The following is a 121,896-nucleotide window of genomic DNA, read 5'->3' as shown; positions in this document are numbered from 1 at the left end:
TCCTTTTTCTAGCTTTTTTTTTTTTATTTTTCTCCCTTTTCCCCCCTTTTTGTTTACTCTTCTCTTCCACTGCACTTTTATCTTGATAGGAAGGACTGAGAAAAAATTATCAGATGTTTTAGTGATGTTCTGTTTAAACCTGCTCCGAGCTTATGGAATCACATCACAGGAAAACAGCAGTATTCCCAGAGGGAGTGCATGTGTAATAATGACTACATATTCTGGAGCATTTGAAGTTCTCATTATGCCTCCTGTGTTATTACTCTTTACATCTCTGATTCTCTGGATAGTTTCAGCATTTTGCATATATGCTGCCAATAATTGTGCCAGAAATTTGCTTAATTTTCTAACATAAGCGAGAAAGGAATTTGCTTGTTTCGATTCTTGCAACAGTTACTGAGTGAGTTCAGCATATTGTCTGTGCTCACCCCACCCAGTATGATGGTCTGGTTTATTCTCCCTTTATTATCACCTTTCTGATTTGGGCTGTTCCATGAAAGACAGGTTATTTGTAACTCTAAAATTATAAATAACACTATGGTATCTCTTCCATGGTTTGAAAAGAAACATTGTTCTGTAAGAATTACGTACTATGCAGAACCACAAAGCATAAATAATCCCTTGGCATATCCTTCTAAATTATGGGAGACTGAATTACACGATGGTAGAATCACTGTGATTTTATACTTTTTCTTTCAGGTATCTTCTTGGAGTATGGAATTTGTGTGGAAAAGAAGGTGGTATCTTCAGCTCAGCTGCGTGTTGATATTGAAATTGGTTTGTGCCAATCTGGACTTTCAGAAAGAAACTCCATCAAGCCTGGGTCAGATTGACCACCAGTGCTGGGAGGTGTCATCCCATGGGCTGATGGAAATGAAGAAACTCAAGGTGGCAGACACAGTCATTGCTCTCTGGGACTTCATGATGTTCCTGAAGGAATCCCCCAAGCCCAAGCACAATGAACTTTTCAATGATTTAGCCCAGAACTTCTGGGATATGTATGTAGACTGTGTGCTCTCAAGATCCCATGGAATGGGCAGAAGACAGCTAATATCTCCCAAATATTCTTCTACATACTCACATAGAACTTTAGAAGGTAACTATAGGATAGGATGTTAGTCTGTTATGTACTGGTGTTAAACCGAATCGTTGTTCTATCTCTGATTGTTTAGACAATACAACAAAGTCTTTTCCATTTTTTGTCTCTGCTTGTGAAATGTATTTGAGTCTTTCAACAGTAGCTACTATCACGATAAAAAGTTTAAAGTTAAAATGAGTTAAAAGTAGTTAGGGTACTAAATTTCTGTGTTTAACAAAGTGCAAATAATGACAAAAAGGCATGTGGAAATGTGTGTAAATGGATGCTGCATGCTCTGTTTATCACTGTGTGTGTATAAATGGCATTACAGTACTGAAAGTTTCCCAGTATTTGGACTTCAGTCTCAACTTTGGGGAATCATCCCTCTGTGAGAAGGGAAGTGCAAACCTGACCACTTGATCTCTGTTCTTCCCATTGCAACTGTTGACATATAATGTGAGCTCATGGGCACTGTGAATCACCAAAGTTGTCGTCCTGGTCTCAGATGAGTCTGAACTGAGATCATATAGGTGATTGGCCTAATGTCTTATTAACTAATGATCTACTAAGATCTATTGGTTTTCTTCCTCCTCTGCAACAGATTTTTTTTTTCTGATTACCCAGTCAAATGTTTTAGGTTTGTAGACTGAACATGGAGATCATTTAATCCTAGCATTCCTATCTGTATTGCATGGAAAATAACTGCCTTTCTTTCATAATCTTACAGGGTCTGCTTTCACCAACCCATTTTAGCCCAAAAGGGGAGAAAATGAAGATACCTCAGCAAGGCAACATCAAATTGAAGGAGCACAAAAGCACAGCATATATTGTAGATGCTTAGACAAATCCATTGGTGTGGTTCAACTTTTTTCTTTTTCTGTGTAAAGTGTTTAATCATTGCTAAACTCATATTTGTATCAGTTCCCACAAGTTCCCCTTTGCTTTCCTTTCTTCCAGCCTACTAAGCTGCCTTCTTCCCACCACATGTGAATACTTTTGTGTTTTGAGTCAACACCTTTGTTCTCTCAGGTAAGCTTGTAAGTCTTAACCAGTGTGGTATTTTTGTAGAGGCACATCTTTTCCAATAATTCCCCTTTTTAATAGTTAATTTTGATGGAAACCCAATATATTTTTATACATTAAGCAATGGAGAAAGTGTCAATGTGCATATTTTATAAACTGTCTTGCATATACAGTCCTCTTTACTTTTAAGAATTGCAAAAGAGTGTGACACCAAGCTAGAGGAAAGGTTTATGCTTATTTTATGCCCTGTGCAGTATAAACTTTGTAATTTATCACTGCTTAGTCTAGTCTGTGGATAAAGTAAAATATTTTTCTATGCAGCAAGGTCTGTAGAATAGTTATTTTCTTGCTTATTAACATGTTATTTGCAAATGCTATTAAATTACATTAAGAAGAGCACTTGGCACAAGACTGCTCTTAACTTACACATTCATACAGGTAAGGGGATAGAAGCCACCCCTGTCATGGCAGGGAACATAACAGCTGAGAAGAGAGCCGTGAATGAAATAGTTTGAAAGAGTGAGAGACTGGCCTGAGTACGTCTCACAATGTAAGAAACCAACCATCATGGCAAAGCTGTAACCGCCTAGTTATTCCACTTTTCCTGAGCACAGAGTGGCCTGACAACAAATGGGAAGACTCAGAGATGCTGACTGTTCTCTTCTCTTCGGACAATGCAGCTTGTTCAGTCTCTGTTGTGTTCTAGCCTTTTAGGAGTTCCCAACTAGGTTTCAGTATTGCAGGGAACCTTACTTGCACGGTAGCAGCACAGAAACATTCTAAGTAACAAGAAATGCATCACACATTATGCTTAGTTCATATATAATGTGTAAAACATCCAAAAATTCTCATAGGTTTGTAAATGTTCATCTAGGCAAATAAAATATTGAACTGAATCTTGTAAAATTTCTCTCACCCTTCCAGAAAGGGTACGAAGTAGTGAGAAATTTCTCTTACCCACGGATATCAATGTAAGTTCTGATGCCAAAAATATTTAAAGCACACACCTGTCCACTTACAGTCTCCTTCTTGTCCTGGTGTGCTGGGTGTTGGCTTCCTGCCGGCACATGCACTCTTTGCACTTCACATAAGAGGGAAATAAAAGTAGGATTTTACCAATAGTAGAGTGACAGCAAGGATGGGTTCCACTCTTCCCAATGTAAGAGCATCTCCTGTTTCATACTGTCTTTTACATATGTGGAGACCTTCATCATATCTTCTCACCTGACTAAAATCTGTGTTTTTCACTTTTTTCTTATAGGCCTATTTTTAGATTTATTATCCTCTGGGTACTTTTCCATTGTCTCACATCTCTCTAGGATATCCCTGTGACTGTGTCAGCTATGCAGGGCTGTTAAAGCACTGAAGACAGTCATCCTGTGGGTGACTGCCAAAGGGGCAGGTAAATGTGAACAACAGAAACACAGCACAGTAAGTAGCAGCAAAGAAATAATTTGCAGGTGGATATACTTACATTGTCTACAGCCATGAAAAGTCAGCTGCTACTTCTGGGGTCTTTACAAGAGAGACTAATAGAGAATGGGATGATCTTTTCCTTGATCAGCAGTCAGCACTCCCTCCCTTTCCATCCATGGGCTGCAGTAGGAACAGCAAGCCTAACTTTTTTAGGTTCCTCCCCAACAGCCAGACCACAGCGCATGACTGGCTGCTAAAATCAAACATTGTCTGTGCTGCTGCAAAGCCTTGTGTTAACTTTCAGTTCTGAGGTATAAATGTAAGCATTTAGGGAAATTCTGTCCCCTTCCTTCCCCATTTTCTCCAATTAACAATAGTGTTTGAAGCTACTTGCCTGCAACATCAGAGTGCCTGTAACGAAAGCACAATGCACTTGTGGAAGAAATGCTGCGTGGCTCACTTTGTGCCTAATTTAAAGTTTTTGCATAAGCATAAACGCAAACTGATTTGCAGTTAAAAGATCTTTCACATCCATACCTTGGCTATATTGTACTGCTGTAGCTTTTACTCAGAAATGGGAAGGACTTACATGAATCCTGTGTGGTGGTGGGTTTGTTTGGTTTTGTTTTGGAAAAAATGGGCCAGTGCCTTGCTGCCAGTAATAAGGAGTCGTCCACACATTCACATATATGCAAGGAAATAAAAAAAATAAATAAAATTAAATGCCACATAGTCTTTGTTGTCCCACTCAAGTATTTATTGTTTGTTTCTATTTTTTAACAGAAAACAGAGCATACTTTTTGTGGCTCCAGTGTGTAGAATATTTTCGTATCCTCTAAAATAGTAATACAGCAGCATAACTGATATAGGGTTGTGGCAGAGAAATATAAATAACTAAGCAAAACTTCACTTGACACATGGACCTATAGTTAGATAATTTCTATATGCCTTAACTTATCTTTCTTGTGGTCAGAGAACACAAAGAGGCTTGTTTAATACAACATGCTTATGGTTCATGCAGATGATTTTGGAAAAAAAGTCACAATGAAACTAATTACATTTAAAAATTATCAATTAGCAAAGGGCCAACATAAAAATTAAATTAAATTAACATAGCTCAATTTAATTTCTCTAGCTTTAAGTAGTAGATGACTATGTTACTTTACAATGCAATGTTTAACAGATCTGCCCATGAGAAAATGCTTCAAATCTTTGGAAACTGAACACACAGAAATATCTTTAAAATTTGAGTACCATTTCATATGGCTGCTTTGCCATATTTCATTATTTGCTTAGAGTTCTTTTCATAGAATTTAAGTAGGCAATTTTAAAACAAAAATCCTCTTACTTCATTTTTAAACCCAGCACCTCTACGTCTTGTTACAGGAACAAATTTTTAAGAAATCCTTATATACACACACAGCCAACACATCTTTCAGGAGGTAAAAAAGGGAGTCGGAAACTAAGTTCTACACAATTAGCTCCAATTTATTTCTACTTTCTAAGTGGGCATTTAACAAAGTGAAAGATTTTACTTTTCTCAGAAAATTGCTTACAGGCAAAAATAACAGACTACTTGCCAACGTGTTAATGTTACAGAAGCTCTTGCAATGTCACGGGAGTTTATGCCATAATGCTGTGAAACTCAATCTAAAATGAAGTAACAGCCTCAGGAAATCTTGTTCTAATATAATATAGCAAACTCTGGCTTTGCCCAATTTGGGAAAGGAAACAATAGCTTAGGAATTGAGTCATCTACAGAAAAACTCCGCTGTATAAGGAGTACTTATAAAGTGTATAAGTGTGTTCTACAGATGCTAGGGTGGAACAGACAGAGTTCCTATTGGAGGTAACCCATGAAATAATTAGAATTGTAAGATCAGTTGAAGAGCTGTGAGAAGTCTATGAAGAGCTTGCCTGCCAAACAGACCCGGAGAAACTGTCAGCACAGACGTGCTTCTTTGTGAGCTGTTAGCTGGAGTCTAAAGGTGGCAATTCAAGGAACAAAACAGACTTGAGCAAACACCATGAGGGTACCTTACCCAGGAAAATGAAGAGCTGAGTGTATTTATGTGAAAGTTCATCACCCTGCTCAAACTGATACTTAAACTACGATGTGTGGAGTGTGTCAACAGAAGATGGAAATCCAAATACTAGATGTACTGTGCATCACAGTAACCTGACACTAGCACACAAAACTACTAGACTCAGTGTGCCTTTGTACTATATGGAGTATTTCTTTTAGTAAATCACCCGCCTGTTTATATTAGTTACAAAAAATACAAAATATAATTTCACTATTGAGATGTTCTATGCAATTCACGAAAACACTACAGATATATTTTATCTTGTATCTACAATATACATGCAGTTAACTAAAATATGAAAACCACTGCTCAGAACATTATTTATTCTACAGGTCCCAAATCTTTCTTGATGGAGTCCAATGTTTTAACTCTTTTGATCTTTTTTAAGGCTCCTTCACAAACAGATAGTTTTCCAAGAGCAAGGTCTGTACCAGACAGTGGGCCTCCAATTAATTGAGAAGGTGTACTTTCCACAGTTACTAAGCGACCAGATCCAATCTGAAAAACAAAATAGATGCATTGTTTGACATCCATGCTAGTATTTAAAATGAGATGAGACTTAAGCCATGAACTGGTCTTTTGAAAATATTATTCAGTTGGTGGAGTTGCATGCTGAGGTTTCCTAGGTCCACTCAAACTATCCTTTATACTAAATTCACAAATTGTTCCCATCAATACAAAGGAAAAGACAGAGTGTTTTTTGTACTATTATGTACTCTGCTTTTCTGCTTTCATGTCTGACTTATGAATAGAGGAGAAGAAAACCAAGCCTTTATTACAATAGAAGTTTGTTGTGCAGTGTTATTTGGATTTGTACATAATATCAGCCACAGTTTTTGTCCTCAGAATTTTGCTATATGCTAATACTTAAAAAAAAGAAAAAAGAAAAGAAAAAAAAGAGAGAACAGAACCTGTTTCTCTCTGAATGCAATTGCCTGTAACTACTGCTCCATGAAAACTCCAAGACTGAAAGAGACACATATTTTCCAATTTTGTTACTACTCTTTATACTGAATAGGTTCAGGTCTTTGAAGAAAAATTCTTGAGTGACAGCTCTATCTTCTAACCATGACCTACTAAAACAAACAATGCCACTCTTTGAGTGCATGGTGTTCACGTGTTTGATTACTTAACCTTGACAGGTTTTCAACAACTATCTTAACTTCGTTTTCATCTCCCACTATTTAAGATGTTTGGCAGAGAGAAGGAAAGAAGACTGTTCCATGAAAAAAAAAAAAAAAAGCTAGCAATATCTGGCATTTGCAATACTTCTAAGCAATGCAGTCAAGGAATTTTATCTTATGTTGCTGGTGCATTCATTTTTCTAAAACTCTCCTCCTTCAAAATAGACTAACCTCTTCCTTGCTTTTATCTACAGTTGTTGAAATACTGATTACAGAATTGTGAAGATATTTTCTTGTAAATCCTCTTCCTCCAAAGAAGTGAATAATCCTGTCTTGAGGCTCAAGTCTTTAAAATGAAATCTAACAATTTATTTCTCTCTGCTAAAAATTTTCAAAGTATTCATGTTTATATCTAGAATTTTCAGATACTTTCAGCAAAATATTCCTGATTAACAGTCTTTTTGTTATATGCATGTAACTAGAAAATTTTTCCAGACCACTTCATCTTGCATTCACAGATGTGTCTCTCTGTATCTTTCAAAAGTTTAGGGAAGGATCAAATCCTAGTTCTGTACTCGAAGACCATCCCCTTGCTTCCTGGCAATCTCATCCTGGCTTCATCACATCAAGTATGAACTGCCTCTTTGCTTTTACAGGATGCAGCCACCTTAGCCGTCCTTACTTATCCATGCAATAGAGCTCAGGATAATAGTCTCTTTCCTTTGTTTGAAAACAGCAGCTCATGTTTTTAACTCCTTGTTTCTCCTTACAAAAGTAACTCCTCGTAAGCAATCAAAAAGCAACCCCTCTCCCTATAAACCTCTTTAGCTGTGATACTTACACAGCTAGCTTATTCAGCTAGCTCAAAAGCAGTTCCTGACTAGAACGAAGATTCTGCCATGTCTTACCCCAGCTTGTCAAAACTCAACATCCAGATATGCGGATATAGCTTTGTAAGATCTTAACAATGGCTCATATCATCTCACATTTCAGTTAACTGATAGGAACGAAAAAAAAATCTTTTCTGAAGATAAAATGGGTGAATTATCTGCAGAGTCAGAGAGACCTTTACTGACATACTAGGGATTACACAAATTTGCCCAACAAAAAAGGAAGGAGATTTTGACCTCAAAGTTTTCATAGAAGGCTGTCCCATAAGGAGTTCACATCAAGTAACACAGGGACCATCTTGCCCATACTTTTTCTGAGACGTTTTCAGATCTGAATCTCATTCTGACCTGTTGTCTGAAGATGTGTCAGAGGAGGAGGTGGTGTTTTGCAGGACATACTTGGAGCTTGTCAACATAAATGTTACTGAAGAAAAAGTAAGCAGCAGCACAAATACAAACAGAATAGACACCAAGAAACTTGCACATTAATGAAAATAAAACAGTGTTATTGGGGATTACTTACTGTTGTGCTGAGGCCTTTAATATCAGTAGAATGAGCTGCTCCATTTTGAGTCTTCAATTTAGATCTGGAAGCCTCTATTGACTTTTCCTGGAGCCTTTTTGCTTTCTAAAGGTAGTTAGAAAAAAAGGCAAAATTGTTTTAACCAGAATGAGTAGTATCATTTGCACCTGTTTGAAAATATAAAGTGACAAAATAAATGAGGTAAAAATTCTGTTGGCCCTTAACTAGAAGTACTCTTTGGTTTGTGACTCTCTTGTACTGGGCACCTGAAAGCAGAATAAAGGGACATGGCTTCACAAGTGCCAGAAGGGAATAATCACTTCCTAGAACTTGCAGGCTACATTCTTTCTAATGCAGCCCAAATGCTGTTAGCCTTCATCACCACAAGAGCACACTGTTGCCTCATGTTCAGTTTGTCATCTCCCAGGATCCCCACAGTCAGTATGTATTTACACAGCTAGTCAGTCCCCAGGCTGTACCCCAGGATCCATGAAAGCCTTAATATGTCCGAGATGCAAGATGTCACATTTTCTTTTTTTGAACGTCCTGAGGTTTTGATCAGCTCATCCCTAGGACTTGTCGAAGTCTTTCTGAATGGGGGCCTTACCTCCCAGCCATATGGATTGTTTCCTCCAGCTTGGTGTCGTATATGAACACTATGAGGATGCACACTTCTCTAATATCCAAGTCATTAATGAAAATTTCATAGCTTCACTGCCCTATATATACATATTTACCTAATCACAAATGCATAAGCCACATTGAACCTCAATTTGTGACTATAGTCAGAAGAGCAGAAGTATCAAAGTTTGCATAGCTTTGCCAATAAGGCTTATGGTTCTTTCTTCTATATTTGTGTGAACATAAAATTTACTACAGCTTCTACGCGAATAACCTCATAATTCATTAAGAAATGTGTTTGGAACTTCCCAGTTATTATAACTACATTGTGAATGAAAATTTTGCTCCTCCACTCAGATATTTTTTTTTTTTTTTTTTTTACCTTCAATGCCTCATAGTTTGATGTCCGAGTCAAGAAATTTTCCCAAGATTTATTTACCATTTCTTTCTGCTTATGGACAGCTTGGATCTGTAATATAAATGAGATTGACAAAATGCAAGATGGAATTGGTACTGGTAACAAAAGTACATGCACAATAATGCAAGACAATCCCTCCAAAACACTAGCATGAGCTTTTAGAAAACTAGACTGACTACCTTACTTCTCAGAAGGTAGGAGAGGATGAGACAGCAAAAATCTCTAATGCTTGCCTTATAATCAAAGCTGGACAATGTTTATACCTGCTTACTTTTAGCATGCTGGGACGCATAAAGCCCTGCTTTCTGAAGTAATGACGCTTTGTGAATATTCAGCCAAGGAAGTTTATAACAGAGGCTTACACTTCATTTTAAGAAGAGGATATATTTACAATAGGTACTTCAAATTGTTATCTGCTACAGATTAACACAGGTGCAACTCTTATAGTAACATAATTATCATTTCTTATTATACCATTGCTAATGCATCACTGATGACACTGCTTCATTTTTTCATATTACTTTCTAAATAACAACAACATTATACAAACTGAGAGAACTGAGGTTAACCAAATTTAATTTTAAAACATCTTAAACAATGTACCCGTTTTGGATTTTGAACATTATACGATAAGAAAATCTTCATATAAGTTGACAAAAAATTTCCATTGACTTCACTTGTACAAACATACCTTTGTATATGTTTTTTCCTCCTCTCGGATTTCTTGGCGATGTTGACTTTCAAGCACTTCAGTCTGGAGAGTAGCAACCGATCTTCCAATATTTTCTGACACCTCTGAAATAACTTTCAAGGCTTCCTCATCTGAAGCAACAGGCCTGAATTCTTCTTTTAGTTCTGTACACACTTCACTCCAGACTTCTCCAACCTGTATATGAAACGCAATTACACACACTTTCTGATATTTATGTCTTCTTTCAGTTCCATTCACTCAAAATATAATAAGTAATATTTTTTCTCTTTATTGTTGTTTCACTTCCCAGCGTTGTTATGCAAGATTAGACTTCAGTAATGCTATGCCAAATTCATTCATGATAATTTACTCAATACTCTTCCTACACCCAAGCTTCACTCCATAGAGGAGTAACAGGAATGCTGCTAACTACAGAAACTCTGAAGAAATAAAAATACAAGATACCATATTACAAGTGTGAAGAGTTGTGTCTTTCTGTTTTTTTTGCTCAAATTGCATGCATTATCAGAACAAACTATAGCATGAGACACAAATGGAACCTGGAATTACCAACTAAAGGTCAACTCTTGCTAGTTCCTGAAGACTTCAAGCTTTCACAGTCTGCATTCCTAAGCCAAAAATTGGCATAAACTGAAGCATCTTTTGAGCACGATGTTCACTACAAAACCTTTTATCCTGTTCTTGTTTCCTATAGGCACACCACTGTAAAAATTTAAGTTTTGACAACATGGATGGATACTGAGTATGGGCAAAAGGATGGAAAAAGCACAGAAAAAACAAACAAACAAACAAACAAAAAAAACTTTTATCAGAATATGTATTTAATGTCATCTTTAATAGCAAAAAAATCCCAACCCATACATAATCTGACCCTGATGCACAAAGAGGCAGTCCTGCTCTCCAGCCCTTCCCCAGTTCTTTACACCTATCCTGGCCCATTCATGTTTCTGGAGCTGGCAGTTAAAATTATTTTTTCCTGAGTTACTTCTAACTGGCATTGGTTTCTGGTCTGGTTTACAGTCACAAACATTTGTAGAAGAACAAATTAAGAGTCTGGGGAGTGCTGGAATGATGCATTCCTTTGATGTTAAATACTGGCTTACACTTTCTATGAAAATGATAGTTAGTGAAGGGTTATTTCTTTGTTGTATCCTGTGAGTTAATTTGCTATTCTTGCAAACACAGATAGAGTAGCAATATTTTCTTCCACAATACTTACTTTAAAGTCAACATACCGTCGTATGATAGCAAGCGTGACAAAATCCTTAGCAGATAAACCAGGCAAATCTTCAAAACCTAGAAGAGCATTAATCATCTCGGTGTTAACAGCACGATCAATCTATCTTAAAATATCAATCTAAAAAAAGACACTATCTTATTTATCACATGAGGATATACAAAATCTGCATCATATGTACATCAATCACTCTTCCAATCCTGAGCAGGCTTTTAGCAATTAAAAAAAAAATCCATAATAAATTCACTCTATAATGACTCTTTACTTGTAAATGGCTTCAGTGATTTTCCAGTTGTTTGTAAAGCCGGGATAGTACTGCATTTGCTATGGTTTGGTGGTGAGGGTTTGATCTTCCATTAAAGCAGACAGTTGAGTCCACAGGTCAGTGTTTCTAAAGAAGCATTTTGTCACAGAGTTTGCTTTAGCTATGAAGTAGCCAACAGAAGAATTGTATTACAAGATCTCCAATACTTTGTTTCTAAACTGGATAATGAAGGTGATCTCCATCTCATAGACTTGAGCGTTGAGCATAATGCCTTGAGCATAATGAGTCCCTCTTTTAAAATATTTTTACAATACATGTAAAAGAACGAGGAAGAGAAGTAAGGTTGCTGGGACTATGCCTCATTTTTTTGCATGCTGAATGTTAAATATACTCTTAAAAAAAAAAAACTACCTAATTCTATATAGTCTATCAAATCTGTTTCTAAGTTTCCTCATGCCATCTGCATGGTAACAGGAAATGCAGCATCTAATTATTGGAGTATAATTACATCATGTTTTGAAGTTAAGAAATGCCATAAATAAAGACCAATTAACAATGGATTTCTGATCACAGCATCACAGGCTGTTATGAAGTATAAATACACCAAGAGGAAGATGGTGGGAAAAGGCCACAAAAATCTTCCCATTTTTATTATTCATTTCCATGTCATTTCCCTACTGCAGAGGAGACATTACAATGTATACAAATAACAAGAAGTATGTATGAATACAGAAGAAAGCTGGAACAAAATCTCATGCCTTTTTGCTTTAATAAAGAATTCAGCTGTGATCCAGAATTAACATAAATAATGCTAATAAAAATTATTAAGAACCTAGGTTAAAATGGAGAAACAATGGGCTATAGTTTATTAGAGAAACTGAAGATGTTTTCAGATTCATTGGTTCGCTAGGACAGCCAGGGAACTGGCTGAAGAACTCTCAGAACTATTACCGATTATCTTTGAACCCATGGAGGACGGGCTTGAAAACAACAAACATAATACCTACTTTTAAAAAGAGAAAGGGGGAAGGCAGAGAATAGTGGGCAAATTCAGTTCCTGAAAAATGACTGAAACAAATGTTTAAAGAGATAGTGTTTACGTAGCTAAATGGTAACAGTGAAAACATTACTATACAACATGAAGTAGTAAAAACAAACCATTCAGCTGAGTCCTTCTCTACAGCCAAGTGGGAAGTCTAATGGATGTGGAAGAGCGTATCTTAACTTCAGTTTAGGTTTTTAGACAAGGGTGTAATGAGTATTTACATTCTGTGTGCAAACAACATAAAATTAGGAAGGACTGCAGCATATCGTAAGCAAAGATTAGAATGCAAATTAATCTTGCCAATTTGAAATTTTTTTTGAAATCATAGAGTGTAGTTCATTAAGGACAAACACAAATTTCTAAATGTAGGAAGTCATCTGCACAAATCCGGGATGGTAGATGACTGGAGGCTGTGCAAGATCACAAATCAAATGAAGAAATGCCTTTGCGACAAGAGCAATTGTTATATTACTGTCTGAATGGTTATTTACATGACAAGTACAGTAATACAGTTCTATTTGGCTGTGAGGCTTCTGCTGAAGTACTGTGTTCAGTTCTGAGACACAACAAATCAAGAAGAATGTGAACTGATTGAACAAATTCAAGAAAAAAAAACAATGAGAATAATCAGAGACTATTCTAGAAAATGAGAGCCCTGAGTAAAGGCTGCAGAAAGTGGTATTTCTAAAACTAGGGAAAAGAAATGAAACACAACATGTGAAATCTATGTGTTGGAAAACAAATTACAGAAAGTTTCAACGTTTTAGATTTGATTCTAGGAAAACTCTTCCTTATGATAAGGGCATTGGTGAAGTCTTGAAATCCCCATCAACAGAGGCTTTTAAGAACAGGATGAGCAAGCATCTATTAATAACAGAGTATTGATGATGCATCTCAAAGTTCCTTTCATCCTTTATTTTTGTTTGTTTCAGATAGGGACTTGACTGACTGCCAATGAACACGTTCAGTTTTATGACAAATATGACACTGACAAGGCAATTCCTTTGTCTTACCTAGCTTGCACAATAATAAATAGAGTTTTGCCCGTATGTTTTCTGAAATTTCCACAATGGCAAAGCTGGGAGAGTTGGCAGGCATGGGGATGACCTCTTGCTGTTTCTGGAAGCTGCTAACAATAGGTCTCTTCACATCTAATAATTTCAAAATACAAAACAAAAGCAGAAGAGTGAAGAGGCAGCATGTTCCCAAAGCTATTAAACTTACAGGAAATGCTGTCTTTGTAATGAAGCTGCATCTTCGGCATGCAGCTATTGACATGTTCTTTTCTGTGATGCCTCCTTCAAAAGAAAGCAGCTCCATCTTACTTTATGGACACTATGGAAATCATTTCAATAATTTGGCCAGGAATTTGAACATAATTTGGGCCAGGAAATATTACTTATAATGACTAAAGTTCTGTGATATCATAGCACTCTCCTTGTTTATGTTTACAATACATAACAAAACAATTTCATTTGTGAAAGAAATTAAATAGCTTAATCGTCCAGCATTAGAAAGGCAGTTCAGGTTACTAGCAATGGTTTAGTTTCCCCAGCTAATAGAGAAAATGCCATCGAGTGGCCAGACTCCAACAAAATATATACAAAGTATTTTGGTTTTGGTAACAACTGCAGCATAAACCTATAAATACTGTAATTTACTTTCTTTAGGATTCTGGCTGCAAAAAGTGAATATATTTGATTTACTTTAGTCAGTGGAACTGCTTGTAGTTTCCTATGTATCATAAAACTTACCAGCAATCCTTCCGTACCGATCACGTTTGACTCCCAGGTCCAATTCCTCCTGCCTCCATAACTGTATTAGCAGGTTAGCTGCTGTTTGATCTTTCTCCCCTCGCCAGGTACTGATGTGAAAAGTGGTTCTGGGATTGTCACAAAACTCAACTAGGATTCCAAGAATTATATTGCACAGGTTTTTTTGCTTTAACTTGGTGAAGAGAAAAGGAAAAACATTTTAACCTGTTCACAGCACAGTGTTAGTCTACCTTCAAATAAAAAAAAATACAGAGAAATCCTACATGGGATCAAGTAATTAGAAGCTTTCCATCACAGATGTTTGAAAAAAAAAAAAAAAAGACATATACATTTTAAATCTTTCAAGTTTCTGGAATCTTGCCATACAAAGTTCCATAAATCAAAGAACATGAGGGGAATGCGTGTAGGATCATGTAAGAAGCATGTATCTGTGTGTAGAACTACTTAATAGGAGCCTCCAGGCTCAATTCTCACAGGAAGGAGAATTAAAGCTTCTGGAGAATGTACTACTAACAAGATTCATTTTTATAAGAAACAGATTCAGAAGGCAGTGGCTGAGCAGTACCACAAAGCATCTGTTCTATTCTGTGGTCAGATCTTTCAGCAGCACATGAGAGTAGGAAAGGGCCTGTAGCTTTGAACTGCAAGGGCATTGGAGGCTGACAGTACGGCTGGCAAGAACAAGGAGGGAATGAAACAAGCAACGCACGTGCTCATCTCGTGAAATGCTTGAGGCGAAATGCGTGGGCCATATGTATGCCCAAATCCCACAGAAATAGCTATACATAACTGGCATGTACAAAGTGACTTTAAACATCAGAACTTTAAAACCTTAAAGTGTATACTAACTCTGTTTAAAGTGTTTACTAACTTCAATATGAAGAACTGAGGTGCTTTTCTAAACAGACTTATCATTCAAAATAATCACAGAATCACAGAATTGTAGATGTTGGAAGGGACCTCAAGAGATCATCGGGTCCAACCCCCCTGCCAAAGCAGGTTCCCTAGAGCAGGCTGCCCAGGTAGGCGTCCAGACAGCACTTGAATATCTCCAGAGAAGGAGACTCCACAACCTCCCTGGGCAGCCTGTTCCAGTGCTCCGTCACCCTCACCGTGAAGATCTTTCACATGTTGGCGCAGAACTAAATAATAAAGCAGTTAATAATAAAGCAGTTTGAGTCTCCTTGTAAAAAAGAGTACATTTAAGACTCTAAATTAAGAATACGTTTAAGAGTAAATTTAAGACTCTCTGCCAACTGCTTGTTTTCAAAAAAGATTCATGAAGTTCTCTCTGATCATTTCGAAGCAGATAGGCTGGTGTGTGGATTACCTTCCTTTCTCAGGGAATTCCATACACTGGACTTCTTGTTAGTATTATAGTCTTTGTACATACCGTTAAAGATTCAATTTTCCATGTTATGTTAGTACTCTTATTTTGTAACAACAATAAAAATACCTACTGCCAGCAAATCCAGAAGAAGAAAAACGCCCTGTTGTTCAAGAAAATAATCTTCTGCAATGTAACAGCCAATGACACAGGCCCTTAAACAGAAAGGATTTCAATGTGTGGAAACACTTTGATGTTTTAGAACATTCTAAAAACATCTCATTTATTTTACTGAATTGCATAAAAATATTTAGTATGCAATAAGCTTCATGCTTTCAGGGAGCAGAAAAATGATTTTCATATGCCTGCACTTGTGCATTTACATATTCCATTTTCATTTGCACTGTATAACTAAATATAACCTACTTGGCCACACTTTCTCCTCTTGTAGTGACACTCCTTCTTTGTTGCAGCTCAAGAAATTTGGCAGGTTCAGTATAAACTGGATTAGAATACCAATCTGAACTAAAACTCATTCTGTAAAAGATGCTGACATTTAGCTAGATCATATTGCTGGTCTGGCTCATTGCAGGGCCGTGTGAATATTTCTGCCAGCAGAATCAAGGGGGTGGGACAAGTAAGACTTTCTTTTGGCAATAGCATTTGCTTCTCCCAGCTGAAAATGATCACAAAACCAGCACTAATGATGCTATTGCTTCCTTTTCTTATTTCCTCATTTCATGAGGAAATACAGAAACTAGAGGGTTTACCTGCACCACTAAGCCCAGTCTTTTCTCCCAGACAACAATTATCATTTAGCTTTCTGTATATTTATTAACCTGCCCTAAAATGAATTAATTTTTGTTTATCCTTCTATGTATTTGAGTAATAAACTATAATTTCTCTGATAGCAGTCTTTTAAAAAAATTCTAGCCCAAAGTGTAGCCAGTTTGCAAACACTTTTTATGTCTGCACATTTTTAAGCTAATATTGGTCTATTCTCACCTTGCTTTTACTCCTCTGAAAATATTTACAGACTCTAAAAATACACTTCTCTTTTAGGAAACTGCATTGAGGTGTCAGGAGGTCATCCTGTGCAGGGAGTTAGACTGATGTGTAGGGAGTTAGGTTGTCATACTAAGCCCCTATATAGGGAATATATGCAAAATATTCCATTTATTCTGTATTATTTTTTAATTAGTCAAACTATGATTTTTACAGGTTCTAAATAGAAGGCCTATGTGTGCAGAGAAAGGCTGTAGTACTGCAGACCTAAAATATGTGAGCTACCATTTTTAAGAGTCACTGCTGCTAAAATAGTTCACTAACCACAAGCAGTCGAGTGCACTGAAAAGGAGACGATTGTGGCCTAATCCACTATATAACTTCTTTGGATCCATCTGAATGAATGGGATAAGTATATCCACTCCTTCATAGCTGAAGAGCTCCTGGTGAAAATTATTATTATTATTGTTAAAAATATTATATTAAAACAACATTTTCCTTAAACTATACATATTAAATAGCTACATACAAGAAAATCTAATTTAAAATCTAAATTTAAATTATTTATATCGTAATAAATTTGGTCCACTTGTTAGAGCAGGATATATTCCTTATGATATAGATAACAGAAAGAAATTTTTAGTTCTTCCTAACTGATAACTCCATTCTTCAACATGTTTTCATATTTTCATTTTAAAAATTACATAAAATAGCAATTAAATAGGTGAGGTATCCGCTAATGGATTTCTGAGTGATTTTGCATTTTAACTGTCACTATCACAGAAACCTGTTAACAACCCTGACTTGCTAGCAAGGAATTACAAGTGACATCTGTGTCTGAATTTAATAAATAAATAAATAAAAACACAGTACCATTTGAATGAAAATGTACCATGTTTTGATATTTTCTGCACAGTATGAGGTAGAAGGATACAAACCTTTCTGTGGGCATCATTTTCACAGAGAGCAGACAAAATGAATAATGTATCAGCTTGGATTTCCAGTAGAATGGCATCATCTCTTTCTTTAGATTTGTTTGCTGCATACTTTAGGATATCTGTAAATTAATACATTTTATACGTGTGAATGTTCTATTGTGCAAGTCAGAATTCTATTATAGCTGCTGATCTAAAAAAAAAAAAAAAAAATGTATACCAGGAGACTCCAAGAGAAATCTACTTGTGCTGTTAAGTTTTATCTCCTGTGTTTTAAAATACCTTACAGAAGGTTCAGCACTCTGATGCTATAGTTTTTTGCACTTTACTCTTTATGACAGTTAATGACGGCAGCTTGCACTGCCTTTTTCCTAGTACTTTCAGCCCCTTATTCCTGTCTCCGTGATGCTCCTTGTATTGTGCCAGTGCAATAGATCCAGGTAACTGATTTGAATTAAGCAACTCTTAGGAAAACGCAAAGAGCTTCTTGATCTGCTCTGCTGTACTGCCTCACAAACGTTTGTACTGTCAGTGGAAACATGGAGACATAAAATGCCACCACTGCTGAGAAAATTAGTCCTGGAAACACTCCATGAAGGAGGACATTCAGACACGGACCTCCCTCAAAGTAAGAAAAGTTGCCTGAATCTGTTACGTAAGGTATATTGTTAATTTTGCTCTCACTAAAATCTGTAAATTTTCAGTTTTTGCAAGAGTTTAACTTTCAGCTGAGTATATAAAATCTATTATTTCTAGGCTTTCTATTATAATATACTCCAAATTCCAAAAGATCTAAACTATTTGTTCCTTTCAGTATAATTCTTTCAGAGTACTGGAAAATATATTATTGTAAGGTAAGAACTTAAAACAGTATCAGAACCTAAAAATTATATATAACAGTAGGCATGCATTTCTGCATTATCTAAATTGCAGGAACTATCATTATGGAGTTTTATTGTGATTTTAATCTTGTAATGTTTTATATATATATATATATAAATTATATATATAAATATATATATATATATATATATATATAAATGCACTGGCTTTGATTTTCTTTTTTTCTCAGCAAGAGTTGCGTAAAGTGACAGACTTAAGTAGAACGAGACTCATGACTGGATTTCCTAGGGGCTACCGCAATGAAAATAGGATGTAACAAATGCAGTACAATAAAGGGAGAGATTAGGGGCAGCTTTCACTCAATTAAAAATCATATTACTTTTTGTATTTTTTAAAATCTTTTCACCAGAGGAGTAACAAACCAAAAACACAGTGTAAGAAAAAGCATGAATGTTCTCAGTGTCAACAGCAATACATGATTTTAAGTACAGCAGTAGAAACCATGCTTTACCCAGTAGCTGGCTAATTGCTCCCTGGTCACACAAATTAAGGTTCACAGCATCATCGTACAGGGATACAACAGATCTCAGCACTCTCAGACTGTAGCGCATTTGTGCAAGTTTGTTGCCACGACCACCTGTTCCATGGAAACTGTTACCTTGACCAAAGAAAGGATCTGTGGAGCAATTACAAGAATTTTCTTTGGCAGACAGTGTATGTTCATAACAATAACATTCTCAGGCAAAAAAAGTACTGGCTTGCCAGTGCAAGTAAGCTAAAACAAGCAAACAATATCTTCATGTTAGAAAGGCTTCTTATTTAAAATAATCTAGTAAGAAGCCATTTTGTGTAGAGCCATACAATATTCGTTAAGAAAGGTCTGATTTTGATTAATGTTAAAAATTATTACGCCAATTTTTATTTTTTTCCACTTTACTAGGTCAATAAGCAGTCTCCAAAACTTAAAATATCTTCTCTAGCATTACAAATAATATCAATCTTCTTATCTCCATCACACACAAATTAAAATTTCTCTACGGGAAGAGATCACCTACCTGATGATGAAAATTACCCATCCCCAGAAAACCAACCCATGGAGACTGAGTGCAGTTAGTTATCTATTTGTTTAGCTCACACTTGCAGCTGATGGCTGCAAGGAAGCTTTAGTGCAGAAGCTGTCTGACTGTGTGCAGCTCTGAGTTTGAGTTAAGACATACTGCTCTGCGGCAGGAATTAGTGTTTGGATTTGGTGTGACAGTAAGCATACCTGATTAGCACATGCTGTAGAGATGTGTGGCTGCCTGCACAACTGCAGGAATAGCAATATAGTGGTACGCAGAAAATACACCAGCTTACACTTCAACAGAAGAAAAATATTACAGTAATTTTTTTACAGGTTAGTTTCCTAAGTGATGTATGTGAAAAGGAATCATTTGAACTTCACAAGTTTTACATTTGCCCTTTCTGCCAAAGAAACTAAGTCCAGGTAAGCTGTGTTTTGAGGTTACTGTGTATGAAAGCCATAAGCATCTACTGACCTTGACCCATACACCATTCTAGAAACACAAGGAGAAGAGTATTCGCTTGGCAGGACAAATATTTATCAACTAAAAACGGAGCCACTGAAGCTAGAATAGCAATTGCATGAAGCTGTAATTCTTCATATTGGGAAGCAGACCAGTCATGAAATCCAGGCTTTTGATGTGGTTTTACATAATAAAGCAAAGCTGGCATCACATCATTTTCACTGAGAAGCTGCAGATTCAAAAGACAAAGAGATACAGCTTAAAGGCTTCACCTGTGAGTAAGGAAAATCTAAAGCAATGAGTCTACTTTATCTGTCTTACACTGAGAAATTATTTTTTATTGGGAAAAGATGTCAGAAACGGTACGGGTACAGACAAGCTCTGTTTATATTCTGTAGCATTCGCAAAGCCTGTGGTTTGTAAAACTTTGTTATGTTCTACACCTGTATTTCAGTAATGCTTTGCAGTCACTCATTAGCTAGCTTTCTTAGCATGGTTTAGGTTTGTAACTTTTTGAAAACAGAAAGTGTACGTTGCTTTCAAACAGCAAAACTCAGTTTGGTACATGTGGTATACAGTTCTGAATTCTTGATTTAGAGAAGAACTAGTTTCAAATCTTCTGGACTATTTTAGATGGACAGCTAAATAGTGACTCTTTTGACCTTTTGTCTTTTTTGGCTTACTTTATCTTCTGTTGTGTTAGAACTCACCTGTACAGCACGCGGGTCTTTAGATAAGATTCCTATAATATTAAACAACAACTTCTTCATCTCAAAGTCTTCATAAGAGAAAGTAAGTTTAAGACCTTTTAACAAGGGATTTGGAATTTTAACTGCAAAGGAAATTGTACACGTTACAACAAAATCTCCACTAGAAGTATTACAATTCATAGAAGTAAATTCACTAGAAGTATTATAATTTCATAATTATGCATTATGAAATCTCTTACCTTCAGTATGTGTTGCAAGTACTATTAACAGTGTTGTAAATCCACTTTCCTAATGGGAATTTAAAAAAATACATTAATTAAAATAAATTATAGTGAAATTAAAACTGATAATTTAATTTTAGTTTTACTTTTTTTCTTCAGAACAGAGAACAATGTATCCTATGGCAGAATAAACAGAATTTTATCAAAGAAGAGATCAATGATTTGGACACTGTACAACACTAAGTACAGTGCTAGGGGTACAATTAATTAAATTAATCCATGTCTCATTCAGTACAAGTCTGAACTTGTATGGGGAAGTCCCAAACACACGCATTCACTATTGTAACCTACCACACAAGAAAACAGTATTCTCAGCACTGTAAGTTGTATTTTTTTTAAATGCATTTGTGCACATGCAAGTTTGTACATCAGGGTCACCAGTGCATACAGTCCGGTGCCTTCAGTTATGCATACCGTTATATTCAACTTCAGTGCATTACAAGTAAGCATATGAAAACTGCACGTATGAGCAACTTGCATTACAAATATTATATACTAAAATGCTGCTAAGATGCATTTCGGAAAATAAAATCCTGTAATTCACAGCTCCTAGACAGCTAGGAAGACAGTTATGTCTAATAAAATTATGAATAGGACCAAGGACAGGGCTTGTCTACACAGCACACTAGAGGCAAAAGAGCTTTGTTTCTGAGGTGATTAGAAGCCATACAAACATGGTTAACAGGATACTGCTGTTCTTGAGCAACGAAATACATCAGCTTGGACTCTGCACTCTGGTAGAGCCACCACAGAGCCTTCTACCAGCTCCCAACACGAAGAGAGCTCACAGAACACAGCACAGACATCCAGGCAGAATTAAGCTGTTCTTATTTTGCAGCAGCTTCTTAGATGCATCCCAGACAAGCTGGGCTTGAATATGTTCAACCTAGCTCTGGAAGTTTTTGCTTACATTGAAACAGTTTTTCATCCCTGTAGTGCAAGGAATTAAAATACCGTGCACTGGTTATTTTTCTTGTAGGAAAAAACACCCTGTTTCTGCAGCCAGACAAATAATTTGAATGTTTAGACATCAGATATGTTGCTGCAATAGTATAACAGACATTCCATAATGGTTAGTGATAAAATGGAAAAAATGAATGAAGAATCTGTAATCTTAATTACAGACTATTAAACCTATTTGGTAATAGAGCCAATTGGGAAACTTCTGCTGAAGCTTATACATGAGTTCCCTGAAAGTAATCCATTCCTGAACAGCCAACAGATCTACATAAACAGGAATTTGATTACTTAATTATTCAGTACGTACGTCACAACTTCATTTAAAGTTCTAAACCTCAACTGTTAAACAAGACAGTAAAAGAATATTAAGTTATAAAAAGTCAACTTCTATGCAGATTCCTCATGAAAACTCTGGAATGCAAACACTCTGTAACAAAAGAATGAGTCATCTACTTTTTAGGCAAGTCATAATAATGCATTAAGGGCTACATTAGGTGACCTAGTCTTAGAAGGAATTCATGTGCCTCATTAAGTGGATCTAATTCATTCTCTTCTCAGCATCTTAGAGCTTCTGAGCTCATTTTTGAAGGACCCATCTTAGGAGGTAAAGGTACTTCAGATGAATTTGTGCTATTTGAATACAGCCTGTACTCTTACATCTTCAAACAACAAATAAGATACAGTGCAAAACTCACTGTAACAGAATGGCATATCTGAGGATCTGTACAGGAACACAAGAGCTAATGTTGACTTTTGCACATGAATGGCGTAAGTTTAATTTCCTAGGTACCAAATAAGGTTGGTTGATGCTAGTACTCCAGCCTAGTGACATAGGGATTTGAAATCTCTCTGAGGTAGAATTGTAGAAAGCAAAATGGTTTCCTGCGCAGCAGCCCTAAGGTTCCATTTGTGCTTAGCTCTTTCTTAACAAGGAAAAACATTAAGCACATAATATCAAAGGAAAACTTATTAGTCTTAAAAATATAACTATGAATACTTACAATCATAGGAGCTGCAGGATTTTCAGCCACTAATGTGGCAATCACCAGGAGGTCGTTCCTTAGCTGACGATCATAATGGCGGAAACCATGTAAGAGCAAGTCTACAAATACTTCTTTCAATGCACTTAAAAGAAAGTGAAAGGTATTTTACTCTCTTCATATTCTTATTTTAGACAGCTCTATTTATATGGATCCTCATTCAGCATCTTACTTTTCACAGCCTTAGGGTTCAATAGCAAAAAAAAATAATATATAATGGCATGGATTCTTACGTGTACTACTGAAAATTCAACTTAAGGATATATGCAAGGTGCATGTATTACAAACTGCACCTTCTATTGTGCGCGTTGTAATGAATTAACTGAAAGTAAATTAATATTTTCTCAAGCAAGGAACTGGCTGCTGTTGAATGATTATTGAGAAGAGGTGGCCTAATACCAAATAGCGAAAACAGTGTAACTCACTAAGAGAGAACCCGTTACCGACTCCAGCAGAGAATCAAGAACTAAGCTTCATATTTCATAACATACGCCTTCCTACTAATTTTATACTACATGCATTTCAATGGTGCAGTAATATTGACCTACTGGGCCTAACACATGAGCTTGAGAATGGTGCCATTAGCTTTTCATCAAGCAGAAGTTAGGGCTATATCTCTTGCACTTATGCGCCGCACCACAGGTCTTTTGACCTCTCTCCTGCCCTGTAACAGAAACAACTGGTGGTAAATCACTGTGGGTCGTGAAATAAAGACAGGTTTGTCAATGAAATACTTTTGGAGTTGACTGGATGGGCTTTCAGCAGGACTTTGGCCACAAAGTTTGTAAGCTACCCAGCAGGCACTTCTCATATCATATATAATTTCCTAGCATTTCACAGGCCACAGTGTTATCTAAATTAGTGAAACAGAAACAGATGCTTGAGGGGTCTAAATCACGTGCTGTTTGGCTATAATGTCTGATTCTGTAGTACTTTACTTTTGGAGAAGCAGATGTGCAACACTGAAAACTTAATGAGGACTTAATGGCAGACCTCTACTCCCCTTTTGTATTTTCTCTCAATTTATTTAAAACAAAATACAACACAACAGTAATGCTTTGGTTGTCTCCAAAAATATATATATATTAATTCATAAAATGCTTCACTGTACTTACTGTACACATTCCAAGCTACTGAGCTGATTAACAACTTCTTCTTTTGAGGTGTTTTCTAACAGGTTCCATAGGATTTCTGATGAGCGGAACACCAGCTGTCCTGAGGGATCAACATCATTTAGATACAAGCAGAGTCTGCTGGCTGCTTGGGCCTTCAACATGTGTCTGCAATTTACTCCTGAAATCATGAAAATCTGAATAATTAATTCTATGTAGGTTACTAATTGTTTTAGGTATGTTCAGAGAACAAACAATCTAAGATCAGAGGTAGTGAATGTTGAAAGAACAGTTTGTACTAACCAGAGCTGGAGAGATGCTGGAGAGCTTTGAGTACCCACAACTTCTCAGTAAGTTCATTTTCAACTAATGCTAGAGATAAAACAAAAGTTTCCGCTAATCCTCCTAATTCAGCCATCTGAACCTTATAGTTTGCGCTTGTTGGCTGGTAACCTGCACATGGAATAGCCTTAGTTATAATGCAGTAAATTTCAAATTTTGGTTACTTCAAAAATTTCTTATAAAAAAAAGATTGAGATGAGAGTTATCATATTTCCTTACATTTAAAACTAATGGAAAAAAAATCTAATAAACAGGAGCTACTTTTCTTATATATGAGTATTAATAGTGCCTAAGCCATATCCAATAGGCTTACCCTCTGGAAGACTAAAATGCTATATAAACACATAAATTGCTTTCTAGAATTAGCAGAGTGAAAGTGAAGCAGGGGTACAGAGAGGTGAAATTCCTCATGCAATGTGCAGGATCTAGTTATTTTCCATAGCCTATTCACTAGAGAATTAATGCTTTCTATTATGATATTACTTAAAATACATGAATCCAACCTTTTGATTTCCAAGCCTGAATTTCTGATGCATCCCTGTTTTTAAGTTTTGTTCGTGCATATGCAAATCCGTATTTCATTACTGAATTATGGAGGAAGGCAAAATATCAAGAAAATAAGTTTATATATACTAATTTGTGAATGTAAAGTTTATCTTAAATAGCTTATATAAATATCAGATGATATGAAATGTAGAGCTGATAAATGCAAATAACGCATGTGATGAAAGGCAGTTTTAATTAAGCATAAACTCTCACAGGCTCTAAATTGGTATAATTTTACAGGTAATAAAACTTTACGGACTACTCTAGGAAATCATTATCTCAGTTTCTGGGGGATGCTGAAAAGATCAAAGGAAATATTAAGAATTGTTAAAAAAAAAAAAAAAAAAAAAAGTACAGCAGATAAAACAGAGAATAGCACTGAGACAGTGCCTGGCATGCCAGCACCTAGTAGACTTAGCAATTCCAGCCTCCCATACCTCAAAAGACAGAGCAGACCTTTAAAAAGAAATTACAGGTAGTAAGGTAACAAGTACTATTAGAAGCTTTGAAAAACTTAAACGCTAACAAGTTCAAACTGATCTGGCTTCTTGACCTGGAAAAGAGGTTATTAAGAGAAGATAGGACAGACATAAAATGAAAAATGGCACAAAGAAGGTCGATAAAGAATAATTTTTCCTATTGCTTACAAGATAAATACCAGATGATATCATTCAAAGTCATTTGGTAACAGGTTTAAAACAGAAAGAAATACTTTTTCCATGTAGTATTGTTAAATTGTGAAACCAACTTTTTCACAACTCTATGAATAGTGAATATGTAAATAGATATAAAAACAGAAAATCTCACAGAAGAGGTGAGATCAAGGTGTATTAAGAATAAAAGAAATAAATCATGGTTTAGGAATTCTCTAAAACACAGACTATTTGAAAATGGGACAATATACTGTGAGAAAATATCATGGTGTGCTTGCTTGCCTTCTTATATTCTTATCACCTGCTCTGTCATATCCCATATTGACCTTCACGTGGTCATTCTTATGTTCCTATTCTACGCTCATGTTTTGCAGCAAAATAATAACTTTATATGATTTATTAGAATTCTTCTGTGGGTACTATTTTTAAACACCTTATACGACTCCTTTATTCCAAGCAATCCCATGTCCCGTGGTGAGACTGCCTGTAATAACTCAGACCCTGTGAATGACTGCGAAATCAGTCCTCAGAGGTGCAAAATACCAAGGAAAGTAATAACTGTTTGAGTTGTAGGCCTCCCAGATGCTTAAAGTTAAGAAGGTGATTTGGATTTGGCTGCATCAGATCTGAATGCTCAGCATCTTGCAGGACCGAACTTTGGCATGATTTACGTATATGCTTAGAGATGAAGAATCTGATTTAATAAAAATCAGACTGAAATATATATATATATATATATGATTAATTATTATTTTTGAGATAGCACATCCTATTTTCTAAATCTGCAGAATAACATCTCTCAGTATTTAACATTCAATTACATTGTTGGAATGATTTACAGATATATACAACTAAATGCATACATAACTGCTTGTAGAATTTGGAGTCCCTCCTGTAAGGGAAAAACAAGTCTGTATGTTTTTGTATTTTCAGAATCTTGTGAGGGCTGTGGAAGCAGGAGCTTCTTTAGGACTCCAAAAATAATTAAAAACTAGCAAGAGGGCACAGGAGCTAATGCCACACTGTAGGAACACAGCAAGGGAGCATGTTGAAGTCCAGCATGCTACCTCAGCTGCGCTCTGGATCCACACTGTGCCAATGGTCATCTGTAGCTTGGCTGTCTATAAACCTAGTATTGTCTTGCAGCATGTGATCTTGTGCCCCTCTAAGAGGGGATCCATGACTGACTTTGCCTGGTTACAGCCTCTGACTGTTGAAGGAATAAATAATAGTGGATTCTGACGAGAGTTTGCACATCTATCCACAGTATCACAAGATCGTGCTTGAGCTCATCTGCCCACATCACCAGTTTCTTTCTGCAAAGATATGTCCCATAATTTATTCAGAGCCTATGCTCAAATGTTTCCTTATAGTATGAACATGATCAAATTTAGTTGGGTGCAGATCTATCCCTCAAAAACAACACAAGTGAAACCAGAGCTGTTACTCTCCAGGCTACATACACATGGTTGAAAATTATATTTCCTTTCTTTTAATTCTGATCCTAATTACTCTTTCTTCCTCCATTATCCACGTTTCAGAGAACCTGTGACTGCTTCACGTTTTCTGCATACTATTTAATCCTAGTCCCATAAGTACAACAATTAATTCATTGCACATTGATAAATAATTTCAGATTTTGAGTGATTATGTGTACAAAATATATTAATTGCACACTTGCCAATGTATTTAATATTTGAGATACAGTGACTATAGTTATACAGAAAAATTCGTCCAATTAAAAAAGCCATTTAAAACTAGCCGGGGTCATTAAACAGATTTCTTCTGACTCTTATAAATACTGTGCTTTACCTGAGAGTAGTTTTCTTGGTAGCTCCATCTTATAAAAGCTAATTATACACTTACAGATTTGTATTCTAACTTGAGAGCTTGGCACCCTCATCAAATAACCTATCGGAAACAGGAAAAAAAAATTAATTTACGAAGTTTACAATTGTTTTAGAAATTCATCTTAATACTTGTATTACAGTACTTAGTGTCTCCTTTGGTCATACCCCCTAACAAATCTTTCTACATCATGACAAGTTTGATTATAAAATACTGAAGGGACAAGGACTCTAACAACGAATAGAACAAAGTGGTCTTGGAGGAGTAGCATACGGTTTATCAAAAGGTGACCTCCTCTGCTTTATGTCTACACATTCTTATAGGAGACTGGATGTTATTCCAGAAGGTAATCTCAACAGAAAGCTACTACACTAGGCTGCTGTCATCATAACCACGTCAGGCACTCTTCTTCTAGCAGGCGTGATATGACAAAATGGGAGCACAGAAAGAATTCCTTTTCCACAAGATAAGAAGAGAGCCTTTGAGACCTACCAGGGCCTAACACGGATAATATAAATGATCTTTCAGATGGTAATGTCTTTTTGGACAGGCAGAGAATCTGGAACTAGCAGAAACCAAGAGGCCATTCTGCTGCCTACCTGTGCCTGTGAAAATGAAGACTTTTAAGAATTACTTTTTTTTTTTCTCGCACATTTCAAGGATAATATTTTTTCACTTGTGACAGGCTGATTGTGTTACGCCTCTATTTAAATCTTTCCAACAAGTGAGCTAACAGATCACTGGTACTCCATTCTCTATCCTTTTGACCTATAGCACTTGCAGCATTTTCTTTGAAAATTACAAACATCACATGCAAGGTCATAACAAGATATTTTGGTACTATAACGTCCAGTGACACTGAGACACCTTTTGCTCAAAAGTTCTCTTAAAATGGATTCCTAAGTAGCAGAAGCCGATGGCTCAGATGCAAGATGCTCCTACTAAGGCATGGCACTACACTGACTTGCTGTATTTTGCCTTTGTGAGTGATGAATGTCAGGCTTTCAGGTTTTGAAGCTGGGAGTCAAGAGTTATAATTTTCTCACTTGTTTCTTCCATTTGGCTTCAAAGAAGCACGAAGGAAATATGTTCCCCTTATCCCGTATTCCCCTTAGGAAATATGTTCCCCTTATCCCATATTATTTAAATACACAAATTTCTCAGAGTGAAATGAAATGAAACAGGCTACACACGGGTTTAGTTCTTCAGCTGTACTGTTAAAACTATCTCACATAGCTTCTGACGCTGGCAGACAGGTAACTCTGCTAGCTAATCTCTGCGTTAGTTGCACAGCAAAATAAGAACAGGTTCTAAATACTAAAAAGCACCAAGTACTGACTGAGTAATTGGAAGAAATTACTTGCACGTACTAGGGAAATAACAAACAAAATTGTGATAATGATACAGTTAATTTTATTATATTGATGGCATTGTCACATCTCAGTATACACTCACCAAGTTGTGCAATGGATTTTGAAACTGTCACAGAATAGCTTACTTCATCTGATAATTTCTTTTTTTGAAATGGTAACCTACAAAATGCAATTAAAAACATTAAAATAATATTTGAAACACTGCAGAAGAATACCCTCTGTAATAAGGCACCAGAAAAGCTCAACAGATTTTCTCTTCTGCCTTTATATAGATATTTTTTGCAAATAAAGACACTTTTCCCGGGGAAAATACATCTTTGTAATGTTGATTATACACTGGAAGTTCAGTTCCGTAATCTGGCAGTTACATTTTGGCAAATAGTACATATTCACAGACAACGTTTCTATAATTCATTTGAGTACAATAGGAAAAACTCTGAACAAGCAAATGTCATTTCCATGTGGAAGACGAACTCCTAGAACCGAGGCACTATCATGTTATTCCAGAGTCTCACTATGAATAGACGTGTGCAGAGATGGAAAAAAGGATCAAATCCCTGAACAAGACCTCTAGAAATGGATGAAAATAAAACCAATAAACAGACTCCAAATAGCCCAATTACACATGCATTTTTAAAAACAGGATATTAAGAAATATCCGATAACATTTGCAAAACATTCAGATATGGCGTAAACACGTAAGTACTAAAAATTCTCTAACAGTAAACATTGCCATGTTATGCTAAGGTCTCTGCTGCTCATAGAGCAGAAACTGCTTTCCGGTTGGTTTACCTCTGTAAACACAGCCAGAGAAAAAGAAAGAAGAGATCAAATAATGGAATAAAAAGGGGAAACAAAAAAGAAAGAGACGTTGAAAAAAAGTGGGAAGAAGACAGCAAACAGCAGTAGTTATGAAAGAGTGGAAAATTCTACTATGTGAGTTCTACTATCTGAAAGGAATTTTTAAATAACAGCCCATCCCTCTATTTACAGGCTTCTCTTTGTCATATGAAATAGTAGTGAATGGTGGGAGAATTTCCATAATATAAAAATTAAAGCAAAACCCAAGGGCACAAACTTCCAAAATATATTTATTGCATAAACCAAAATTGCTGAACTGCTATAAGAAATGAAAGTACTACTTTTATTGACTTTATGTCCCCATTCTCAGTTTTCTCATGTTTCTGCCACACAGAAGAAAATCAAACTTCATGAGGTACTTTCTCATTCTCCACTGTGTGGCAGCAAAGGAAAGCAGTACAGCTGCTCTAGAAAGTAAAAGATTCAACTCAGAAGCTGTATGTTTATTAAAACCAACTGCTGAAATGAAGCCATGTAAAATCCCATTTGAATACTCAGCTTAAAAATTTAGTGTCTGGCATAATTTCCTGCGGAAAAAGGATTGAAGCCTCTGGCTTCAGTTTAATAGCTTATAGCTCCCTGAGGTGTTCAGTTACTCACTTCACTCCTTTGTAAATTTAGACCTTGAAATAAAAGGAGATACTTATATATGAGTGGTATGTTTTTAGCATTGCAAGTGCTACTTGTCCCTACTTGTTCTCACCAATTATAATTAAATGCACAAGTAACTGTAGTTACAAAAATCCCATAAGTAACTTTATTAAGTTCTTCAGAAGAAGAAAACCGTGAGCAAGTATGGGTAACACCTGAACTATATTCTACAAATAATTTAAAGTACAGTATGTCAATGAAGATGCAAAAAAAAATTATGCAATATATTTGTAAAGCAATTATAAATCCCAAATCCTCCGACTGTTGTGATTCTTTCTCTTCTGCAATATGGCTTGTCATTTCATACAGTTTACTTTCAGGTAAAGTGTCAATATTTTAAACTCACTTAGAGAGCTTGTTTGAAACAGCAAAACACGCGTCAGCAAGACTTAGCTGCCAGCAGTCCCCGAACAAGTTGCTCTAGGCAATGAGACACCCTGGGGAATCTTGCTTCCAGCACGCTGGAGCCAACTATAATACAGTTTTGCATGATGTAATACGTGGCTGCACAGATACTCGATTCCTAAATTGGGTCCTTCATGCTAACAGAAACTGGACTCAAGGTAACAGTTCATAATAAGGAAGGATGATACAATTGATGCCTTGCAGATAAAGATGCTTTCTATACAGGTGCCATACAGGTGTGCGAGTTGCCTCAGAAAATATACGAACACGTTAATTAACATTGTTTGAAATCTCTAAAAGAAGGGTTTAAATACTTACCCACATAGTTTAATAAGTTCACACACAGGCTCAATGAAAACTTCTTGTTCATTCACTTTTTCTGCACACAGGTTAAGAATGTCAATTATTTGCGCTAAATCCTTAAGGGGCTTTTAATTTAAAGTTAAGGAAATCAGATTGCACTGCTATGAATTAGAAGAAAACCTTGAAAACTGCAGTTATCATTCTCCAAAGATACAACCAAGGCCAATGCTGTCAAAGTCAGATGACTAAAATGAAGCGTATGAATCTATACTTAGGCCTTCGGAAGCAGCCTTACTTTTAAGGAAGCAGAACTCTTGCAACTCTCATTTAGCTTTCTTATCAGCTGAAATCACTGGTGGTTCAGCACTGAATATCAAAAAATATAGGATGGAAAGCTTTTATATCACAGTGATAGATTTACCTTTCTAAATTCTATCTGGAACAGTCCTGAGGCATTTAAATCCTAAGTGGCTAAATTGGGGTACTAAAGTTTGGAAGTTTGGATCTGAACACATATTATCTAATTTAGAGGCACAAGATTGAAACTGAACTGGTCACTGAGACTTAGAAGTTAGTACCTTACTCATGGAAACCGTTTGTAAGAGCTTAGCCACAGCTCAGCTGTGAAGAAATGTGATAGCTTAAATCACTATGGCAATTAATTTAAATGTATGAAATTTATCACATTTTTCCACATGCCTACATTTTCCCCAGTACTTCTCATTACTTCTTTCAATTTTACTGTAAATACAAAAAAGTTTCAGGTAAAATACCCTTTGTTTTTCTTTGGAATGTCTACTCACTGGAAGTCAATGCTATTTTATCTTCTACTTCTTAAATAATGAAAATTATTATGCATGTCTATTCTGAGTTGAAAGTACACTAATTACATTTTGAACACTTTCAACCACAGTACAGGTGAGATCCCTCTATTTAATTTTGTAGCAAATGAATCTGGCGTCCAAGAATCTTGTTAACCTACCAATCTCAGCTATGTGTGCATAAGAAGGTCAATAATGAGAACAGGTGGACGATCACTGCTCTCCATGTGGAAGCATAGCAGACCTAAAAGTGGTTTGCTGAAAAGTCAAAATATTATCATTCATAACAATAACACACCAACTTTAGAATTCAACCATGTCAAAAAGGATACAAGCCCATTTTCAAAACGCTTGACTACCTTCTTGAGAACTTTCAGTTGTTCTTCTTCCAAATTGCTCTTAAATACGAGAACAGAAAGCAGATTTTAATTGCAGTTTGCTTTAGAACATTAAATGATTATATTTGTCCCCTTTTAAGTTTTAATGAAAGTAGAAATCATATTAAAAAGTCACAAGACCCAAATGAAATTCTGAAAGTGCTTTGCAGGAGGATTAGCCCCTTGATCAAGCCACAAGAGTGCAGTACTTAGAAATGTAACTAAAGAAGACTTTTAAAAACCGCATCTTTTGTTCAAATGTGTGAGCTCTTTCTACTAAATTCTTTGGGATTCTGTGGCAGCCTACTAAGAAAATCAAACCTATGTTACACATGACATAAATGTGTAAGAATGTAGATCTGAGGTGCTTAGAGTGAAGCTCTACGACCACTAGGAAACAGTCTGCAAATTCAAATTTGAAAACAACTGACATAAGGATATGGCAGGGTGTGCCAAGGGTATGCTGTGTTCATTCCAGCTCTCCTGAGCACCTCCACGCTGGGCAAGAGCACTGCAAATTGAGGCAGGCCAGAAAGTTGTTTCAGGAATCTACAAGCCCAGAATCCTGAGGGCATTTCATCAGATATTCTATACTGTCTAGAGGAGCAATAAACAGTATCATGCAGAATATTTTTCTTCAGTCTGTAAACTTATTCTGAGTGTTCCTTATTCAGAAGGAAGAAAAAAATGAAGACATGAACTAGTTCTCTATTTCTCTGCAGGACAAAATATTAGAAGGCGGTATGTTTAAACAAGTCCTAAGAATATAAATTATTAAGTTTCTGGATCAAAAGTGACTAATGGCTTAGTGAATTTAGTCTACCAAATTTTCTTGTGGAAACAAACAACAGTCTGTGGAAGTCCATGAGATACTGCTCTCCTGTGTGGCTAGGAAGTCATATTTGTTCTTGAATACTGAACATTGTATAGTTATCCTTCCTTTAAAATCACCTCCCTGGAGAAATGTTAGCAGTTAACTTGGGCAATTTGATAAATTCCTGTCATACTTTGAATAAGTCTGTATGTACTTCCGTTTTTCAGCTGTGGGTTTCAGCACTATAAAACTCCCAGATGAGCTAGATTGCACATATAGCTTTTACATGCATACACTTTTGTCTTGTCTTGGAAAAGTGCCCATGTGAGGACATACGGGGATATTTAACAAACCAAACAAAAACACCCACAAAACTCAAGTCACAGATGTCATTTTCTATTAAAGAGAACATCTTTTAAAAAGCGTTCAAATACTTCAGCTTTGTGCTTCGGAGCCGCAGCCACCAGTGCCAGCTGGTTTTATTTAGGATAGATACGACTGTAATTGTATAAACTATTTTTTTTGAGCCCATTACAGCTGGTGGAACAGAAATAACGTGGTCTGACTTACAGAGTCCGAACCTTCGAGTAGCCTGATGGCATGATTCAGATCCGCTGACCGCGTCTCCTAGAAAACAGCCACACTTTTTAACATCGTTAGACTGTGCTGAAAAAGAGCTTAAACCTTAAAATCTGCGAGTGGCACGCTGATGCAACAGGGCCGGGTAAAGCCCGTCTGCCTGCGGCGCCCAGCCCCAGCCCCGCTCCCAGCCCGGGCCGCCATGCGGGCAGCGTGCCCGGGGGCTCACCTGGCTGGCTCCGCCGTCCGGGGCTCCCTTGCGCCGCTCCCCGCCGCAGCGAGAGGGGCCGAGGGCCGGCGACAGCGCCGGGGAGCGGGCCGGGGAGCGGGACAGCGGCCGTGAGGCGGGGGGCTCGGCCAGGGAGGACATGGAGGACGCGGAGCCCGGCTGCCGCCGCCCGCCCGCCCGCGGCACCAGCGCGGCCTCGGCGCTGTTGCCATGGGAGCGGGGCGGCACCGCCTGCCCGGGCCCAGGCCCGCGTGGGTCCGGCCGGTGTCCGACCGCCGCCGGGCTGGGGCGGGTGGGAGCACCTCGGGCCTCCGACAGCCGGCAGCGGGAAGCGGGGACCCGCTGTGGGGACAGCCCGGCCACTCCCCGGCTTGGGTGCGGGGAGCCGGGCTGCTGAGTGCCCTGTGCGGTACCCGCCCTGCCCTGCTGCTGCCACTCCTCCGGTGCTACCACCAGTGGTGCTACTACCCCACCGCTAGTGCCATTCCAGAGCCTGTTACAGACCTCTTTTTCAACGAGAAAACCATTTCCCCGTCCATACACAATGCAGAGACTCTTGCTGGGCAGCTGGAGGGAAGCGGCTGGCAGATCCCCAATTTTTGGTCATGACACGTTTCATGATGAGACACCTCTGTAGATAAACTGTGGCTTTGGGGTAGCCTCGCTGTAGGGAGAAGGGGGAAAAGACTCTGCACAGACCAGTACAAAACGCGGGTGACTAATGCCTGGAAAGTAATAAAAGAAGGGCAGAAGCGTAAGTGGGCATTGCAATATCTTCAACTTGCTCATAGTTTCCATGGGATATGTGTACGCACGCCATGAAACAGATGCATGTTAGTGCTCTGAAATGCTCTCTCCCAGATGGGAGTGTGGCAGAGCCCAACAACTCCAACCTGTCTGGGAAGGCCAGGTCCTTCACACTGGGCTGACATGTCTGGAGGAAGAGAGCTGCGTATCCCCAGGTGATAACAGCAAAAGGCAACAGCCTTGTACCGGGTGTCCTCACAGGTGCTCTGCTGAATTCCCAGTTCAGCTGCTCTTGGTAGGATTTGGATATTTCTTTGGAGAATTTCATATTAATTAATATGAATTTTAATTAATTAATTAAGAAGGATGTGGACCTGTTTGAGCAAGTACAGAGGAGGGCCATGAAGATGATCAGAGGGCTGGAGCAGCTCTCCTATGAAGACAGGCTAAGGGAGTTGGGGTTGTTCAGCCTGGAGAAGAGAAGGCTCTGGGGAGACCTTACAGCGGCCTGCCAGTACCTACAGGGGGCCTACAGGAAAGCTGGGGAGGGACTCTTTGTCAGGGAGTGTGGTGACAGGAGAAGGGGTTATGGCTTTAAGGTAGAAGATGTTAGATTTACATTAGATATTAGGAAGAAATTCTTTACTCAGGGGATGGTGAGGCACTGGCACAGGCTTCTTCACAGAGGTGTTCAAGGCCAGGCTGGATGGGGCTTTGATCAACCTGGTCTGGTGGGAGGTGTCCCTGCCCATGGCAGGGGGTTGGAACTGGGTGATCTTCTGGGTGATCCTCTGGTACTTGAATTTGAAAAATGCTCTGACCACTTTGGCATTGGCATCCTTAACCTTCTGAGTTGCATTCATAGCAACACAGGTGATACAAGGGCAGGACCTGTAGGACACTATCGTGCATTCACCTAATGTGACAACCAGTCCCAGAGCTACTGGTTGATGTTTTTCATCCACGTACACATATCTCCATTCCTTTATCCATTTTGCTATCTGCCTTCCATATTCTTTTTAAATACTTGTTTGAGTATATTCTCAGATGCAGTCTATACTAGAGGTTTGTTTATTATCTGAGAATAATCATAATGATAATGCTTACAGGTTTGCAAGCAGTTAGTGCTGAACAAACTGAATTATATATATTTTTTGCTTCATGCCTAGATACTTACTGATATTGTATACATTAAACCAGTTTTTAAGCTCATGAATTTTAAGCTCAAAACATTTACAATTATTGTGGCTCAAGTCATTTTAAGCTGTTGCTTGTTTTGATTGACAAATGTCATTCAAAACTTGTATAGAGAATGTATCTGAACATCTAAATCGGGCAACATAGTCTGTAAATTATAAGCTTAGGTCACATCCCATTTATTGCCTGAGTGTTCCAAAGATCATACTGCAAAGGTCCATTTGCTCACTGTGCACCTTGTTCATAAATGAAGCTTTTTTAAAATTGTGTGGCAGCTACACTGTGCAAGTTTGACTACAGGGATTCTGCTGCCCTTGGCAAACTGGCAAATATCCATCCTAAAAAACCTGCAGTCAACTGTGAAAATATTTACTTAAGTTTTCTGCCCCAAACAACTGGTTTATATTGTTTCTTATCACACCTACCTCTTCCACCGGGAACGAATAATATTTAAGACATGGAGGCTGTAGTACCTTACCTTTGAGAATATTAATTCACAAGTATTAGCTGCTAAGCCCTACAAATGCTAACAAATATATTTTAAAAGTTGACTTGATGTAGAGATTTCTGTTTTAACTGAAGACAGATTCTTTTGTTGGGAAGACACATTTCAGTAATTTTTAATTCTTGAGGTAAAGTTGAATTATATACAACTACAGGACTGTGTAGCCAAACATGTAGGACACAGCCGTGCATTAGAAGATCAAGGTTCCATATCTAGGTCTGCCATTAACCTCCTGCTGACTTTGCTGAGTGTTCCTCTCTCACTCTTCATTTGCTGTTTTACAAATTAGGTTGTAAGCTTTTGAAGGATTATAATCAGAATAGTATACATCTTTCATTGTGCTGCTGTGTGGGTCGTCTGTGCTAGCCAAGCCTTTGCTTGGCTGTACTGAATGTGTAGGCTTTTTCAAAGCTATCTATATTGTGTATCAAGTATGACACTAAGCTCCTTATAGTACAGAAATCAGAGTCTAAGAATCAGTCTGCTGACCCCTTGTCTTCTTTTCATTCTTATTTCTTGTTTTGGTGTCCTGGTTTCAGGTAGGACAGAGTTAATTTTCCTCCTAGTAGCTGGCAGGGTGCTATGTTTTGGATTAGGATGAGAAGAGCGCTGATAACATGCTGATGTTTTAATTGTTGTAGAGCAGTGCTTACACCAAGCCAAAGACTTTTCAGCTTCTCGCTCTGTCCTGCTAGCGAGCAGGCTAGGGATGCAGCAGGAGCTGGGAGGGGACAGACCCAGGACAGCTGACCCAAACTGGCCAAAGGGGTATTCCATACCATCTGACGTCATGCTGAACAATATATAGGGGTGGCTAGCCGGGGTGGGGGGCTGGCTGCTCGGGGATAGGCTGGGCATCGGTCAACGGGTGGTGAGCAATTGCATTGTGCATCACTTATTTCGTACACATTATTATTATTAATACTGTTATTATTATTATTATTATTTTCCTGTCTTAATAAACTGTCTTTATCTCAACTCACAGACTTCACTTTCCCGTTTCTCTCCCCCATCCCAGAGAGGGAGGGGGGAGGGTGAGCGAATGGCTGTGTGGTGTTTAGCTGCCAGCCAGGCTAAACCACAACATTTGGTAGTAGGATGGGGAAAAAGAAGGGGGCACATAGGGACAAGAAAGTGTGGTACTGTACTTCCAGACCTCCTGTGTTTGATAACCACAGGAAAAAAAAAAAAAAAAAAAAAAAAAGAAAAAGAGCTCAGCCTTAAACCTGTGAAATCAACAGAACTTTCACATGACAATGCAGTGCTTAGGTCATTGGGTGCTAGGGATTTGACAGGGACTTTCATGCTGGTTTTTGTTGTTAAAAGGAAGCACAGTAAGTCACAGTAGACAGAACTTAATTTTTACTACAGTACCAGTTGGACAAAAGTAAGCTGGAGTTCCCAGCTGCTAGTATAGTATCAACACTCAGTAAAAAAAGCACTATGATGCACAGAAACACGGCAAAGTTTTAACGAATCTAAGAAAAGACAGATTTCAAGGACCAAAAAGTTATTTTTATGACAGCCATAGCACAAATGTAAAATATTTAATTTAAAACATATCTAAATTCCATTGCTCCTAGGGAGTGTCTTTGTCCAGGAATCTGGGGAAGCTATGTAACTTAATACGAAAGAAATGTGAATTCTGCTGGCTTCACTGACTCATGCATCTTGACTTCTCTGAATGCAGAATGGTTTACGTTGCTGTTTATGTTAAGCAGAGTTTCACCTCATATGTATCCTTTTCCTCCTTACTCTTCTGTTGGCATAAGCCTCTTTGGAAAAAAAAAAGGCATAGTCCTTCAAAGTGAAGGACTGCATAGTGGTTCACCCGTTTTTCTCATTTTAACAGTAATGCTTTCACAAACAGTAAGGCACAACCAAACAGGAAGAATGTCTCCACCTTACTTGTGCCCAGCAGTCTCACTTTTGCCACAGATGTTTGTTGAATGACTAGTGGATTGAATATTTACTGGTAGTACTGCAGTGTCTACTTTGTGTTCTGAAAACATGGAGAGTACATTACAGTCAAACAAGGGAAACGGTTCTCCAGTTTATTTCTGTGAATCTGCTCTTTAGAATTTTTTTTATGAACTCGCATTCAAGTTCTACATCTCAGAGAAAATGTTAATCAGAGTACATGTGTTATAAAGAAAGGCAAAGTAAAATCTATTATGTATAAGCACAGAAGAAAAAGCCACATACCTGACATTGACTTTTTATTGATTTTTTGTGAAAAACAGAGTCTATGGAAAAATAGGTAAAAGCATTACTAATAATTTATAATAGCCCTGTTCAGAGAGACAGCACAAACAAATTGACAAATGACTACAAAGAGAATACCAGGAAAAGACTGCATGTGGAAGACAAACTATGTTCACTGCAAGACACTGCCAGCAAGGCATGAAAAACAATATACAAGGACAAGTTGTTCAAGTCAGTTCAATGTGTTACTTGTTTTAAAGACCGCAATCTAGTTAATTCAAGCAGTATCATATAATGATACAGTATCAATACTGCAACTTTACTTATTACATTGATAGAAAACACTACAGGATGAACGTCCGAGAAATCAAAAACGTGTGCATTAGGAGATGTACTATCTGAAAGGAACTATGCATATGTAACTACTACCACTGCATATTGCTACCATTGAAAATATTATACTTAAAACTCAATCTATCTAATCTTTATGCATTTATATGTAACTTTGATTTTATCACATTCAGAGGAAAGCTGTTTCCTAGCTATAGTCATACCTGTGAAATTTATATCCACTTGGGAACTCATTGCCTTATATTAAATAATAATTTTTCTTAGTGCAAGTTGGGCAGCATGTATAGCTAATTGCATATATAGACACACAATATTTTATAGCCAATTAATGCTAAGTAAAAATGCAAATGTCCCTTGTCATGTTGGCACATCATATTATGCACAATGTTAGAACAAAAGGTTACGTGGCACCAATTCACACCAATAGCCATTACCGCAAGCTAGATAAGCAAAGAACTTGCAAAATGGAATTTCAAAATAATTAATCTCTAAATAATTCAAGAACATGAGGACCTAATTAACTTGTACACAGTTGCCACCATTAATACAACTGTAAAATAAAATTAAAGACAAATATGGAATCTGGAATGGAACTGTATTTCAAACAGTGTTAAGAAGAAATACCTTAACATCCACAGAAAACAAATAACTTGTTGCTAAATACACAGAGGTTTCTGATTTCTAATATGTGTAAAGTTTTTGCACTATACATTAAGCACTATTTTGCTTTTATCTAACAGTAATAGAGGGAAGTGAAGGTTGTTTTCACATTAGGCAGGACATCCCTACAATCAGTAAATGCTTTATATCATTTTACCAAAGAAAATATACATAGCAAGCTATTCCTCAAAATACATATTTATTTTCCTAAATAACTAAAAAAGTCTAAATGAATTTATTTTCATATATTTAGGCAATCGAAACCGAACTTTTAGCCTCAGGTCTCTCTCTAATGAGAAGTCCTTACTCAAGTTCTCCTATAGAAACCAATGTGTTTGATCACATGAAGATTCCTTATGTGACTAAACATATACATGGTATGATACGGAATGTGTAATAAATGCAGGAGTGTTATTTTATTTTCAGACTTACAGTGTCTTGTAAGAGTGAATTGGTCCTTAAAATAAAGAACACTACATGAGATTAAATAACAAGTCATCTTGTCATTCCAGTTAGAAGTAAATACACGGTCTAACTGGAAACCATACGTTATTTAATAGCACAAATATTTCACAAAACGTATTCATATATTTGATCTAAAAATATCATCTATTTATCAATACTTCAGTATTTCAACTTTTCAAGTAACTTATAAAATTAAACCACATTTTAGACTTTCAATACACGCAGTTTGAAGAAAGAAACAACACACCACTATTTCCTCCGGACACCTTTGGCAGTTCAAAATTTAACAGTTTAACATTCTTGAAGAAGTTTAATGATGAAATAACTTTGCATAGGAAGAGGGCAAATACATTTCTGTATACACCATGAGTTGCTGCATGATACATTACAATGTATGGACTTAGACAGTAATGCTCAATTAGTACAGCATCTTACTTCTGCAACACTATCGCCATTGCATCAAACAAGAATCGGATAATTATAGGTAAGATGAATGTTAATTACTCTACATAAGTCGAATTGGTATAAAAATAATAGCAGCATACATAATGATGAAATGTAATCAGCTTGTCAACAGTGACGGTTTCCACCCTAAGTTTGTTCAGAGGTATGAAATTCTGCTTTCAGTTACACTGTCCAATTCCAGTAGTTTTAATGAGGTTTCATGCACAGGCACTATTCTGGGGCAGAACATAGCATGGAATTTATCTCATTAAAATACTCCAAGACTTTGTGTATTTTAATATTACTCATACACGCTGCTTCCTCTAGCATGAAATTAATATCAAAGAGTTGAAATAGTTTTGCACAAACAATACCAGGGGTGTGAAGATTAAATCCTTTCCAGACAACTGCCAAGCAAATATTCCTGCAAACACCTACGTACGTGACTTATTACAACCAAGAGAATAGTTGTATCAGTTGAACTATTTATGCTAATTCTTTAATTAATTTTATTTAAAGAATTGGAGCGCAAATGCCCAAGCTTTGTGTAGTTTCTGTCAGAAATAATGGAATAAGAAGCTAGGAAATTCAGTTACATGTACTGCTGCAAGCCTTTTGAAAATAGACAGCTTTCTGTATTGGAATGTATTTACGCACAGGCAAAGTAAGTTAGCAGTTGTAACCGTCACTTGTGCTTCATTTTATTGGACATCTACTAGTTTAGGCTCCTGTCTATATGCAACAATAACAGATATTTTGCTTAGTATCCAGACTGTTTGATAAAATAGTGTTGGGCTTGTGCATCGCCATATTTATCACTGAAATAGCTGCATATTGGAAAAGGGAAAATAAGGTTATTGCTTTGAAATTATCTGATCATTTTTTAAGAAAAGAATTCAAAAATTTTTTTAAATTAATTTGATAGGTTTATTAAACTTTTATTTGACAGTCTTATTAAACTTTTTTATGTATTTCTTTTTCTCTTCCATCTTTTCCTTCCAGGAAAAAAAAATGCTGGGAAAGTTTCAAAGTTTATAATTTCTAAGTTTTGGAGGAAGTACAATACAATAGTCCAGAGGCAGTATCTGCCCCAAAGAAGTCCTAAATCATCGATTTTCAAGAGGCTGAGGGGTTATGTCTGAGGATGAATCACTGGACAGATGCTCTTTTTGGAAGAATCTGCCACTAGTCTGCTACTGGAGAAAAGTCTCAATGGACCCTTGTCTAACCAATAGCTTAATTTTCAAAACTAGGTGAAAAAAAAAATTCTCTTTCTATTCCTGACCCCCTGCAGCTCTCATGTTTCTGTTGACAAACATGAAAATCACTACAATCACTAGGGGTCCCACAAGGGCTCCTGAAAATCACTAGGGGCCCTACAAGGAAGCAGGAGATGGACTCTTTATCAGGGAGAGCAGTGATTACAAGGAGTAATGGTTTTAAACTAAAACAGGGAAGATTTACATTAGATATTAGGAAGAAAGTTCTTTACTCTGAGGGTGGTGAGGCAGTGGCACAGGCTGCCCAGAGAAGCTGTGGATGCCCCATCCCTGGAAGTGTTCAAGGCCAGGCTGGATGGGGCTTTGGGTAACCTGGTCCGTGGGAGGTGTCCCTGCCCACAGCAGGGTGGGGGTGGAAAGGGGTGATCTTTAAGGTCTCTTCCAACCGAAAAAATTCTATGATTCTATTATTCTATGAAATATGGTTGAATTCTATTTTTTCCAAAACACGTTTTCAGAATCCTCAATTTTCAAAGAGAAAAAAGATTTACTGACAACATATTACATACAAAGGATGTTTACAGACATATATGCTTTAATTCTGGAAAAAAATGCATGCAAATATTATATTTGGTGTGAAAATTTCATTTCAACGTTGGAATTGAATGTGCTTGAAATTGGAAAAAAAAATCTAGCTGTTTTTTGATTTGCAACAAACCCAAAATATAACATGGGCTTCATATTTGGAGAATACAAATACTACAATTAAAATAAAATTGTAGTCGATTTTTGAGTTTGAATTGAAATTATGAACAACTAACACAAACTCTTTAGATTTAGGCTGGTGTAACTGAGAGCAGAATTTGATTCTAGATTCTGTTTGTTCTGTGGAGCTGTTGGTTTCATTACAGAGGTACTCAGACTTACAGGACTAATAATGTTTAATTATATATTCAACTTAAGTACTGTGTATTTCTGACAGGCATCATATATTGATGACAATTTCATGCAAAGAAATAGTAAGTGAAGTTTCAGCTAAGAAAGTCAGAGATCCTAAATAGTGCAAAAATAGATATGAAAAATATAATTCCATATATCTAAGGAATATTTGGACCTATTCTCATTCATTAAAATAAAGATTTTCCTAATTAAGTAGGAGTAGCCTGAAGGTACATGAGTTGGGTTGGCTATTTTGTTAAGAGTAAAACCAGAAAAGCAGTGGTAATAAACAATTTTGAATGTTCTTTTGAATCTCACAGGAAATGCAAATGCCAAGTTTCAGAGGTAAAATTTCATTTTTTGGACTAAGAATAATTTTGTTTCTTAAAAATTGAGGCATATCCCAGAAACATCTGGTGTAAAAGTAAGACTTTATTATAAAAATAGAAGATTGTATTTGCACAAAAAGTAAGATTTTAAGACAGATTCTGGGAAATTCATGTATAACTACTGAAACTTCAGTGTAGAAACACAGAGCATGAGTAATGTGATGCTTCCATGTTGTAGCAACATATTGGAAGCCTCAAAGTGAAAACAGACTTTTATTGTTGCAGAACTCTCAGTATTATTTATGATATTTCAAAATCATTCTTAAATCAAAAACTAGTTGCTTTGCACATGTACTTGCAAGTTTTTTACACAAGAATATTTTGAATTTTCATTGTATGACACATGAAGAGATGCTAAAGTGTAAAATTCTACATGATTCTTTGAAAAAAAGCCCCTGTTAGTACAATACCATTTGCTTACAAGGTGTATAATTAAACCATAATTGAAATTGGTTTTGCATATTCAAATCATGGAATGTTGTAAAACCACACACAAATAAATATGTGTAATACTTCATTACAAATTAATTTCAGTTGCTTCGAAACCTGATTATTTCCTAAATTACTAACTGTATTAGCCCATATGTTGAACTCACTAACACAGAAGTGTGGTTTAAATAAAAGATACACTGCCCAGAAAAATGTGGTATTAATAAACAGCACTCTGACACACGCTCTGAGTCAAAGAAATATCTCAAAAGTATGGTTATAATGAAATACTGTCATGATACAACTGTGCAAAGACGCATTAAAATTTTCTGATTTCATAATTATCTTCCCTCTGTAATTCAAAATAAAGTATTTGTAGTTATCTGAAGGAGCAGTTTCCTAGTTATAAATATCTTATAGTTTCTTTGAGAGCTTGTACTGTACGCCAAGCAAGTCCACAGTGACTTTACTCAGACATTACATAAACTCCTGAAAATACAATTTTATGACAAAAGAACAACAAACAAAAAACCAAACATCTGCAACAGTAGTAACAAATAATAGTCTACCGTCACATCACAGTTATCCTTTCTGGGGAGAGATGTGGAACAGACCCACTTGCTTCTTCTATAACATGGCTTTTCTCCCATCCTCTTCTAATTCTCCTTAGTTTCCTACTCACACACGGCAAAAGTAAAATGATCTTACCTAGAATTACAATGGAGGGCAGAACAAGGGCAAGAACAAAATTTGGTGGTGTATAAAATCTGTAATACTCTTCTTCAAAAGCTCTCTTCCATCCATAAATCAGTACGTGGAAAGTACTTATGATCAGAGCAACATATCCGAGAGTAGACTTTGAAAAAAAGAGAAAATGGGGAAAAAAGATGAGATAATAGCACTTGGTCCTTCATCAGACACTTCTAACCCATGAATTTAATATTTCTATTAGACATTGTGTTAATGCACTATGCACTATTTTAAATTATCAATACGTGTTTTTAAGTTCACATGTCCAACTAAGAACTGAATTGAGCACTGACTTAAAACACTAGAATCTATAGGCTGTAGTCAAAACTGAAATGAAAGTAATCTTTGTCCAAATTGTAAGTAATGGAAGTCAATTACAAGACGTATAAGGAATAATCTCAGCAAAATTACCAGAACAACACCAGTTGGATTTGCAATTAATTTTCCTGTTTCTCACCTATGAGGTTAGATGGCAACAAGATTCATGCTAATTATGGAACATTGCAATTCTGTTGGAAGAGATCTGGGTTTATTGATCCAAAGTTTTACTGCTTCAAGAGGTGCCGTTTGCTTCTTCCTCACGATGACCTATAGGCACTAGTTTGAACTTCGCATAAACCATGCCTTACCTTTTGCCATCCACTAGTTACTGGGAATATTGGGACTACGGGATTTGGGCAGAATGGCACAAGGCAACAGTGCAGTTCTTAAATGGGTAGTGCTGGGTTAAGTGGCAAGTAGAAGGTTCGCACAGCACCCTGCAGAAGACCTCTTCTCACTTAACCCAAGTCATTCTTCTGTGGGAGTCATTCACAGTTTCTGTGAATCTGCCCTTTTAAATGCCACTGATCTGCAGAGTTGAGTTAAATATATTAAGTTTGACTTTTCCAAACCATGGTAAAAGGACTACCAGGGTCTACAATAGCAAAAGAATTTTTTCTGCACCAAGATTAACCAGTTTCTAGGGACAGGAGAATGTCTGAGCTAATACCATTTGCAAGGATTAACTGGTATAAAAGGAGAAATACTTTCATTAATTGCTACCATGTTTTTTAACTTGCCAATATTTATCCACTATTTTTGCCAATGTGGAGACATATCACAGCCACCTAGGTTTTAGATATGCTGCAGCATGTACTTTTCTTTAAGAAGAACGATTCTACAAGAAATGAAACAATCCAAGATGATCATTTGTGGATACTAAAATGGCAAATGCAGCATCTGAACAGAAATTCTGGTAAGAAATTCAGACAGTAAACAATACTATCAACCCTGATGTCTGATAAGTTATTGCAGATTTTTGCTGGTGTGGCTGTCCTGAAGTCATTGCTTTTATATCGCTGCCAGCAGGGAAAAAGGCATGAGTGAATCATATCCCGCATTTCTTCATCAGGTTTTCTGATGAGAACTGTAACAATTCTTGAAAAAGAATGAGGAGGGAAATGCTGTACAGGCTCTTCCCAGAATTTTCAAAATCATTTTAATACTTTTTTAAAACTCCATCCACAAACTAGTTTTGACACATCTATGTATGTTTTTGTATCTAATGGTCAAAATGGAAGCTAGCAAGTACTGATATGAACATTACGAACTAACAGCGTAAGGACGAGAAAGAAATGTGATGCATAGGGACTCTATTCAGTTCTTTTTTTACCCTGTGAAAAGTTATTGTATGCTTCTCTGAAGTGTTTGCAGGGCACCTGCTAGTAGTATGTACTGGTCTATTTCAACGACTCATGTAATAATATGGATGTAATAATATGACTCCAAAGACAGTCCCAGAGGAGTTGGTCAGCTACTGACAGTGTTTTCTTCCCCTAGGCTCTTAATTGCCTCTGTCGTTGTATTTCAACGTTGTATTTCAAATTTTTGTTGTATTGCTGCACTTTTGACTGTAACAAAACTGCTTAGCTAGAAAGAGGACGTTCTCCACACAACTTAGTGTTCTGCAGCATTTCTGTTCATTTGTTTGTTTATTTAGGGCGGATCTGCACTAGAAATTCCCATTAAGAAATGTCATTTTTCCCAGCTTGCAGTTACTGACAATGACTTTTCCAGAAGAACAGGCAAGACTGGCTGCCTTGGCTACTTAAGTAAAAACTCACTGCAAGAGGCTGTGTCAGTACAACACTTGTGTTTGTTATAAAGACTACGCACTTGATCTTGCCTATATCTACAGATGCTCAAAGACTACAGCAGTGCCTGCAATTGCAGCATTATAGCAATGCGCAGTAATGAAATGAGGAAACTCAGAAGAACTGATTGAAGCGGGCTTGGACAAAAAGACAGCAACTAGTGCAGGAAAAGGCACTGATGGCCAGCGGAACAGTAAAATAAAACTGGTTGGCAGCACTGGATCATAGTACAAATATTGACCAGTGGTAGCCTCAGAAAGCCAAAGCTGCCCATCCGTATAGATGCTAACAGAAAAGATGTTTCAACTGAGCAATAAACGATGACTGCGCTGTGGAAGCTGTTAACTGCTAGACAGCAATCTGTTTAATACTCGGAAGGTGAAAGGGAGAGCAGCTGTCACTCAGGTGTGCAAGGTTACTTTCTTCTGCAGAGTTTTACGACTGGACAACGTGGAGGAGGGAATGCAGGGATTAAAGACAATGGATCTCCTCAAATGTAGTTGTGCCTTAGATGGAATATACATACTGGAATTTCCTTACTTCTTAAGGCATAAAAAGAAAGGGATGAACATGGCTACAAGAGCTCAAAGATCAATTACACTGATGTTACCAAAGGGAGACCAGGAGAGGCACGGCATGTTGACGTTATAAGAGCAGAGGACTGCTTGAAAGCAGCAAGAAGGAATACTTTTTCTTGACTGGTAACTTCATATTGGTGGGTGAGTGTGTAGCAATAGTAGTTGTAAATCCTGAGAACCCCTCTGGCAAGGCTCTAGAAAGGCTGCTGAGAAGAAGGAAATAACATCTTTGGTTACTTTACTTCCTAATCTTCCACTAAATTGTGTTTCCTGGAAGCTGAGTAATAGATTAGCATGTTTCCAATGGACTTGCCAATTCTTTTGTCTTTTCTGTCAGTCGTCTCTATTTTGTTTCTTTTCCTTCCTGATCAAAGTTATTTTTTTAGCCAATGTACGGGATTCCCAGCCAAGGCTACTGATAAATTGGACAAACTGGCATTACCGGGGGGAAAAAACAACACAAAAAACAAAGTGCTAAAGGAGTAAAAAAGATGTAGGAGAAAAATCTGTAAAATATTACCAGGAAGACGTACATACACGGAGACAGAAATGTGCTGTGAAACAAATCTGCTTCAGGGATTTTTACCTTCACAATGGTTGAGTAACTCCTAACAATGCATACATACAATAGGCATTTTCCAAAGCCTATGTTTATTTGAGGTATACCTCAGATTCTCCCAAGAAGAGGATATTGCTGAACTTATCAACTGCCTGTAGCAATTCTGACTGGAATCTTACTCATAAACTTGCTAAATACCTACGCCTCATACCTCTGTATTCTGGGGGAAAAATATTCTGTTCTTGTGGGAGAAACAAGGCAGAGCAGCTCTTCCTTGAAGTGTTTGGGCAAGAAAGGTTTTAGTAATAATGTCCCCAGAAAACTTTAGAATTGTGCTAGCAAATAAAAGGAACGTCTACAAAAAGACGTTCCTACTTCCAACCATCCTAAATGGTTGATTTGTGCTCATTTTTACTAAGAAAGGTAAGCTTTCAAAGCCAATCTGTTCTGTCCGTTGCCATTTTGAGTGGTGTGCTTTGGGTGTGAACTCTTGGACTGGAAAACAAAAGCAGTAGTTATTTATGCCTACGTTACATAATGCTAATTTAACTGATAAACTCCCTGAAGACTGAAGGACCAGGTGCAGTACTGCTTGCTGACATTTTCCATTTCCATGTATGTTATGTGAACACTTCGGGATTGGTTTCAAAAAGTGTCCCTTTCTGTTTGCAGTGTATTGATTTAGCCAAGCTATTCTGTCTGCTCTGATAATATATGAATTCTCTTTCATTTCTTACCCACGTCTATCTTTGTTCATTATCCAAATATATTTAGAGGAGAAAAAGATGAGTGCTGAAGAGGAGTTAAGAAATCGAATGCATTAGTTTACTAGCCACAGCTTCCGTCCTGCTTCTTTCTTCAGTTAGCACCTACTCTGGGTCATGCTAAGATACCTGCCAAATTTCACACTAAGTTTCTGTCACCTAGGATCTCCTACTGAGCACACTCTTTACCACTGTCTGGTTCTGTGGCTCTTCCATCTGGATGTTATGAGCGTTTTCTCTCTGAATCATGAAGAGGTAATCAGATATTTGTTTTGGCTAGCAGTCAGCTCTGTACTGCATCAACTCCAAGTATTCTGCTAGACTCTTAGGTCCTGGTAGGGGAGATACAGTTCCTTCCTTTTGCATCACTGCTCAACCTTCATATCCCTCACTTCTTCAAAGTTCATACTCTGAAGAAATGAGCTGAGCCTGCACTATTTCTCCTCTTGAAGTCTTTTTCCCTTGATCAAGCAGGCTGGAATTTTTGCTGCTGCCACCTGCATTATGAAATCAGGCTAGGTAAAATGGAGGCATCTCCAAAACAATTTGGGATATCAGAGACAGACATGATTTCTGGGCAACAACATTCACAACCGATGATTCTCTACAGTATTAGAAACACTGTGGTAGAGGTCTGTTTGAATCGCTGTACATAGGGGCAATGCTACTCAAGAGCTTGTTCTACTGGAACAAGGCTAGAAAATAGCCTATGTTGTGTACGTTAATAACTTGCTAAGTCTAAACTCAGCTTTTATATTGTTTTTTATTAACTTAGCAGATAGGAAAAACAACACACTATCATGTTGCAAAGTGCTTTTCATAATAATAATAATCATTAAAAGGAGTTAGTAACAACAACAAACAAGAAAAAAACTCTTATTTAAAAAGTAACACACCTGAATAAAACTGAACTCCCTCCAGTTTAAGGCACTGTTTACTGAAGGGATGGAAGTTACTGCCAGCAAAGAAAGCAATCCGAGACTCATTATTCCAAAGGAGATATACATTTCAATTCGCCACACTTCTTCCTCATTCCAAGAATTTTCAACGTTTGCATGAACCTGATGAAGGAGTAAAAAGGAAGCACTTTATTCTCCAGAACAGTATTAGTATCGACAGAAGTCTCTATAAAATGGGATCAAATATTTCAGAGGTTTCCTCCGGTGTTGAAGGAAAAAAAAAAAAAAAACACCAAAAAAAAACACCACCCAATAAACTATTTCCTTACTGTTGGTATCGGCTTCTGTTAGATTAAAAATATGTTAAGCAGGAAAATTTAGATGAGTTGGTAAAAGAAAATATAACATTATATACTATTAATAACAATTATAAAAAGAGATAAGTCTGTACATTCTACTAAACTGTAGAAAAGTAACACTGAAGCGTTCTTCAGACATTGGAAACCTATATTCTATAACATAAACTAGGTGAATCCACAACTGTTTCTAAATGATGTAACAAACTAAAACATTGTGGATTCTAAAGGATGATAGATTTGTTAGAGATTGTTTCAGGATTATGCAAGACCAATTGCTCCTGGGAACATTCAGTCAATCTCTATTGCTTGTAATAGATGCTGTTCACAGAATTTCTAATGAATAAAATATTTGTACCATTGGTCCAAAAAGTTACAAAGTAACAGAATTTTCATCTTATGAACATAAATGTATCTGTGAATATTATCACAGCATCTGCCCTTAGTACTTCTTGACACTTGTAAATGCTCTTCTGATATACATACATCCCCCGCATCTTAATACACAGAGAGGAACTTACCTTAGAAACTCAGAAGTTTCCTGTGGTGTTGCTCTTACCCTGTCTAATCTACATTCTCCTTGTGTATGTTACTGCCAGGGATTTAAGCAGAACACATCCTTGATTTCACCTACTACACAAACTTGAATGCAGTCTGACCGAGACGAGAACCATGCACAGACATTTCTTTTACTCTCATTTCTTACTAACCACTACCTCTGCCTACGATCACCCTAAAGATTTTCCACTGAAAACAGTGGCACATATTCAGAAAACATGAATTTTTGTGTTCATGGGTCACACGTACAACCAAACCATTTTTGGCTTACTTAGCTAAACATTGCCTTACCTGTTGATATGCCATATTGAGGAACAAATATCGCTCTGATCTCCTCATGGGTAAGCACAGGCTGTATGCCACATGCACTGTGGCAAAGAAAAAACTGAGTAGCCCGAGCTGCTTTCGGCACTGCAGCCAGTTGTCCAGCCAAGGTGGAAATCGCCTATACTTGGTACCGTAGTAAAGCTGATAAGCAGCTGCAATAAGTCCTGATAAATACACTAGGGAGAGCAGAGTGATGGCAACAATTGGCAGAGTCTTGTTCACAATCTCAATGGGGATCTTGTAAAAGTCACTCTGTTGATTTCTGACGTATGGATGGATTACATCTCTGATGAAGGAATAGATGAAGAAAAACGTTGCCAGGCTAATGGCCAACACCACAGGCCCCTTCCACAGTGTGAACAGTCGCAGAGGTAAGTTTTCAATCTCCCTTGAAGATGACAATGCCCCCAGATCAATAGGAATAAAACCGAGCTGACGGGCAAGCTCAGTAACTTGATGGCGAGCCTGAACATTGTTACTGCATATATAGACCTGTTGGAAAAGTCAGGTGGATTGCAGTCACAGAAAAAGACTTGAAGGTTAAAAAAAAAGCAAACAAACACAACGGAAACAAAACAGACAAACAAACAAAAAATAACTCCCCAACAGCCTCCAGGACAAAACCACAGCACTGCTGCTAAAACTGTACCTTGCTATCCCAGATTATAGCACCAAGATAAGAAATAGAAATAAAAAATGAAACCATACACAAATCCAGCCAAGATGAAAACACGCACACTGATTTAGGAACAAAGTAATGAAAACGAAATTGGCATTTTCTTAAAGCTAACAAGATGATTGTGGGATGTCAGGGTAATCCACACATTGAAAAGTCTCATTCCCCATATTGAGATGTCTATAGGATTGGACTGAACCTGAAACAATTAAAATAATTTCAGAAATTCTTGTCTCTCAAATATAGAGGCGTCTTAAATGGTGATCCCAAAACAGCTGTAGCACAAACAGAATGCAAAGCAGAAAACAGTCTAATCCATATATAATAATTTAAGCTTCACTTCATGATCCAGATTTCCACAAAAACTGAATGTTTAACAGAAAAAAAAAACCACGGCAGCCAAATAACTCCTCCTAAAGACTATTTTTATTTCCTCCATAGCAAAAGAAATGCTATGAAATGCTAGAAAGTACTTTAATGTCCCTTTAAAATCTACAGTGGGGTAGTTTGCCCACCACTGGTTTCTGATCATCTGCATTACGGCAAACATGATCAGTTTTGACAGAAGTCAATTACTTACAGTGGAGTGCTACTCTAAAAGGGGATAAAAATAGTACAGTGAGGTTATTTTTTAAAATTATGCTTATTCTGTATTGATTGCATTCCATTAAAATCTGCCTGCAGTGCCAGAAAACTCAGTAGTCTCCAGGAGTTATGCTACACCAGTCAGTTTTCGTATATCTCTCGGAGCCCACAAAGCTGTGAAGGACGGGGTTCTTGCACGTCTGTGTAACGCTTCAGCAACACAAGAAAAACATAAACCTGCTTTTTCTATATGCAGGACGGATTTGGGGAATATACTGGGAAAGAATTTGAACATGGTGTTCCCAAGCAGTCCTGGACCAAACGAATGATCACTTAGAAACATATGTGCCTCCTTCTGTTTCCTTGGATTTATGATCTCGGGATAATCTGAAAGCTCAATACTGGGCTATATTCACTTTGCCGTTAGACTGAATGCAAGAATTTTAGAAGAACTGACTCCTGAGCACTGGGATCAGGACCTCAGATTTCTGTGCATCTTTTTCAACAGTTCACCCCATGCAAACCAATATTTAAACTAAAATATATTGGGAAATGCTGCCTCAATCCTTGCATAGAGAATAGGAATACAAAATAATGTATGTCCTCCAGAAGACATTAGAACCCTATTCTTTTCTGCTTACTGTAGTCATCTAAAGGTCAGCTGTTCAGTCTAAGCTAGTACCTATATTTCCTCTGCAATCTTTAAAGATACACAGGCATCCCTGAAGACAATTTGGACCATTTATTCTATACATGAACGTAGGATAAACTGGACTCCAAAAGTTTTATCGGCTACTCCAACTCAAATTAAAGACCCAACACTTTGGACACATTAAGTCTGGCAAGGTGAATCCCATGAGTTTTTCCTGTCTTTGTCGTCTTACAAACAAATCAAATGATACAAAATTTACCTGTCTGCTGGCATCCTTTGGTCCTAACTGTAGAGACCAAGCTGAAACAACATTGAATCCTTTGACAACCAGGGAATCTGGGAAAAGTGATGCCAAATACTCTGCATTGGAGTCTGGATATTGGTCTACTCTTGTATTGTTGCTGACATCAACCAGAATTTTACCGATGAGTAGATGCTTGAGGTCCCACAAAGAGGCGTAATGTTCTCTGTGAATGGCTACAAAAATGATGTTTGCTTTGGCTACTGCATCTTCATGGTGAGTGACATCAACCACATGGGGAAAGAACTCTGCAGCAAGTTTAGGGTTTCTGCTTCCTACAACCACGTGGTACCCACATCTGATAAGCCTAATTGTCAGTGACTTTGCGAAGTCTCCACTTCCAATGATGCCTATTGTGATCTTACTGGCATCCTTGATGCCATTGGCAACATTTGGTAGAAAAGTTTCACTGAGGTTTTTAGGACTTCCCATCATAGAGATTGATTCCATACTTCCAAGCCACCAAACCTACAATGATTTTTTCTGGAAAAAAAAAAAAAGAAGAGAAAACAAAAGAAGGAAAAAAAGCAGTGTCATACATTTTAATGAGCTATCAAAATCCATGCACACCTCTGGATGCAAATTCTGTGGTTCTAATTTTCATGTTCTATTTTCTCCTTCATAAAGTAGCAAGACAAAATTAATTAGTCCATATGTGTCACAAATACAAGGAGAAACACAAGAATTTCAAGTATTTTAATAATACAGAAGTAAATAAGTATGTAGTAAAAAACTGAAAAGGAAATAATAAAGTATAGGAAAGATCGTACGTATATTTTTAAAACCACTTTAATTAAAATCATCAAATCAATGAGGCATGAAGATGCATGACTGCTGATCCTGGTTAAAAAAAATGCATAATGCAGAAGGGTCTAGAGAATGCAAAGGTTTGTAGGGAGATGGCAGCGAGGTCAGTGATTAATGAACAAAGATGAAAAGGAGGGCAAGAAGTTAGATTTCTTCAGTATAAAGTGTGATCAGTAAGTAACTCTTGACTAATTCTAAGTAACACATTCATTACATGCAGGTATCAAATTCTGTCCAGTGAGAGCTATCTGATTTAGAGGGACTTAGGTGTGGAAATCCTGATCTTAGCTATACTGCTCAGGTATCCTGCCTATGAAACTGAGATAGCTCATTGACAGTTTTAAAAGAGGATTGTGATGAGAGCCATGTATTCTGATCACCTGCATTACAGTAAACACAATCAGTTTTGACAGAAGTCAATTACTTGGAGCGCAGTGCTATTCTGAACATGGTGCAGTGCTATTCGGAAAGGGGATAATAATAGGGCGGTGATGTTCACTTACAGTTTTAAGAGGACTGTGATACGAGCTACGCATATAAAACCCGCATACATATAATATGTATTATTACTGTGATTATGTTTGTTAGTTTGTCATGATGAATCTCACAATGTTTTTCACAAAAAAGTATCAACTTTTTTCAGGGAATTCAACAAAGGCTATATGAAAGACAAAAGGGTGAAATAATTGCATCTCCTTGAAAGAACAATAATTCTGTCAGCACACACAAACTCCTCTTTATATTTTAAACAGATCTTTGTATGACAGCATGTCAATGCTGTCACAAAGGAAATTAAGACTCACTAATCTAAAAGCTAGAGTTTAATCCAGGCAAGTTTTAATACTTAAATTTAAAATATTTGAAGACTGAAGTAGCTACATATTCATTCTCCATTCGTTCGTGGTGGATTTCAGGGTAAGCATGGAGTGACCTTGGCAGATGTACTCCAACTATAAGGAGCGTTGTGGCATACGAGTACTGGTCCAGGTATAATACCATATCATTTATGACCTTCAACTTCTGTCTGAATTAAAAAATGGAACTCTCAGGGAGTAGAAAGTTGCATTTTTCAAGGCAGACAACTGGATTCGATACTGGATGTCTCTGAGTTACATCACAACACCATTCAGCAGACAATCTCTATTATTTCAGTGTCACATTACAGACTGATTGCTTAGTTTTGAGCATTATATGACCACAAGAAAAAAGAATACAACAAAAACACACCCTTAACTTTCCTCTGACATTGCTCCAATAACTTAGAAATAACAATGAAAACAAAATGTTTCTCATTAAGATTCCCCTCCTATTCAAAAACATAGCTCATTTCTCCTCTGCCTATTCAATACAATAATTAGGTCTAGGGACCTTTCAAAGCCTTTTTATTCCTGGCTGCTACAGTTTTAAGGAGACAATACATATATATCCTTCTCATAAGAATAATATATGCTGTGCATGTCCGGTTCAACCATAGGATCTTATCCAAAAGTTACTTTCATGTGGAACAAGGAAAAGTTTTTCTTGTACTATCAAGCACAGTACTGACCTATTGACAGATATTGTGTGACAGATTTCACAGAACTAAAAAAAAAATGATTAGAGAGTTTTAAGACTCAAATTCACCATTGCAGTAAGGGAGGCCGTGAGCAATCTAAGGCTCTCAGAAAATTAAAAGAAATACTGCTATAGCTTTGGAGAGAAGAGGTCACAGAACTTCAGTAAAGCTGTAACAAACACAAAGAGACAGACATAAAAAGCAAAAACAAAAACACAATCCCCAGGAAAGAAGCCTTTGCATGAAACCACAGTTCTGACACAGGTGGTTCCGCACTGTAGAATAGGAATGAGCTCTGAAAATCAATGAAGCAATAAGGAAAGGCAGGTTAAGGAGGAGTAAAGGGAAAGCACCAGGTTGCCGCTATCTTGGGAGCTATCAAGAACAAACCACACAGAAAGGAGAATGAAACTCTGAGCAATCATCTAAGGGCTGATATAACAGTAACCAGTGGGGAACTTCACCCAGTCATTAGCTGGGGACACACTACGTGTGCTGAACAAGCTCCTACAATCAAGAGTAGCTTTGTGCCCCAGAAGCTTGGAGGAAGCTATTAGAAAAATGTACTTCAGTGGGTACATGTCAGTTTTTGACTAAAGGGAGGAAATCACTGAAATTGGACTGAGATTCTAAAGATGGAAAATAGTATGTGAAAACGACCACAAAATTAGTGTTCTAATAAAAGATTCCGACAATGACGCATTCTGGTAGAGGTAGAGCACACAGATTTTTATGCATGCATTGAAACAAACATTGACTTCTTTCTTGCCATGTGACCCAAAATGTAGCTAACACATGACCAAAACGCCAGCATTTCCTGTACCACGATAGGTTCACATCCGGGAACATAATGAGAATAGTTGTATTCTGACCAGAACAGAGATGTACATCAAGTAGACGTCACAGAATATGCATGCATTCACCATGTGATTAGAGAGCCCATTTCAGTTCATGCCATGGGATATGAAAGTACTGCAAAACTTAGAGGAAGAGACATGGAACTGCCAAGAGAAAGTGGGCTACTGGTACTGTTTAGCCGTACTGCAGCCTACTTCCAGTTTTTGTCCAAAGAATCCTTGAGAGGGGACATCATGGAATAGGACATGACAAATTGCTCTTCTGAGCTGAATTCGGTCCACTGTCCACAGATTCTCACTGTTCTAAGGAAAGCAGAATGTGAGGAATGGAATAAAACTAACAGACTTCATAAAAACAACCTCAGGGAACAGACAAGCATGAGTCTTGGGCAAATCATCTAAGAAATGGAAGAAAGCAGACAGCTGGCAGTTACTGAAAGGGACTCAGTGCACAAAAGGGACTCAGTGCACAAAAGCAGTTCAAAAGCAAAAGTGTGTAAGACTGTCTTAACTGCATCAGGAGTATTTTAATGATTTGAAAAAAATCACACAAAAGGTAAAAAAAAAAAAAAAAAAGTGGGGGTACATGGCTAAGGATCATTATTAAGAGCCAGTGCTACCATGTAGCAATAAAATGAGAACAGCCATGGTACAGAAATGAGTTACTACTAGTAAGGCACATAAAGAGTAGCAAGCAAAGGTTCTTTGAAGACAATAAAAGAAAAAGAAAGAAGTCAAGGTTCATTACTTGCAAAGGAGCAAAACAAACAAATCATAGGTGATGCAAAACAGGATGAAAGTGTGAAATGTCTTATGGCAGACCCCAGCAGAAAGGTTAATTGTGACTAAATGTTTAATGAAATTAATCTTGCAGGGAGACAGAAGGTGAGGTCAAAGTGGAAGGAGGTAGGTTAAAAGACCAAGATAAGATAAAGATTTTCAAGTCAGCGGACACTTATGAAATCCTCCCTTGATGCTTGAAGAGTTGACCCAAGCAATGCTTTTAGAAGTCAGAGAGGACACGAGACGGAGACTAGCACACAGCTCCAAGACAGGGGAGGAGGAGGACCGAGGGAGGTAAAGACTTGTTAGCCTAACTTGAGTCTTTGGAAAGATTTTACTACAAGTTTTTGAGCAATCAACTTGTAAACAGTCAGATGGAAAGCTGATAAGTAGCTAACATGGGGTGTTCAGGAGCACACTGCAAGAAAAAAAAAAAAACACCTTTTACAAAATAACTGGCTTTGCAGATACAAAAAATAAGAGGGACGATATAAATTTGACAACAGGAATGATATAAATTTGACAACTGTCCTTAGATAAGCCTAGGAAAACACAGCAGAGCTACATCAGCCAGACGGAGACCCGGCTGTGAGAAACTGCTCCGGGCAGAACAATCCCTGGAGGAGAAAAGCAAGCAGGCAAAGCCTGGCCGTGGCTCAGTGAGGTGCTGGCGTGAGGAATGGGCTCGGTGCTGCCCGCGGGGCCCCGCTCCGGCGACAACTTACGGTGTGGGAACTCCGGAGCGGCGGCTGCTGCTGGTGGTGGCGGTGGTGGAGGACACCGATGGACTGCCGGAGCCGCGGCGGCGGGTACCTACCTGGGACGAGCTCATAGCAGCGCGGGACGCCCGTCTGCGGCTGTAACGACATAACGACAACGTTGCCCGTGAGGGGAACGGCCGCCCCGACCTCTCCCCCCAGCCCCTCCAGCCACAAAATGCCCGCCCCGGCCCCCTCCGCCGCACGGCAGCCCCGGGGCAGAGCGGCCGGGCCCGGCTCCGCGCCACCGCCAGGCCCGCCGCAGCCCGGCCGGGGGCGAGCGGGGAGCCCCCGCGGGGAAACGCCGCTCACGGGCGGCCCAAGGGGGCCGCAGCCCCGCCGGGAGCTCCCCTCCAGCCCCGCTCACCTTCTCCCGCCCGCTCGCCCGCAGAGGCAGCGCCGCCGCTCCGGCTCCTCAGCCTCGGCCCCGCAGCGCCGAGCGGGCGGGGAGGCGGCGCCACCCCGTCGCTGCTGCCCGCCCCCTGCGGCCGCTCCCGGGCACCGCCGGCCTCAGCCGGGGACGGCGGCGGGGTGGTGGGGCCCAGCCCGGCCAGGCCCGGTTGTGGGGTGGCGAGGGGCGATGAGGAGATGGGTGAGGGCGGCTGGAGAGCGGCTCTGCCGCCGCCGCCCAGGCCGGGTGGGGTTGGTGGGGGGTGCCCGCGCTGCCTGTGTGGGGCTGGTGTGGTGGGGCTGGTGTGGTGGGCTTGGTATTTGGGTTGGTGGTGGGGTTGGTGATGGGTTTAGCACCAAGGTGAGGGGACCTAATGCTATGTAAAAGCCCAGCTAAACCACAGGGCCCGAATCCTCTATGGCCCGGCTGAGGAAATTTCCAGCTGAACACAAACGTGGCTTTATTCTGGAAAAGTGCAGCTCCTGATTTTAACGTTTTCTGATTCGCCTAACATATTATGCCTCCCATTAAGCTGTGCTGTGTATAGCGACGTGTAACCCTTAACCCTTTAGCATATTTAAAATAAACAGCTATAATGAACATTGGTCGTATTTAAGCAGAAAGCTAATGTGTACAGACGAAATCACAAGTGAAACACTGAACATACCTTCTGTCATCCTGCTAATTTGTTTTTCTAGTGCATTAGCTGAGGACTTAATCACAGTGAACCATATAATCCATTCAAACAATTACTTCAATAAATAATTGCAAACAAACATGCTGCAGAATTTGAAAAGTGCCGAGAAACTTTTTAATTGTAATTCAGAAGCCATTTCTTCTCCAAATATAAAATAAGCTATTTTCCTGACACTGAAAATGTATATTTTATTTATTTATTATTATTATTTTGTAAATAGATTCCCCCAAAAATCTATTCTTATGATTTTCCAAACTGCGTTTTTGGTTCCCAGGTTGCTGTGAGGACTGGTCCACTAATCACTGGAAAGGTGAACCCACTGACAAACTATTCAGAAATGAACTGGTCCTTTCCACGGTGAGAGCTGGCATTTCAGCCCTTCACTTTCTTGTTCTAATATTCCCCTTTTATTTGTTATTGATTCAGAAGTTGTCATCCTAGGCTTGTTCTTCTGTAGCCAATAACAACTTCAGGAGTCTAGGTTTAAAAGTTTTAGACCAAACAACAAATGTATCAGAGAAAAATCAACAACAAAATGGAATATCGCTTTCTGCATTACTTGTGGCTGCTTATATGTTGCTTTATGTGACACAGTCATAAAAATATGTATATTAAAATAGGTGTATTTGTTCATGAGATGAATTCATGCACCTTGAAATGATCCATGAATTCTGTTACCTGTTTCTCATGCAGCTGTTTGGCTTGTGATTGCTCACTAGGTATGTTTTCCATGTGGTTCTCTTGACCTGCTTGTGCTGTACACAGTGTGCCAGCTCAGATTGATCCTTCATGCCTAACACACCACAGTTCTCAGCGATGTCATTCAGTGACATTTCTCACCAACACTCTTAATTTCTTCTGTAGTTGTTTCTACATGTTACTAGAAAGAGTGAATTATATTCAAAATCAGTGTTAGACACAAAATTGTGAATTACAGTGTTTTTGTTAATATTGATAGGCATATCCACTTTCTGGTAATGAATAAGGGTTCTTTACAGAATCATATAAGATGAAAGGGAATGACTTGAAGCTGCATCAGGGGAGGTTCAGATTGAATATTAGGAAAAAGATCTCTGAGAGGGAGGAACAGGCTTCCCAGAGAAGTGGCCATGGTCCCAAACCTGTTGGTGTTCAAGAAGCGTTTGGACAAAACTCGTAGATGTATGGACAATGCTTTTAGATACACAGTTTAACTCATAGGTTGTCTTGTGTGGAGTCAGGAATTGGACTAGATAGTCCTCGCGGATCCCTTCCAGCTCAGGAGATATTATGATTCAATGACAAGGAAAACTAAGAGTGGGCCTAATGTCCTTGGGCCACTCTACCTTTCTCTTTTGCATAGTTAATCCACAAATCTTTAACTTTGTTTTCTTTTTTCTTTTCTTTTTTTTTCTTTTCTTTTTTTTTCTTTTATATGATCTTTCCATTGTCTGTGTGCCAGCCTGTCTAGCTTTAGCTTTTGTGCGTAGCGGTGAAGGAGGAAACTTTTATGTTCATTTACCAGCCTACTAAACAGACACCACTAACTTGATACCTATTACATTAAAAATTAAGTCAGTTTGGATGGCTTCACTTGATCCTATGTTTTTTTGCATGTTTTTGAGGTTTTACAGTTTGAATATCCTTGCTTAAACTGATAGCAAAACAACTACTGTCTCCCCTCTGTCGCTGTGTAACTGATCCATTCAAACAGGAGAAGCAAAAAGGAGTCCCCATTTTGCACTGAGTTTAGCATGAGGCTAAGATATATGCAGGCCTTCTATACGCATAAAACTCACTGCAAAGTTGGACTGTGTATCTTCAGTGATATTATGAAATTGAATTGAATAGCCCTCTCTCAAATTATATACAAAGCTCTAGAGACAACGTAATTCTTAGATGCCTTGTTGGAGGCCTGTCTTAAATAATAAATTGAAAAAAAAAAAAAAAAAGAGAAAGACTATTTTCTCTTAGCAGGTGTTTTTCTTTCTTTAGGAAAGTCCAGGGAAGCATTATTATTTCTTCCTTTAAGGGATGGAACATAACAAAGGAGTTTCCAGTTTGCAAATGGAAACAGATATTCTGGTTCTTCCTCTTGGCAAAGGGAAAGCAAAGCCCCAGGGATTTTCCTGTGGAAAATGAGTGAAAACAAACACACAGAAATTTGCTTCCTATTGGGGCAACAAACCCAAATACAATCGTTTCTGGCATACTACCCTCAACGTAGCTAATTTTGTACCTGAGCAGAAAAATACAGTGTTTCCCAGCCAGGAACATGCAGGCCAAATATTTTTTTTTTTCTTATGGCAGCCTACAATTATTTTAAAAATATAACTTGTACCTCTTAACCATTCTTTATAAATACAACATGGATCTGAGAAATTTAGAAAATTGTAGCTAATTACTATTTTTTTTGTAGAAATATTGTTTTGTTCTTTGCATCTTTCTGATTTTTGAGTTAGTCTGACATCTACTAGAAATTATGTTGTTTTTTATAAAGATACTCTTTAAAAAAAAATTAGCCACTAGCTAAACAAATAACAAAAAATAATGGTAAGTACCTCTACTGAAATCTCTTGCCTTCACTCTTCGGATTTCACTTGTGAATTCCCCTTTTCACTAACTCTGCAGGTATCGCTGCTTCTTTCAGACCATATAAGATCTGAACTTCAGTAGTCAAAGGCAAGGAAAGAAAGACAAACTGAAATAAATAAATAAAAAACATTTAGATATTCCTTTGAGAGAGAGGAGAGGAGACAAGTGGAGATGAGAGGAGGAGAAAAATAATTAAAAGAAAAAGAATGAAAGAAAAAAGAAAAGGCAGGAAAAAAAAGAGAAGAGAGAGAGAAAGATGGAAAGAAAGAAGAAAAGAGAAAGAAACCCCTTATAAAACACATTTAATAAGCCAAAATTGAGAAAACACATTTAATAAGCCAAAATTGAGAATCCTTAGCAGGTCAGTGAATCAAGGCAGAGTGTCTCCTTCTTCCCAATAGGAAGCACAAGTTAAAGGTGATTCGTTCAAATCAGAGGACAGGTACTCAACACCCCCCCCCCCCACCACCCCAAAACAGAGAAGATTCAGACCTACAATTTCATTTCTATGGCAATCCAAGTAACAGAGAGTATTGTTTCTGCTTTTATGATCTGGCAGATAAATTGTATCCACTAGAAAGAAGCTGAAGGAAGGAAACCTCTCCTAGCTTTCTCTGACTATGGTTTTCCATAGCCATTGTTGAGGCACAGCTAAGGGGTTTCAGGACCTTTGGCTTCTTTGGCTTTAGCTTTGTTCCTTGGCTTTGTATAGAGCACAAGGTCTTGTATGACCTTTCCACATCTCCCTATAACTTTTGAAACACCTCTGCTTTGTGGTGCAAGTTACAGAAGATCAAAATCTATCTTCCTGGTTCATGGCTGTTCATCTTAAAAAGCTACTTCAAAGTGGGACAGTAGGTTCTAAAAATGTGATCTTCTGTCTGCAATTAATTGTTGGACCCAAAGCCAGGGGTAAAACAGATTATTTTTAGAATGTAAACAATTAAATCCAGAGCAAAATTTTCTGTAAGTTGACTAGATAAACAAGAACAGAGGTGTGTCCTTCTTAATGAAGTATAGATATTGAAAAAAATAAAAAATTGAAAAACTCATTTAAAAAACATTAATACTTGCCTGAACACCAAACCAGCTGAGGGAAGCACAAATTATATTGTGGCCTGACCACTGTCTGACAGCTTAAGACTAGTGTTTGTGTTACAAACAGTTTGGGATTGCAGCTATTTGGGGTCAAATTTCCTTCACAAAGCTGCAGACCATAGGTTTTGCATGGGAGCAGAAGCAAAATTTAAAAGGATTAAGATCACTGCATAGTATGTAGCATAATAGATGTGAAGAAGTAGAAATATAAAATTTAACATGTTAAAAGTTTATGGTTATTAACATCTTCATTACTTTATTACATTACATTATGTACATTGTCCTAGGTTAGGTGTTTGGCTAGTTTATTTTGAATATGTTTTTTCCCTGAATGGGACCATGCCATCAGTGTAAAATATTCCTTGGCAAATAAAACTCAAACCATGATAATTCAACTGCAGCTTAGCACTGTGAGGAGAAAAGCTGTATCTTTACAGAACAATGAAATACTAATTCTGTTCCCAGTCCTGTGAATATTTATGTAGTTAAGTCCACAGAAATGAACCAAGGTCAGTGAGTTGCCGCAGAGCCTGAAAGTTAAGCAGTTCTTTGCAAGATCAAAGCAACAGCTTTTCAGTCAAGACTTAAGTTCTCATTCCCAACATATTTGTTTTCCAATCATACCAAATTAAAGGAGTATATCAGTCTAAGAGATTTCCTCTTGAAGTAAAGGAACATAAGCCACACACTACTTGGTTAGACCGATGGCCTAACCCATGAGTACACGTACAAGTGTGGCAAAAGAGAATGCTATTTCAGGTGGGTGTGCAAGCCTCGCCTCTCTGTCTTCTGCTCTCCCCCCAAATCCTCATTTGTATTAGTGATGTCTTAGGGTACATGCCTACAAAGTCCTTTTAGTGTCTTTTTAGGGGCTGTTGTATCTGAGTTTGTTTAAACCCTTTTTGAACCTGTCGATGCTGTTTGCCTCCACAGCCCCCCGTGGCAGCAGGCTGCAGGGGTTCTCTACCCACTGTACAAAGATGTACGGTCTTAGGCAGTTGTAAGCTAATATCCTACCAGTTTCATTGAATCCTCCCTAGTCCTGGTAATGTGGGGTTTGGTGAAAAATAGTTCTCTGTTTATCTTATCCACTCTCTTCATTGTTTTGCAAACCTTGATCTTCTGCAATCTCCCATCCCATTTGAAGTGCCTCTGCCTTTTTAGTCTCATCCTGTAAAGCAGCTGCTCCACACCTCGATCACCTGAGATGCAAAGGGAAAAGAATAGTATGAAACTTATTATGGGCTGTTTTAAGGGGATTGTGAGAATGTGCAAGACTTCTTATGGGATGCTTAAGAAAAGGAACAAAGGTGGAGTAAGGGAGGGATCAAGGTGGATCAGGGAGGAACAAGAACAAGAGAACAGAGGGAAAAGGGCATTAAGAGTATTGTTAAGTGTTATGCTACATACCACATATTTCACTCTCCAGCTTCATGTGGGTAAACCTCTCGTCCCCTCTGTTTCATGGATTCACTTCAGGCTCTTCAGATGCTGTGCTATCTGTCTTTGTCTTGTCCCTCATTTTACCCATCTCCTGTACTAAGGATTTCTATTCCATACTATATTGATGCTGTTGTGATCATCTCATTCAGTATCCTCCATCTACTTATTTTTCCCCTTTAGCATCCATTGGGCTCCTTTACTCTTTCCTTTCATAAAAAAATCTGAGAGTTTACAATGTCTCTTTTCCTTGGCATCCTTTTCATTTCATAATGGGATCTCCAGTCGTTCTATTCCTTCCCATTCCATGTTCACACCACTTTGCAAAATTTCACAGTCCCAGCTTTCCTCTGCCCCAGAATACCCTTTTCTCTGTCATTAATTATTTGCGAATAAATAATTTAGGATGTTTATATTGTGAATGTACTAACTCTATTGGAAATTAGCAGGTACAAGAGAAAGCTGTCGCTATTTTAATTATGGGTCCCGTCAAAGAATTGCTAGACTTCTGAACTGTTGCAGGGATTCCTGAGGTGCCCTTCAAGGGCTCATTTTCTTTCCACTCAGGTTTCTTTTTTTTTCTCCCTCCCTTGCCCCTCAGTTGTATAGGTTTCCCGTTAGAACACCTAGAGTATTTTTGAATGAATGACATATGCTGTTCAAAAGTTATCCTGATACATGCACAAGCACAGGTGGACAGACAAGAGAGAAATGCTATCCAGTATATGAGTGACAGGACTGGACAAAAAGGCAGAGGACAAATTGGAGAAATATTATGTGGCCATTCTTCAAGTCCAGAAATCAGCTTTTTTACAGATTTTCAAATAATGAGGTATTCAGATGGAAAACTCTTTTTCAGTAGAGTCTGTCCAATGAAACAGTGTAAGCGTGTACTGACAGCAAACTACAAGATTGACTGTCCAGGTCAAAAGACCCTACACCACACTTGCCACACTTCTTTTTTAACAGTGAGTCCCAAAGATGAAATTTAAGGACCAAATATTTCTATCAGTAGTAGTAGTAGTATTCAAACAGCCGTAGAGGGACCACACGTCTTTAACCAAGTCAAGGACATAGCATATTTATCTCACTAATATACTTTCTTGCTACAAGGATGAAAACATATAAAAAGAAAGAAAGAAATGAAAAAATGACAAAACAATGCTATCTTCTGTTGCATCATCTTTATTGGAAGTAGCTGTAGTCTGCTTTGTAAATTGATAATTTGGTTCACTGACTGGTTTTATATTTTCATTTGAGAATCTCTGAAAATTTATTATGCATCCTTAGTAAATTATCTCCACCACACCGACTTAAATATTATATTAAATCTATTGCAAATTTCAAGCAATGATGCAAAATTTGACCTGAATTCAATGAGATATTGTTAAGGAGGTTCTCACCAAAATAAATTATTTTACCATCGGCAACAGAGAGTGCTGATAGGATCAAGAAATCCTGGCATTACTGAAAAAAAATCGGTGACAATGATCAGTCGCTGACAGACAAACTGATTACAGAAGGCTACATTCTCCAAGGGTGGATTCAGCATGTTTTCAAAAATCTGTCTTTATTTTTTCTTGTGTTCTTTTAACCAATTCTTTTGATGTCATTTTAAGAAAATCAGCTTAAAAGTAGTTAGTCTGTATTTCAGAAATGGTTAACACAAAATTTCATGCAATCGGGACAATAGTAGAAACTGTGGATGTAGCAGAAAAGAGAGGAAGACATGAGATCATCATTTCACAGATGAAGCCACACAGTTGACAGTCATGTAGAGGTCAGTCAGTTTGGGGTTTTGATGATAATTTCTAGAACACATTTTTGCCTACTGATTCATGGAAAACTAAGAACCTGACAAATATGTGAAGTGATGAAACATTCTTGCTAGCAGAATAGGATTTAAGCTTTGAATTTTAGGAGCACTTACCACTGTGCAGTTTAAACCACTTTGAACTAAAATCTTCACCCAGACGGTGGTCGGGCACTGGGACAGGCTCCCCAGGGCAGTGGTCATGGCAACAAGCCTGCCGGAGTTCAAGAAGTGTTTGGACAACACCCTCAGACATATTGTCTGGTTTTTGGATGGTCCTGTGTGGAGGCAGAAGTTGGACTCCGTGATCCTTGTGGGTCCCTTCCAATCCAGGATATTCTGTGATTCTATGATTTCTCTTCCTGTCCTTCATGCTGGCATATGCACGCGCCTGTCAGGTCAATCAGATCAGTACATGGCTCTGGATGAATCATTACTTTTTAACTGGATCAAACTCCCTGGACTGATTTAGTGTACAGCTTTGCACACTTTTGTTAGAAGAACTGAGATAATTGAGAAGTATGGCCAAAGGGAGGGACAGTTTACAGTAAAGGCTGCTGTCAACAGGAATTGACATTAAACCATAGCCAGCAAAGCCTTGTTCTGGCTTCCTGGGCACTCATCATTGGTACCACTTCTTGATAATAGTATTCTGGGATCTTGCTATCTCAGGTAAACTGGTCAGGAAATTCCTCAAGTCCCTTCAACAATTTAAGAGTTCTCTCTCCGGTTTCAATTCTGTATCTCTGACTTAATTAAGGAAGTACTTTGTAGCCTTTGTAAAGGCATTGCAAAATCCCTTACACTAGAGTGATGAATTCTTACCAAAGACTATGACTGTATTACTTTCCCCTCCTCTATGTCTTCACCATTCTTGAGCTTTTTCTGGTCTTTGATCAGTGTTTTCAGGGATCACAGGTCTCTTTCCAAAGCATTCCACAACTAGCTCAGCTTTCTGTTCCTTCTCAAAAAACTCCTCCAAATGCTAGAATACATGGCCTGTCAGTTAAAAGAGCTATCAGAATTTTTCTTTACATCTCTCTATGAAAATGTCCATTTTGTTTTTCACATCTATGTCTTCTCTCCTTTGGAAACTCCAGGATCTTCAGCTAGCATGGGGAGAAATGTCCCCCTTGACTAAAGCTATTTTAATGTTCATGTCAGCAGCTCTTCTAGGTTTTTTCATGCCTTTTTACCCTTATACAGGTCTGGATGGATAGTACACAATGGCAGACACAGTATATATACAATTAAGCATTTAATGATACATAATTTTATAAAAATAATCAGTGTTATACAAATAAGTGCCTAAAATTGGCAGACACATTGTTTTTATATATTTTAGTAGTATACAGATGTATTAATACACTGAATTTTGAAATAGCTATATAAACATAAATTAAAAAGTACATATGCACTCATTGTAATTAGTGTTGAACTAAATCATATCTATCACAAAGGGAGAAATAAAATACTGTTGATAGCATTTTCTTCTGTAGCTCTTCACACCCCTTACCTGACCCTCCTCCCTCACTATTGCATCTGAATGCCTTAAAAGCTTGAACATGCTGTTGCAATGTCTTGCAGAGGAATACTACTCCAGTACTACAGATTGGGAAGTGAGTTACTTAAAGGTGAAGTAGTTTACTAAAGACTTACAAAGCAGGGAAGAGACTTGATATGAGGTCTCAAATTCTGGCTCTAAGCATTCAACAGTGCTATATAATGAAAAGGCTAGCTGTTGCACAGAAAACCTTCCTCCTACTTCAGATTTTGTTTTACACATGCCGTAGGACTAGCTTTGAATGGCTTTTTCGAAGGAGTGTCTTCATTCACCTCTTTTCAGTTTTCAGTCATCAAGGGTTCTGTTCTCTGTGTCACAAACCTTGTTAACCTTGAAGCTGTTTATATTTCCCTGTGGCAAAGGGCTGGCTTCTATGACCAGTTGAAAATGATGAATCCAACTATGTGACCAGAATTTAGCAAAACTGGAGATTGAATCCAATTCTCCAGATTTTCTTAGTAAGGGAGCAGCAGAGCTGATCCTGGAGAGCACAATTTAACACATTTTGATAAAACCAAATGTTAATCTGTTCAATGGATGCATGCTGGGCTTGCTTGGAGTACTTTAAATTTCATCTTTGTCCTAAGTAGTAAATTTGAGCACACCTTTTGAGTAGCTAGTGGACAATCTGATTTCTTTATCATTACACTTGTCTCAACCTGTTTCACTGGAAAAAATTACTTTATTAAGGTTTTTCTGACTCCTGACAACAAAGTGCAGTTAATATTCTGGGTAAGCCTTTGCTAAGTCCTATCTGTTCTGGTTTCAGCTGGGACAGAGTTAAAACCAGGACAATCCCTAACATGACTTCTAATTAATTTTATTTATTTCCTGTACAGAAATACTAAATGCTCATGTATTAACAACCACACTTTTTCTGTTCTTTCAGAAACTTAAGTTCACTTTCCAGACTGGCTTTCTGTGTTTTAGTGCTTACCTCTGCCACGCATTACTGATTTGATACACAATGTCACTCAAGTCTCTTCAGTCTATATTACACAGGCCACCATGTTCCCACTTATTTTCACAGTACTACATCAAGTGCAAAACACAAAGACAACTTTTAAGTTGCAATAATTGGAGTTATAACAAGAAAAATACAAAATGTAGTATCTCTGTAGCTATTTAATTTGTTAATTATGCTCAGTGTACCAAGTCCACAAATGTACACCAGGATTATTAGCTGCAGAATCATTAGCACCATGTGTTACATGTATTTTTATGTAACCATTGTTTTCCTGTTTGTTTAATACCAGAGCCATTACCAGTTACAATTCTCATTTGGGTGATCCCAGCAATAGCTGGCACCATCAGTCCATGTCCTAGTCAGCTCACGCAGGGAAACTGGCAGCGATGTTTCTGCTGCTGGGTGAAAATATTAACTACTGCATAACATATTTAACAATAGATGCTAACAAGTGAATTATTAATTTAAAACTTTCAGACAGGCCTATGTAACACAAAGGAAGTGAAGCTTCATCAGCTTACACTAAAAATTTTAGTAAAAGCAAACATATTCAGAAGTGATTTTACATGAAAATCTCACCAAATCAATGCCAAGGTTCAAATGCCTATTTTTAATGTCTTTCTTCCAGTCACACAATTGTGCTGGCCCTAGAGCAAACAGTAAAACACGTTTACCTGACGTGTGAGCTATCCCACTGGAATAATTTGTGTTAATAAAGATTAGCACATGTCAGCGGCAGCAGGTCAAAAGCATGGAAAATTTCCAGCATCAGAAACAAAAGAATGTGTTCATGGAAAAAAAAAAAGGAAAATGTTTTATGGTTCTAAATAAACAGACACACCTAGTCCTGTATAAGATGTAGATCTGAGTCTAAAACCTCTTATTTTAGACTGTGCCTAAGCCTCAGGAGAGATTTGCCTTGCAAAGTTCCCTGGAATTCTGCTTGCCTGATTGTCTAAATTCAATATGTGGTGGGAATGCAACACTCTTTTTGTGTGGCTTCTGTGCTAAGGTCCCCATTCTGCAGAGTAAAATGTAGGATGCAGGGGACAAGGGGGGACAGGATAATAAATATTCAAGTTGTTTTCCTTTATAACACTGAGATTTAACCAGGGAACAAACATGTCTGTGGGATGCAGAAAGCATTCCTGAATTCTGTGGTGTAATGATTTATTTACTTTCTGTGGTCATCTGGACCGATGATTTATGATTGCTTTTGCCAAAGAAAGAATTACGATTGAGGTGATGAAGTACTGGCGTTTTAAGAGCAATGAGTCAGAAGAAAGAAACGATCAAATACCAGAATACCAAATAGATTAAAGTGTAAAATGAATGTTTTCAATTTCTGTCTCAGCAAAGGTCCAGTTGCATCAAGTATCCCATACCTTTGCAGCTGAAATGAAAAGTAAACAAGTAACATCTAAGAAAAATATGAAAACAGAGCTCACAATTGAACGTTTTGTGGACTTGAGCATATTTACATACAGCAGGCAGGAAATGTCCATATGTGATCTACAGCCTGGAAGTCATGCTGGTTTGATTGGTTTGTGTGTTGGCTTCCCAGCCACATCTGATCTTTTTTATCCTCTTCCTGAAACATGGGAGGAGCAGTATGCATTTACAGAGCAGGACTACAATAGGAAGAAAAACTGCTACCATAAATGAAGGAGGTGTGTACCAGATAAATTGGTTAACATCAACCCACTTATCCCAAGCAAACACCAGTGCGTGAACTGTGCATAGCAGCAGAGCTACATATCCCATCTTGCTCTGAAAAGAGAAAGATAATAGTTATTTATTTTTTCAACCTTGGTGAATAAGATTACTCTTTTAAGTAAAAATGGAAATCAGAAAGGGCCTCAAACAATGCATGTAAGTGAAAGAAAAGAGAACAGTAGCTTTGAACTAAAATTAAAACCTTATAATTCAAGAATCCAACTGTACCTGTCTATGTCACCAGAAAAGATGAGGCACATTTTTCTCCTATTGATAAGATAGTGGACTAATATACAGAAGAGATCACAGATTCCCCAAACTGTGTCAGTTCTCAATATATCAGTTTGTAGATGTCATCTGTATCCTAAATTATCATATCTTCTGTGATAAGTTATTATGAGTTCAAAAGCAGACTTATAAATGGTTTAATCAACTGTTTGCAAAGGGAATTTTTAAGGCCAGTTAAAGTCATTAATTGTAGTAAATCTAGTACTATGATAAATTTGGCTTAAGATTTGAAATTAAGGAGAAAAGGAAAAGTTATGCAAGAGTTACTAGTAATTTTGTTTCCCGTGTACAGAAAAATCTTGCTTTTATTACAAAAATTGAATTACTCATCAATGTAAAGTTCCTTTTTAAGTGGTAAATCTACAGGATACGATTAGTATAGAAGTTATTTTTTTTATAAAACTAATCCAATATGTTAGCATTACTCTTCTGGATTTGTTCACCATGATAGCTTAATATGGAAAGTACCCTAATGTATTAATAGCTTAATATGCACTAGGAGACCCCTTCCTACATCTATCCATATCATCTCTGTAGAGTTGATAATCTTTTCTTACAAATGATGTACTTCATAGAGTGAACAGAATCCCAAATCACTAACTGTCAAAAAATACATGTTTCATAGCTACTTTTCAAATTCATAACAAGTTCTCAAATGACAGGTGCTCACTAAGTCATTGAATTTTCAGATTTTGGTGTTCAGGGACCCAACTCAACACTTGCTTAACACAGTGTGATCATATTGATGCCAGCAGAACCACCCCTGCTTATTATTGTGCATGATACAGGAAACTAAGAGCAAAACACGTATTAGGTGAACAAAACAAGGACATCTGTAGCAAAACTCATGACTGGCTGGATTTGATTATGTGTCTGTTCTAAGACGTCTCCTTCTCAGAACGCAACTTTTTGGAGTGGGTTGTGAGGCTAGTGACACTGCATATGGAAAACCTCTGCATTCCAGAAGGCAGGAGGCTTCTGGACTTGCCAGCCACTTGGTATTGCTCAGGCAGTACAGAAAATGGCTCCAAGGGAGCAACAGGCAATGTTCGTTTAGTAATGGAAACCCTTGCTGTATGCCAACGCTCTCATCTGGTTCAGTACCACCTACTCCCAGGACAGCAGGACACAAGGCTTTCTTGAAACATAAAATGCCCAGAAGATAACTGAAATGCTTTCAGAGCCAGAGGTCTTTGACCTAAGAATAGTTTCTGAAGGAACAACTGCTGCTGGTCAACTTGGAGCTATCTTTCTTTCCACTTTACGCCCTGAACATGACAGCCATTTCTTCTCCCAAAATAACAAATGAAATGAATATTTTTTTGCAAAACAGTTAACAGAGGGTGCTGAATAAACATTTACATTGGTTTCATTAACGACTCTATATTTGGTATTTTTAACTAGGAATAACATTAGCTGATAACATACAGTCCTAAAAATGAGTAATGACATGCAATGATGACGTTTATGTGTACCTGAATGTAGTGGAACTCTCTCCAGGTCAAAGAATGATTGACAGATGGGATTGAGGTTATTGCCAATAAAGCCAGCAAAGCAAGTCCCAGAATTCCTAGGGACACATAAATCTCCATTCTCCAAACATCATGTTCAATCCAGGCATTTTCTTTTTTTCGTTTGACCTGCCAGAAGAATCACAGGGTTGGAAGGGACCTTTAAAGACCATCTAGTCCAACTCCCTGGCCATGGGCAGTGATGTCTTTCACTAGATGAGGTTGCTGAAAGCCCCATCCAACCTGGCCTTGAACACTTCCAGTGAAGAGGCATCCATGACTTGTCTGGACAACTTGTTCTAGTGTTTCACCAACCCCACTGTAAAAAAATGTCTTCCCTATATCTAATCAAAATCTACCTTCTTTCAGTTTAAAACCGTTGCCCTTGTCCTGTCAGTACAGGCTCCGGTAAAAAAGTCTTCCGCCATCTTTCTTGTAAGCCCCCTTTATATGTGGAAAGGCCACAATAAAGTCTGCCTGAAGCCTTCTCTTCTCCAGGCTGAACAACCCCAACTTTCTCAACCTTTCTGTACAGGAGAAGGGCTCCAGCCCTCTGATTGTTTTCTGCTCTAAGAAGTTCACATCTTTCTTGTACTGTGGACCCCAAAACTGGATGCAGCACTCCAGGTGGGTCTCAAGAGAGCAGAGTAGAGAGGGAGAAGCACCTCCCTTGCCCTGCTGGTCAAGCTTCTTTTCATGCAGCCCAGGATGCAACTGGATTTCTGGCACACTTAGCCATTTCTGTGAAATAGTTATTTTCACAATAATAATTAAGAAATAAGATGAGAAACATAGTATTTTTTTTGTTTGAATGTCTCTAAGTGTAACTGCTGTTTAATTTTGATGAAAAAGTCTTTACTAGTATCTGTAGAGCAAAGGTAGGCTTCACGTGAGAAGAATTTACAGATTGCATAAGTGTCTTGGCCCAGAACTGACTAGTTCTGAGGCCCATCAGCCTGTCCTCACAGCAGGAGAAACCTTACTCTGACAAATACAAACAAACAAAAAAACAATCCTCCACTTATGGCAAAATACCTTATCTAGGGGATTATAACACAAGGAAATATATTTACAGCACTATTTTAGGGATCCAGTTTAGCAAGCATTCTTAACCATGTTATCCTGCCAGAATAGCCTTTTTTTTTTTTTCAAATGACTCGGTTTATTCAGCTGCACTGAATACAATGGTTGATATGGATGAAAATAAAAATCTGATGCCAAAGCTTGTCCTGTGTATGACTACTTGCAACAGTTCCTTGATGCTGTTAGGGATCACCATAGTGTAGTATGCTCCAGATATGATCATTTCTTCACCTGCACTTAAGAACTGGAATCTTGCAGATATTTCTGGTAAACCATTCAAGTCAGATTACCAGTAAGACTATCTTCAAAGTTTTCATCAGGTAGTTTGACTGATGTCAGAATTCTTAAGAAGCCAGTAACACCCTACTCTGCTTTCAATAAAACCTTATGTTAGACTTTAAGGATATTAAAACTGTACCTTTGCACTCTACACCTTATATTGGAATATTCCCTATGCTGGAATACTCATGGCACCCAAGGTGATACATGTGCTAGAAACTCTCTAGTCACAGAAAACCTTAGACACCTTTGCAAGCCAATTATTGCTCGTGACTTGGAAGCATGAGTGAAATAAATTGAGTTGTTTTAACAAGTTAGTGTGCACCAGCCAAATTGTGTAGTCATCACTGTTCGCAAGTTTAGTCTGTGGCAAATACAAATTATTGTATTTAGCTCAGTCCTCTTTCATTGCTGATAATTCACTTTACACAGATGATGTCTAAAAAAGGTGTGTGCAGCAGTTTCTGTAAACAGTTAGATTCCTCTGATGCAGAGAAATTAATCCACACTAAACTAAGTGTTCCAAAGACTTAAATGTACCTGTGAAACAATTATAATTATGGGTATTTTACACAGAGCTAAGAATTCCCAGATGAAGAAAGTGACTTATTGAATACACACTGGCACAGCTGTGTTGACTCTTGACTCCCCATAAAATGCTTTAACAAGTAGGACCTGCTCTATCGCTTAGCAGTGCTTTGTGAGGAGCTGCTTCAAAATCAAAGGCAATGAAAACAGCTTTCTCCCTATCCAGATTTGTTTGGATGTACAACACAAGGATTGTCTCAACACCGAAATGTTGGTATTTGTGAGCCCATCATACCTGCTGGAATGCCCAGTTGAGCAGCTTGTATCTGTATGATCTTCTCATTGGATAGCATAGGCTATAGCAGGCGTGCATTGTAGCGAAGAAGAAACCGAGAAGTCCAAATTGCTTTCTTGACAACATCCATCTATCCAGCCACTGGGGAAACCTTTTATACTTGGTGCCAAAATACAGCTGGAAACCAGCCGCTAATATTCCTGGTAAATATACCAGTGCTAAAAGGGTAATTGAAACCACTGGTAAAACTTTGTTTATGACAAGGATTGGAATTTTATAGAAAACATTTTCATTTCTTGTTACAAAAGGATATATGACATCTCTTAGAGAAGTGTAAATAAATGTTAATAATGAGATCGCAGATGCTATCTTCATTGGTAAGTGCCACTTGGGGAACAGCTCCTGCTTGCAGTGTTGTTCTGAAGAGTGTTCAAACTCACCAAAATGGTGTGCTTGATGTAAATCAAAAAGTGCAGCTACTTCTGGTGGATTGGTAACTTGCATATCCACATTCTGGAAAAGACAGAAAGGAAATAAAAAGTGAGATCAAGCTCCAGTAATCACAATATTTGCCATCATGGCTTCTATACTGTGCAGCACTGAAATTGTATACAAAAAAAACTCCATGCATACTATTAAAGACAAGCTAGCTTGAAAATACAGTCTTTCAAACGGCATAGTTAGTAGTTGAGCAGGGCAATTTTACTGTAGATTTCTCGTTCTTCATTCATCATCTATGGTAATTTCAAAATAGATTTTCATTCCAGGAAGTTAACTACACCACAAGGGAAGATTACATTATGCAAAGCATCATTACAGCTTCTTATGATAGGCACTCCAGATTTCAAGATTTCCAATTTCAGCTACAGACTTAATAATGTAACCCAAATAATATGCACAACAACAGAATCCAGAGACATGACACTACAGTATTTCATTCAGTCACTGCTATTTTAATGACACTTAACTGGGGGAATAAGGATGTAAATAGAAATATTTGGGATCCAGCATATTAGACCAGCTGTGCATCTGTCAACTCTATCTTAAATTTCTATGCTTTTATTCCCACCCTCCCTAAATGTAATAGCATCCTCTTAACTTTTATAAAAACTTGTGAAATTGAGGCACTTCAGTTCAAAAAGCTGATTTTTTACTGCCAAGTTGTCATGGTTTGATTCTAGTCTCACAGAAGATCTTGGCAGAATTACCACAGGCTTAAGAAGCTAAGCTAGGACAAAATTTTAGTAGAATGTTATAAACTGCTTTACATTGAGAGAATGTATTAAAAGATTGTCCCAAACTTACAGTTTGGGGAAGAGGTACATGACCAACATATGTACAAAATGAAAATATGTGCATCAACAGCAGAACATGGCAATTGATGCAGCAGACAGCTGTCCAGGGGTGGAGAACTAAGAATTTGAAACATTAAGAAACGAACATGCAACCCCTTTAATAATCCAGTGAAATGCAAAGTAAAACTGAACTAATGCAGCAATGGCTCAACTTTAGAATGGCTAAAGTTGCAGGTGTCCAGATCTCCAGAAAGTGACATGGCACCGTGAGGTTTGAGGAAGACAACTACTAGTAGAAAGTTGTGAGTTGGCAGTCACAGAATCATACAATCACCAAGGTTGGAAAGGACCTTCAAGACCATCTAATCTAAATAATTCTGCTAGGATATAGGAGATCTGCTTATTTCAGCAATATGACCTGTCTTTATTCAGAATCAAATATTATAATGAAGCTGGTTAAGGGGTCAAATCTTGTAAATATCTGTAAATAACGCAGGGGTAAGCAGGTGTAAGTCTTGTGTTCGTCTTCCCTAATACATAGGCATTTTGCTTGTTTTGCTTTCTTTTAACAGAGAAGTAACAAATGTTCACTGCTATCTTGCCATAAAATCCTAAATGGAGACAAGGTAGCCTGTTTCCAGGTCTGATCAACTTGCTTGCAGTGCCTCACAGTAAAATTAAAGGGCATGGTCTGTATTAGGATTTTATAGCTGAATAGCTAATACATGTTGATGTGATAATAAAAAATGTATCTTTGTAATGTAACAGGGAAGGTATAGCCTAAGTAACTTCTGTTCTCTAGTCTGCGAAGAACTGTGAAGAGTGTAGTTTTTATGCATTGCAGAATCAGGTATGAGTATAAATTACATAAACTGAAATTCACCTCTGAACCCAGTTTCATCTAGAGATTCCTGCTTCTTGAGCAGACAGTTTGTAAAGCCTAATGCAGTATTCCACAGACTGAGTTCACAACAGAACAGCAAGTTGTGGCTTGAACTTCTTCTGTGCATCAGCCGTTGCAGAAGCAAATACTGTTGAAGTGGATCTTTTCCTGGGCTTTTTTTGCGTGGTGTGGAAAACTTCCTAAATGCAATGTGGCAATGATAAAGACTCTACCCAAGACAAATTTTACATTCCTGTTCAAAAATCACAAATTATTTCTATAGAGCTTTGTTCAGCTGGTAGAATGCAACTAACAGTTAACGTCATGCAACTGTTACTGTGTGGTTTTCTTTTTTTACCAAACCTTGTGTATTTTTTTAGCGTGGAATGTGATTAAATTGAATGAGTTGCTCTTTATCTTTTTATCTCTTCATGTCAATATTGAGAGAAGACTTCAGAAGCATTGATGATACGCCAGTGTTACGGAAACACAGTGCGTTTGGACAAAACCAAATAAAGTCTGCAATATTCTGTGTGACATATGAACTGCTCTTTTACAGAAACATTACCAAGTTGCTAAGGTTTCCTCTATTTCTTCTCGGCACGATGCTCTGACCTGCATTCTGATCAATGGTATGACTATCGCCTTCCCTCTTCTCCATTGCAGAAACTCCCTGCAAAACAAACACAGGATGTAAAACAGGTTTTGAAATGCCCTACTGGAACTTTGAGGCCTATTTTCCCTCAAAATGTTTTCTTCCCCCTCCTCCACCCATTTGCCAGAGAAATTATGATAATCTAGGGAAAAGAAAGTCTGTCCTCTGAGAACAGAAGAGCTCAGCTTTTTTAAAAATTATTTAAAGTGGAGAACAAGAGAACATATGAATCAACAGAACAAAATCACTGATGAAAAGTAATATTTAAGCTAAATGCCCATGTTGCTACTGGAATGAATAACTTAAATCAGGCTGAAAGTTTTAAAAATAGAACAACAGAGTTTGAAACAGTTTTTGAATAGGAATAACAAGTAAAATGTTGTGAAGATGGATTTTTGGTAAGTTTACAAAAGGTTTAATGTGTCTATCCTGTGTCTATCCTAGCAAGAAGCTGGACTTCCTGATATAAGAAACCCATGCGGATTTGCAGTTCCTAATACTTTTTAGGTTTTACAATTCAGATTTTCAGGCTTGGTCTACCTGACAGTCATCCTGTGGCTTTAGAGGTGTATTCTCCCCTCAAGATTGTCAGGAAACTCCGGTTGGAGCTTTGCTCATTCTGTTCCAAGGTACACTGTCAATACTTACCAATACAAGAGGCAGCAGAAATGGTTCTTAGCTGTTAAGGACTAGAAGAAATCAGAAGGCAGAAAACAAAGAGGAAGAGAAGGGATATTTCTTTCTCAGGATCCGAGCAGTAGAAACAGTACCCTGAAGTCTTGAGAGGGCTGTAAAAGAGCTGCAGGGGGTTACCCTGCAAGGTGGACTTCTGATAGGTACGCCACCCCGTCGCACACTGCTGGAAGCGATGTGCTAGTGCCGAGGCACTGGAAGCTCAGGTTGCCCTGCCGTAGCGTAGCACTGTGACCACCTCTACGGCTGTGACTAGTTAGCTCCTCCAGGAAACCTACTGAGCAGCTGGATTACTAGACATGAAACTACTTTGCTAAATACAGATTCTTTTATATTCATACACCTTTCAGAAATTTGTATCAGTTGTATTTTTGCTGTGCTTCAGTAGATGAATCCACACGGTCTTGTGCTATCTGGTACAAACATTTGCTTTTTGCCAAGCCACCAGCCTTCTGAAGCCTAAGTATTCTTTTCCTAAGTATTTCTTTTTTGACTTTTTTCCCCTCCTGCTAACAAGCTCTCCCTTTGGGCATAACCTTTCGGCCAAGTGTTGCAGAGTAGGGTCAACAAGAGCTTCCCTCTGAAGGTCAGGCTATTAACCCTTTCCTATGCCATTAGCTGCTTGTATATCCTACTGCTGAAGGCACATTTCTTTTTTTTTTTCCTATTCCTAGGGCTAGACCTGGTGTTTCATGTTATCGTCACAAAACTTCAGCTCCTCCACTCCCAGAATTAGTTAAAAATTTTATGTTTTGATATAGTGTATTTCTAGCTGTTACAATGACAAAGAATAGTTTACAAACAGACCTTCATATAATGTACTTGCTTGTAAAAAAAGTAACAAAGTGATTTCCAGACCTATTTTAAAAGAACTCAGAATATCAAGGGCAATCATACAGTTTTTGAGGCCTACTCTCTGATTTTTAAAGTTTGAAGTGTGTGTGTGGAAATAATAAAAAAAAAAAGGATGTGAAGAAGTCTTAGACTGACTTTTACTTTTTCGGATAACAAGATCAACTTTTTAAAATTGTTAAAACAGATGATGGCTCACATGCCTTTGCTCCTTTTTTATTTTTTCTGTACTAACCTCAGTTGAGCTTTCAACTGTTAACATCACCAGCCTACAGGAGCTTACACAGTGATCCCTGCCTCTTCTGAACTGTCCTCTTCTGGCTGCCACACTATCTTGGAGGTCCGAAAGCATATTTTTGGTTGAGGAGCTCTGCATGGAAATGCTTAACTCACCTGACTCTTATGCTACTATCAGTCTTAATTTAGAAATGAAGAGTCCACTAATAGCTTCTAGCTAGAGGTTTGTGTTGATGATGATGTAGTAAATGGTATAGCGATGTGAAAAAAATCATGAACTGGGATGTCACTTGCTGATCCTAAAAGCTGATTTGGGGAAACAATGTTTAATACAATCCTAATGCTTTATGAGGCAGAAAAAAAAAAAGGAAAGATAAAAAAAAAAGTGTGTGAATGAATGCATATGCTCTAACAGGGAAATATGTGTTACAGCCATGCGACTGCATGAAAGGAAGCATAAGTGCCAAACCAGATAACTCTGATATCAGAGATAATACAGAGTTATTTCTTTGATACAGCTGATAACAAAGCACAGTAACAGCCTAAATACAAGGCACTTGTAATTCTGTTATACAGTGCCTTATGAACTATCATAACAGAGTCCTTTACAGCACGCCTCTGTCTGCAATATGTTTGAAGAAAGTCCCGTGAGAGACAGAACCCAGTCACGTCCATCCTCCGCGCCCATGCCTCCCTCTCCAGAAGGCAGCAGTGCAGCTGGCTGCGCCTGAGGATGGAGGATCTCCAGCTGCGGAAGGCCAAGTTTCCAGCGCTGGGTGTAGTGCAGTTTGGGAGAAGCAAACAGGCTCTTTACAGCGCTGAGCCGACAGTGATCCAAACCGGGCAGACCTGACTCTGCCAGAACATCTTCCGAAGTCAATGGGAGGTTTGCCTGAGTAAGGGTTTTCAGAGCAGGCTCACTGAATAGAGAAAAATGGCTAAAATAAACAGACTAAGATGACAACGATGAGGTGATGGACGAGGTGCGGGGGCGGTGTCAGCATCCCACTCCTCTGGCACCATCGAAGAACGACCGGGTGAAAGCGTTCGGGGGCAATCGCCTTGCTTTTAAGGTGCCGTGTAGGCACCCGAGAGAGCCGAGCTGGCCAGCCACCCCTCACCCCCGCTGCCCGGGCTCGTCGGGAACCCGGCCGAGCTCTGTGGAGACCCTGCGGGGACCGGCACAGGCGAGCCCCTCTCCGTGCCCTCCTCGGCCAGGGTGCGCTGGGGGCTCGGGGCCCCGCGATCAGCGCTGCCGGGGCCGGCCCAGGTGAGCTCGTCCCGCCGGGGTCTCCCGTCCCGGGGCGGAGCGGAGCAGGGCGCCGGAACCCGGCCGCAGCCCGCCCGCCGCCCCGGGGCTCACCCACCTCAGCCCGCCGGCAGCGGCGCCTTCTTGTGCCCGGGCGGCGGCGCGGGGCTTCCCCGGGAGCCCCGGCTCAGCTCGGCTCGGCTCGGCTCGGTCAGGACGGGGAGAGCCCGGCGCGGCCGCGTCGGGGCAGGCGGCCTCAGGTCAGCCCCCCAGCGGCCGTCAGGCGCTGAGGGGAGCGGCCGGGGAATGGGGGCCCGGCCGCAGGCTCCATCTCCCCTCCCCTCCCCGCCCGGCCCCGCCTTCCGCGCCCATCCCGCTCCCCCCAGCCTGGCGGGCACCTGAGCGCCGCGGCTCGCCTCAGGGCCGGATCTCGCCTCAGGGCTGCCCGCCTGGCCCGGACCGGCCCGCGAAGCGCCTCGGCGGCCGCTGGGGCCTCGCCTGGACAAAGGGCGCCTTCACCTGCGCCCTCCCCGCCGGGGAGGAGGAAGGAGAGGGAAGGGAGAAAAGGCACCGCTCGCCGCCCCTCACGCCCCTGGCGGGGAACCTTCTCCTCACCCCTTCTCCCTGCCCTGCTGCTCCGTGCGGGCTTGTCGCTCCCCAAGCCAGACAAAGGGCTGTATTGAGCCCTGCTGCTAACGCGAGCAAGCCTCACTTTAAAAAAAATAAAATATTTTTCTTCAGGTACCACCATCTCGTACCTTTTTTCCTGTGCTGACGGTTCTGAAAAAGCGGTTTTGTCACAGGGCAGCGTAGGCTCATTACCTCGCGGAAGCTCCGTGTTCGAGGATATTTCAACACTTGGTGGCTTTCTGACGTTGCAGAAAACGTGGCCAGTCTGCCCCAGAAATGTTTTCATTTCTTTACGCAGAGCTTATTGCGTCTTGCTCAGGGTGGCTTCGCAGAAGCGATGCCAAATTCCAACCCTTTTTTTTTTTTTTTAATCTTGGGAATGTATTTTTGTTTCTCCTGCTTCTGTGTTAAATGGACACAGTCTCCAGCAGCATGCTGCATCTGGCAAGAAAGAGGAGATAGTATAATCTCCTCTCCTGTGTTAAAACAAAACCTTAACTTTTGATTTGTCTTTGTAGTTGCCTTCACTGGAGTATTCGTGCTCTGTATATGTGCACGTTATTTTCCACGTGCTTCCCATTAGTTACTGCTTTTTTTTTTTTTTTTTTTTTTTTTTTTTTTTTTGCCACGGATGCTCACTTTCCTGTGCTCCCACTTTCTAAAAGCGCCGTTTGATTTTCTTTGCTCTTTTTTTTTTTTTTTTTTTTTGCTCGGCCGGTTTTTGGGTAGTTTTAGCTCCCAGTGAATCGCATCAGCAGGGTGACATCTAGCGGTGGGAGCACGGGGGAGGGCGCGGGCTGCAGCCGGGTGTAGCAGCGCTGTCACTGCTCACAGGAGAAACTGGGGCTGGGGGGCCGAAAGCTTCCTCTTGTTCCGAGCGAACTCATAAGTGACTCTGGCTTCCTGTGAGAAGTCAGTGGTGTAAGTTTTATGGGGACATTTGTAGACCAAAAGGTAGCTCAAGTGATATTTCAGCATCTGGATATCCTATCTTAATTTAAGCGTTTTCATAAAACGCTCAAAAAGTAGCTCCTGAATAAGCACTCTCAGAAGACGAGACAAAAAGCCAGCCAAAGTGAAGCATGACATTAACTAAGTGCCTAGTAAGCTGCTCTGCCCAGACACTCCCAGTATCTCTGGCCAGGCAACCACCGCTCTAGTCTCTGCATCCTGAGCACAGTAAGGTGCTTATCTGTGAGTAAAAATGGAAAGCTCATTTCATGTGGGCGCTGGCAAGGTGGAAGTAGATTAAATGCCAGGGAAAACTTTGCTTTCATGCCTGCTCTAAGGCATTACTTTCAGGTATGCAAAGTACCACCTGTATTAGAGAGGCTACCAGAAAGCACACTGCATGGCAGCCCTCCCGTAGACTATTACATCCAAATGATACCCCTGCACACTGACAGTTTTGGGCAGATAGTATGCAGGTGCTATGCAAGAGGTGTAAGGTAGGAATCACCACAGAAATCGGGAGTTGATTCAAAATGATTGAATATTTCTTGGCACATGAAGAACAGGGGAGATTTTACTGGCAGAAAGACAATTAGACCTGTACAGGTTTGGCTAGCTCCAAACATGTAGAAGGAGTGTCAGTATTCCTTAACTATTGCATGAGCTGGGTGAGAAGCAGTGACGTTTCTGTGGTTGCTAGAGTGTGACGGGGTATTTCTGGAGGTGAAAAACACTCCGGTGGTTCTGTATTAGCCAGTCTGTGTTTTAGTGTTTGGTTTTAGTTTTCTTCATTATGGAGAGGGTCTGTGGGTGATGTTGACATGAGGGAATGACAGATTGCATTTCCTGGAGGAAAAACAGTGATTGCATCACTGGCAAGATTGTCTGACAGTGGTTAATATGGAGAACATTTTATATGTTTATACGCGGTTTATACAAGGAGAAGTCTGTGGTCAGGGCAAATCCTCTGCATATGCAACTGCTCTTTAGACTAGGAGCTCTCAGAACAACTTGCCAAATGTTTGGAAAAGTGGTGCCAGCTTCCAGTAACACACAGGCCTACGTATAATCATACTAACACTTAGTCTTGCTCTGAACTTGTTGACTAAGCTGAGTATAACTATTACTGTCAGCACGATGACTCTAGTGTGCCCTTGGGTGACTCAGAAAGGATGCTGCATAGGTGGAAATGGTGTGGAAGGGTGAAAACCTTTCTCTGTAATTTAACCAAGTGCAAGTGGTTAAGTCGTTGAAACAATGGCTGGGTTTCCACGATGGCACTGAGGTGGGTTTCTAAGGTGGTGAGGGGCTGACGGCACATGATCTCTGAGGAGAGACATGGGGTAGCTAGACGTGTTTAGACGGGTGAAGGGTGGAGTAAGGGGAGGTGTAGTAGGAGTCCTCAAACACTTAGGAGGAGTGTAAGGATGATGAAGCCCAACTCTTGTTGGTAGTGCCATGTATAACAACAGTCACGGACCACAAATTGCAGCTTGAAGGTTCATATTGGATATTAGGAAAAATTCTTCACCATAAGAATAGTGAAAATCCAGAAGGATTGTGGAATTGTGGAAATTTTCAAAATCTTGCTATGCAGAGTGATAGCTGGCTTCACAGAATCACTGAATCATTATGGCTGGAGGGGACTTCAGCATCATCTCGTCCACCACCTTCACTCTCCAGCCCAAAGCAGCATTAACCTGAGCATCTCACTCAGGGCCTTGTTGATTGTTTTTTGAATATCTCCAAGGACAGACTCTGCAACCTCTCTGGGCAACTTACTCCAGTATTTGATCACTGTCACAGTAAACATGCTTTTTCTTATGTTTAAATGGAATTTCCCGTATTTCAGTTTGTGCCCATTGCCTCTAGTCCTTTGCTTGGGCACAACTGAGGAGAGTCTGGCTCTATCTTCTTCAGGCCCCTCTCTCCTCAGGTATTTACATGTATTGTTAAAAGTGCACTAGAGCCTTTTCTTCTCCTGGCTGAACGGTCCCAGCTCCCTAAGCCTTTCATTGCATGCCAGATGCTCCAGTCCCTAAATCGTCTTCTTGGCCCTGCGCTGAAGTCACCCCAATACGCCCGTGTCTCACTTCTAGTGGGGAGCCCAGAACAGGACTGCAGGTGGGTCTCAAAGGTGCTGAGGAAAGGGGAAGGGTTGCCTATCTTGTCCAGCTGGCAGTGTTCTTCCTAGTGCAGCCCAAGGCTTGATCTGGTGTTGGCAGGGGTCTTACTTGGTGTGGGACAGGGGACTAGAGACTTGCAGAAGTCCTTTACAACCACCATTCCTAAGTTTTCCTGAAGAGTGTATCCCAGTACTTCATAAGTAGATGCAGCCAAGATTCAATAGATTCAGTCTATTTTTCTGCTGCTCACGCTGGAAAAAAAAAATGTATTGGAAATTAAAGGTGAAGTATTGTGAAAGACACAGGAAGAAACACCCAGTATTTATGATTTTTTTTTTCTGATTAGATACAGTGAAAAAGGAGTTGCCTTTTATGCAGGCTTGGTAAGCAATATCCCACCAAAGAGATTTTACAAAACCAGTAATTCCTTGGAGAATCACTGGGAAGTGCACTCTCAGGTGATTGGACAGAAACTGAGAAGAAGCAGAGAAGTTACAGTGTGGTTTAGATTTGGAAACTGATTTGTTTTGGTAATGTGGAGAAAACTCCATTTAAATAATTTGGTTTTTAAAACTTTTTTTTTTCTTTTTTTTTTTCCCAACTCTCAGGATTATACAATTTCTGGACTCTTGAGACAATGGATAGAAGTGATGGGGGGTATTTTGCTAATGCCTGGACAATCTGATAACATCACCGAAGGTGTCTTCTCATCTTCACACATCCAGGAAATGCAAATCTCTCTTGCTTTGCTGACAACTGAAATAAGGTCAAAACTAGGTGAGTGAAGAGTCCTAAACAAGTATTGCTGCTGTTGTCTACACCATATAGTTCTGGTTTCCTTCTGGCTAGCACAGGTTCAGGAAAGTTAAAAGGGTAGCGGGGAAAACACCAAGGATCCAAGTAGGCAGCAAAGAAGTCAACAGAGCTGCAGTTAGTAGTTGCAGGCAGATCCTCTGTGTGCGGCTGGAAATGTTGCTTTTCTCAGCTGGCTGCCTCACTCTTCTGTGCAAGGCACCACCTTCAGATTCTGCTGAGTGGGACATAAATCTCCTCTGTTGCTGCCACAAATTGTAGCTGAGCACTGTAAACACCTCTGATTTCAGTGTACTTTAACGAGCCAGGCTGCCAAGGTGAGGATGCATGTTCTGTTTAGCTCTGTCTGTCACAGGCACTGCCAATAGAAGCAGTGGGTGGCTCGGAGCAGTTAAATTGTGAGTCCAGATTTAAAGCTGCACTTGTAGCATGGTCCAAAGGAGAAGCTAAGATCAATTCAACGGGGCAGAGACCTGTCTGGAGAAAATCTAGTATTGGAGAGTAAATTATTCCTACTGCTTAATTCCTGTTGTCTCCAGGGCGGTTAACTTCTTGTTAAATAAACACAACAAAGCAATACATAAATATTACTGTTTCTCCTAATTGGAATCAATTTCTGTGGCTCTGATCACTGGGAAAATGTTCAGGTCAAAAGGAACAGCATTACTGATATCAATGAAAGACACATATTTGCTTGAGTGCGAGTTATTCTAAATTTTACACACCTTCTGTTTTTTTACATTTGTCTACACATTTTAATATTCCACAAATTTGCTGTTGTTGTCAAGTACATCTTGACAAGTCCAAGTCTAAGAGTTGCTACGATCTAACAGAGAATGGGTGAAGTGAGAAGTTATGAGTCTGAAAAGATTCATTGGATTGCAAGTAAGTGAATGAGGGATGAGAAGGAAGTGATGAGTAGTTATGCTGTCTGGATCTGTTCTTTGAGGAAAAGTGAAGTACGCCACTTTTTTCCTTTCTTTTGCAGTTGTATTATATAACATATGTAAATTCTGGAGCCTAGAGAGTTCTGGAATTACCTGATATAAATAAAGCCAAAAAAAAACCAAAACCAAAAACAAAACAAAACTTCTGGGGGGTGGTCTGTATATAACAGAGAAAAAAAGACTCCATTTAGAAGCAGTGAGAAAAATAATACTCATATGAGTGCCTCTTTCTATAGATTTTTTGCAGTTCCAGAGAACTTCAGTTTTGTAAAAGTCCGGAAGGATTTGCCCAAGCCAAAAGAAATTAAGTGGGATTCACACAAAATTTAACTGCATTAATTTTTTTGGCAAGGAGGATGTGTGAAATGCCAACAAGAAGATTCTTGTTCAGAATTCCAAAACCCACCAATCTGTGAAAGAGAAATTAAAAAATTACGCAGTACGAAGAACCACGTTGTGAACTTCAACAATTTTGAAATACTTCAAAAATTAATTTTGAAATGCAATCTAATCTAATCTGATTTTGAAAATTCCAGTATGAGAAATGGCAGTGTTAAGTCCTAAATAGGATGGAGCTGAGTTGGGAATGGAAGTGGTAAGTGCCTTCTGTTCATATTCTGACTGGCAGTTGCAGATGCACGTGGCAGTGTTCATCTGCACCAGAATGCTTGTTCCTTGTAGGATAAGGCCATCTGAGAACAGGGACATCAGACAACAGATTTGGTTTATTGTCATTTAATAAGTTCCTTTATCCAAGGGAATATGGTAGAAAGAGATCCGATAAGCAAGCAACTGCTATATCCCCTGGTGAATGAATGTGAAGTGAAGGACCAGCTGTTCTTAGTGAGTAACATTGTTAAAGTCAAACAAATGTCTTACTTGGCCTGGATTTATTACACAAATTCCGATTCAAAGAAGTGGCTCTCAAACTACTTGAAATACTTGAATTCCCTTAGAGTATTTAAGTCTTCAATGCCAAGCTACAGAAAGCTAAAGAAAAGAAATACAGTGAAAAAACCTAGAGGCTCAAGATTGTTTGAGAGGGTTGTTCAACCCAGCCCAACATGTGGAATAAACAAAAGCATGTACTACTTGCCTTGAATTATGAGAAATCAATAGAACCACATGCACCAAATAATTTTTAACAGTGATACTTTTAGACACTGTTGAAAGTACAAGTAAAGACCACATGACTTTTCAGTTAAAGTTCAATTAAATGAGTTGAAAAACAACTCAAGGTAGAGGACAATAGCAGTTTTTTTTTTTTTTCATTCCTTGTAAAAGAGATTCCATTCTGGTTTTCAAGCATATAAATTACAGACAAGTATGAAAGGCACTTCCACTCCTACTTTGCCAAAGCAACACCTCTGTCAGAATTTCTTTCTGATAATGTTTATCATTTCTTGGAAGCAATGCAGGAGAATTTGTTTGGTATTTAAAAATAAAATTTGATTGAATAGTGCCATCCTTTGTGTTTAGACATATGCTTTAAAAGTAATGCTTGCCTTTCTCACTGTTAGTTGCTTTTACTTACATAACATGCAGAATTGTACTGTTACCCCTTGAAGCAGTTATGATATTCCTCTGATTGTGGTTTGTTGATTTCATGATTTCACTGCACACATGCCTCTGGAGTATAGAGCTTACTGCCTTAAAATGCTCACAAGAATGAAACTTGTGATAATAAAACTAGCAGTAATTTATATGTAGTTTATCAAAAAGGTTGCAGCACTTCAAGCCTGTAAAATGTAAAGGATACAGGAGAAGGAGTGGGCCCCATGAGGGAAGGATTACTGAGCAAAGACAGAATTCTGGGTATGTAGGTGGGCATCTGACTTGTCCCAGTTCAGGAGTTCTTTTCGTTTCTGTTCCTAGTTTGTTCTATAGGGAACCATTTTGTTTAAGCCTGATTATGTAATAGCTGTGGTAGATTTTCTTCTGTGATACATATGGGTATTTATTACCTCTAATTGTTAAAAAGGAATATATATATATACACATACATATATATATTTACAATATTTGTACAAGAGTCATTTGAAATTAAGATGCTTTGGAATATACCTCATGGAAAACATTTAGGGTGGTTTATTGCCCTCAGCTATGGCTTGCTGATAAATCCTGTGGTTTAGAAATGGCATTTTAATGTCATTATATTTTCTATTGAGAACTTCTGAAGGCATGTGGTGAGACCACGAAATAGTCAAAACACTGGAGGATCCTTCTCACAGCTGTGTCCTTTCCCAGGCCTTCTGCCTCAGGAATTTCTTAGAAGATCTTTCTGCTTTCCATATCATTTAAAATCCTTACAATGCATAAGGTGTTTTTTGACATTGTACCTTGCATTTAGTCATCATTTTTTTTGCCTATTACCTCAGTGCCTACAAACCCCAGCATGGTCTGGAGTGTTAGATGCTACGCAAACACAAACCAGAAATACTGACACTTTCTCTGCGGTGTACAATGTAGGTTTCACATTTGAAAAAATAGGAGAGGAATGATGCAAACTTATATGGAAGAAATAGAGCTGAAGTCAGTTTTAGGAAGTTAATGAGACAATGATGATTAGGATGTCAGGCTGTGGTGATAACTCTCCATTTTGCTGATAACAGTTCAGCTGCTGGATGTCATTGTAATAACAACAGCTTACTAATCTTAAAGACAGATTTGAGGGATGAGAATTAATTTTGTCGGTACTTATAAGGCATTTCTTGGTTGTTGAGATGTCTTTGAGAAGTGAGCAGATGCTAGAAATTCTTCAAGCACTAAGCTAAGAGTGCTGAGGTACTTAAAAAAAAGCACTGAAGTTTATCAGACAGTTGTTACAAATTTGATGCAATCTAAACAAATGGGTAATGGAATCTGCCAACACGTTTGGAATTATTTAAAGAGTTTAATCAATTATTATCACTTTAAATAAGAAAATAATTAATATAAGTAAAGCCATAAATGCTCCAAAGCTATCTGCCTTCAGATTTTGGGCATTTTTTTTATTTTTATTTTTTTTGCGTGGGACTATTACATTAATACAGTTATTATGGTTGACTGCTAAGGGAATTGTTGCTTGCATACAAAGACTGACAACACAATTAGATATATGACTTCAATACGGAAATAATTGTGCTAATTAGAGCTTGTTTAGTTGAACCTTTTGCCAGAGATGGAATTATTTTCAAAATATAAGTGCTAATATTGATATTTTATACCAATTATAAGGTCTTAGAGCAAGCATATTTTTAAATCCAGACAGTTTTATTATTTATGAAGAAAAATATCTTTTGTTCAAAACTGGAATTCTAACTTAAGATTATGACTGTTCAAAAATACTATAGAAGGTCAAAATTAAAATGTTCCTGTTGTCCAGAAGCACCAGTTATATGCTGTGGCTAACTGCACACTGCAAATAAGAGTGGATAGCTGAAGTTAATTGTAAGAAATAATCCAAGAGATTTGATCCTTTTTTAGAGATTAGATACTTTTTGCTGCTGCTTGGGCCACTGGACATCTCTGGAAGTAGAAATAGGCCCAGAGCAGGGATTCAGGGAAGAAATGGAGCAGCAAACTAGGCAGGACTGGAACAGTGACAGGGAGCTCAGACACAGCAAGAACAGCAAGCTCTAACTTTTCAAAGGCTCAAGGAAAAAAACTATAAGCTTCGGTCCAGCAGCCATCCAGTGAGAAGTGAGTTTTGCAGGCAGCATGAAAAGGGGCGAGTGGTTGATGTGGCAGATGGTTGTGCTACCACAGCAGGTTGGAGAAATGGGCCAACAGGAGCCTCATGATGTTCATCAGAGGGAAGACAGGTGGAGGGGCAACCAGCTTGGCAGAAAAAGGTCCTAGGGTCCTGGTGGACACCAAACGAACATTGAGCCATCAAACACCCTGGCAACAAAGAATGCCTGCAGACTTCTGGGCTGCAGTAAGCAGAGCGTTGCCGGCCGGTTAAGGGAGGTGACCCTTCTCTTTTCCTCGGTGCCCCACACCTATGCTGTGTACTGTTCTGGGCTCCCCAGTACAAGAGAGACATTGTCATACTTGAGTGAGTCCAGCTAAGGGTGACAAAGATGATTAAAGGATAAGAGTGTCTGACATAAGAGGAGACGGAGTGCTTAGTGTGGAGAAGAGAAGGTGCAAGGATATCTCATCTGTATATATAAAACCTGATGGGAGGGAGTAAAGAAAAAGGAACCAGATCTTTCTCAGTGACAGGGAGAGACAACGGGCACAAACTGGAGTACAGGAAATTCCAGGCAAACATAAGAAAAATTATTATGACTTGCTTTTAGTCACTCCAAAATGATTGAGAATGTGCATCAATTGTAAAAAGACTGAAATAAAACCCCACAGTGATTTGTGACCCTGATGACTGTGGATGGTTTCAGGATTGGACTCGAGAGTGCCCTAGCTTGAATATAGAGGTTGAATGAGGTGCACAAGAGTTTGATGAGAACTCTAAATCCGTATAGTAGTAAGTGTACTCAGAGATCTACTTTTAGGTAATTTTTTGTTTGTTTATTGACCTTACTTGAAGTTGAGAGTAGAGGTCTGTTTTCCTGCTGTTTTGTTACTTTCTTTAGCACGCTTGTTTTACTAGGGCTGTTGACCTAAGGTGGCTAACCATTAATGGCCCTGTGAGAACTCAGCCTCTGTCAATTCTACTTGAGATATCAGTGAAATTGGAGGCAGGGAGAGTGCAGTGAAAACAAAGACAGACATTGACAGGGACTAAATTGTTGCAGGCTACAAAATGAAAGCTTGGAAATATATCCACAAAGCGATGACAGTCGAGCCAGAAGATGTTTAAACTACTTAGATAGTAGTGAGATTGCTTTTGTCTCTTCTCCTATCTCTTTTCAGAACAGTATCTGAAGATGAAGTATTGCAGAGAAACTTGTTCTGAACATCCTTAAAGAGCAGCAAAGCTAAGGAAACAAGCTTTTCTTAAAGTGATTTATTATTACCGTTCTCTGATTGTCAGTATGGATCTGTAGCTTTGGCATAAACCATGATGTGTGATATTTTTTCACTCCTAATTGGCATCAGCTGACAATATTGCCCTGACTTCCTTAGTCAACAGTTCATGAAAATAGAGACGTCAAAGAATGAATCTGTGCTCCTAAATGTTATTAGGTGATCTACAAAGGGCTGTTATTATTAATCTTTCAGTTTCGCTTAAGAAATCACATATGCTTGCAAGTGCTTCTTCTTATTGCCTAAAACAACTGTCTGGAGCTTTGTGAATCCCATTCTGCAGGGGATCTATTTAGATGCTGTGGTGCTTTGTATACCTAAGAAATTTAACTATGCTGGTATGCTTAAGGATGCCTTAACATCTTTGATGACTTTGCCTAAAACACTGCTATAGAAGTATTTAATGAATGTAATTTAATAAACTAGTCTGGAAAACCATAAACCTCTTATCTTTGTCTGTAAGAAGCCACTCTTTTTGGCTGACTTATGACTAAATGGTTCCCAGTTCTACCAACTGCCACCTGTTGTATAGTTAGAGCTTTCAACGAAACATAAATCCTGACAACCTGTGCTTATCTATACTCCCAAAACACAACTTAAAAGGGAAAGTTAGAACAAAGTACTTTCAAAAGCTGCAATTTAATATTCTTTGTGTTTTATGGCCTAGAGTGTTACTTAGCTTTTTGGATTCACAAAGACTATTTTATGGTGTCAGAAATTGGAAATCGTGATTTTCTTCATTTCTCCTGTCTATCTGATTTAAAAAATAATTCAGTATATTCATTTCTATATTATCCAAAAGTCTCTGGTATAAAAATAGTTGAAGGGATTGTTTACATTTCAGTAAAGGTGCTGGCAAAATCATAGAAACAACGAATAGATTTTTTTCCAATTTTGGTTTTATTCATAGATTTACCCTACTATTAGTGCTTGGTACTAAGAAGAACCACGCAAATGGTGCCTTTATATGTTTGTGCAGAGTTAATTTGTACAAAACATACATAGCTATTCTTAATTCTAGGAAAAGTGTCAGGTCAGTCTTTTTTATAATGCCTTTCAGAGGAAGAGAAATGCAGCAACACATTTCACAGATCACTAGAGCAAAGTAAAATGGTGATGAAACAAATTATCTTGGTAATACATTAATTTCAAATACAAGTTTACACAGAATATCAGGTTATTGCAAGAATTTTCATAACTGAGTCAAATGCTGTTGTAGTACTAAATATACATACAATTCTAAGGAGGAAAATGGATAGAAATTATATAAGAGAAAAATAAATAGCATGTCCTGATACAAGTCTTCCTTTCCGCTCCAAAATGTAGTTATATTATAGAATCAGAAATATTAAATGAAATTCTGAAGCTGTTTGGTATAGAGTAGTGCATGCAATTTAGAATAAATGAGACTGCATTGGGGCAGAGATATAAGTTGTCTTCTGTTTAAATTTAAATTAATAATTTGAAAATGATTTGTAGGAATAATTCTACTTTTGTGGACTTGATTCAGCATCATATCTGCTTGACACTAGTGTTGTGTTATATTATTTTTGCTGAAATTGTTCCTTATTTAGCATCACAGCAGAACATCACTTCGCTCTGAAGAGTATCCTCGATGGAAATTCTTCAGACAATTTCATTCATGTATAAGATACTGGAATATTCCATGCTGAAAGAGCTCACTGCTGTGTTCCTTTAAATTTTGTATAAAAATATTCTTAGTCTTACTTTCACCCTTGAATAGCAGCACTTTATAGTTTAATCCACAGGAGGAATATTAATCTGCATGCTACCAAGCCTTTTCTTTTTTTTTTTTTTTTTTTTTTTTTCTGCTAGAAAAGCTTTCAGGATTTGATAGTATGGGCAAACGGCAAAACTCTCCCGAGAAATGCAATCTCCCCTTAATGTCATGCTGGCCACCTCTGTTTTCGTTCTCAGATCCTGAACGTTTTAGTGGCTGTCGCTGCCCTTGAGTAGCTGAAACTGTGTGAGTATGCTTGTAGGTGTGTTTACGAATGCAGCCACACATGGCACTTTTCCTCTAGTCTATCTATCTGTCTAAAACTCATAAGGCTATATTGTGATTCAATGAAAAAACAACAGCTTCCTGTGTATTTTCCTTTTTTCCTTTCTTTTCCCATATGTTGCCTCTTCTACATGTGGCCAGCTGTTTCCCTGTGACAACCTTCCCTCTCCCAAAGAGCATACTTTGGAAACCATAAATTACTCTATTTCTGGATAACATCTTTTACTCTTTTATTATTATTATTTTTTTCCCTATTCTTGGCTATCTTATGTGGCCTGGAGACCAGAAATTTAGTAGAAGATGGAATTTTTTGTTAAGACAAAAATCAACTGAAGAAACGGTTTTCATTGTTCTAATTCATGTGCTTTGTTTTGTCTGAGAGAAACTGAAACTTAGATGTGGGTTCCTTCATTCTGAAAACAAACAAACAAACAAACAAAAAACAACAATGCATGAACCAACTCTAGTAAGATAAAGGAAAGCTCTGGATGAGAAAAACAAATACCCTCTGTTCTGTGTACTTAGTTTTGGTTCCCCGGCAAGTTGTTTTTTCTCCACCCCAGTATCATTACTAAATTAGCTACGATGCCGGTGGTGTGCCCACATTCCAACACAGAGCTAAGGCCCTGAAGCATGCAGCAGCCAGGCTTTCATTAAGAAAATGATTTAAGAAGTCAGCTGTCCCTACTTCACACAGGCTGACTGTGATGGAACATGTTCCTTTTCTTAAGAGGCCTTCTTATGATTAAGTTTCACAGGAACTGAGGGGTTGTGTCACCATTTAAGCAATCTGTTTTACACTGAAGTAGCACATGTTTTCTTTGGGGGTGAAAGCCCTATCAAAACATCATTGAGGTCAAGGGAAGATATTTTTCCACTGACTTCAACAGTCTTTGTATCTGGTCCTTTGTGAGAAGCTCTTAAACCAAAATTTCAAAAGTAAAGGTCAACGTCAGACTTGACGCTTGCTTTCCTCTGAGCCTGGATGTTAGGGAAGGATATAGCTGCGATTACCAAAGGCACAGTGCCTGGCTGATGCCCCCACTGAGGCATCACATCACGTCACTGAGCTGGAAAGCTGGAGTTTTTTGGCTTCCCACATAGTCACTGAGGGCACCTTCAGAGAATAATACTGAATGCCTGACTTAGATCTGAATTGCTCCATGGGGAAGCCCTTTTTTTTCCTCAGCAGGCTATATGGGGAGCCCAGGGGAACTAGCCTTTTACTACTGGTATCTAAGTTAGGCAGAACAATTATGCTGTAGGGGCTCAAATACGGAGACAAGGAAACTTGTCTCTTTAAGCTGTTTGTCTACAGCTTGTGTTAAGCTACGATATATTGCATCTGCTGTGCACTAAGATCAGGCACAGGTAAAGTGACCGTAACTCAGCTGTTGTTCGATAACTTGTTGAGCTTGAGTTGTAACGAGACTCTAAGTCTGAGCATTAATGCAAATACCACTCCTAACAATGAATGGGAATCAAAATGTTGTGTCAGTTGTGGTTTTTATAGAAGGAGTAAATCTGTTTTAATTACAGAAGTGGGTGAAGTCATGTCCAACAAGAATAAAAACACAGTGAAAACATGTATCTCCCTATAAACTAACGTGGTGACATGACACAGTATTAGACACTTACATGAAAGGCCATCCTGAAGTAATAAACACTGAGAATTAAGCAATGAAGGCTCTGTAATTAAATAGTCCATAATGGAGACAAACTTGCCATGAAGGAGGCAGAAAGGTGAAATAAGCACTAAAGGAAACAATATTTTCATTGAGGTTATTTAATTTTATTTTTTATTCTTTGATTGCTTTCACAATGCCTGTTTACTTCATACATCCACAACAAACAGAGGTCCACCAAGTTATCATGGGGTTGAAAAGAAAAGTGTCAATGTATGGCAGGTGCCAGTTTATGAGAGGTGGCAGCATGTCCTGCCCATCAGGACTTCTGACAAGTCCCGGAGCAGTTTTTAAAGTCATTGCTAATGCTGAAGAAAGATTTTGGAGTGATATCTGCCGTGGTGCTCTCCTTGTTTATACAGAGAAGGCTTACAGGAGTGTAAGCACAGAACCTCACACAAAAATACTTCCAAACTACTTCAGAATATCGGTTTTCTCAGCAGCGTGCCTGTCCCCTAAGCCAGTACGCTGCATACAACGGGATGTGTCCTGAGGGAGCGTTCTCAGGGAAGCCACTGGATGGTTGGTGCAAGAGCCAAGGTGGACTGGAGGAGACCATCTTGGAGCAGGACTCTGATAATTTCCTTCTTGGCCACTTTTGACAGCACCTTGGGTGACTCGGAGAAGTGTTGTCATGCTCTGTGTCTCTGCTTCCCCCTCTTTACCGTAAGAATGGCAGTCCCAATGTCTGTGAAAATATTTGAGATCATTAATGGCAAATAGAGTAGTAGGAATTGCTCTGCTTGCTAGCCTTGGGATGTGCTAACCTGCAAGCCTGAAACTTTATTTTTTCTGTATTGTGTTTTTTCTGTAGCACCAAAATACAAATGCATCTGTTACTTGTATATATTCTTTCTAAAGACTGACATGTTTCTGTGCCACCTGTTCCTTCATCTCACCCAGTCTAGTGGAGAAGGATTACACCTGCCCTGGGTGCTCTGGGCTTATACTGATGTCAACTTGTTCAAGCACTTTGTGGCTACCAGAAAGTAGTGATGCTACTTCCTCTCTGTCTTACATTTTGTTTCATAAATGAAGAGTTAAGCCCTTAATAAATGAGCAGGCACTTTCTAGGTCCTGATACCATTTGTGAGACTATGGGATAGGCACTTGTAAAAAAATCTTGTATGGAGGTACAAACTAAAATAATGTTCATCTCTCTTGCATTTTTTTTTCTCTCCTTCTGCTTTATTAGAATGCAAAATAGCTTCACTTGGAAGCAGATTTCCTGTTATGTCTTCTGAGGATAGAGGATGACTTGGGTGGTGAGTGTGAGAAAAGTCTGTTAGGGATCAGTAGTTTCTGACGCTCTGCCCCATGCAGCATGTGTTAGAACAGCCTGAAAATGATTTAAATAATACCAGTCAGAACTGCTCTCTCAAGAACCATTCATTAGGTGGAAATGGCTGAGTGGATGGTGGCAGCCATTCCTCCTCTCAGCCTTTCCCCCTCCTAAGACTAGAGGAGGCAAGGAGAGAGGGAGCTGACTGCCAGCCCCATGCCTCTGAGTCTCCTCGATGCTGAAGACTAATACAGGTCACTCGAGAAATCAATACATGTAAGAACAGTGCTCATTTTCTTTGGAATAGTAAATATTCTGGTCATGAATACTCACTTTACTATATGTACATATACACTGAAGTCTTCTCCAGTTGTGTTTTAAGTGCTGTTGCTGTATAAACTTTACATTAATAGAGAGCTAACAATAATTTATTATAAAGTTACATTTATTTCAGTAATACCATGCATTTGTCATCCTGAAACAGGATGTTGCTGTGCATTAACAGAACAAACATGAATTTTAATAATGCTGAAATAGCAGCTAACTATCAAAAGAAAACAGGTATTTAGTGGGAGGCATTATCTGTGGAGAGAAAACAAATAAACTCTGCTCTGAAGTCAGCATATTGAGAGGACTTTATAAATCTGTATTCAGCCACAGTACCTTGGGAGGGTTGTGAATCAACAGCAGTGAATATTTCTATAACTGAATTTAGGATAAAATAGATTTTTTTTTTCTCATTTGACCTTTTTCTAATTTGTTTGTTTTTCTTCTTTTAGTTTGTGAAAGTGTTGATCCTGAAAAGTTGTATTCATATCTTCTTGCACATTCTCTTACTCTGGATGTACTTTTGGGTTGTTTCTTTTTGTTATTTGTGTATTACTTTAAAAATAATAAATAAAATAAAATAAAATAAAATAATAATAATAAAAAGAAAAGCAGTAGGAAAAAAAGTTTGACCAAAAGGTGGCAGTGAAGACACATAAAATATACCATTCTATATTTGAATAGTAAACAGTTTAAAAGAAAAATAGCATTCACCTAAGGTTTAAAAGCATTATTATTAAAAAGTTACCAGTTAGGCTGCATGTTAATGTAAAAACTCCAACAGGAGTTTGACTTAGTGAAGTAACTTATTGCTTGATAAAAGCCTGCTATTGACTAGTGTGTGAGCTTTGTGTAAGACAGGAAAAGAATGGCTTTGCCTTGATCTAGTCTCCTGCTGCTCAGAGAATAGATCACAGAGGGTTAGGATGGCTCTTCCTATCTGGATGGAAGCACCTGAGGCACTGCTCATCCATCATTCAGTTCATACTCTATATGTCTAAACAGCCCTTCTCTTGTTCTGCCTATTCTAGCTCTGTTTGGGAGTCACTGGTGAAACAAAGGGATAAGACGACATTGGAATTCTACAAACCATTGTGAAATCTTTGTCTGCTGAGCTCTGTTCCCTGTTGTCTGCAGGGAAGTTTGGTTCACTAATGGGTCCGTGGATACATGAGTTATGGCCTTTCTTCAGCTATGGCTGTCAAATGGTTATCCAGTTACATAACAGACGACATTGCACTCTTCTTCCCCAGGACTGGATTTTTGACTTTAAAATGTACTTTCATGTGTTATCCTTATTCGTTATGACTGTAGCTAAATACTACAGTTGTGCCCTATAAAAAACATTAATTAAAAAGATAGCTTCTCCCTCAAATTATGGAGGGCTTAGTTTAATTTTCTGTTCTTAAATTGTTCCTTGTTTGCACAGAAGAATAAAAATATGAAGTATGCACACACATATTTTTAAATATCATTGCTGGAGCACTCAGGTTGTGTTTCTGGCACTAGCCCAGTGATAAGGTCAAATTCCTGTAAAACTCTTTTGATGTCTCCGTGTATTTTTCACTGCATTTCCTCCTGAATATGTTGCAGAAACTAGGAACAATACATACCATGAAAGTTAGCTTAGTTTAGTCCCAATGTCTGCTTTTCACAACCTGTGATCCATGGATAACTGTTGATCTATAAGACATCAAAAGCTTGTCTTAGAAGAGTTTAGTAAAGAAACAGCTATAGTGTGCAAACAATGAAGGAGCAAATAAAGTAGTGGTCAATAAAATTAAAAAAAGTAATAATGCAGATTTAGCTTGAATTTTATATGGTTGGAAATGACATGTTACTGTAAGAATCCTGTACAAGACAGTCTTCATTTTTTTTTGCAAAGATGTAAATGGTCGTCCATGTAAGAAGAAGTTGGATATCACTGTTTTACTTAAGTCCTTTTTTTTTTTTTCTTTTGTTTTTCTGGATGTTAGTCAGTTACAGTAGAGGTGCCAAATTTAAAGTAAAATAGTTACCTGGGAGAATTAAGGTGACTGTGGAAGAAGCCCACAGCTGGTTCGTAGTCAGCAGAGCTGTGTTCCCATTGGAATGGGCTCCATGAATACCTGGTGGTGGACCTACCTGCTAGATGGCCATAGCATTCTCATGAGAGTGGATCCTGTTTTGACTTCTGGCTTCTTTTCCGCCTTCTAAGGCTTGATCTACCTTGGTAAGCACTGGAAAGTAAAGTCGGGTGCTCTAAACTAACAACAACAACAAAAAGGACAAAATACTCTGTTTTGGCTAATAGACAAAATATCATATTCTGAATTTATCACAAGTTCAAGAAGAGTTTTAAAAAGTCTTTCCTTTTGGGTGTGGTGCAGGGACCTGCTGCCCGCTTGAAGGTGGTCAGATGATTAGTATTTGTTAGCAGTATTTCTAAATTAGCAGTATTTCTAAGATATCCTTATAGTTGTAACAGTAAAACAATAATTTGTAAGCTGTAAAACAACTGCCTTCTTTCCCAGCTGGCAAAGAATAGTGAGATGCAGGATCTGGGGATTTTTTTCCTCAAATCATAAATGATCCTTCCATTAAAAAAATGAAGAAGCACTTGTTTGCATTGTTATTATCCCACATAATCTTGAGGTCATTCTTTTCTTTAACTTTCAAGTTTTCAGATGATGTCACTGATGATCTGAAATTCTTCTTGGTGTATATAATGCATAAAGAAGTCCAGCCAATTGGAAATAAATTTATGTGGATGAAATTGATAAATATTTTACATTTGAATGGAGAGGGAAGGAATTTCTTGTAGTGGAAAGAATAAGTTAAACGAGGAAAATTCATAAAATCTGTTTTGGGAAAATGAAAACAATCCATGATATTTTTAGTGCTACTTTAAGGGCAATTTATATATATAACCTGAAATGACAGAAGGAGTCTGGTGCCCAAACTTTAATAAATTTCTTTGGGAGCTGGGCATCCAGCTACATATTGCCCTTAATCTTACTCAAGAAGCACAGCCCTTTTAGTTCCATTTATACCAGTATAAATATTTCAAGTTTAGTAATCTAAAGCATAGTTCTTTAAATCCCATATGAGTATCCTGAGTCTCAAAACATTTAGAGGCTCCCATTAGCATTAGGGTAATACTGCACTTTACGCTAAGAGTTTTGTTAGCATTTCAGACACAGCTTTCCTTAGAATATGTCACAACTTGTGCTGAGGACAAAAATTTCCTTACTGCCACACGCACAGTATCAGCATCAGTAACGTCAAGAACCAGCACTGGCTGCCTTTATGCTTAGCTGATAAAGTCCATTTGGCCAGCATGCCTGGATTTCTCCTCTGGGAAAACTGCAGTGCTGCGGGTTGACTAGCTGCACGCCTGCATCTAGTCCTGATAAGGAGTTTGGCTGTGCTGTAAATTATGCCTAGGACTGGGAGCTTGAAAGCACAGAGAATCTGCAAACTAAATGTAGCTTTTATGACATAGCTGGAGCCCAGACAGGGGATGGTAATGCTATCAGTGTCAGAGTTTCAAAGTGGGGCATGCAGAATCTTTGGGTAATGGTTGATTTGAATAAATCTTTGGATAATAGGTTTTATCTCTGTCTATTTCTCCTGTTATGCAAAGGACTAATGTCTTAACTTGTCCAGTTTTATACCAAATACATCTCTTTTCAGGTCACCCTCCTTAGTTCGTTCTGTTTATTTCCCTCTAATGGTATATAGCAAATGTTTTCTACTTTTCCCTGAAGATAGAAAAATATTTACTGAAGTTTGTCCTATTCTTAAACTAGATATTCATCTAAATCTGTTATCAGTGTTAGCTGTGTTTGTTACATAATAAAACATACCCATCCAGTAAACCAAAGCAGGCCTGCCCTGCAGCACTGTCTAATAACAGTGAGAGATGCACATTAAACTCACAGTATGTTCACATTAGTTTCACAGTAATTCTTGTACATTATCAGAGGACAAAAATGAAATTAGCAGCCAATAATGTGGTAACCAAGAAAACAACATGTAGGGGGTGGGGGAAGAGGGAATAAAGAAAGAATAGTTTAGAGCCGCCAATTACAAACATTTAATGATAAGAAGGTACTTTTGTACAAAGCTTATCTTAGCTGGATTCCTCCTTGCCAAAATGAGTTTTTTTTTTTTTTTTTCCCCAAACATTCCAATTTTAATAACATTTAATGCTGCTTTAAATGGTTACTAAGCACTTTTGTCCAATTTCTCCTGTCCCTTTTTTATATGGTTGGTGTAAGACTTCCTGCTGAGAGCCTAAAGCAGGCTTTACCTTTCTTCCTATTGAAAACTTTTTTGCTTCTTACACTGTGGGAAGTGATGGTAAAGAATAAAGCAAAAAGAACACTCGACTCATAAGAGGGAAGTAATGTGTTCTTTTCAAATGCATATTGCTCAAAATATAAACCAAGCTCTTGTTAGTTGTTAAGACTAACATAAACCAAGCTCTTTTTAGTTTACAGGTGGTGTCATAGATCCGTATATCTGAAATCACAAGACTGTTGACATCTGCTGTTTTCAGACTGAAACACTTACACTGAATGCTACTAATTGTTCATTGCACTAAGGAGCCTTTTATGCAATTAGGCCACATTTTTTTGATGAGGAAATCAATTTTAGATTAAAGGACTGCACTAGGGAAAGGTGTAGTTAAAGGGTTCTACCTAAAAGGAAATTGGAAAATTATACAAGTGCTATCATGCTTTATCACACAGTAGTTCTGAAGGGCTTTTATTTCTGCAATGAACTTTGGTACCTGGAGAACAGCTTTTTGCAGAAACCGGTAATTTGCTGTCAGAAGATTAGTTACACTACTTGGTAATTAGCATGATGATTGATACTGTGCTGATGGGAAGACAGTATTTGGAAAAAACAGAGTAGGACCAAGCAGGCAAACCAGCTCAGACAAGACAGAAAAGCCACTGGGCTTCTCCACTTTGTACTGACTACAACAAGCTGAACTTGCACTCTTCCACATCTCTTCTGCTGAGTACCAAATCTCCTTCCACTCAGATTGTGTTGCCATGCCTCCAGGTTGATGTAAGATGTCTCTGCTTCTGTGTCAGATGAAGGTGTGAGACTGGGGAAAGTTTTTAGTTTGTAGGCCCTCCATAATTACCTTCTGTCTGAAGATCTCCAATGATCTTCTTCTAAATGACTATCATTACTTAGTCTGGCTTTGTTTGACTAAGTTAACTGATGAGTTCACACTAATGCAATAAGACTCTCATTTAGGCTGAACTGCTTGAATCCTCCCCTCTAGACATGGACAGATGGACTGGTGACGCACAGACATACCAGTGTCAAGTACTCAGAAGACAATCACATCACAAGGTCAGAGATACTGACTTTTCCAGGAATACATTATGTCTCACTCACATAGAATCTACTTGATTTTCTTCTGAGCAAAGTTTTTTGGGTCAGAAATAATATATGTATAAGAAACTTGGGTAGTACATAAATACAGGCATTTCTGCGCATATGCAAACTTGAGGCTTTTAAGTTTCATGCATCCTTTAAGGTTCCCAAGCACGGCAAGCGTTAAGTATCAATGGCAGCTTTTTGCTACGCCTAAAGTAAATAACGAAAACACTCATCTGCTTCCAGGCTAAAGAGAGGCATTATTTTCATTTGTCTTATTAATGGTATTTTTAGTCGATACTGTAAATTCACAAAATAAAAATAAAAATTAAAGAAACTGAAAAGAGACTTCTGTACCTCAGTTAAATATTTTCTTTAACTGGTCTGCCAGACCTTTTATTAGAGATGATTATAATAGTGATTGCAATGAAGAGTTCATAAGGTATTGCCTTTATATTTAACATGCTCTTTATATCCAACCCTTTTCTATGTATTATTTCAAACATCTCATTAGAATTAGAGGTGCAAAGGGATCCTAAGGTATTATCATGTGAATTTAGTATCAGTCTAGTAGATGTTTTTCTTGCAGAGAGATTACTTCTGCAGAATTTTGCTTGAGTAACTACATAGAACGTTGAGTCTTACAGTAAGAATTCAGCAAGCTGTTGATATATGCTTGAAATGTAGTAGACTGGTTGTAATGGACAAAATAAATGCCACCATCTATCTAGATTAGAGCGTGGAAGGCAATGCATCAAATTCCTATGTAATTGCCATCACTGGATCTCCCCTATGCCTTTTCTATCTTCTCAGTTTCCCACATTCCTTTCCCGCAATATTTTTCCTCAATCCCTTCTTTGGTGCATGGAAATGTTGGAATGTCTTTTCCTGAAAAGTCTTGCCCATCACTCATAACCATTAGGAACTTTTATCTGCTCAAGTCCTTGAGCTATACTAACTCAAGCTTGTGCTAACGTATATAAATTATATTTTGTTGTTCTACTGTAGCTGTGTGCTGAGGGGATTCATTCCAAGGCAATGTATATGACTGTCTCACTCTTCTCTGTGGCCTGCAAAATGTGAGAGCAGTTTTAATTTGTTCTGTGTGAGCTGACAGGGAGACATTGATCCAGTTTCTTCAGCATGCTCTTCCTTTTTTCCCTCCCTGAAGTGCTGTGATCCACAGTTTGGGTCCCTTTGCAGAGAAACATTGAGACAGATCTTCCATACGTGAATGTTGGTTTCAACCCCATAATGTCATACACTGGTAAGGGATGCTTATGAAGTTGAGGGCTACACCTTACCAGTGTGCTGGATCACTTGTCTTTATGGTGTTTTGAACATGGTCTGTCTGACAAAAACCATGGAAAGATACAGCGACTCTTAGCTGGGGCCATCTTTAGTAAAGCCACAGCAAGCATGCCTTGAAATGGGAGCCTTTTCAAAGCTTGCATGTAAGATCAGCACAGAAATATCAGATGTCTGATATCTTGTTTGGTTGAACAGACCACCACTGCTGACTGGTCAGGGTGGTCAGGGTGGGGTTAAGAGTAAACCCTAAAGTAGCTTATGTAATTCATTTAATGTCAAGGAAACCTACGCATTCATCAAGATGATTCTTTATGCTGTCTCAAGCCAAGTGCATTTAATGTAATGCTCTGCCGTTTATTAGTGAAGCAGATAACTGTCAGCAGTTTGCTTATGTGCCTGCAGTTAGCAGTTGTTGTCTTTCTTGATCAGTTAGAACTTCCAGAATGAAAACTCTGCTCGTTAGCTTGCCTAATTCTGATTTAAGACTGCAAATATTTTTGCTTATTGCATTTTACTTTTCCAGTGGAACATGCACAGACCCGCAAAGATTCTGATTCCAGGGAAACATATTTCAGATTATGATTTTTTTTTTTCCTAATTACAGCCTAGATCTTACCAGTGCATTCCCTCAAAACCTTCATGTAAACTAGGACATACATGGATTGTGAGACCCTGAAACACTTCCTGTGTCTTTATCAGTTTTGCATTCTGGCTGCTTCTGGGTTTTATGATAGAATGAAACCTGAATAGTCACTGTTTGTCTCTTGAGTTCTACCCCTCCTTTTACCCTCCAGCTCCTAGCTCTTGATGCTGTGGTTTCTTCTGAAAGGAAGTAGACGTGCATGTAGGAAAACAGTTGAAGGACACTTTGACAGTACTTCAGTTGACATAACTGAGGTACCAGGGGTGTAGTTTATCCCAAGGAATTCACATGTAAGCTAATACAATGCCAGTAGGTTTTTACTATAGGGAATTGATTCAATAAAGGATGACTTTAATAAAAACAAAACAAAACAACAACAACAACCCCTCATCCCACCCCAAAAAACAAAGCACATGTGATTATTTAATATGGAAAATTGTACTTTCCAGGTTTCTCAATTGATTCTTTAACAGTATATGTTTATTTACATATGCATTAGCTCAAAGTCATGAATAAAACAGAAGCATAATCAGGTTAAACGCAGACATACTGATAAGCCATAATGGACTGTCCCAATGCCAGTAAGTTCACAATGTGTTGAGTCTGTGCTGAAGTGTAACTTCTGTTAAACAAGGTAAGTATATCTCCAAACGATTCTTTATTAGTAGGACAGTGTTCATATTTCTGGCAGTTTACTCATGATTTATTGTGCAGAAAAGAGAGTGGAATATGAAAAAAAGAGAAAGAGCTTGCTTCCCTGGGAAGCACTCTGGATGCAAGCAGAGAAATCTTTTGTTCCTAAGTAGAGAGTGAATCCATGTATGTGTGATTTGTTTGCTGTCTGTATTTTGGGGCTGTGTCATGACTGAGAAAGTGGTGTGGTAGCTGAGGATGTGAGACATTTCCTACTTTCAGCTCCTGCTGATACATAGATAATTATGAAAGATAAAGGAGAATCAGGATTAGCCTATGTAAAAAAATTAACAGACAAGGTCCCAGCAATAAACCCAACAACCAGAGAGAGCATGGCCCAGTTGGAGAGGACTCTGGAGGAAGGATTGCTCCCTTCTTTGCATACATGGGCCAGAAAGAATGATGATGATACTTCTCAGGATAGAACTGAAGGCAACTTAATGCAAAGAACAGACAATGAAGATGAGTGGATGCATATTCCACAGGATGAAAATTATCCCAATACAGGTTCCTCAGAGGAGCATTTGGGTATGAAATGCCACCTCCAAGAGCTAAATTAAAAACTGGAAGAACAGGGATGCATTTGGAGCCAGTGCTGATATTCAGAAAAAGATGTGAAAAACATGATGGAAAGGAGGCTGTACAGAAAATATTGTACCTGCAGACAAATCCAGAAAAAAGTTTTTTATGGGGCAACCTTAAATGAATAGTGAAAAATATGAGTATGAACACAAGGTACAAGAAGATGTTAATGAAGAAGTTAGAGTTGCTACAGCTTCTTGTTTAAAGCAGACAAATTGAGGATTCAAAAAAGACTATTCAGTAGGAGGGTTAGGGTGTATGAAGGATAAGATATATGTTAGGGTGTATGTAGGGTATGAAGGCAGCCACAAAGTCTGAGAACTTTGTTAGAGAACAGGAAATCTGTATTTCTAATATGTCAGGAATGGTCTCCAGAGAACACCAACAACAGACCAGAAATCACAAGCTTGCCAAATTATTGTATAATTTAAATTTTTATGAGGTACAACATAGGAAAGCTAACAAAGTCAAGAAAGCGTTAAACATTTGTCTTGTGCCTTCTGTGGAAGGAAGAATATGTTAAAATTGCAATATAAAGGTCGTCTTGAACTGGAAATGGAGAGAGAAAAGAAAGAGTCATGATTCCAGGAAATACTTTAAATATCAAAGGAAAATCCTGAATATTTCATTTGCTTTGAAAGGACACTGATCAAGCTTTGAATGTTTCATTTGCATTAAAAAGGAACAGGAATATACAGCCTAAGAGAAATCATCCAGGATTGGAGGGAATTACCCAGCAGATGGAGTAACTGCAATGAATTCTGCATCCCTAGCTTTTGCAACAGGAATGTTGGGTGACTTATTTCTTGATCACCTTAGGAGAAACCATTTTGCCATTAAAATGTAGAAATACATTTTTAAATTTATTTACACTTTGCAACCCAATTTGCAAGTTGGTAGTAAATTGTTTGACCTCTACCTTCATAAAGTAACTTTTATGCTGTTTTAACCTTAAAAAATACTTCCGTTAGGGGGAGTCTGGATGACACAGAGAATTTGTGACACAGAGAATTTTATAATCTCTTTGAAAGTAAAAATAATCTAGGTGAAACAGTTGCCTGGGACAATCTGCACAGATAGCCATGTTTTTAAGATACGTGGGTACTTTCCTGGTAGGCTACAAGCGCAGGCTATTAAATGCAGCAGTTGGTCTAGTGAGCAACCCTCCTAAAGGCAGGAGGACATGGAGTTATCTCACCAGTAAATATATGGAATGCAGCAAGTTCTTTCAAGACTTTTTCATCTGGTCTACTTGACGTTAAGATCAATTGGATTAGAGTAGAGCCAAGCTACATTAGCTATGTTGTTCATATCCTCAAATAAGACTGTTTAGGGTTTTGGCTTGTCATGATGCCTAAGTCACAGCTCAGTTTGACAGTGGCTTTTAACCTTTATTTTGTAACCCCCCTCCCACCCCATCACCCTCAAGGAAAAGCCTTTAATTCAGTCTCTTTGCAAACATAAAACACAAAATATGTGCAGTCTTTGAATTGTTCATGGATGTCTCCATGGATTTAAAACATTTAGCCTTACTTTGTAAATAGGCATAGATTTTGTGAAACTCCTCTTCTTGTAAGCCTGGCATTTTTTAAAAAGAAAAGATAAATAAATTAAAGGAAGAATGATTTTGGCAAAAATACAAATGCTGAGTGAGAGGTAATACAAACAATCAACCAGTTGTGTAAAGTTAAAAATTGTGCATGCCAGTCCTCCAAAGAAAAAGAGAGTTAGGTAAGCAAAACCAGAATTTACTACAGAGTTGGAACAATTAAGAAAGTTGAAGAACCCTTATTACGGAAGTTTGGAAGGTACCTGCGAATGGCACAAATTACTGCTCAATTTACTTGATCTATTGTGACACAAAAGTTCTTGCCAGAGCCCTTGGCTTGTAAACTGTAAAAACCCAAACCTCTTATTACTCTAATTAGACACGTAAATCAGGTCAGATTTATTCAATCTTGGCAAGAGGCAGACAACTCATAAATATAATTGTAATAGTCCTTGAAGGGATGCTTATAGTGTTGCTGCTAGACGCTGAAAAAGGATAGGATTGCTTGGGATAATTTTTTCCAACCCTTGAAGGAAAGGGATTCAATGCCCACTGTAAGAATCAGATTTAATTGGTCTATACTAACTCCTCATTAAGGGAAATAATAAATAATTAGATTTCAGAATCATTCTCACTAAAGAGGAACAATCCTTGTTGCTCTTCAATATACTACTAGCAGTGCTAGTAAGGACAACACAAGGCAATGCAGCTGTTGTATTCTATCAATTATATCACACATGCAACAAATGAACAAAAAGTTTTATGCAGAGGATGAGGTAGTTCTAAAACCCATGAGGACTTATTTCCAAATTATGAGAATTCATTGAAAACTATCTACATAATATTTGCTTAAATCTTGCAGAAAATTCTTTGTTTTGGTCTAGAATAAATACAAATTCTAGGTTTAGCCAATGACATTGAAATATCCAGGGTATTTATGCTAAGAAATGTAAATAGCTAAATAACTGCCATTACTACACCAAGCATTAACTGAGGATTGGGTAATGAAAGGTTGTCTTCTCAGGTTCTCTGAGGAAACAAGGATGGAAAAGTGTTTCTACTGAGTTTGTGAGTATCCAGGGAGATTCCTACCTGGCTACTAATTTCAGAAAATCAGGGATACCCTTAAAAATGGGAACAGCCTTCTTACCCTTATCTGCTGACTGACAGTACAGGGCTTCTAAATTTGTAGTAATATCATGACGTATTTACAATAAGCCAGGCCATATAATGCCTGCGTTCTATCACAAGTGCAATGCCTATATGCTTGAGTCTCATTATGTGTGCTGTGGATCTGGACTTTTAATGTTAGAGTGTGCAGAACTCATTCAGGCTGTCAGTTAAAGGCCAGATTAGTACACCAGCTTTGGTTTAAGCTTCGTCTCATGCGGAGGTTCCAGGTTAAGTTAAAAATTGAAGGGAAAGATGGAGAAAAGACTGACTGCCACACACGTGGTATATATACACCTCCAGAAATATCTCAGTTACTAACTGAGGCCTGGATTCCACCTATCTTGAGCTGCCAAGAAGTCTAGCATGTACTGAAATAAGGTGATATATTTAAGATATAGCACATCAGAATAAGGCCCCAAAATATTTATGCCATTGAAATAACCAAATCCTCTCCTTACTGAAAATAATACTATGTATACAGACTGCCAGCTGCATAGTATTAGATCCCACTGACATACTGAAGTTCAGAGAAAAGTATTATAAACTTATTTATATATAAATTTCAAAGATGTGTTATAAAAAATTATATATGTATATATATACGCACATGGATTATATAATAGACATACATCACTATGTCACTACACATGCATGTGTATACACAGACACACACAGTTAAAATGTAATGAGAATTGGGATAACATATTTGACTCACTCAGAAAGAAAAAGAGCAATGTATGAGACTAAAGGAACAATCTTTGACTGTCATATATATCATGTTTAGTTTTAATAGAAATAATAATCTTTTAATGCATTGGACACTTCAGAGGCCTTATGAAATAAAAGCTTAACCAGATGAATAATGTTGAATGTGTAGAGGAAGAAATATCATGTGGGTTTCTGTTTGTGCCCTGTCTTTCAAAGATACTGGTATAATAATACAGCTTGTTGACCTTAATGAATGGTGTCTCTGTACAGCTTTGAGCAGGTAGTTATTAAGTTTTTGGTGGTTGTGGGATGTGAAAAAGAGGAATAATGAATTAATAACAATTGCTAAGGAGTCTTAGTCTCTTTGAATCAGTTAAATGGTTAAATTTCATAGTGGGAGACTTAGGCAAACAGCTGAAGTTAAATGCACGTGCCTCTTTTCCTTTTCTTTATTTTCTTTCCCAACTCTTCAGTCTGCAAACTAATTTCTGGCTTTATTTGCACCCCCCCCCCCCCCCCCCCCATTTTTTTTTTGTCTGTTTTAGCATGTTTTGTATTGATCAGTGTGTAGGGAATGATGTGTTTAATATATGGGCATCCAATCACTGACAGAATATTTTTATCTGTTCTCTTGTTTAATACTTTTTTCTTGTGTCAATACAATTTGTTTGCTTTAATGTAAAGAAAATATAAAAACAGAGGAAGGCTGAAAATGTTTAATAAATGATAAATGGAAATGCTGACAATCTTTTGACACTGAGAAAAATAAATACACACACATTTAATAAAAATGTGACTACAGTAGAATATGAACCCACTATTTTTGAAATATATCACAGATAATTTATCCATTAGGACAAAAAATCTGTTTTCATAGAGTCATTGAATCATTTAGGTTGGAGAAGACCCATAAAATCATCAAGCCCAACCATCAGCTTAGCACTACATGTCCACCGCTGAACCACATCCCTAAGCACCACATCCACATGTCCCGTAAATACCTCCAGAAATGGCGACTCTACCACTTCCCTGGGCAGCCTGTTCCAAAGCCTAACTGCCCTTTCTGTGATGGAATTCTTCCTAATTTCCAATTTAAACGTCCCCTGGTGCAATTTGAGGACATTTCCTCATGCCATAACCTGTTTTGGTTAACACTTAAGGGAAGCTGAAGAAATTTTTTGGCCAGCGGGCCCACAAAGTATTTTGTAAATGAAATAGAAATTGAAATCTTAATTCCAGTAAGTTTTCAACTAATTTTCCTGGCAGAGCCCAGGAGTGTCTTTTAGGCAGAAACACTAAGAAAGCAGAGGACATGCTGGTGAGTTCTAACTGGGTCTAAGATTTAGAGGAGCCTGAAGTAAGTGTCAGAAAATTTTAAGCTTGGGATTCTTGAAGCTATATTTATACAAATCTTAGTTTCAAATGTATTTTTTTCCTTTCTGGATCTTAAGATGAACCTGTTGTCCTTGTGGAGACAAAGTTCCTTTTTGTGGATTTAGTGATGATTAGATAATATGGATGCAATAGTTTTCCCAGGATTATGTAAAATATGCAAAGGAAGTTCAAAGTCAGTGTCTACTGCTATTTGAATAAATTCCATTTAAACTGACCAGAGAGTCACAACAGCTGTACAAGTGACAGACACACCCACAACCAGCTACAAACTACAAAGAAAGATGAAATTCAAGTAAGGCAAAATGGTTTTGACCATAGTTTTAATGTCTCTGTTTGTGGTTTCCTGTAGGCAAATAAATCTTGTTTGTTTTGAATAGTTTATTCTTTATTAAGAATTTATTAAGTTAGCTCTATGGTAAAAAGCAGAGAAAAACATTGTCTAATCAAGAGTAGATTTAACTGAGAGAAGAACAGGTCTGAGATCAAAGGAGATCCAAGATGCAAGTCACTCCTTCACTGATGGCTACCAAAGGCAGTCTTCTCACTTGTGTGTTTTTCAAGCCTAAGAGGTAAAATGGGCAGAATTAGGCAAACCTGCACAAAGAAGATAGATGTAAGTCAATGACAATGGACAAAAAAAGGGTTTTCATCTGTATCGCACAACTTTTACCTGAATTGAAATAATCTATACGTTTCATATCTAGGCAATTCAAAACACTTAAAATCTATTTAACACTGAATTAGCTTTGTGTTTTCTCCTTCCAAATTGTCAGCCAGTTACTTTCAGTCTCTCTCATGCCACCTGCTGTCTTCTGAAAGCTTTAGTTGCCAGGCCGTTTCAGGTTACCGTTCTCAGTCTTTTCAGCTTACTTCCCCACTTCAAGACCAAGTACAGCTCCAACAGCTCTAATTCACTATGTTATAGTTACTGCTACATGCTCTTTCACATGCTCTCAAGTTTCTATGCATACCATTACTCTTTGTTGTTGTTGATGTGTCATTGGTCTGCTAAGCAAAAAGAAAATAATCTTCTCTAAAATACACTTTTTTTTTTTTTTCCTATTATGTAGTCTCTTCTTGTACAGTTCACTCATAAAAGGTTCCTAAATTTCAGCCCAGGTAGTGAAATAATTATATGCACTATTGAGGAAGTTTCCACAGCAACAAGGTCAGTATTTCAGAACTTAGAAAAGCCTCAGCTTTTTCCAAAGTCATGGTGGAGAAGCCCTTTATTCCACCTTTCTAAAAATTACACATCCCTTTGGGACATTTTTTCTTGTCTACCTCTATCCCTTATAATAGACTCTAGTGAAATCCAAAGAAAAATAAGAGCAATGGCCATGAGTACTGAATCAAAGAGGTTGTTTCTTTCACAGAAGAAACCTGCTAGGTGTGCGCACACCATCCCAGCAGGTGTGAAAGGACTTACTCCAACAGCACAGGAGGGGGCTGTTTTAAAGCTATCTGTTCCCTGCATTGTGGAGGAGAGCAAGGAGCTGGGAAATCTGGGCATTTAAAGCCTGAAAAACAGATAACATGGCTTTTATGGATATACTTCAGTTGTGCCTATCCACAGCCATCAACTGCATGCTTTTGCCATCTTTGTATGATTCTGGGAATGGAACGGGAATAAGATCTTGCTTTTAAGTGCAATGACGGCTTCTGTCATTTAGATATGTGGAGCACTGTGGACTCTACAGTCTTTCTGCTTCAGGTTATCTTAGTAATATTAGAGAGCCTTAACTTAACAAAATTAGGCCCACAACATTATACTCTCATGTTTCTGCCTTGCTTCTCTCTGAGGAGTTCATTCAATAATAGTAGGACAGTAACAGAAAATTAATGTGGCGGAAAAACTGACTGACAAAAGTACAGAAACTCTGACACAGAAGTGGACTTCCTCCCACAGTTGAAATCTGTTTGTGTGTTTTATTTTTCCTTCTGCAATATAGCTCCACATATCTTTGATATGTTCATATATCAACTGTGTTTTCTGTTCTGACAGAAGGTGTGATTTGTGCTTGTACTGTTTCAACACTCATGAAGTGCAGAGGAACAACCGTAGTAATCGCTGAGCACTAAATCTGGGCTGTCCTCTTTTGCATTGCCTTCCAGATCTTTAGTTAGTTTCTATGTTCATTTTTGCATGTTTGAAGGTCTCCATACAGATGAGTAATTAAAGAATTCTGTCTGCCACAGCAAGATTATCAGTTTTTGAGTAGGATTGGGTGATGGCCATCTAAGTCCTGCAGGCTTTAGAAATCAAGAACAAAAACATTCAAGATCTCAGAAAAAAAAGATCTTAGAAATCTTGCCTCAGCTTCACAGTATTGTCATATACCTTGTAACTTTTTGACAGCAAAAATTTTAAATGTCTATAGTTAAACAAGAATCAAACTTTTAATCTAATCTAATTTTTAATATAAAAAAGATATATCAATTAATAAACTTCATGCATATAACATGGCTTTCAATTTTCATATGAGAGGTGGGGACTGACAGATCAGATTGAATCTTGGACAAAGTTCTAAAATCAAATGATGAATATACTTCTAACAAGAAGAAGTGATTAGACCAGCATTGGCAAATGGTGAATGGGAAGAAAGGAATGGGGGAAGTACGAAGGAAAGAAAGTGAGAAAAGAAAAAATCTCATGAAGAGAAGGTAGGTAATTGTAAGTAGTTTGCCAAAGGACATCTGAAAAGAGGATCTGAGATTTTAATTATGGCTCCATGAAACTAGGCTGTTCCTAAGAGTTACATCAAAGAAAAGAGAGGTCATAAAGGGAATGTGTCAGTGCAGAATGAAGGATGTGATCAGGCCCCAGGGATATATATAGATTTGAATCTAGTTTGTCAGAGAAGAATGTAAAAGGCTTCCTTTAGATAAGGAAAATTTGGCATCATGTACTTAGCAGTTTGCAAGAAGCACGGACTATAATTAAAAAGAAAGTTGTAGAGAAGTTGTAGGCCCAATGAAATCATAGAGAATAACAACATAAGATTATCGTTTCATATTTATATCCTTCAATTGTCATTCATGAATTATGTGTTAGAAAACATATAATAGGGTTTTTGAAAGAGTAAGGATGTTTTACATTGGAATTGGATGGGAAAATTGAAATTGAAATGAAAGAGAATATTCACAAATATGATAAGTTTTGGGAGAAGAAATTATGAAACCCAATATGTGATAATCTACAGTGCGCTAGGCTCTTATCACAGGTATATCATAATGAAAATGCTTTCATAGGAAATTGACTTTGTTCAAAGTCCAGGAGACTTTTAGAGAGAGACAACAGTGAGCAATGTTAAAATAATGAGCAAGGAGATAACTGTATAAGCACATGGATGTTGTGTTCTAAATTAACACATAGTAAAGGTAGTTCTTTTCCTAATCTAAGATACCAGTAATAATGATTCTTTCCCAGATATGAAAAACACACCACATTTTTTTTTTCAGATTCTGCATTATTTCAAATAATCCTTCCTCATTTGTAAAAGAAATAGTTTGATTCTTTTAGAGGGATATTGTTTTCTTTCGCTTATGCTGTTTTGGATGTGGTACATGGCAGTACTTCTATGTGTGAAAAACCTTAAGGGGAAAGCTAAGCTGAACATGTGAATTTTGAACTAGGCCCAGAAAATATTTAGGTTCTGTGTCACTCATTAAACAATTTAAAGAAATGGCATAGCATTAAAATATGGCCTTGCAAGATCTAAACTAGTGTTGTGGTTTTTTATCCTGTCTTCTTAAATGAAATCCTCTTATAATTCAAGTGGATTGAGATAAGTATATCTACTGCTAACCTGTTGCTGAAATCATGTAGCTAAGTGGACATAATTTCAGTGTCAGTCAGGATGCCTACCACACTTCAGTTTTCAGTTTCAGTTTACTTCCTTTAGTATTCAATAAGCACTCAATAAGTAAAACCACAGGAAGGGACATGTGGGTTGTGACACCCAGTGTTTCCAAGCTCCAAAGTCAGATGTATGGATGCTGGAATGGAATTCAAAAGCCTCTTAAGGTGCTTATGTTGCTTCCATATGAAATGAGAATTTATGATTTATAAATGGATGATATTTATATAATTGGATTTATAAAATAGCACACGTGGGAGTTGTTGAAGACAGCTGGTAGAAAACACTAGAGAGAGTGCTCCATCTGAGATCATCTCCCTGGTTAGGCATGTATGTGAAATTGTTCTTCAGAAACAGAAACTCCTTCCAGTGCTGACACATCTAAACTGTGCAGGTGGTACAGAAAACTGGATCCCTCTTTTCTTTAAAGCACACTGGATACAGTTACATATAGACTTCTTCTATAAAATAGGAGCCTGGATCTATTCAGATCATTTCAAGTTATTTCCATAACACATACCCATATCCATAGCCTATCACAGCTTCCTGCTATTGGGGTAACTTACTTTAGATGAGAAGGATGAAGCAAGTAAACTTCAGAGGGAGATGCCATGTATAAGCATTTCCAGCTGTCCACATTGTGTATGAACCAAGTACAAAAATAGTCACCAAAGGATCTAAGACTACAAATATAGTCATAATTGCATATGCCACGGGTGTAAATTAAATAAGTAGATACATTAAGCCTGAAATAAACAATAGTTCAGAAAAAGATAGGGAGCACAATTAATATAACAGATGATAGACAGAGAGAAAGCTTGTTCACAGCACAAGCAAAGAAGAAAACCTGCAATGAAAGTGTGTTTTATAGGTTTCTTCTAAGGTATGCAAAAAGGTTTGGGTGTAGCCACCTCTTCAGGTTCAAAGGAAGGCTTTGAAGTGCTGCTTGTTAAGTTGAAAGGAAATTGAAAAGCTATCTATTAGGGAATGCTGGGCTTCATTAAATATTGGATATGACAGTAAACTGAGTAAAAAATGAGAGGATGAATCAGAATGTTAACAGTTGGTTAAATGAGCTGGTTGCATGCCCTAGCAAATGGTGACTGGTCATTTAAAATTATTAATCAAAGGAATAGCACAGGAAAGCAACTAAAAATTAAAGAAAGGTTATGAGAAGAAAGGCAACCTTTTTGTTGGCTGTGTTATGAAGGACACCAGAGTAAAGCACCCTGGAGGATCTAGGACCCAATGGTATAGCAGGCAAGAGTGGATGTACATTAATCTCCAAAGACTGTATTCAGTAGATGTTTGTTTTTCATACAGGTACAGCTCAGAACAATGACTGGGAGGTAAACGCCTTTCATAGGGATGCCTATTTTCATAAATATCCTCACTTACACTGTACAATAACCAGTGACCTCCTTCAATTTTTTTTCCACACTTTCTTCATAATTTACATTTCTTTGGTGACTCCATTTTTTCTCATTCATACGTTCACAGTTGCTATTTTCTTCTATTTTCTTTCCATTATAGTGTTTCTAATAAATAGAATAAGTATTTCTAATAAAACATAGGTATTGAAACATAAAAGCTGTACATAATACTTCTCCCAAGGAGACTAGGAATCAGTTGGATTAAACATGAACAGTGAATATTTTTTTTTGCAACATATATTATCATCCCTGTTCCCTTCTATCCAGTTTATAGCCATTTTGCTTCCAGTAAAATGGAGCCAAAATTTGTCAAGTGTAAAACTTCTGTCACTTAATACTGCCATTTCAGCAGTTGTTTCTACATGGCCAAGTTATATTAAAGATTGATACTGCAGCTTCACTGGATGTGGCATGTGTAGGAGTAAGATAGTACCTTCTATCCCAACTTCTTTCTTGTGCATTGAAAGGAGAAGCTCATACAGAGGCACACACTAATCTTGACAAATCCCTGTGTACCATTTGTGAATCCTGCTGATAGCATTGGGAGGCAGTTGTGGGAAGGCCTCTCTTTTATAGGCATGGATTTGCTTGAGCAGGTTCTCAGTCAAAGTTTCATTCAAAGAGATAAAATAAGTAAGACTGCAAAGGGAATTTCACAACTTAAAAATAATTTTGCCCAGCTCTTGAAACAATCCTGTATTTTGTTTAAACTTCCACAGGGAAAAGGGGAACACTATCCACAAGATTAGTATAGCCCTTTAAATAATATTATAACAATAACTGCCCTTTTCACCCAGGTACTTCAAATAAATAATTAAATCTTTACATATATATCTTTTAAATACTGTTATTAACAATGTATATTAATTCAGCGAAATGCTCATTCAACCATAAAAGGCTAAGAAATAATATCAGAAATATCTGTGTTAATGTAATATATTGCTTAATTAATTCATGCTTTTCACATTTGGGATTAAATAGAATTTAATAGTGTGTAGAACATCTAAAAATATGCAAAATCAAAATAGTGTATTGTTCTAATTGGACTTCCACGCAGAACACTTATCTGTACTTTAACACTACCTTCGGTGAGAAGCTAAAATCTTTTTCAAACCATTGTAAGGTTGCATTTTTATTCACATGATTCAGCCTCTAGACTAAATTAGAGAGTGAGCAATCCCTCATGAAAGGCCAGCTGATGCCAGTACTTCATAGTTTCCTTTGGATAGAAATGGAGAAAAGATTTGACTTTATCAGCCACTGAGGTATGAGATCGGGGCAGGTAGGCATTGCTCTAACTTGCTCTGTAGTTCAGAGAGGACACATAGGTTGTGTTATCTCACCTTAGTAGGAAGAGTCTGTCTAAACCTTTGGAAACAACTACTCAATATAACTCATTATAACAACTTGAAAAAAGTACCTTGCAAGTGTTTGCCTATCTTCAGTAGGTTTAGTTGTATTACCAGAGATTAACAAGACATTTTTTCTCTGTTCTCTCGGGTCCACTTCCAGCAGACATTTTCTTGTTATTTATTTTCACATGTAAGCTTGACTTTGCTTTTTCAAAGTTCTTGATTTCTTTGTGTTAGTAAATTTTGATACTCAGTATTGAAGAAGGTAAGAAAAAAAGACCTCAAAGATAGCAAGAGGGCACACAGCAGTGCTTCAAAGACCCCAGCAACTGGCCACACTGAAAACTCCTTTAAATTTCTATCTGTGGAGTAAGATGCTATATTCATCAACTTTTACTGCCTTTGTACTTAGACTTCTAGGAAAAATTCAACCAGAATCTGGAAAAAAAAAAAAAGTTAAGGGTCTATGGAAAACATATTCCTTGACTTGCCCCTGTTTATGCTGACATCATTAAAACTGTCAGGACAGGTCCTCTCCTCAGGCTAACCCTTTCTCAAAAGCTGTATGTACCACATCACCTGTATAACATAATTCTTTCAATGTATTTAAACAGGTTCTTCACCAGAATATGCATAATCTTCAAAAAGATGGCTGAAAATTCAACTTGCAATCCTTCTGAAATCTGGGACATCCTCCTTGTAATTCTCTGCACTGTGTGATATCCTGGCAAACTTTTCAATGCTCTAAATTAATGAAGCCAAAGTTGGTTGGATCTTTCACTCTCTAAGATCCCAGTTCTGAGGAAGGATATTGCCCTTCTGTATCTGCTAGGAATTTGAAGCAGGATAGCAACCCCTTACCATTTCTTCAAAGAAGGAGAAAGGGCAATCAATTCATTTTTCCACTGTAGTTTTTTGTGGTTTCACAAAATAGAAATATAATCAATTGCATAGATTTTTCTTTTCGCTCTGCTGTAAGTAGTAGGTACAAAAATCAGTATATCATTATCTCTTCAGAAAACAAATAGGAAAGGCTCAGAACTGGTGGATTTTCTGAAAGCATTCTTTCCAAGTGGTGAAACAAGTAGAAATTCGCACAGCCATGCTTATACGTTGTACCTGAGCTAATATTTGCTATGCTGTTCGATGTATTTTTATGAGCAAAGCCTTAGAAGTCTTCAGCAAAATATATTGGGATAAAATACATAAATGCTTAGAATGCTCTAAAGGAACTGTAATCCACAAAATAAAATGAAGTGATTGTTTTATGGGCTGTGATCCACAACTCTGAAATGTTTGTATGATCAGAGTATTTTTAAAATCTATAAGCTATTGGTATTCAGATGCTTTCTTTTAAAAAGATCTATTGAAGGATGAAAGTTGTTCTTTTAAAGCAAAATAATTAGCAGTTTTTTATTTCTCAGCCAACATTTGGAACCTTGCAGACACTTGTTCTAGGATTAAAATATCAGCATCATTAAAAAAGAAGCATGTGGCATTTCTGTTAAATTCATTACACCCACTTTTTTCCTTTGTAACTTTCCAGTTTTTCACAGCTCATCAGATATGAATCATTTATCTCTAAAATAGTTTTAAAAGTTAGCATTATTATTTTTTTTTGGCAATATTTTACTTCAGGAACAAAATGTAGCTTTGGAGTTTTGTGAAACAGAGCCAATGGACTGAACTTTCTAAAATCATAGGGTTTCCTATGGCAAAGATAAGTGGGCACAATCATATCTTAAAAAAATAAAATCAGTTGAACCATAAAACATTTATAAATTCTGCAAACATTGCATCTTGCTGTTCTGCTTTACATCTGAATGATTAGGAAATAATCTTATGCACTGTCTTGTAAGTCTAAGTCAAAACTTTTATTGAAAATTTGAAGTATTCTTTTTTACCCTGAAGGTTTTATCAGCAAATAGAGTGAAGTGTAAGACTGAATATGACAATATTTATATAGAGATAGAGCTGAAAATGCCTAGTGATATGCCATCCACCCTGACAGATACTGTTTTTTGCAATGCCATAGTTCTTAAACTGTTCCAACTAACAGGAGATACTCTTGGAGCTAGATTTGCAGTTGCCTTTGCATTTTGTAATGGAAAGGTCTAACTCAATTACCACTGCTCAGGAGAAGCTGTGAACAGAGCATTGTATCAAATTACAGTTTCCAATGAAATCTGATTTTTTTTTTTTTTTTAGAAAATCACAATTTTCTAACATCATATTTACACTGGAGAAATTACTGTGGTAAATAAAATACTTCCATCCTTTCTGATTGAAATGCTCGTTGCCCAAAACAACCATTGCAAGTTCATTTCAGAATCTGCAGAGGAAAACATTGATTACTGTCCAAGTCCATCCCAGACAGACCGTGGCAGTTTGGCTATATCTCTGTTTACAGGTATAGTGACAGTAAGAATGAATCTGCGGGGCAATACAGTTGGTGCTGAAAACCTGACATCTGAGGACCATCCAGAGTTTAAAGGTTTTGCTACTGCCTTGCTTGATCTTGTACACTGGACCACTTTAACAGCCCAAGTGATCTAGTTAATATGCTCCAAAACCATCATCAGATGTGACAGCAAGATTGTGGCAAGTGGAACTATTGAGGAGGTACACTTCAAAAGTACTTCCCAATCTGAACTGAAACAGTAATGTAGATGTGTCGTGCATATCATTTGTGGGATATCCACTCTGACAGATTGTATCTTTGAAATGTTTCCTGCCTATGATATGGTCCTCTCTGCACTTTGTAAGCAGTAGATCTGCTTCAGGCTCTTTGTGGACTACAGCATGAAAAAAATATAAGCAAACAATGTATTATCAGTATAACACCTCAGAAATATTCATAACCTCTATGAAATGCTGCAATTCCCTCAGTTTATTCTCTCAGCACCCTTAGACAAAGTTAAATCGGATGACAGCAATATGCTAAGTTTGGTTCCCACAAGTGAGTTTATTAAAGAGATGGAGGTTCTTCTTGCAGGAATTAATAATGCCTTGAAATTTGTCTCTGCATTCTTCGATATGTTAGCAGTATTGTATGCTATATGCCGCTTGTATTCTTCCAATGGGTTGAACAGAAACCTTTTTTCTTTGGTGAAATAGAAAGATGCGTGTAGTGCTTTCAGTTGTTTCAGATGAAAGAGGTGATTTATATCTTGAGCATCATCAAAATGATTTCAGCATGTTTTATTTCTTGTCACTAGAAGCATAACTATTTCTGTTATCAAATGAAAATAAGCACTCAATTAAGGAAGTTCTGGGATTTTTAACCTCTAAATTGGATTTGCCTGGCTTCCTTTTAAACAGTGTCTGTTGGAAGAAGTGTCAGATCAGGCCAGCAGAATCCATTTGTGATTCATGTTTCCCTACCTTACCGATGTAAATGTAAAATAGTTGATACAAATCTCTTATTTCTTTTACTAGTCTCACATTCATTTTAACTGAGGTGGAAAACTGCATATTTTGAGTGTCGAGTTTCTCCTTGATACAGAAAAAGTTGTTTGGTGGCCTTTTTTTTTTTTTTTTTTTGGACAAGGCTCTAAAAGTTGCTGATCTCACAATGTAATGGAAAGCAGACTTTCTATTTTTTGGAATCAAAAAATATTCTCTTTCCCAAAAGTCTAAGATTAAGACTTTGATCAAAGATTGCTGAAAATTTGGAGATAGTGAATATTAAGCAAATTCTGAAATGTCACTTAATGAAGAAATAATTCTTTTCCATGGATATCAACGTATTAACATAAAAGCTGTGAATACTGAACTACTGAGTTTTCCATTATAAATAGAAGATTATCTCAAAAAACTTTCATATATATATATATTTCTCCTTATATTTGCAGAAGTCTGAAATTTAACTACTGTGTATATCAAGTCTCTACAGATTAACTTAATTCTGCTGGGTGCAGGATCATAGGAGTGACTTCAGCAAAGGATTTATTTTAATTTAGAATATAGATTTACTTTTATGAATTTTCTTTGTAAACCACAGGGATTAAGTCTTATGTCAGTGGAAGACATGAACTATTTTATATCAGTTTATCTGAATTTCTGCTTATAAAGGGCAGAATTTATCCTCTTACAGTATGACTATGTAATAAATATACGGGGAAGAAAGATATTTAATTAGTTGTAGGTAGAAACAGAATGACTAATAAAGAGAAGTATTTTGTTGTAGAAGAAGCTTCATATTTGAAATAAAATGCTGATGGGACTGTTGCAAATACAGTATTGTACTTAAAAGGAAAAATAATCTAAATCCCAAACAAATGAAATAATAGCATATGCTATGCTGAATAGCTTCTGATCTCAGTATCTCATTTTGGGCAATTCTTGCAAAATACAGGAAAACATATTATAAAGCACTTGATTTTTGTCTTTCTTTGGACGGGAAAAAGCTGAAAACATAAATGAATTCCTTTCTTAGACCAAAAGCAGTGTTACTTCACGAGGTATCATGAAGCAGCTTTTAGAAAGAGTTACAGTGCAGCAGAAGGAAGAGCTTAACATCATCATAAATGCAGTGCTAAACTATTGACCGGCTGCTCTTATATGTGCTGTTTTTGTTTTCCAAATGCAGTTGTTTTAAATCATTTATTACCTGTTTGAAGAAGTTAATGAACAGCATGAAAGGGAGACACTTTTGTTCTTTCCTTCTTCTTTTTTTTCTTTTTTTTTTCTTTTTTTCTTTCCATAATGATGTTTACTGTCTGGCACAATGATTATTCAATTTTCAGAGATGTTCACCACCTTCTGTTGCTGATTAAATTCCTGTTTGGTTTCCCTGCCAAATCTGCTGGATTAAATTAACAAGCTCTGTTTGCTTTAGTGGGAATGACCTGCACTGACCTTCAGCTTGTACAAAATAATAATCTTTTCAGTGATTTATTGATTCAGTGCTCTTTCTTTTTTAAAGAAATGTGCAATAGAAATGCTTGCCTTTACCTTGCTTGAATTTGCAGACATGCACTGCTTATTTTAATATGCTAGAGACTTTGGTCCCTTAAGAAGATTAGTACCTTTCTCTCTTTTTTTTTTTCTTTTCTTTCTTTTTTTTTCTTCTCTAAAACAAACACAGTTTTTATTAAATTAAATTGTGTGTTTTGTTGTTACCAGCCAAGTAGTGAGGAAATTGTAGAGCAATGATTTTAGAAGCAAATATGAAATGATATAAACTATAGTGAATGTAAGAATCTTAAGTATTTAATTCTACTTCCATTGATATTCAAGTTGATTTAATAGCCACTGAGTGGAGAAACTACTTTTGAAGTCCAGTGAAATATAAGTGCCAACTCTCCTTTCCTGTTCACAGGATAGATTTAAGCTGGGTTTTACAGCCCTTGCATTGTATGTGTGGGCTCTGAACAGTACCTCAACCAATGAAATCTAACGGCCACTGTTAAGGCATAGCACTTGAGATCTGCCAAGATCTGCCATAGAAAATATTGCTCTAATAGCACTGTTAATTTTAGCTAGTATCTGTGGAATGAAGAAAAAGAAAAGTTGTTGAAAACAAAGAATCTGCCCAAGCTGAAATATAAACAGCAGTAGATCTTTATCTACTGTTTGGGTAGCTTTCCCCTTAGATACGGTTGCTTAATACTCATTGCCTATTGTACTGTCTTAAATGGCACTAGCTTTTCAGAAATGAGTGACTGATGAGGACAGGTGTGAAAGACCATCAGCAAAGGAATCTACATTCCTCTCCTGAGATGTTAAATATATTTTTTTCCAGCTACCTCCATACAAGTTTCATAGTTTATCGTGAACTCAGTGGAGCTCAAGAAGTATAACACATACTTTTTCAGCTGCCCCAGTACAGGTCATTTTGACATTCATGAAAATAAAATACATGTCTTGTGCTGAAATGTCTTACAACCTCTGCAGACAGCTTGATTACAGGCAGTTTGACAGTCAAAAATGTGAAAACCTGGTGAGAGTTTTTTGTGTGCCAATCCAGGTAATTGCTGAGCTCTCAAAATGGGACTGAAGAACTAGGTGTAGACATGCATGTGGGGTAGGCAGATCCCCAGACCTGGGTTCACATTTCCTATGATGCAGAAGACATCTGTAAAAAATGATCAGGATGAATAGGTTATCACTACTGTGGTCACATTGCATTGCAGAGCTGAGTGTTTTCTGGACTGTCTAACCATTACGTGCATTTGGGAAAACTTACATAATGACAACACCATTAAAACAGCACATATTCTTTGTGTAAAGTGTTGAACACCTTGTGAGTTCCGAAAAGTTCTTTGCAAACCATTATTTTTACAGTTTTGTTATTATAGTTCATCCTTTGGCTATTCTTGACTTTAATATAAGCACCCCAGTTGTGCTTTAGCAAGGTGTGACATTTCATCCTGTGAGTATGGCTGTTTTTGTTGTCTTCAAGTAGACCTTCTGGATTATGGCTTGTACTTCGTAATCTTCGGTACAGAACTGGAATAATTGTGCTGCCCTGAAAAGGTTTCTGTGGGCAATTCTGAATAGATATATGACAGTGGAGTGTTTTATTATTTGACTAAGCTGCCCTCGAAGGGAAAGGTACCGTTGACAAACAATATGTGAGAACACATAGATTTCAGCACAGCTGGCTGTGGAATGAGCTAGTTATCAGCCATGGACAGGTACCTTTGGTGGGTAGCACATACTTTAATGCCACCCATTAATATGTGGAAAAAAAATCTGATTTCAGACTGAATGAAGTTAAATTAGATCTGTGAGTACTT

The 121,896-nt window shown here is 38.0% G+C and overlaps 4 protein-coding genes across 10 annotated transcripts; 1 reads left to right on the top strand and 3 right to left on the bottom strand.

Moving 5' to 3' along the window:
* The first annotated feature begins 203 nt into the window (after positions 1-203).
* FAM237B (family with sequence similarity 237 member B) lies at positions 204-1,785 on the top strand. The gene has a single exon (XM_035545431.2). It carries the CDS (start codon positions 538-540, stop codon positions 1,117-1,119), a length of 582 nt encoding a protein of 193 aa, XP_035401324.1. The 5' UTR covers positions 204-537; the 3' UTR covers positions 1,120-1,785.
* A 3,199-nt stretch (positions 1,786-4,984) lies between these two features.
* Positions 4,985-33,983, bottom strand: CFAP69 (cilia and flagella associated protein 69). Its single transcript, XM_035545480.2, has 23 exons — positions 33,756-33,983; positions 33,518-33,574; positions 32,089-32,154; positions 30,951-31,060; positions 28,798-28,874; positions 27,307-27,405; positions 24,257-24,406; positions 23,957-24,134; positions 22,803-22,926; positions 20,800-20,848; positions 20,561-20,682; positions 19,863-20,079; positions 18,836-19,000; positions 17,485-17,603; positions 16,871-16,989; positions 15,675-15,756; positions 14,194-14,386; positions 13,453-13,590; positions 11,112-11,188; positions 9,872-10,066; positions 9,145-9,231; positions 8,142-8,246; positions 4,985-6,102 (listed from the first exon to the last, which is right to left on the bottom strand). Exons 1-23 carry the CDS (start codon positions 33,894-33,896, stop codon positions 5,926-5,928), a joined length of 2,847 nt encoding a protein of 948 aa, XP_035401373.1. The 5' UTR covers positions 33,897-33,983; the 3' UTR covers positions 4,985-5,925.
* On the bottom strand, positions 31,036-57,693 carry STEAP2 (STEAP2 metalloreductase). 3 transcript variants are annotated; one of them, XM_050709223.1, is made up of 10 exons: positions 57,574-57,693; positions 57,174-57,305; positions 52,405-52,929; positions 50,197-50,724; positions 48,989-49,153; positions 44,015-44,162; positions 34,260-34,419; positions 33,518-33,574; positions 32,089-32,154; positions 31,036-31,060 (listed from the first exon to the last, which is right to left on the bottom strand). In XM_050709223.1, exons 3-8 carry the CDS (start codon positions 52,894-52,896, stop codon positions 33,553-33,555), a joined length of 1,515 nt encoding a protein of 504 aa, XP_050565180.1. In that variant the 5' UTR covers positions 52,897-52,929; positions 57,174-57,305; positions 57,574-57,693; the 3' UTR covers positions 31,036-31,060; positions 32,089-32,154; positions 33,518-33,552. The 3 variants fall into 3 exon arrangements, with proteins under 3 accessions (XP_050565180.1, XP_050565181.1, XP_035401376.2); XM_050709224.1 differs by having other exon boundaries at positions 52,405-57,305; XM_035545483.2 differs by lacking the exons at positions 31,036-31,060; positions 32,089-32,154; positions 33,518-33,574; positions 34,260-34,419 and adding an exon at positions 37,544-38,206.
* An 8,771-nt stretch (positions 57,694-66,464) lies between these two features.
* On the bottom strand, positions 66,465-80,478 carry STEAP1 (STEAP family member 1). 5 transcript variants are annotated; one of them, XM_035545477.2, is made up of 6 exons: positions 79,433-79,618; positions 76,197-76,301; positions 73,451-73,963; positions 71,230-71,394; positions 69,236-69,520; positions 66,465-69,143 (listed from the first exon to the last, which is right to left on the bottom strand). In XM_035545477.2, the coding sequence occupies exons 2-5, from the start codon at positions 76,287-76,289 to the stop codon at positions 69,263-69,265; spliced, it is 1,029 nt and encodes a 342-aa protein (XP_035401370.1). In that variant the 5' UTR covers positions 76,290-76,301; positions 79,433-79,618; the 3' UTR covers positions 66,465-69,143; positions 69,236-69,262. The 5 variants fall into 5 exon arrangements, with proteins under 5 accessions (XP_035401370.1, XP_035401368.1, XP_035401372.1 ...); XM_035545475.2 differs by lacking the exon at positions 79,433-79,618 and adding an exon at positions 80,073-80,478 and having other exon boundaries at positions 66,465-69,520; XM_035545479.2 differs by lacking the exon at positions 79,433-79,618 and adding an exon at positions 80,073-80,169 and having other exon boundaries at positions 66,465-69,520; positions 75,629-76,301.
* Between the last annotated feature and the right edge of the window lie 41,418 nt (positions 80,479-121,896).

The sequence above is a fragment of the Cygnus atratus genome, chromosome 2 (assembly GCF_013377495.2).
Source record: "Cygnus atratus isolate AKBS03 ecotype Queensland, Australia chromosome 2, CAtr_DNAZoo_HiC_assembly, whole genome shotgun sequence".
Lineage (NCBI taxonomy): Eukaryota > Metazoa > Chordata > Aves > Anseriformes > Anatidae > Cygnus > Cygnus atratus.
Note: the sequence above shows the minus strand (reverse complement) of the source record. Positions and strands in the feature narration are given on the sequence as shown.

Coding starts and splice junctions, on each gene's coding strand:
- STEAP2 (XM_050709224.1), bottom strand. CDS start 52,896: ATGGAATCAATCTCTATGATGGGAAGTCCTAAAAACCTCAGTGAAACT. Junction 49,154..50,196: donor TCAATATGGCATATCAACAG/GTAAGGCAATGT, acceptor CTCCTTCATCAG/GTTCATGCAAACGTTGAAAA. Junction 33,575..34,259: donor GTTTTCTCGTTGAAAAAGAG/GTCTGTAACAGG, acceptor GCTGTTTTCTAG/GAGACGCGGTCAGCGGATCT.
- STEAP1 (XM_035545475.2), bottom strand. CDS start 76,289: ATGGAGAAGAGGGAAGGCGATAGTCATACCATTGATCAGAATGCAGGT. Junction 73,964..76,196: donor GAGGAAACCTTAGCAACTTG/GTAATGTTTCTG, acceptor TGTCTTTTCCAG/AATGTGGATATGCAAGTTAC. Junction 71,395..73,450: donor TCAACTGGGCATTCCAGCAG/GTATGATGGGCT, acceptor TTCTTCTGGCAG/GTCAAACGAAAAAAAGAAAA.
- CFAP69 (XM_035545480.2), bottom strand. CDS start 33,896: ATGTCCTCCCTGGCCGAGCCCCCCGCCTCACGGCCGCTGTCCCGCTCC. Junction 28,875..30,950: donor GAACTTATTAAACTATGTGG/GTAAGTATTTAA, acceptor TGCATTTTGTAG/GTTACCATTTCAAAAAAAGA. Junction 11,189..13,452: donor TTTATTATTGTGCAAGCTAG/GTAAGACAAAGG, acceptor ATGCTCTTCTAG/GTTTTGAAGATTTGCCTGGT.
- FAM237B (XM_035545431.2), top strand. CDS start 538: ATGGTATCTCTTCCATGGTTTGAAAAGAAACATTGTTCTGTAAGAATT.